This window comes from Lemur catta, chromosome 16 (assembly GCF_020740605.2).
Source record: "Lemur catta isolate mLemCat1 chromosome 16, mLemCat1.pri, whole genome shotgun sequence".
NCBI lineage: Eukaryota > Metazoa > Chordata > Mammalia > Primates > Lemuridae > Lemur > Lemur catta.
In genome coordinates this window covers 29798089-29942267 of record NC_059143.1, presented here as the reverse complement: position 1 = coordinate 29942267, position 144179 = coordinate 29798089, and the positions used below count along the sequence as shown (strand labels likewise).

Genomic DNA, 144179 nt, shown 5'->3' with positions numbered 1-144179 from the left:
TGGAAATACAGCCAGATGTTACTGAATACTTAACAATACTCTTTTTCTCATTTCTCATTCATATTGGAGAATTACAAGATATTAGAAGTTTCTTAGTAAGGTAGAAAGGACTGAGAGATTTTGTGGTTAAATGGCAAATTGGAGGTAGAGCCAGAACTTTATATGCTATGTATTCTGATTAATAGTTGAGTTTGCTTGCTTTCTGATGCCAAAAGTATTTGTTCTGTATCTACTTGGTCTTCTTTCAAGCCATATGTAGTTTTAGACTCCTGCTCATCCTGGGAAATACAAAAAATAAAATACAAATTGATCTGTAGTTCCCTCATTGGACCAGGTTTAATAATTCATAAGGACAGATGTAAGAAATTACTTGAGGAAAAATAAGGGCTGAGGAAAAGATCAAGAAGTATTGGAGAATGTGAAAAGTTGCTCTGTAAAGTCAATCAAGTTATCTTAAGACTTTAGAGAAGTGATTTTTAAAACTTTTAGGGTCAACTTTCAAAATCTAATGAAAGATAAGAACTCCTCCCCAGTAAAATGGAAACAAATGTATATTATGTGTTGGTTAATGGTATGTGGTACACATACGCACACACAAACACACACAGAGTGCTAAACTTTTTGCACCAACAGTATAGTTCAAAAAAACATATTTCTTGAACTACTTTAAGCTCAAGAGAAGTTATAAAAGGTTATAAAGAGGTCATATATACCTCTCCCCAGCTTCCCTTAATATGCACATCTCATAAAACCATTGCAAAATGCTCTGAATCTGGAAATTAGAATTGATGTCATACTATTAATTAAACTATAGGACTTGATACTATTGAATTTTACCAGTTTTTCCTCTAATGTTTTTCTGGTTCAAGGGTCTATGTAAGCTTCTATATTATATTTATCAATATTTTTCCTTAGTCTCCAATATGTAACAGTTCCTCAGCCTTTCTTTGTTTTTAGTGATCTTAACATTTTTAAGAGTACCAAGCAGATATTTTATAGACTATCTCTCAAATTGCATTTATCTGATGTTTTACTATGATTGGAATGAGATTATATGTATTTAGCAACAAAACACCAGAAATTATGCTGTGTCTTTTTCAGTACCTCAAATCAGGAAATTCATGATATTAATAATGAAATGGTGATATTAATTTTAATCACTTGATTAAGGTAGAGTCTTTTGGATTTCTGTAATACGAAGTTATCTTTCTCACTGCAGTTGATGGACATGCTTGAAGCTCTGATTCGGGTGGGGCAAGGGCAATATATGTAACCTAAACATTTGTACCCCCATAATATGCTGAAATAAAAAGAAAAAAAAAGACATTGGGGTATATACTTTGAAGATGTGTATATTCTTTCACCTTAAACTTTTGCCCACTAATTTGAGACTTCAATAAAACTTATCTATGATAATTTTTACTGTGGTTTATGTCCAACAGTGATTCCCTATGTCTTTCTTTCCTTTTATATTTATTTGTTGGAATTCTACTGTAAGAAACAACTGCCGTTTATTGCTCATTTATTTATTTTAAAAAATTTATAAATAAATATCAGCACTTATGATATATGAGTATAAACTCATGGATATTAATTTTATTCTATGGATTAAAATTTAATAGTATCATTTTAAAAATTTTCTTTTGGTACATATTTTTTTTCTCTCACTCTAATTTTTATTAAAAAATGACCATTTTTTGAAGAAAGGCATATAATATGATTATGCAAATGAAAAGACTGAATGTAATTATACTAAAAGTAAAATCCAAATTTAAAAAGTTAAAATTTTCATATGACCTTTGACATCGTAACTGATATGTCACCTTAGACAATCAATGCCAGCCTTACCTGTGATGACAGAAAGCCCAGAAATCCAAGATTTAAGAAGGTAAGGTCATTATTGGTAAATGGTGTAAGAGTTCTCATATCTTACCTTGCAAAATAAGGACAGGTCTGTGTCAAAGAATACCAGTGAGATCCTCTGAACAGAAGTGCTCAAATATATCTTAAATGTGTACAGGTATCTGTGACTTCCTGTCTGCAGAGAAATCCACAAAAAGAAATGCTTTCCTAAGACAGTTGCAGTAGAATTCTCCCTCCAATATATTTTTCTAATAAAACATCTTTTTCCAAAAGAAATGGATACTTTTCTCCTACGATATTGGTGGTGGTGACTAAAGCATTTGAATAGAAAAAATCTTAGCTCACCATAGTTTTATACTGTCATAAAACTGCAGACAAATGAAATACTGGACATTTTCTTCATGATTTGCTTTGAAAAATTGAACCAAATGACATGTTCTATGGAGTGCAAGATATCATCTGACAGAAGCCTTGCTTACATTGTCTTCTGCTGTGAGTCATAAACCAGCTTGATAATTTTCAAACTCCATACTTTTTTCAAGATTATTCCAATTTTGTATGCCTCCTTTTCTTGCCAATATTATTAGCAATCTAAGATGATACATAAGATTTTGCTTTGTTTTGGGATAAATTCAAGTTTGTGTAAGTAAAGATTTTAGAAGTAAAGATTCACTCCCCCACCATCCCCTCTACACACATGTCTAGGACATTGTAAGGATGGAAATAAGCATTTATTAGCTTCATCCTTCCTATGATATGAATGCTGCAACACAGGAAGTACTGTTATTCTGGTATCTCATTGGATACAATGTTGAAAGTAAAACTAAATGATACATAAATGTCAACATGTGCTCCTTTTTCAGACATTTTATAACTTCAGCTGGGCCAGTGTAAACCATGGCTCACATCCATGATCAAACTATTTCCACCGTCCCAGGAACTCATCCTGCCAGTGTGATTTGGTGGTGACAATTAGCACACACATATTTTAGCCTTCTACGATGTGAAACAACACATTAATAACATGATTTGAAGACAGTTTGATATTTGTTCCATTTGAATTTTCAAAAATAACATATCATAGAAAAATGTGGTTTTGTGTATGTATATCTCTGGGGGTTACATTTTTGTTTCCTGAATCACACAAACATGCTAATGTCCTTAGTTAAGAAAAGCCCCTGTTTTGAAAAGGGGACTTTCCTCATATAATAACATGATAATGGCATGTAGAACAATTAATCTTATAAATCAACAAGTATTTAATAAAGAACATTTGTGTCCCTTCTTGGACTTTGTTCTACAAAGAATACAAAAGATGAATCCTTCTCCTCCAGATATATACATATATCTATTTAGATATAATTTGAGATTTTGTTTTATAATAAGTATCTTGCAAATATATACTTGTGTGCTTACATATAGAATGTTGTCAGTAGATATTTGATGTGTGGCCCTTGATTATGATTAAGAAGTCCTCAGAGAGAAGTAATGGGTGAGTTTAATATAAAGGAGAAAGGAATTCCATGGAGAGGAACCAATACAAGGAAGACATGAGACAAAGTGAGAACTCGGATATGTTCTGTGCTCTGTGAGTGTTTTGCATGGGGGAAAACGGAAGAAGAAGGGTAAGCACATCTTGATGAACAGGATGGCAGAGTGTCAGGGGGAGAAAAGAAAGCAAACAGCTTCACTCAGACAAAATCACTTTTCAGAGATGTTGGAAATATTTCACTACATTTCACTATGTCTTCAAACATGTCTCTTGCTTCACTGGTGTGAAGTATCTGGGAGAAAAATGCAGTTTAAATACATTACAGTGTTTCAGAATGTTTGTTCTGAAATTAATCCACAAATAACCCCAACGTATTCTTTTCCCCATGGCTTATGTTTGTGCTTTACTCTCACGAGAGTGGCATCCCAAATCAGGGATTTAAAGCTAGGTCATGAATTTTCTTGCTGTGATCCACATCTCCACCTTCCTTACTGAGTTGATAAAATTATAAGGTTACTAATTCATGTACCTTTTAGTCTTTATAAAGCTCTGCATCTAAGCTCATTGTCCAAGCACATAAAATGTCTTAAATTCTTCATGTTGCACACTGCAGAAGGTTTTAAAACAACCAGCGTAAAGGTTTGCGGAGGAGGAGGTACCCTTTTATGGCTCTACTGATTCCGTTGAAACTGGAGACACAAAAGGCTTTGAAATGCTACAAACTTTCCTGAAAGGGAAAGCATTAAACACCCTCTACCCTTACTCCTTCTCATAATGTAGATAAAAAATAATTTCCAGAGTTTAATCATGATCCCCTTAGGAACTTTGAGAACCATAAAACATTTTTGTTTTGCTGCAAAAAAAAATATCACTGTATCCTCCTCCTTCCAGCAGAGCAAACTTTCCAATACTGGCACAATATCTACCCCCACCAACAAGTTTAGAGACCTAATGTATCACTCAGTATTTGCCATTACTCCTTAAATAATATAATAGGACTATTTGATTGATGAACCAAAGGTTTTAAAATATATTTGTTGCATATGAGGTGAGTGTCCATGTGAGATTAATATGCATAACATATTGCCAGCTGCCCACTCCATCCTAGGGAATATACATGCAAATCACTTTAGCTGCTGGTGGTGCAAGGTGCTGAACCATCTCTGTCCAGGGGCAAAGTCACTGCTTTGTATTAGTTAGCCCTGTTCTTTCCTCAGGATATACTGATAGTGGACAAAGTGGGACAGATAAGACTATTAGATGCAAAATGGCACCTACTGAGGGATGGATTCAGGCCCTTAAATCTTCAGCAGTTCATGAAAACGAATGTCATCTTCAACTCTGTCTCTTTGGAAAGTTAAACAAATACCTTTTCAAGGAAGTCATTAAAATAAAGGTGTTTATGTTTCTCTCCCCCAGCTGTGTGGCAATGAATGTTAGAAAGTAAAATGAGTAAATCTGTGCCTTTTAGGCTGCTGTAGAACATGGTTGTATTTGCTGTAATATTTTTCTTACAAATTCTATTCCAAAAAGTCAGAGCAACCCTGCACCTTAAATATTATTAGATTGCATTGTGTGTGCATTTGTGTGTAAGTGTGTGTGTATGAAGTTGGAAAATATCTCCTCTTTTTTCACCCAAAGATGTCACTGGATGAAGAAGAGATAACTGAAGTCCAAGACTCAGATAGTTCAGAAAGCAAGAGGCACGGGAAAGATATTGATCAATGGTAAGAAAAGGCAGGAATGAATGGCTACTCTGTGCTGCATAAGAACAGGAGAAATGGCACAATGGCTCAGACCCAGTGTCCATTCAGGAAGGGATTTTATATCCAGGAAGGCCTGATGTTATATTTTCTCAGAAATTATTCTCTGAAGTCAATATTAGGGACACATACCAGACATGTGGTGTGTGTTTTTAAACTTCTATTCATAGTATCGTATGACTCCATTAACTTAGTAACTATTTCTGCACTTACTTATATTTTCAGTATGTTTACCCAATTTATGCCACCTAAATACACATTTCTGACTGTGGCACACACTACATGTTCAAAATATTAATAATTCCTATTATGTGTATTAAAACTTATTTTTTTCCCTCTGCCAAACTTTGAGAACACAGGCCTAGACATCCAGAAGCTGATATGCAAATCCCCCTTAATGTCATTGAACTAGCCAAACTCTGTATCTTCCCAGTCCCAGCTATTAGACATGCTCCATCTTAAAAGATAAAGTAAATTGATAGTTTAATCAGGGTGGGGTTATAGCGTTACCTTTCTCTTCATCAATGTCTTCATCCAAATGGGGTTTCCATTTGTAATGGACAAGTCCCTTTATTGACATGTATTACAAACATGCATTGAACAGATGCTAAGTGTTACTCATTGTGCTGAACTCTAGGGACACATGGATGAAAACCACAAACTCTCCTCTTTAAAGGAGCTCACTAAGTAGTGAAGAAAAAATTATGATTAAATATAATAATTAAAATAAGTAGTAGTGTGTACAGGATGCCATGTAATCACTAGGGCTCTTTGGGCCTCAGTTTTATTATCCTTGGCACTGTCAAATGTATTGAGCGAGAGTCTGCAAGTGTGTGTGAGAAAATGGGGGTGGTGAAGTAGAAATTAAGTGGCACTGAAATGCCTGTGTAGTCACAGCACATTGACAATCATGCCCATAGAAATTTGTGGCCAGGCTAATTAGCCACAATGTACCTAGATCTGCAAATTGAAAATCCATAAATTTTTTCCTCTACTTTTCACTGACATCATATTTTAATAATGACAGTCCACTGAGAATTAAGTCCAGAGATGGCAGTACATTATTGCACATTTTCCTTCCCATCTAATTTTCTTCCCCATCTAATTTACCCCTACATTTCAATAAAGAGAGAGAGAGAGAGGAAGAGAGAGAGAATGGATGATAATAGAACATTTTTCATGTTACTAAAAAGTGGAAGCTTCTACTTTCTGAAAAGAACTACAGTATTTGCTGCTAAGCAATATTATTTTGTGCAAGTTGGTTTCATTTGAATTTATAATTCTGATAATATCCTAAAATATTATTGGAATCCCTATTATCATTCATGTATAAAAATCAACGATTTTGTAGATGAGTAATTCATCCATTTAGATGTCTATGGAGCATCAGAAATACAGCATACCTAAAATAAAACTTCCACTTCCCAAACCCCTAAAATGCTTATCTGCATCTCAACAAGTGGCACCTCACTCAGGTGAACCCCTACTACCACCACCACCCACTTCTGCATCTAAGCAAAAAAAAAAAAAGTAGACTCATTTTTCCTTTTTTATATTCTGAATCTGTTCACTTCTCACTAACTGCACTAACTGCACAGCTACTTTTCTAATACAAGTCTCCATCATCTCCCTCTGTCCCTCCTGAACAACTGTGTTAGCTTCCTAACGGGTCTCTTGGCTTTCATTCTTCATTCCCTTAGTCTCTGTTCTTAACACAGTAGCTAGAGTAATCCTTTTAAAATGTACAGCAGATCATTTCAAAGCCCTTCCTAAAAATTGCCATGGTTTCCTGGGACAGTTAATATAAAATCCAAACTCTGAACGATTGTCCACAAGGCCCAGCAGGATCTGATCCTGCCCACCCACCGACCTCATCTCCCCAGCCTCTCTGCCACGCTCTCTCTGCTTGGGCAATGCCGGCTTTCCAGCTGAATGATTCTCTGTTAAACCAAGCTTTGTCCTGCTTCACCACCTTTGCTCTTACTTCTGGTTAGTAGGCTTATCTCCAAAATTCCTGCAGGGTTTATTTCCTTACTGTTTTCATGTCTCTGTTGAATTGTCACCTCCTTATCAAAGGTTCTCTGATCAGTTTCTTAAGAATAATCCTTCTGTGATACTCAAACTCCCTATCTTGATTTGTTTCTGTTACATAGATGTGTTCACTGCTTAACATATTATATAATTATGTGTTATGGTTTCAGCTGTTGTTTTGCTGCCAGTGAGACCAGAACATAAATCATGTGAGGACAACATTTTCCCCACAGTCCAGAATTTTCTAACACATTGTACATGTTCAATCAATATTTGTTATGTGACTGAATGAATGACTAGATTTGAACACACCTATTCACAAACTAGAGTGTGATGAATGTAATGAAAGACTCTGATCAAGTCGGGAGATCAGTATTCTAGTTCTCGCCTGTCCCTATCTAGACTGGTGAGGTACTGCTTATTTCGTCCCTCCAGTTACCACTCCCCCATCACTACGTAGCACAGGTTTCATGGGCTACAGCACTATGGGGATAACTACAGACTCTAAAAGTAGTCCCAAGACTTCATTCCATAGAGCCGCTTATAGAACCAGCCTGTGGCCATCTTAGAATTTTTCACTTGTCCCACTCTGGGTGTATGATGCATCTGTGCTGATGCACAGAGTGACTTCAACATGGAAATACCCACCAAAGTGGGGATCACTCATCCAGGACCCCAGTGAGAGGACTGAGTTTCCCAGGGCTATAGGCACAAATGTTGCTGCACCGTGTGCTGAGAATATGTCAAAAGCAATTGAGTAAAGTACATTTTTGTAATTATCCATACTCTCCTATGATAGCCTATTTACCTCAAGATTCTGAGAATCTGAGAAACAAATGAATATTTCATGCCCCCACTTTCCCATACCAATATTATTCCCTTGTTTCTCTTTTTATGAGAGAGTGGGAACAGAGTTGCTCACTACACCATGAATTTGACAAAAACCTAAAACCCAGGATGTGCATAACCAAGGCTCAAGAATGTAGGTGCTGCTGAAAGTAGGTGGTTACTGTCTAGGTCTCTCAGAACTTTTATAACTTGTAATGGAACCCAGCAAGTCTGCTGTATTTCTCTGCCATTCAATTCCTTAATGAAAGTTTACTTGGTTTCATATTTTCATTGCTATCAACTCTCCCTCAAAGTGTGTTTACATAGTAGGTTTTCAATGTTTCTATTTTTCCCCTTGCTACTATCCTTTGCAAGAAGGCTAACATTGTTATTATTTTTTATTAATGATTGATACATAATCATTGTTCAGGAGGCTAAGTTTGTAATATAGGTTTTCATGTTTACATAATGTTTTTCTTTCTAAGAATTCCTTTAAAAATCCAAGGGGGTTGAGATGGTTCCTACTTATTTATTTGATTAGAGAAGAATATCTTTTGGCAGGTGCGGTGATAAACTTACTAGAAGCCACTGGAGGCAACCACCTGCTTATTTCTAATGTTTGCTTCTCTTCCATCCTGCCTGGAGAAAGAACATTCTTCCAGAGGAAAACTGGAGGTTTCTGTCAATCAAGATGTCAAAAGAACCTCCACAGCCGGGGGCATCCCTCTCATCTCCCTTTGCCAGCTGGTCAGGGCCTTCCCCTCAACTTGCCTGGAGGCCTTGGAAGTTCAAGAGTACATACCAGTCACCACTTCCCCTCCCAACAAGTACAAAGAAAAATGCATAATGTATGATAATGGTCAAACTAGTAAGAATTAAAGTAAATGGTGTGATATAAAAAGGGTTTCAAACAGGATTAATAATTCTGCAATTTGTTATACCAAGTCAATTTTTTCCACTTGCAGAGCAAAGTTGCCCAGTGGGTTTATTGGTTCACTCATTATTAGGTATATATCACTTTTATTGTTTTACATTTTTATAGTTTATTAAAAAAAGACATTATTCATGAATAAAACATTTTGGCTTCAGGCTGCCACACACTGAGGTTGGTCAGAGAGATTATACCATCCCTGATTTAAAAGAATAAGCAACATACAAAGTAGAAATTGCATATAATGAGATAGTATAGCAGTGTATAGGGGGAGTCTCCCAAGGTACAAAGAGAAGTGTGTATTTCAGGCGGCTGTCACAGCATGAGTCCACTTTCTTCATGAGTCTTTTCTTCATCCACTCCCTGGACAAGACGTCCCCCAACGTAGTTTCTATTTCTTTCTTCTAGATCCTTTAGTGACCATCTTCCCCTGGTCTATGCTGTATTCTTGCAGCTTTTCCTCATCCCACTCTTTGTCACACATGGTGATGGCGTCTCTGAGGTATAGTTCACCTGCTGCTATGAATGAAGTGAAGACACATAGGTGAATGGACATAGTTAATGTTAATTTTTAAACTCACTCCATACATTGGAGTGTTTATAACTAAGCAGAATCAAGAGTCAGTGAGAACTCTATGAGTACTGTTTCTTTGTGTTCAGGCATTAATTTGGTTGACATATATGATATGCGTGTCCTGTTCCCGTGCTGAAGATGGCATTGGGAAGAAGTCCTCAATGTTGTTTAGAGAGTTACTGTGGCTATTTCAGAAGAAACAGACCAGTGCATAGTAGGCCAATTTGCCAAGAGCTGTTTGTTGGTTTTGTGGGTCTGCACCAGGAGTTACGCTCATCATATGGTTTCAGTTCAGAGCTGTCCACTACTTAATGATGATTTTTGTAGAGGTATAAGTTAATCATTGGAGGAGAACAGAAAACAAATGATGAAGTTGAAGATGTTTTCCCAACCTGCTGACTTCTATGCTTGACACCTATGATTTTTCTTGAGTCATTTTTCTATCACTGTCATGAAGATAAAACATTTTCTTAGGAAAAAATACCAATAAAACTTGATGAATTTATCTTTTTGCCATGATGTGATGAATTTAACTCACATATTTCTGTTGCATGGCAGAAGCCATGGGCAGGACAGGCAAGACGAAACACCAATGACTATAGTTGTTGCCTTTTTTTTTTAATTTCAGAATATTATGGGGATACAAATGTTTAGTTTACATATATTGCCTTTGCCCCTCCTGAGTCAGAACTATAAGCATGTCAATCCCCCAGATGGTGCACACAGTACCCACTAGGTGTGAATATACCCATCCCATCTTCCCCCTCCCACCTGCCTGACACCCGATCAATGTCACTACTTTTCAAAGTGATGATTTTCCTCAGATATATCCTTAATCTACATATCACTAATTCTACAATTATTTTAACTTTTCAACATAGTTAATTGCCAAAGTTTTAATTTATGTTGATAATAAAACCAAAAAGAAGAATGAATTCAAAATTAAAAAACAAATTACACTGACACCTGCAGTACCATAAACTAGCTTGTCATTTTATCTCATCTGTACCAATTCTTTAATTTAAGTGAGGAGATAGTTTTTTTTTTAATTTTTGATTATTACTTTATCTAATTATCTACCCTTGAACATGGCTTTTTGTTTTTTTGTTATTGGAAATAAGGTAACATATATGAAAACCTTTGGTAGATTAATAAATTAAAAGATTCTCCAGGAGTGTAGAATATATTTTACTAAGAGGTAAGGATTGTATTGTACAGACAGCTATGGTTTTTCATAAACTACTAATATTATTGCATTCCCCTGTAGATGTCAGACTGACAGTTCCGAAATTACAATTTAATATAATGTGCCTGGGGCAATGAAATCCTCTTTTAATTGGATTAATTTCTAAATCAAAAAGGAATAAGTCAGTCAGCCAGTCAGTCAAGTGATAATCAATGCATTCAATCATATTTAATTGAAATGATGGACTTAACTAGTTTTGTATTGCCATATATGTGATATAAAAATCTAATCAGTAAAACAGTGATTTGCACATTTTAGGGTCTTACTCAGATGGCCAAAGCATTCAATTAGAGAAGAGAATATCCACTGGAAATGATTGGTTTAGGAGTCCTTGTTAGGCTTTGCCTTACAGTGAGAGAAAGGGAAGCCCAATTCTCCATCATTCTGGATAACACCTAACTATAGAAACATCATGTGCAATTGAGCTACTGTAAAGAAACAATCTCCTCTCAATACTTATGAGTAGGAAGCCACTTAACTAGAACATAACGTAGCGGAGCTCCCAAATTTGCAAAGCTTAGTTCTGATGCAGCAAGGCCTGCAGCTTGCCTTGGAGAAGAAGCAAATGGGCATCATATACAGAAGGAACTGCTGACATCAGCAATGTGTCATAAATGTGATCTGTATAAACCTTTCCTTGAAGAAGCAAAACTTAAAGACCTAACAAATTCTCAAATGTCAAGAAAGATGATTTTTTTGTTTCCATTTCAAAATAATCCATTGCCATCTTTAGAGACTGGGTATAGATTCCCCTTAATGGGCTATTACCCCAAAGTGGCCCACAGTATAAGACATATATTTTAGATTGATAGAGTTCTTTTATATCCTATTGTTGATGTTTAAGTTCTTTATTTACTTCACAGTTACATTAAGTCATATATAATTAGGCTAATATTGATATATTGATAAACAAAGGTTGTTGCTGAGGAAACATTGTGAAAAGCATAAAACTGATGTATCATCTCATATATAACTCAATAGAGCTTTTGGAAAATAAACATTTCTGGACCATCATGGCAATAAACACATAATATATTAACTACATCTTTTGATTTGCAAGGCTTTAGCTTAGTATTACATTTATAAAGTTTAGTAGATGATGTATAAAATTTTGGGTTCGTATTCAGCACATGTAGGAAATATAGGAAAGTCATTGTTCATGAGAGCCTAGATGGAAAACAAACTCAGTTATTTCCTATTCTCATTTTTTTATGTGTAGATCAAATATAGCTTCATAGAGTAAAAGAAGGTGGAAATAGTGTTGCAAACTGGCTTATGGAATTTATGAATTTCATATGAATATGAATAGGAACTAGAGGGGAAAGTTTTCTATTGTTCCAATATTCAGTCTTTGGCAAATTCCCATCTAAATGATAGACAAAAGGTAACCTGAGGCCAGATGAATAAAAGGCACAGGCCCACTACAAAGAACCCAAGAAAAGATGCTGCTTATCAATGTCCTGTCACTTAAAAATCAGCAAATTCTAACAAGCTCAAATTCATAAGATTGGTCTCTCTTTCCTTCATGCTAATGAGAAATGTGAAGTTTATTGTAAAATATTAATAACACACATATGTATGTACATGTACACATTTATATGTATTAATACTTTAATATCAGACATTCAGAATAAACTCATAATTTCAATTAAGTTTTCACAAATATACATTCTTAGGAAGATTTATTAAATAATATTCTTTCTATTATCACTTATAAAAAACTTAGAAACAACCTAAATACACCTAAATAAAGGAACAAAAAGCAGGGATATATAAAATCCATGAGGTGGGGTAATATTTTTCATCAAAACTCATGCCTTAAATACACAAGACACTGCTCATGATATAAAATTGCATGGAGAAAGTGTGACTAAAATTAATGTATAGTGTGGTATGATTATTTATTTATTTATTTATTTTTATTTATTTATTTTTTTATTTCAGCTTATTATGGGGGTACAAAAGTTTAGGTTATATATATTGCCCAATTAAATAACTGAAAATACAGAACATTTACAATATTTGTTATCTCTAAATCATAAGATTATAAGTAGTTTCCTTCCTCCTGATTCTACTCAGTTTTACATTTTCCAAAATGTTTTTCACAAATATAAATTACATTTGTAATTATAAATACTATTAAAATATATACATATATTAATATATACATATATGTGTAGTATATAATTAATTATGATAAAAGTTAAATAAGAAAATGTTCATGGGTGGCTCATAATTCTTATCTTCACTTTTTGGAAAAACAAGTCTGAGGTCATCTTTGATTTCCATTTAGGTAATAATGCTACTTTTTTTTTATATGAGGAATGACATATTAGTTTTGCCTATTAATTATCATCTTGAATCTTTTGCTCAAACATTTCACAATTATTTCTCATTTAAAAATAATTATGAATAATCTCCTATTTCTTAGATATTCTTTTTGGAACTGCGGATACAATTGTGATGGAGACAAAGTTTTCAGGTTTTGCAGAATTTACATTCTAGTAAAGGAGTTTCAAAAGAAAAGCAGAAATCAATAAATTGCTAAAAACAAAGACAAACTATTAAACAGATGTAAGTTCAAAATCAGGTTTTTGAAATAATCAAGGAAAAATAAACCTGTTAATCTTGGAGAAATAGACATAAAATTCAAATAAGAACAATGGAAACTAAAAATAAGAAATGCACAAAAATAAATAGAAGATTGACAAATTAAAATACATAACATTGAAAACAATAAGACAATATATTTGATAATGTTAAGAAAATGCATGATATCTTTGGAATCAGGATGTGTCTTATAATCAACGTATTTGGCATTAGCCTAATAGCAGTAATAGTTGTCATTGTTTTATGCATGAGCAAACTTATCTATTATTCTTAGAGGCATGAATGTAATACTGCAATTTCTAATCTTATTATTCAACTGTTTAAGGGAATTTGAGAAAAAAATATGTCTTGGTTGTTCTCTTAAAACTTCCCATTGACACTTGTTAGAAGATGAAATAAAAGCCAGCATCCACAAAAAACAATGGTGATCTAGCACCTATTGCATTATCCTGGATAGAGCTGGAGCCCATTCTACTAAGTATCACAAGAATGGAAGAACAAGCACCACATGTACTCACCAACAAATTGGCATTAACTGATCAAAACTTATGTGCACATTTAGTAATAACATTCATCAGGTGTCAGGCAAGTGGGAGGAGGGAGGAGAGAATTGGTATATTCACACCTAATGGATGTGGTGTTCACTGTCTGGGGAATGGACATGCTTAAAGCTTGACTCTGGTGGGGCAAAGGCAATATATGTAACCTAAACATTTGTATCCCCGTAATATGCTGAAATTAAAAAAAAAAGCCAGCATCAAAACTATCAGGATGTATATTAGTCATTTAGAAAAAAAACCTGGGGAAAACAGGAAAGGTTCTTTACACAGAAACACTGCATCATTAACATTTTTAGATGTCCAGAGGATGATATTGTATGGTTAACATAAAGACATAGATGCTTTAGGGTCAAAAGTGGTTTAAAAGCACTAGAGTTTGAATATGAAAATGTTTTAGGAATCATGAAATCAGTTTACTTACATTTGTGTATGCAAAAAAGACATAGGATATACATCTACATCTATATAAGTACAATAAACAATTCTAAATGGACCACGAAATTTTAACAATTTTTTTTAAAAAAATGTGTAATAGATGAATTGGCAGTGACTTTCCCCCCTACTTAAGAGATACCGTAAATAATGATGTATATTGACATTGGTGGCAAACTCAGGTTTATTAAAATTCAAGAAGTATAACATCTGGCTATGGTTTGAATGTGTTTCCCAAAGTTCATGTGTTGGAAACTTAATCACAAAAACAAAAGTGTTGAGAAGTGGGACCTTGAAGAGGTGATTAGGTCATGAACGTTCTACCCTCATGAATGGCTTGCCATTATTCAAGTAGTACACACACACACACACACACACACACACACACAGATATATATACACACATATTAATTTAAGCAGCAGTTAGTAAATGGTTTGGATAGGTGATGGCAAATTTTGCTGAGATAGAACTTAAAAAGAAAAAGCCTGTAGAATAGATATAAAACTCCTAATTAAAATATTGTCAAATAAATTAATCCTTCTAGATAATATACAATGACCAAAGAGAATTTAATCTCAACAAGCAAAAAGGAATTCTATTAGTATACTTTATCATTTTAGTATGCCTAAAGGAGGAAAAACACATATTATTTTCTCAAAAAGGTCTAAAGGCATTCGATAAAATTTACATATATCCCCCACAAAATTTTGAGAATAATATATCTGTTCAAACCACTGTATTTAATAAAGAAATATTACAGCCCTTACCATTAAAAAATAAGAACAAGAAAATATCTGCTTATAACACTTAAATAACATTTTAGGTATATCTAATCATTTGGATAGTGAGGAGTTGATGCAAATTATTATTTTCAGATTATCTGATATTATACCTCTAAACCCCAAGAGAATAAAAACCTTCATTTGAACAAATAAAGATGTTGGTTGTTTGTTCATGAAATAAAGATAACATCTCTATATCACAGCAATTTGTTAGACAATCCCATGAAAAATGTCCCCAATCACAACTGAAATAGAAAATATAACCTCTTGATGGGAGTTTTGCCCTATTTGATTTTTAAGTTTATACAAACTTTTCACAAGGACTGAAAATCTGAAAATATAAAGCCATTCTTTTTCCATTCTTTTTTCTCATTTTTTTCCCAATTCTTTCTACCAGGTAAACTAAGTTTTTCTATGGTATGGCTAATAACAGCAATATTGGCCTAACTTCTGTAATATATTGGGTCATGAGAAGAGTAATTTTATTTTGGAAATGATATTATTCAAGGGAATTGGCATATTGCTTATAGGAGTAATCGCACTGGTCCTGGCTTGTAGATTTTGTGAGGGCTTGTAATTGGTTAACTCACTAAAACCTTAGAATTATAAGACACATAGGGGATTAATGTCAGAGTAATACAATTATAAGTTTTTTGATGAGGCTATATGGTTTTAAGGTTAAGGACTTTACTAAACAGAATGGTCCCTGAAGGTATGTATGCCCTCATCACTGCAACCTGTGAATGTGCTACGTTACAGGCTGAAGGGACTTTGCAAGTGTAATCAAGGGTAAACTAATCACACGAGTCCTTGAAAGCAGAGAACTTTCTCCAGCTGGAAGTAGGAGAGATGAAACAGAAGTGGAAGTCAAAAAGATTAAAATGTGTGAAAAATATTTCACTCACTTTGGTAGCTTTGAAGATGAAGGAGCTCATGAGCCAGGTAAGGTGGGCAACCTCTAGAAGCTGAGGATGATCCATGGCTGACAGCTATCAACAAAACAGGGACCCTAGACCTGCCACCACATGGTACTGAATTCTGACAACCTGAACGAGCCTAGAAGTGGATTCTTCCCCAGAGCCTCCAGTAAGAAGCACAGGCCAGCCAATACCTTGATATTGGCCTCATCAGTCTCCAAGCACAATACTCTGTCAAGCACTCTGGACTTCTAACTAACAGAACTCGAAATAATAAATTTGCATTGTCTTATCCACTCAGTTTGTGGTAATTTTTAACAATAGCAATAGAAAACAAAACCAAAAAAATAATAAGTAACTACATACAATTTATTTCTATATTGAATCAACATGAGTAGTGAACAGGATGTGGGATAGTCAGAATGGAAGAAAGTAAAAGGACATAAAGTCTATTTTTAAAAAGAGGCCCCAAACAGTAATATTGCTGAAAAATAAAATAAAATTGTGTGGAAAGTATTAAAAAGAGTAGAAATGGATAGTTTATATTTATTAAACTCCAATCTACAAATAACATTAAAGTCACCTTTAGTTATCTAACAAAACAGTTGTGAGATATGAGATATAAAAAACAAAAATCTGAACTAAGAAAAATTTAAAAATCTATAAAACATAATTAGAGTAACTGATAAAGTAGACCTGAAGTAAGAATATGGTAGAAATTTAAACAGAAAACAGAATATATACCTTGTTTTCAACAAAATCATGGAACTTACATAAAAACAGAGTTAATTCATAAAGGAAATCTCAACAATTTCCATAGATTTGATATCTTAATGCTTTGTTCAGTACAAGAGAATTATAAGTTTTAAAAAAGATAAAAATGAACATCTGGAAATAAAAATTAAAAAATGAAAATGACATTATTTGAAGCAAAATCACAATACATATGAAATACCTGCTTTATACAGTCAAAGCAATATTCAAAGAGACATTTACAGTCTGAAGTATAATTATTTTTTTTAAAAAAACATGTACAAGAAAGAAGAAAAAATCAAAAATATATGCAGTTATTCAATTGATAAAGAACAATAAAAGATAAAGAGTAGGGTAGAGAAAAATCAATAAAGATAAAACTAGAAATTGTTGAAATAAAGAAAGGATGCAAATCCTCTAAGAGCAGTTGATAAATCAAAACAAGGACCTTCCCCCAACAACAAGCATCCAAATAAATTTAAAAAGCCTTGATTCTTTTTAAAGATTAATAACACGGACTATGTTGAACAATATATCTAGGTGTAATTTAAAGTGGGAAATCAAATATATGGCCATTCATTGTTTCACTTACAATGTGGTCTATTAGTTCTTATTAGAATCATTTTGGATGCTTTCTTAAAATACACAGGACCAAATTACTCTCCTGAAAATCTGAATCTGGGATCTGGTTTTGGATATCGATGTGTATATAATGGATATCTTCCCAAGTCATTCTGATTTATATCATAAAGTCTAGGAAATACTAGTAATCATACAAAAATCCTAGAGCTTTTTAGGGACTCCTGTGTACAACATTGAAAAAAAAAATCCAGTTTTGAATGTGAGATGCTGTCCTCACAAGTTTCAGTTAGGCAAATAGAAACAATAATATAGTTAGTTCTTTTTTACACCTTCATGAGGCTTTATCTGATACCAGTCTTGATCTCTTGACTTGAGAGGAACAGACAAACTCTAATAAAATGCAGGCCTAACTAGTCAATTAACTGGAGGTGAGTGAAAGGATGTAATATGGAAGCATAGGATGAGTTCATCAAATATTCTAGAGAGGCCTCAACAAGACAGAGAAGCTCTAATGTGTCTGGCAAGGGTTCAGTTATGCATTCAGTCATTTATTTACCACATTTTCATTGGGATGCTACGGCATCGGGTGCTAAATTAGAAGTGAATATACAAATGCAAATAAAACAGACCTGGTCCCTACTATTTTCTTTTCTTTCTTTTTCTTTTCTTTTTATTTTTTCTTTCTTTCTTTTTTCTTTCTTTCTTTTTTTAGACAGGATCTCCCTCTGTTGCCCAGGTTGGAGTGCCGTGGTATATTCGCAGTTCATCATAGCCTCAAACTCTGGGCTCAAGCAATTCTCCTGCCTCAGCCTTCCACATCTGGTTCCTAATCTTAAGGATCTTAGTCAATAAAAGGCTAAACAAAGATATAAATATATTATTTCAGATTTTGATGAATGCTTTGATATGAAGTAAATAGACTGTAAGAAGAGTAAATAAAAGCATCTATACATAGTGTGCTTCTTATGTGGTAATGATACAGGGAAGGGGATAGAAGGAGCCAGACACTGCAACCCTTTTTTATATGAAGAGGATTTTTTTTGAAAGTTTACCACTCCCTTAATGATAATGTAGCAATCAAGTGTCTGACTCAACCTACTTTGGTGATACATTCTAATTAGATCAAAGGGGACTTGGGGTGGGGCTCAGAGGAAAACAGCCAATCTTTCAGCCTGCGCCATGCCAGGCCTTCCCAGCTCACTCCTGCTTTCACTCCAGATCGATTTGGTAGGACACCCTTTTGGGGGTTTGGAACACTTGCTAGCAAAATCATGGTGCTTTTCCTGGTATGGTTTTGGGGCTCTATTATTTTGAGATCCAGTGATGACACTAAGTATCCGTGGACAATTCAAAACTGAGATGCTTTCCACATTTATTTTTAGAGAACATACTATCAGTTAGTAAACAAGACAAGGTAATTAAAAGCAAGCAGCATTATTAGATGACACAGTGTAACTCTATAGGAACTCAGTGGACTTTTTATCCCTGTAAGATAACACAGAGAAGGTGGGGCACTTAGTGGGTCTTGGAGGATCAATGGATTAGACAGTTGAGTTAATGAAGCTAAACAATTTCATTTGCATAAAATAATGTTGCCAGCTTAAGAGTGACTTTATTCAACAAAAAGAAATGAAATGAATTAACTATGGGTAATATAGGGAAAATTTTCTCTCTCAAAGAAAGAAGTTCGAAGAGCATGTCTTATTGACAATATATCAGTGGCATCATTTTCCTATATGAAATATGGCCCATTGAATTTTTCTTACTTCTTTTTTTTTTCTTTTTGGCCCATTGATTTTGTAGTTTGAAATGAGCTCATTTTTCCCCCTATGGGGAGAGTATTTTCCTGCAACAAAAAGAAAAATGATTCATCTTTACCTAGTAATAAAAGTTTCCAGCAGTTTTGCATCTGTCAAACCTTGTCAGTTTATTTTAAACTTATACCATAGAAACTTGAAGATAAGTAAATAATTATTTGCTTAGAATGCAATTAATACTGTTTTCCTACATTTCTACACCTGCAATTTACTAATACTTAAAGAAAATTTCTCTACTTTTTTATATGCAGTTGTATCATCAAAATGCAAGGTCAGTTCTTTGAAGTGACAATCCCAATGCACTAGATAAATGGTCAGATGGCAAAGTGCAGATAATAGATGACCTTGGGAGCTAGGGTCTTGGAACTCTCAAGGAAACAATTATGAATGCTTTATATCATGGCAGTAAGTCATTGCCCTAAAGCTTGGTCTGCAGGCACGTGCTGCTTTCCCAATAATGCAGGGAGAAAATGGAGGAACTGATAAAGCTGTGTACATGCTTACCCATAACCCATACTAATAAAAACACAAATGATTCAAGAGAAGTTTTTTAAATGCCACCTTTCCTCACTCTTCCAGTCATACAAATATAGGTCTGGAGAAGTTTGGCTTATATGATGATGATAGCATTACAGCATCATATCATAAACTGATGCATTATGTTATGATTGCTGATAGTCTTTGTGTTTAGCCATATTTTCTAGAATCATGATGCAGTTGTGAAAGACAGTCATTTTGCTAAAGAAAATATCTGGAAATATGGATTCAACAACTAAAAATTATCATCTACATATCTTTTTCTTAGTCTCTGCTTTCCTCTGTCTCTCTCTCTCTCTCTTACACACACACACACACACACACACACACACACACACACGATAATATAAAATTAAGTTAATCTCACTTTTTTTGGTATGCCAGTTTTACAGATCACTAATCATGAGATTTTGAAAAATTATTTAATTTGTCTAAAATTTGTGGGTTTTTTTTTAATTATGAAAAACAAAAGACTTCATCTGGAAATCCCTAAACTGACATATTGTTGTTTCCCTTTCCATTGGCTGGAACCAGTGTTCATCAAACTTGTTATGTTTACCCTCCAGCTATATGAGGACTATCTGGAGGGTGCCTGGGCATGGGGAATTTTAAGGAAATCAATAGCCAAGTTGTCAAATTTCAACCATTCCTCTTCCTCCAACCAAGCTGCTACAATTAGAGACTCATTCAGTCTCTTCTTTTCTATTTTCTCTTTCACAGTCACACCTTTTTCAACTTATACAAAAAAGTAATACCTCATCAACTCAAAACATAATAATTAGAATTCCATATTTTCTGTTTTAGGAAAGGTATGAGAGTATTTTTTTTTTTTTTGTGTGTGAAAGAAGGAGTGAGCCAAATATTTAGTGGCCAAAAGAATGAACTATGACAATTATTATACCAACTTACCAAGAATTGCCAGAGGCCCACCCATCAAGCCTATAGTAGGGTGCACGTCTTGCCAGTGGTTTGGAAAGCAAAGTGACATATGTCATTTCTGGGTTGCAGCGTTTAATTGCTGGCAATATTTTTTCTTCCTGGAGTTCAGTCCGACAGAAAGTTCCTTTCTGACATAAGTCTGTTCTACGTTCCTGCTGTGTCTTCCGGGCCCTCAAAATGTGGTGGATCTTTACAGAGCAAATCCCATATTGTGATTTGCACTTCATTCCTCCAAACTACAGATCAACTTTCTAAAAATGAATCACCAGCAGGAACTGTGAAATTCCTTCCTGGCTTTCTGTTGAACTATTTCTTGGCTAACAGTCCAGGAGTTCACAGAAGGCACATAATTTTATTCTAAACTCACTGAAACACAAGGTGAACTATAAACCAGGTACCACCTGAAGTGAATTTAAAGACCAAATAGAAAACAGGAATAACAATATCGAAATGGGAATGTAAGAATAAACAATTGAGCATTGATGATATTGTACCATTATCAATTTTTAGTGATATGTTTGTTTGAAAGATGAGGATAGAGAAACAAAGAGAGGGTGTGTAGCTTGCCTAGGATTATGCAGATAAGGAGAGAAAAAAATCAAGTATATAATATATTTCCATGTTCGTAGGTTTAAATTTCTCCTCTCCATGTCATATTTACACAGACATACACAAATGCACACACACATTCACTCAGACAAAACATCTATAATTTTGGTTTTGAATTGCCCAAATCAATGACTTCTATGATATTATGGCCGTAGTTATTCTAGCTAGTACTAGGGCAGTATTCAGATAGACTTATAACAATGTAAGTATAGCATCTTTATCTGCAAGTAACATGGTGAAATATTATTAGTTTTTATGTCTATAAGTTCTACTGCTTTATCTTTGACAAAGTCTGAAATAGTACACTGGTGACATTTTTAAAAATTAGTCTTCCGCATTTAAAGACCACTCACTATTGTCATCTATCATTGTTCTGGAAATGTCACATTGATTTTATCCTCCTTGCAATAAATGGTAACATCCAAAAAAACAAATAATGGTCTGACAGTTCAAAATCAGCTGCCAGTCTTGGGTAGAGCAAAAATGAATAAAAGGGCAATTTTACTTGAAGGACAGAGAATGAAAGTGTAAAAGAGAGAGAGCAATGCTCTATCAAACACAGACAATATTGACAATAGTCCAAAGTAACCTAAATTATAATATTTTGTCTTTTCTATTTAAGAGATGTCATATAAATGATAAATACAGCATGTCATATCATAGGTCTATTAAATTTTGCCGATCATAGTAAATTTCCTGAAAATAGATTTAGATATGGAACCATAGTAAAGATTGAAAATTGCAAAATCAATATACATGGAAGGCAGATTACTTCTAGATAATATATTCTGGAATTCTCATGGATCATGTCACATTAATGTAATATAATCAAAGATAGAGTGTCAGAATTATTTGGAATTTCTTAAAAGATTCTGATATGAATAAAGTGAATTTGATTCCTTGTGAGTACTCAGTGAACTGAGAGATCAACTTGGAGTTCAGATCCTTGAATTTTTTTGCCAACTCTTCCAGGGATGGGTGTTGATTTTGGACCAATAACTTGAATTATCTATAGCATAGTTTGTTTATTTGTCAATGGTACTAAAAGATATGGACGTTTTGACCACATTCACAAAGCTTTTGTTAATATTTCAGTATGCATGGGATTGTGACTCGAATTCCCTAGATGTATCTAATAATCAGCAAGGTTTGGAAGTCCTTGTTTTAGAGTCATCACTGCAGACTTATGCAGCATGTAAGCTATGAGGGTTATCAAATAGGCTCAGACTTTGTCTTTTTACTCTCAGAGTGGACATAAATTTCCACTTGAATAATAGGCAAGGAAGGGTATAGAAAAGACATCTGTGGGTTTTCTTGTCCCAAAAGATTCTCTAAACCATATTCTGATACCTCAGTCTAGAGGAAAGTGTGGAGATGGGAGGTTGAGGATGTGGTGATATAGGACATGGTAGATAACTCTGTGTGACAGAAGGAGGTTGAACTTCTAATTTTTCTTCCAGGGTGGAGGAGGGCTGACCTCAGGTAACCATTCATCTACTAAAAATACTTTTTTGTAATTTGTTTTTTCTATTCTACTCAAAAGATAATTCACTATGACAAGTGCTGTGGTAGTTTGCAAGAATGGCCATAATACTTTGAAGCACCTCCATTAAGCAACGGAATTGGTTTCCCCACTCTTGAACTTGGGCTGGCTTTGGGAATTGCATTAACCAACGGAATGCAACAGGAGAAATGTATGTGATTTTGAGCCTGAATTTCAAGAGGCTTTGTATATATTTCTCTTTCCTTTTGGAATTCTGCTATCATTTTGACCATTTTGTTCTAACCTAATGAAATATAAGAGACCATGTGGACTAGATTTAAAAGATCATATGTGAGGTCCATCCTAGACCAACCAGACACTTGTCAACCTAAAAGCTGACTGACCACAGCCACAAGATCCATCTAGCTAAAATAGCCCATTTTGGCAACTCACAGAATAGTTAACTAAATAATTGTTTTTATAAGCTACTAAATTTTGGAATTGTTGATGTTACAGTGAAAGCTAACTGATATAGATATTAATTTTCAAGAGACACAAATGTTCCTGTACCAAACATGTAGAATAGGAATGCATTTTTATACTGATAAAGTAAAAATACTTTATAACAAACCCTGAACATATCGTTTTCTGTTTCCTCAACCTTTAGTAATATGTAGAAGCTAGATGTAGAAGATTACTGCAGATTCTCCATAGAATAAATTACCAGGTCCTTGTTTCCTCCAAGCCACATAGATAACTATCTCTATAAAGGTAGTAATCAGTGAAATCAAATGCATATCCATTAATTTATTCCTTCAAAAAGCACGTATTTATACTCACACTGGAATAGGGACTGTGCTAGGTATGGATATAAACCAATGAACAAAATAGAGGTGCTATTTGTTCATACGCTATATTGAAATTGCTTATATCCAAGGAAATAAACTTACCCGGTTGCATATAAAGGGCAAATTTCCCAATTAATGGATCATTTCTGAATTCATCACTTCACCGATTAATGTATTTTTATGATCTAGATAGACACTGTGATAGATGCTGGGAATACCAAAACGTAACATACACAGTCCTTGCCCAAGTGGAGTTTATACTTTGTAGAGAATAACAACATTCTCCTCCCCAATACAGGCACGAACCAAGATTAGACTTAGAGGCGTGTGTTTTAACAGCCAGAAATTGGGGCTTCGCTCCAGAGAGAACTGAAGATACTTAGACCAAAAAGGCCACCTGAGCCAAAAATAAATCAGAAGCTCCAAAATTCTACTGCCAGGGAGAGATTAGGGTAAGCATCAAACACAAAGAAGCCAAATGTGGAGATAAAAATCAGATTTTGAGGCCGGGTGCAGAGGCTCACGCCTGTAATTCTAGCACTCTGGGAGGCCGAGGCGGGTGGATCGCTCAAGGTCAGGAGTTTGAGACCAGCTGAGCAAGAGCCAGACCCTGTCTCTACTAAAAATAGAAAAAAATTATCTGGACAACTAAAAATATATATAGAAAAAATTAGCCAGGCAAGGTGGCACATGCCTGTAGTCCCTGCTACTAGGGAGGCAGAGGCAGAAGGATCGCTTAAGCCCAGGAGTTTGAGGTTGCTTTGAGCTAGGCTGAAGCCACGGCACTCTAGCCTGGGCAACAGAGCGAGACTCTGTCTCAAAATAAATAAATAAATAAATAAATAAAAATCAGATTTTGAGAACTAAGGATTTAAAATAGCAAGACCCATCAGGTGAAAACTGGAGAGGAGGGAATAGGTAGCAGAAGGGATTTCTGCATCTGAACAATGATTTTTAAACCTAGTTATGTGCCCCAAAGTTAGGGAACTTAGGAAAAGCCTGATCAGGTGGAGTTTATGCCTCTACATCCCCGCTTTGGCCTGACTCCAGAAATGGGCATTAAACAATAACAGGGTATTATGAACAACTTTATGTTAATAAATTTGAAAATGATGAGGAATGGATAAATTTAATGACTCACCAAACCTTACTAAGACAGAATTGGAATACCTAAATAGTCTTATAATTATTAAAGAAATTGAATTTATAATTTAAAATAATTCTATAATAAAGAAAAGAAAAGAAAAAAGCCCCTGGATCCTGACGGCTACCTCCTTAGGTTCTACTAAACCTTTATAACAGAAATAATTCCAGTATTATGCCAACTCTCCCAGAGAATGAGAAAAGAAGGTACATTCCATAATATATTTAGTAAACTATCCTAATCTTGATACTAAAACTTTATGAGAATTCATACAGAAGAAAAAGTATAGACCAATATATCTCACAAATACAAACTGAAAAATCAACAAAATGTTAGAAAACTGTATCTAACAGTACATAAAAGGAGCAAAGGACCATTAACAAGTAGTGTTAATCTCAGGAATGTAAAATCAGATTAACATTTAAAATCAATCAATGCAACTTGCCATATTTTTTAAAATAAAGAGAAATGTGATGACTATACAAATACATATAGGGAAAATTGATAAATTCAAAAGCCACTCCTAATAGCAAATTAAGAGTAGAAAAGAACTAATCTGAACTAAACTACCTTTATTTATTAAAGAATCTGTATAAAAAACTAATAAACACACAAACATCTGTAATAAAGACCATACTTAATGTTGAAACAAAGCATTCCCTGTGAAACTGAGAATTAGATATGGATAGTCTGAGGCAGTGAAATAAAATACATCCATATGTATGTATAAATATGCATATAAATAGATTACCACACAAATGAACTAGAAATGATGTATAGGGAAGTGAAAAGAAGAAGTAAAGCTCATATTATTTGCATATGATGAAATTATATATACAAAGTCCAAAAGAACCTGTAGAAATTATTATACTTAATAAGAGAATTCAACAAGTTATTAGTATTGAAAAATTAATTGTATTTTGCATATTGTAGTATATAACATACAAATGAAACTTTAAAATTATGCTATCTAAAATAGCATAAACATTCAATTTCCAGAAATAAATCTAGCAAATTATGTGCTAGACCTCTATAGAGACAACCAAAAAATATTATTGAGAGATAATTGAGATATATTCAATTTTTATATATTGGGAGATTCAAATTTTACAGATGTCAATCATCCTTAATTTATAGACACAATGAAAAACCAAACAAAACCCAAATCCTTTATGATATTATTATTTGATAGCATTTAATAAACTGATATATGTGATCAGGAAAAATGTAAAGAATTGTTCATTCAATCTTGAAGAAGAAATAACAAGATGGTTGAACTTATACTACCGGAAAATAAATTCTATTATAAAACTACAGTAATTCAAATAGTTTTAATTGATTATTGCTTTAAGGTAATTTAATAAACCAATAGAAGAAAATAGAAAGCACTGAGTGATCCATCCATTTATAGACATTTCAAATTTGATTTATGACAAAGGTAACAATTAAGAGCTCTATGATTCCAGTTATATAACATTACCAAACAAGCAAAACAAATCCGTATTGTTTAGAAATGTATAATATTTGATAAAAATACAGGTAAAAACATGCGATTTGATACAAGCTTTATCATGCCACTTTTTAAGATTGGGAGGTCTTTATGGATGGGGAAGGGCACTAGGAAGCTTCTGAAGAATAAAGAATAGTCTATATTTGTCCACGTTGATGGTTAACCAGGAGGTAGCTTTTTAGAAAAATCGAGTTCTACCTTAAGGTTTTGTAAATTTACCTGTGTGTGTGTGTGTGTGTGTGTGTGTGTGTGTGTGTGTGTATTCTTCTATGAACTATAAAAGCCATTCACAAAAAGCAGGGGACCTTAAGTTCATAAAGAATCATATTTGCATTATAATTCCAGCTCCTCTACATTTTGCCTGCATGTCCTTAAAAAATTGTTTAATCACCCCTAATGCTTAAGTATCTTACTCTGTGAAATGGTGATAACATCTATTTGCCTTGTTGTGAGGATTCAAGATGTTCCGCTATTCAGGGCCTCGCTAGTGCTGTAGCTAACAGTGAAGTGTTTGCGATGGGTTGACAGACAGTGTCCAGAGTACTTTATAGGTTCTAACTCTTTTAATCCTAGCACTCATGCATTCATACATGTACTATTACTACAGATTTTCCCTATAAAATGATCCATTGATTTGTAGTATATCTTCAATGTGTTATACCACAAATCTCTGTGATGCAGATATCTCTTATCTTATTTACAATTAAGTCCAATACTGGATGAAAATGTTTAAATTCTGACCTCAGGGTAGGCTTGTGACACTATCTGCCTGGGCTCACCATTTGTTTGTTCAGAGCAGAGTAATTAAACTGTAATTGAAGAAAGAAGAATTCTCCAGGAATGGCATAAGATTAATGCAATTCTACTCTCTTACAACTTCATAAATTCTTCGGAGTTCTTTTTATTGGAACAAAATCTTGATTAGGGCAAGTGGTCCTTGTAGAACAAGGAAGTTGAGTTCTGTCCAGATTTTGAGAAGGGGATTAAAAATATTCTGCAGGAGGCAAGAAAAGTGATATATTTGCTTTTGAGAAGGAGGGGAGAAGAATGGAGGGGAGAGAGGGAAGGGAGAGAGGAAAAGGACTGAAAGATGAGAGAATCTGCAACTTTTCAATAATATTATTGAAGCTCACAAAGTTCTTAAGGTAGTGACTGTAAATTTTTGTGGAAACCATCGGAAGTGTTTAGTTTTGTACTCTCATTGATATGAGGCAAAACAGCATGTGAAGACAAAGCTTATCATGAAAAGAAAGCAAAAAGTCCACGATTTGCAGATACCCAAGGGCAGAAGTTTGGTCTGGTCTGTGCTACGGAAATAGAAACATGAGCTAAGATTACCAAGTGATAGGGAGATTGAACTCACAACTGGGTTTTAGAATAATAAAAGCAAGATGCCAGATGAAAGATCACAGTGGACTGGAGTAACCCAAAGTTGTCACGGAGGAAGTGGAAACAAATATTCCATTTTACGTGGAAGAAAAAAATCCTTACAAACAGTGAGCTTATTTGCAAATGCAAGAGTTGAAGGCTATCATAATAAACATAAGTCTTCTACGATCCTTATTTGCTCTGTAATAGGCCCTAGAAGTTGGCAGAAGGAAGAATGCAGGATGCTGAACCCACCTCCTCCTTTCCCCCACACTAAGACTTTCCTTGGAGGTCATACACAACACTTAGCTCCGAGCTCCTAGGATTATTGATGGCAGCAGCCAGCAGAATAAAAATTCCATAGGTAGGCAGTAAATATTTGAAAAGACCTTTCAGTTTGGGGAATGGTTTATATTGTTGCTTAAAAATGTAGTTGGAGATCCATGGGAGCCCACGATTGGGTACGGCGTGTTTTACAAATGATACCCATTTGTCCTGAGCGAGAAACATTCCACCCTGTAAATGTCAGTTTCACAGTGACCAGATATGATGAATGAGCACTCTGGCTCCTATTAATATGGAGGTCACACATTTAGGGAAAAAATTAGAGACCATTGCAAAATTAATTTTCCCTCTCGGTGTGGCTAAAATGATAGGAAAGAAAATGGGGAGAGCAAGTTTGCAAAAATATGAAACATAAAGTTTCTTTCTGAATGTCTCTCTGAGCTTCCAACTTCATAAAGGAATTATCTTAATCATATTGAAAAAAAATGAGAGAGCTTGAAATACGATCGCAGATGGAAACTCCGACACAGGGAAGTATAGCATAAATTTCTAGGCACTCAAGCCTTGGATATTGCAGGCATGATTCCATAGCTCAACCCCTGAAAGGAATAATAATTACTATTTGGCTATTTGTCAAGGTGAGGGTTCCACTGGAGGGAACGTCTTATTCAATTTGGGAGCTGAAATTACACAACTGGTGAGATATTAAATAACAGCACAAAGCTGAAAAGGAAAAGAAGGCAAGCAAGTAGCTGAATTGTAAGTGAGGAATAAGTAGATATAAAATGTGAGGAGGGCCTTAAGGAGAGGTTGGTTGGCTTCTCTGGTGCTAATTTTGGGCTTAATCTGATTATATGCAAATTCACATGATTTTTCTGTAATCCATTTATGTGTCTGTTAATGACAAATGATGTCACTTTGCAATTAGCAGGTGTGGTAAATTGATTAATCAACCAACAAATATTTATTAAGAGCCTAATATATTCAGAGCCAGTGCCAAGTGTTATAGAGGATACAAGAAGTCTGAATTATAGTCCTTATCTTGCAATTTACTTGAAGAATAAGACTATAAACACAAAATTCAGCACTATAAGACAAAATATGACATATTATAAATGAATGTTACTGCATATACCATGGAATTTCACAGAGGGAAAACAATCTGCCCTGCTGAGGAAGAATTTATGGAGGTCCAGGTGGGGTTAGGACATAGAATATTTGCAGCACATTTGAGCTTTGGGGATCAATTTGTATTCCTTTTATGAATATGCATTTAACAAATATGTATAATGTGGACTTCCAACATTCTAGGAAAGGCACTAGTATTGGATACACAAAACAAGTTGAGTCTCTGATATTCCAGTTTATTTTTCAAATTAGGTGAAGCACTTTTCATTGCTTGTTTTGGCAGAATGAGTCAAGAATATCAACTCCTGCCTTTACACAAGAATTGGCATATTCCCTGGGGAAAAATTGCTTTTGTGTATTGTGGCATGTTCCTTGGTCCTCTGGCTTTAAATGCAGCCCTGCAGTAAACTAAGAAACAGACAAATTACAGCAAAGACCTGTTAAATATTAAACTGTTTTATTTGGAAATTGGTGTATGGATATTGGGGGTTGATATTTAATCTCCAGTGTTCTTAAAGAAAAGACTGGTTTATATATGAGTTACCGCAAAAATATTTAGGCATCATCATGTTTTATGAAGGAGGCCCCTGAAGCCCCTGAGTAGGGGTTAGAGCAAGGACAGGCACTTTTTCTAGACAAAGGTATTAAGGTATCCATTATAACCTTCTGACCATCAAATTACTCTCTGTTTGTCATACCATTTTAAATTTAAATGGTACCAGGCCCTTAAATGTCAGGATTCCTGTTATAACTTAGACTCTAGTGTCTTTAATTAATGCTTCATGTTCCTGTTATGGTTATTTAGAATTTGCTGAAATCCCTAGAGCTATAAATTTTTTTTACAGGTCTTCGAGGTATGAACTTTAACAAAACAGCCATAAAAGGGTAATAGGCAAGGGCAGTATATCACAGAGAAGCAGCGGCAATACGGGAGGAATGAGGGAATATTTTGCAAACAGATTAAGAGATTTTGTTTTTGTCGAGGGGTTTGGAACTAGAACAAATTGGACATAAAACTCAGGCAAGAAAGCACGATCTCTTTTCGTGTCTTGAGTAGGTGTATGTCACTTTTCACAAGATAGACATTTTCATTGAAATCTTGCTCCATTCAAACCAATTTCATTCAACTGGACACATTTTCTTTGCATGCCTACTGTGTGTCTAGTATTTTATCACTGCTACGGAAGTTACACAGAAAGGAATAAACAAAAACAAAAACAAGCTCCTGTCTAAGTACTCTTAAAAAAATAATTTTAGAGACAAGGTTAGCATATATGAAGCAATTATAGACCATTACCAGACAGAACATAAGTCTTCCAAAGTTCATAGACTAGTCTCTGAATTTTGAGTGCTATTGCATCTCACAGGGAAAGATCAGTAGGAACTAGAATTATCATGGGATCCACCCTAAAGTAGGAAACGTGAAGTGTTTTGTATAAAATGGATGACCATTGGAATGTGAAAACACAGGGGAGGCCTTTCCATAGGAGAGAACAGGACCAACAAATTCACAAAGGTAGAATAAAAAAGACTGCATTGCATAGTGCATAAGAACATGTTTTAGATTCAGAAAGACCTAGTAATGAAATTACTTACTGTATTATTATATTATTTGATATGGAAAAAATAGAAATATAGTGTTTGGGATTTTAGATATTCCAAGAATAGTTTAAAGTGGTTGAAATTGGAGTTAAATTCTCCATTCAGGGATATTTGAAATATAAACTGCTTGAATAAGGTTGGACAACAGATTAACATGCTAAAGTGATTTTTGTTGCTGTTGTTGCTGTCTTTTGCAACACAGCTCTTCTTCAAACTTCTGGTAGTTCCCCATTTCCAAGAAGGATGAGAAAGGAGAGGAAGAGAAGAGAATGGGATGAGAAAACATGCTTCTTTTTGAACTTTGGAGCCCTGCAATAAGTTTACAAAAGAAAAACATGTAAATTATTTCCTCAGACACAAAGCTGGACTGGCCATGTGTCTCGATTGTTTCAATTTTCTTCATCTAGGAATGTTAACCAACATGGTAGTAGTGAGACCTGCTACGACAATGGATGGTCAATATACCAAGATTTATTTTAGATCTTTGCTTCTGTATTCCATAATAAATGCTGATTATCTGGTATATTATAACTGATTCTTGACTGAGACATAGTTTTGTAGATATTATGGTGATATTAAATTTATTCATTTCATAAATATCTGTTAAATGATATATCATTTAAGTCAGGGCAGCCTAGGTTTTGCTGCAGTAACAAAAAACCGTAAAACCACAGTAACTTAAAACATTGTATATTTACTTTTCCTCCAAGCTACATGTTTATTCTAGGTCACAGGTGTACTTTTCAAGTAATCCTTCCTTATGCAGGAAATGACATTAACGGAGTCTGTACCATTTGGAAAGTCTTTGGTTTCTGTGGCAAAGGAAGGAAGAAGACATGCAAATTGCATACAGACTCTTAAGTCTTTTTTCTCAGAAGGGCAATTCAATTCCAGTCACATGGATCATGTCCAATTTTAAGCCTGGTGGTGGTAGGGCATAACACTAACATGGGGCAAGGAGGAAGAGAAACAGAAATATAGATAAGCACTAATGAGTCTGACAATTAGTGCAGAAACTTCAGAGGAGGAAGACACACAATGCCACTGACCTAATGACGCTCCTATATTTGTTGGGAGAGATAATAAACACATAAATAAATAAATAAATAAATAAATAAATAAATAAATAAATAAATAACAGAATATTAGACAGTGGTAAATCCCATAAAAAATAGAGCAATAGACAATACAACAATGGCTTAGCTATGGTACTCAAGAAATAACTCTCTGAAGAGTTGAAAATAGATCTGAAAACTAAATGCTTCAAGCAGTCAACTGTGCAAAAGTTTTACCAAATTAGCACTTTAAGCATGAGGAATAGTGAAGAAGAGTTCCCGAATTAAGAATGAGATAAAGTAAGGTTTTGTAAAGCAAAGAAAATCATTTTCCTTGTATTATATTTGCACAATTTGCATTAAGGATTGGTAAGATCTAAGTTACAATTGGAGGGTTTCATCTGATTGATGTATGAGAAATTAATGGTTATGGAAAAAGAACAACACAGAGAAATGAGTCAGGAGCCCAAGCAATAAAAGATAGGGTCTAAAACAGTGATTTGGCGAGGGGGGGTGCAGGAATAGTGAGAAGAAGATGGAATAGAGATAGCAGGATCTGAGATTTGCAAGGTGCATGCATTTTTGGAGATAAAAAGAATCACGTTTACTGTCAAGTTCTGAATATGAGCTACTGATTGGAAGATGATCTCATTTACTAGATTAGAACTGGGACAGGGCCATGTTTAGAGGTGATGAGGTGGCAGAGTGCTGATTTAAAAAAATTGTTTGAAGATATTAAGCTGTGATAAATGTTGGACATCCAAGTGGACCCATGGAATGACAGTCTGAAGATTAGAGAATATCTTAAAGGCAAACATAAGAATCTAGAATCAATGGTATATCATTTGAAAGAATAAATATGAATGAGAATAATCTGAGAATGGAGTAGTATAGGCAAAAAGAAGAAGGATAATTTCTGCTTCCAATAATAATGTACTATGGGAGAACATAAATCAGGCAGGATAGATAGAAATCATAGCAAGATGGTAAATTTAAAAGGAAATATGCCAATAAACACTTTATATAATACGGAAATTATTAAATTTTCTAATTAAAATATATTTTCTACTTGAAAAATATGCGTCATTTTTTTTTGAAAAAGACAGGTAAAATATGAACATAGAAAAGTAGATAGTAGGAAGATGGATAAAGTAATGTCATGAAAACACTCACTAAATGTAAACTGATATAACTTATACCTATGTTGATTTCAAACATTTTGATTCAAATGCAACTATTATAAAAGAAAAGAGCCATTTTCATAAGGGTAAAAAGTTAAATTCAGCAGGAGAGTATAACAGTCCAAATTTACAAGCACCTAATACACATAAAACAAAAAGTCCCATAACAACAAATGTTGGCATGGATGCGGAGAGACAGGAACACTCATACACTGCTGGTGGGACTGTAAACTAGTGCAACCTCTGTGGAAAGCAATATGGAGATACCTTAACCAGATAAGCAAATTTGGAAAGAAGGGATCTTTCTTAATTTGATTACAAAATAATCTAGAATAATCATACAACAAACATATGATGAAATGTTGAAAACATTTGAAAGTAAAAAGTACTTTTATTTCATGTTTTACTAGAGGTTTTAACTATAAATCTATGCAATAAAAGAAAGAAAACAAATAGTAACTTGAGAAATAGAGTGGCAATCTGGATTATCTGCTTGGACCCAATGTAAACATGCAGGCACATAAAACCAGAAGAGGAAGTCACAGAATTATGACAGATCCAACAGAGAAGGGAGCAGAGAAGAGTTGAGGTAAGAAGTGAGGTCACAGAGATTTGAAGGAAGAAATGAACTTGACTCACCATTGCGGGCTGTTGAGACTGAAGAATCAGCCAAGAATGCGGTGTAATCTAGAAACTGAGTGGCTAAAGCTAGTTAAAAAAACAGGGAAATCGATCCTGTAGTTCCATAGAACTGACTTCTGCCAACAACTTTAATGAACTTGGTTAGTCATCCTCAGAGCCTCTAGAAAGAGGTCCAACTAAGCCATGCTGCATCCAGACTTCTGACTGATTAAACTGTGAGATAATAAATGGGTGTTGTTTTAAGCCACTATGTTTGTGTAATTTGTTACATCAGCAACAGAAAACTAATACCTAGATTGAATATTCAAAAAGAGATTGCATTTGTATGTATCAGCAACCAATAGAAAGGGCAGTTAAAAATATGCCATTTATAATGGCATAAAATACACAAGGACAAAATTTAACAAAACATGTGAAGACCTCTGGCGAGGAAATTATACTTATTTATATAGAAAAACTAATGATATCCTAAGTTATTAGAAGAATATTTCCTGCTCATGGATTGAATAACTCAACATTTTAAAGAAGTCAATATTCTCCATGTGGATCTTTATATTCGACATTCAATGACGTTCCAAAGTATCAGCATTTTTTGACATACCTGACAAACTGATTACAAAATTTATGTTAGAAATACAAAGGGCATAAATAGCAAATCCAAATTGAAGAATTAGCTAAGATGGCATTTTTTTTATCAGATATCAAAGCTTATTTTAAAAGTTATAATAACTAAGATAGTGTCATATTAGCACAAAGATATACTAACAAACCAAGAAAACACAAATAACAAGTCCAGAAACTGGCCTATGCATGTATGTATGGGTACTTAATTTACATCAAAATTACCATTGCAAACCAGTGAAAAATACTTACTTTAAATATACTTATAGTGGTGTTATAACTAATATCCATATGAAAAGATGATTGAAACTTGACTCTTATCAAGTTTGTGTGTAACACATACACAGATTAATTTAAGATTGTAACCCTAAACATAAAAGGCAAGACAATTCAGCTTCTGGAAGATAATATAGTTAGAAATTGTTATGGTCTCAGGATAAGAACAAATGGGCAAAATCCTTGAATAGGAACTTCACAGAATAGGAGCTTCATCTAAATGGCAATAAATATATAAAAAAATCACTCAGCCTCACTATTGCAAACTAAAGCTGCAACAAAACACCACTACATGCCTACCAGAAAGTCTAAAATTAACAATGCAAAATTTATTGATCTATCACATAATGAATACTGGACTAGTTGGATAAAAAAAGATGAATAATATAGACTCTATGCAATTTGTTTGCAACATACTGGAGAAGAAATGAGTGTAAATACACTTGAAATATAAGATATGAATTTCATCTCAATAACATTCAGTGAAGGAAATATGCAGGCTCAGAGAAGGAGAAATAAATAATTCAGCATTGTAGAAAGTGAAGATTGAGAAATGAATAGATTTATTATATTTTTGACCATTAGGAAGGGATAAGATAGTCCTTGGTATTCTGATATGACTAAGAGTCTGCTGGTTGACCTTTAAAATCAGAGTTATTTGTTTTTATTTTCTAAATTTCAACAAATATTACTTTTAAAACTATGTTTATAAAAATTTCAAACAGATACCCCAGAGTAAAGATGATACATTATACAATCATTTATCTATCACACAGCTTCAATGATGACCAGAACATAGCCAATCTCATTTCATCTAGACCCTTACACAAATTTTAAAAATACTTTTATTGATGCAAAAGGTCAATAAGAGACATTAAATATGTTTATTAAGAATATGCTTTGCAACTGTGCCATTTATTATTCTACTTGGTATTTATAATAATCCAGAAACATAGAAAATCCGCTAAATAACTTAAAAATTTCATCTAAGTTCACACAGCTATCATGGACAGGAATTAAGATTCAAACCAAGGATTTTCTTAATCTAAATCTAGTGTAATTTCTCTACAACGTTTAGGATCATGAGTGAAAATCATCTGTGTTTACGTATAACGTTGGCACCATTAATATGGACTATTAAAAATATAAATTCTTTAAATAGAAATTATTTAACATAAATTCTATTTAAAATACAAATTTAAAGAAAAAAGAAAACCTTAAGTCACAAAGAGTTGTAAAATCATAAAAATACTATGAGGAGAATTGTATCTAACTATTAAATATTTTTATATCATGCAAAGTGTGTGTAAATAGGCAAAATACTAGCTTTATTACTGATTTTTCTTGAAATCGTCATGTTTTTTGAAAAGATTTTGAATTGTGTTATATACACCATATACTTAGAAACTAGGAAATTTTCATTGGTTTTGATTCTCTGTTGTCTTAACACTATTCCATTCATAGAGTTTGAGTGTCAAAGAAAAGAGTGGTTTGTTTCATGTACACAGAATTTGGCTTAAAGCAAAAGCAGCAAATCAATGTGGCTCCATAGTGCATATTATACAGTATAATGCAATATAGTGGATCCATTTGCTGCAAATGAAGTATCTAAAGGTGACCTCACTGTTTATAGATAGATAGACAGATAGGTAGATATATATAAAATGTACTCTTAAGTCAGTTAGCCTTTGTAGACATTTGAATGTGTAAATTTATTCAGGCAAATGCTGGACAAATAGTTTAAATGATACTTTGGAATGTAGATATAACAATATAAATAAAAATATATGATTAATACAGGATAAACAAATTAATTTCTGCAAGGTAGAACAATGTTGGAGGAATATCAACATTTTTTTGCCTGTGCTTTTAATGCAATTGTCATGATGGCATATACATACAAAGTTTACTTCAAAATTCATTGTATGCAGTTTTACCAGACTGTACTTGGAACTCTCTGATTACTAGATAATAAAAAGTGATCTATAAAATAATGTAGATGCAAGTGTGGCTACAAATCTGTGGCAAAAATGTATAAAATTACTTTAAAAAATTCTAAAGCTTAAATTGGCTAAGGATTGTGAATATGTGCAAAGAACTACTAAAAGGGCATCTGAGACATCTGTTTGAACGGAAGGAACAGGGTCAGACAGAATGACCAATGATGAAGAGAAAGTAGAATTACTCCTCCATCACATATTTAAGTTCAATGTGCCATATATGTTCTGTGGGTTCAAATGGCTTCAAACAGTAATTATCCATGCTTCAGTGCCTCTACCTTCCCTATTAACAAAGGATCTCTTACCCTTCATTGCCATGAGTCACCACATGTGCCAGGTACCACTGTTTCCACCAAATTCACCAGGCAAGACCAAGCTGAGCTAGCATGGCTGATGAACAGACACTAAGTCCATTTTACGGAATATTATATATCCAGAGGCTAGCACAATACATGGAACAATATCATGCCCTCAATTTTTTTTGTTGATATATATAATATTCAATGTCAACAAAAGATGACAATGGAAATAACAAATTCTGGTATAACCCAGTATTAGAGCCTGCTGTGGCAGGAGCTTACTGCTAGCTTGTCACAGAGACTCAAAAGGTATTCATAAAACAGGGGTTTACTGTGGAGTTGCTAGGACAGTGGGTGGTTTTTATCTGCCTTCTTCTACTGGTTTCCTTTGGCTCCATATTTTTTTGTTTGCTCCTGTGCTAGTCTTTATTTGCTAACCTCAGTGACCCCATGTGGCCATCCCCATTCCATTCATTGGCCCAGAAAGCTCTTTTTCCTTAATGCCCTATCTCCTCTTTTCCTTTCCCATAGCTTCTGAGTCCTAGTTTCCCAGATAGGTGGAATCCCAGTGACTACAGGGTACAGGTAGTACAAGTGAATGACAACAGAAGCTCAGGGTGATTTGGGTGGTGAATAAGAGACCCCAAGCTTCATGTCAAGGAGCATATATCCAGTGCAGTTGACTAGTGTTCTGCAAATGATTATGCAGTGCTGCTGGATCCTTTGAATTTCAAGAGTACTGGATATATCTCACTCTTTAAAAATACTGACAAATAAATAAACAGCAATAAAGCATCATTGGAGACCCCATAGAGCATATTTCTGGCATAAACCAGCCCATGATCACCTATTGACGATGTCCCTTTTATCCCCATTGGTGTCTCTTCTCCAGATCTCTGCCCTTTCTCATACTTTATAAACTACAGAGAGTTTCCTGACCAATGGTACATGATTATTTTAAATGGGTTCCAGAAAGATGGTCAAAAGACCTTCATTCTGGTCTAACTTCTGCTATGATACTTGTGAAATAATTATGCTTTCTACTTTGGCCAAGTGCTAATAGCATTTGTCTCTCCTATGAACTACATTTCTAAAATTTTAATTTGTCTTCTGTTCTTATCATAACCTTGTTCATGGTTTCCTTCTAGAGGAGGGAAGAAGAGGAAAAAGACCAATTCTGTGAGACAGAAGTCTGTGGGAGCACTTGGATGGGGCAAACAACACACACTGGAGAAGAAATATCGACCAACTGGCTTGTATTTTCTGCAAGCTGGTCAAATTCCTAATCCAGATGTGTTCAAGCAGGCAAGATACTCTTTGTGAATGTTTTTGTTTTAGATTATAATATGGGATGGGGCTTGAATTAGAACTAATGCATTTCTTATGTTCCCTCTAAGATTTTATAAAACAAAAAAATCAAATACTTTTTGTAGCTCACATTCTAAAATTTATCTTAAGTCAGCTGCTAAACATCAAAGATTTAACTTCCTGAATTGCTGGGGTCTAAAGCAGTTAGTGATTGTCTTCTATTTATTGATAATATTTTGATATTATTTCATGACTATGCTATGTAGGATACTAACATATAGTAGGTGATCAATAAACATTTGCAAGATCAGGTTAGATACATATCTGCAAGTCTCAGCCTACCACAGTATACTTATGACCTTAATTTATGTTGGAGTCAGAATATTTAAGAACAGATTAAATTAAAGTGCCATCTGGCAAATTTCTAAAACTAAGGGGAAAACATATTTATAGAATGATTGGTAGGATATGAGAAAGTAAGCAAAGAGGCCAAAGGCCAGATTTTATTCAATCCATTTTAATTTAACAGTTATTAATGAGCTTCTAGTTTGCAGAGGTTCTGTGCTAGGTGCTATGGTGATGCTAAGATGTTTAAATACAATTCTTGCCTGAATAATTAAGATGTCTATTATCTCCCCTTCATCCTTGTCATTCCAGAAACTATGAATACAGTGCTTGCTCATAGGTCAGGAGCTGTATGAGAACATCGAAGTCACTGGGTTCATATTTAACACATTTAAGGCAAAAATAGTCATAGTAGCTGTATTCTAGGGGTGTGGTGCTGTTACCATTCACACTTTTACTGGTACAGAATTCTTCAGTGCAAAACCCTGGGAGTGTGAAGTCTATGGACCAAATGGAAGGGTAGTGATAATAATAATCACACCAGGGCATCCTAAGAAGCTGTATGACATGAGGCTTTGCGAGCAGCCCCTTCCAAAGAATACAAGTTGATTAGACGGCAGCCTTCCCTCACATCATAACAACAGGATTCTGTTATTACGTAGAAAGGAAAGCATTCCTTCCCACATGTGAATGGAGCAATCATTCCTAAAAACATTGCTTCCAAAGGGAGAATTTTTATTTTAACCTACGGCCCCAAGTGGTGTGGACCTCTAATTGGAGAGAAGGTCAACCCTGGCAAGGCTCCTCGTGTGGAAAACTCTGGTATGGGAGGAAGTTTTTCATGCTAGCAGAGGTGTTGCTATGGGCACTGATGCATAGGAGCCAGATACAGTGGAAGGAAAATAATGAAAAAGGCTGATTAGAAGCTCTGAGAAAGGAATGGAACATTTGTGCTCAACAATAAAATGTAATGCTCTGTTAATCTATTTCTTGGCTGTCCTTACTCTGTAGGTTTTTAAAATACACTTTTGTTCCTCATTTAGTTTCTTACACTATATTTCCTCCTTTCTCATCACTTTCCCTGTATTGACACTGACTTTAATTGTGAATAGACTCAACTCTGCAAGGGCTTGAATATGAAATACAATGTCAGCATCAAGACAATCAACGCTTTTTGTGCCATATATAATCAAGAATGTTAGATATGGATAGTGGATATTAGAGCCATCCCTAGTAGAGGCTCAGGAGAAGTTCACTGTCAGAGCCATACACAGAGTTTTCGAATTTCTGGGGTAATTTAGAGAAATGTCTCATGTCCTTCAGTACCTATGGCACAGATTTAAATATGAATACTAATATATGCATGTGTATGCAAAATTTACCAGTTCTATCTATGTAGATTTGGTAAAAGTAACATTAAATCTGAATGACTGCTTATTAGCTATTTGTTCAGGATGTTCCAATGAGCTTACAAATAGGACTTCTCCACCTCAATTTGAGAAATAAGAGAAATTTAAGAAAAAGCATTGTTCCCTACCTAGCCATACTCTTCTTTTATTTAGCATCTGTGAATCTTGCTATCTGTAACATCCTGTAATTTTGTTTTCCACCTTGCCACTTTACTTTCTTCTTATGTCACTTCTGCATATCCAAGAGTCTTGAGGCTACACTTGACCGTCTCAACTTCAGTTCAGATATGTTCACCACTCACCTTTTCTGTTTCAGCTCTCCCTTTCCTTAATTCTACAAGGCGGTTATATTTGATTTCATGTATGTGTGCCCTTTACTCTCATAAAAGAGCAAAACAAAAATATTTGACATTTTAAAGCAGTGTGTTGACATCGACACCTGTTGTGTTTCTTTGGATATCTGGTTTGTTTTCATACTTCACAGTATTAGGATATCCAGGATCCGAAATGTCATCTCCCTTCTTGCAGACTAAAAAGTCTGCCTGTTATTGGTAAGATGTCCCCGATGTTGATTTCAGTGTGAGTAAATTCCAGATCATGAAATGAAGCATATACTGTAGCTAGAGGGACTATGCCAATTGAGGGTTAATGTGACAAAGAAAAAGCCTCCTCCATAAACTTTCCTAGAAAGCAGCCTGTTTTTGGTGTCTAGGCTGCAGAGGACCAAACCGGGACACCTAACACCCAATTCCCCAGGACATAGACCTCCTCCTCCAACACAGCCAATCCTCTGAGGAAATAAAGAAATTAGCCGAGGCAGGGAGTACACATGGCCAAATGCCATGGGGTGCCACAGCTATCAGGTGGCACAGATTTAATCTCTAGGCGCAGAGCTGCTGATTTGATTTAGGATAGCAGTTGTTAAGAGCAGAAGGAGCTGCTGGCACAAATGGCGGCCCTCTCGGCCAAGCATGTTTTCCAACTGTCCTGGATTTAGGAGGAAGGAAAAAAAGAGCAGCAAGAGGGAGCGAGGGAGGGAGAGAATGTGGTAACAGACCTATTGAAGAGTTGGGCTGTAGCTCACTCGGAGGAATTCCATTAAATGAACTCATCCGTCATCTTGCCTTTTATTGATGAGTGGCATTGCTTGGTGGCAAGTGACATAGCAGAACAAATAGCATCGGAGTCCTGGCTCCTGTTCTGCGGCACACACAGATGCGAGGGCCCCAAAACAATGAGTCATTACTTATTACATCCATTATTAACTCAGCTCAGCCTCATTAGGCTTAGAAATTGAGGCGAGAAAAAAAAAATCAGAAGCTAAGTAGCACCAAGTACCCACGCATTTAGGGGGAAGGGGGTGGTGTGGGAGAGACAGTGAACAAGTGAAGGGCAGTTAAAACCGGCAACTCAGCAATTGTGACATTTTCAAATCCTGAGGGTCACGGATAGTTGATTGTGTGTTTTCCCTTTTCTGACATGATTGTGTTGAAGACTACATCTTAAAGCAGGAGGGCTGAAGTTGAAGAATACAGGAAGTACATCATTAGCTAATACCAGCCCTTCAGGATAAAGTTTATTAGGAGAGGTGCAGTACCTTTATTAATGGGTGCTTGGGGGTTGCTATATGCTGAAACCCATATGCATGATCACATTTTCTACAGGGGCTTCTAGGAGTAACACAAGCAACTGCTTTCTGCTGCAAAGCAGAAAGCTTGTTCACATATTGCAAGGATGCAGGGGAATCTTTATTGCCCCTCACACATTTACCTATGCTTTCTCAAAGTTGGCTGCATACCCAAAAGTAGACACATTTTCTGGAATTCAAGTGTGTTAATATATAATCCACATAATTACAGAGAAAAATTGCTTTGATATTTTAGCAATACTACACAGTGATGGAAATACTACACAGAATAATTAGAACTAGTTCTTCGAAAATGATTGTCTTTTGTGACAAAATATGGGCTCATATTTAGAATAATGTATGAAATATCTCTTCTTTTACTGGTAACTACGAGTAAAAATTATTTTTCCTGTGACTTCACATGAGACTAACTGATCAACTCTGTTAGTTAAACTTATTAGTTAATGAAGCCAAAATATTTGCCGTATTTTTTCTTCCTGAATATTAACAAAACAAGATATTTTGCTCATGTGGTCATGACTTCCTTATTCTGAATACATAATCATTAAGTTTCCTGGCATTCACACACTTTCTTTTTGAATACAATCTTGAAATATTTCAATTTTTTGAGTTAGCATAAGAAGACATTGTTGGGCATATGTTCTCGTTGAGCTGCTATAATACCTATTTTTCTACAAGGCAGTTGAAACTTATAGTAATGTTTATCATACATCATATATACATTAGGTTGTTCAATCAAAGTGTGTTTATAGATTGGCAGTTGATAAGTTACAAGGTCCCTGGACAATTGAAAGAAAAAAATATCCTTAGTATTGCAGACAAAGGTTGAAGTTCTTCCTTTCATGGAGTTGATATTTTGCTACAATAATATTTTGGACAGCAAATAAAAGCAAAATAGTAATCAAAATTGGTCAAATGTATGGGTAAATAAATGAATTCATGTCAATGTTAATTTTCCCTATGTTACTTTTTTGTCTACATTTAATATTATATGTTTGAAAAAATAATTAAATATCTCTAAAATGTGAAGTTATATACACTAACAGATTGCAGGATGCTGAGTTTGACTGCACACATATTTGGAATATGTTTTAATATCTCATAAAAATCATTGATTTATTCAATTATGCATTCATTTAGCTATTAAATACAGCTTTATTTCATGGTCATCCTGATGATAAAGCTATGAACAATAAAACCACATTACAACTCTCACGTTTTGCTATAAATGAGTGATATTTCTCTCCTGACATTAGTATGAAAGCAGAAAAAATTTTTAAAAAGGTGGAAAAAAGACGGAGGAAAAGAGCAGGAGGAAGAGAAACGTGTGTGTGTCTAGATATATAAAGAAAAATTTGACCTTCTAATTTTAAAATTAAAGTCCCTGGTTATTAATATTTCTCAAAAATTAGCAAAAATAGTTCATTTTATTCTATTTAAGAATGCATTATGCATTTATCCATTGGTCACGGTTTGGATGAAGGCATCAGGGCAGAGAAGACTGGATCAGATACAAATGATACCCACTTATTCTTGGTTTTGTTCTTAAGCAACTTCTACTGCAAAATACTACATTCAAAGTTATTCTCTCATTTGGACTTACCATCACTTTGGAAGGATAGATTTATCAGTTTCATACATCTGTAAACCTGCATTGTAATAATTCTACCCTCTGGAATAACTACTTTTCCATCAAATAGACCTTACAACTATTCAAAGATAATTATTAGGTATCCTAACATTATTCTGTTTTCCAGCTTATACACACTCAGTGCTCTCAACTGTACTATAAAGAAGAATCATTTTAAGCCGAGGCAACAGAGAGAGAATAATAGTTTTTATGAAGTAGGAATATAATTGTAACTCAGTGGCTTTATCTGCTCTCCCTACTCCCCTCTTTCCAGGCAAACAGCTACATTTTGCACAGTAGGCTCCTTCATTTCTGTTTTTCTAGTTCAAAAGGGCTAGACCCAAAGGATAGCTATCATGAGGTTGTAAAACATTTTCTTAAGGCAAAGTTCTTTTTCTAGTGATGGGGTCATGTGCCCTAGAGGCCACCACCATAACTGACAACATTTTCCTGCTACAGATGGAGGTTTCTTTACCAAAGAACCTGGCTCTTGTCCAGTATATCTTATTTTCCACTGAAATTGCCATGGTGTTTTACTTTCTTGTCCAGCAGGTCTTTCTAAGGGTTATTGAAGAGAAATGCCTTTCTCCCACCAAAAGCGCCTTATGCTACAGAGCAGAACTGACATGTGTCCTCATTTGTCATGTAGAAATTCCAGCAGTATGGATTTTCACTTGATTTCCTCTTCGTTAGGGTCCCTTCTTCAAACTCACCCTGACCCGAAGAAGGCTGGGACACAAGAAAATGTGAGTGACATTTTACCACTGGATAATCAATAATCCTCCACCTCTAATTCTGACCTGTTTCTCTCGTCAAGTTTAAACGCAAATCTCCTTCTTAAAGGTTAACTCATCCCTCATCCAGAACACTGCAAGGACTTGCAGAGGTTGCTCATGTTTCCCACAGCCTGTGGATCTTAGTCCTTTTGAATTCTCCCAGCAAATATACCTTTAGTGAGACATGCCTAACGTTCTTGTGTAAAAAGTCCGCTACTTGTGAACATTCAGGGGATATAAAGCTTAGACCGTCTCGCTGAAATCACCTCCACGTATCTAATAAGGTTTGCAAACCACCTGGCCTCATACATTCTTATGACTCTTTTAGGCAGCAGCCTTTTATTTTGTGAAGGAGTCTGTTTAAGTGTAGTGTACACTTCCAGGCTGAGATTTTCCAAGCCTGATCATCTGTCTGTGGTGTGCAGGGCATCAGTGCCTGGCATCTGGGTCCAGTGGGAGGCTTACCCTTTGTTGTGGTGCAGCTAATCCAGTTAGGTTGCCCTTGGATGCATGCCACCGTCTGAGCTGATGTATAAGTTCACGACTTTGGCTGTACAAGTTGAACTTATGCCACTTTAGTCTAACAAAATTTGAGGCTTTGATACTTAAAATTTATTTTTTCTTTAACTTCCAGATGAAGGATGGATATCTTGATGTTCAGTACAGCAAAGCTCAAGAATCACCCCCCCCCCCGACAAAGACATACACAGGCAACTACCTATAAAAAAAAAAAAAAAAAAGCAGAATACAATCACCCCAGTAGAGAGCCAGAGGAGCATATAGCAAAGAGAAGCATATAATACTATGATTGAGTGGGTTTTTGAATGAAACTTAAATGCTCTATAGGATTAGCCACAGGCAAAGGCAGAGTAGGTGTCTGTTTGCTGGTATGATTGAGGGGTGACAGGTAATCTCACTCCCCAAATGTATGCATATCCCCTAAACCACCATGCTGTTATTAGAGAATTGTTCCTGTGGGTATTATTTCTAAAATGTCACTGTAAAAATGCAAATACTTTACCTAGACGTAATGGAACATTAAGCCATTTATAGTCATTTAAATTTTAGGAAAGCTTATAACATTGACACAGAGCTAAGAGTGGATCCAGGAAAACAGGATATATAAAAAAAATCATTGATTTAGAGGACTTTCATAGTACCTCAAAGAAGGCTGTGAAAAAAGGTGGGGATGGTAGAAGGTTGCATATTGGAGATAAGGACATCTTAGTAGGGCAAGTTGAGGATCAGTAGGTTAAAAAATGAAAAGAGTGCAGCAGCATCTGAGATAACTTTTCCATAATTTGCCAATTTACCAAAAACTGACCCTGACACTGTGAGCTAAACCAAAACTGATGACTTGGAACATTTAGTCCATGTTAGGTGTGGTTGTTTGTTGCCTGGAAACAGCCTAGGAAACAGGATCCTTAAACCTTAAATTTGTCCCTGGCCCTACGAAAGTATACCAGAGTTTCCTTTTATTTAGTAGAAATAATTGGCAGGCCTTTTCTCCAAATATTATCTTCATGTTATTATTATTATTATCATTTTCTTCTTTACTTTGCAGAGTAGAAAAGAAAAATTGTGCCATACGGTGTTAAAAGACTTTATTTAAGATCATTTCATTGAGAAAAATTGAACTCAATTCCACTGAAACTAAATGCAGGAGGAATTTTAAATGCCTGGTGAGGTAATAAAAAGGCATTGAAAGACAGGATGTTGGGGGTATTGCTAGTACTCTCAAGCCTGTCTCCCATGACTTCTCAACAAGTTACATTTCCTTCTTTGATTCACTGTTGTTCTGCTCCTTGAAACACACGTGATGCACCCCTAGTACTGCATATGCTCAAATTTATGAATGTATGTCCATCTTCCACCTCTACTCAACTATACCTGGTCATTAACGGAGGGTCCTTCCCGTGATGGTAGGGTCCCCATCTTTTAAACACTGAAACATGTACAATCACCTTAAAGGATAGTCATTATTATTTTCCTTGGAGAGCTGAGAAAACGGAAACTGAGAGAAATTAAAGACTTGCTCTAAGCCCTAAAAGTACTGAGGGGAAGAATCAGAACTCAGCTCCAGCTGCCCTGTCTCTTAGCTCACTCCCCACTGAACATCCCCGTGGGAAACTGAATCTTATCCAACCCAGCACCCAATTCAAATCTGGTCTTTTTTCTGATGAACTGCCTATGAAAGACTTCCCTTCTTTGAATTGCTAAATCATCTTTCTGGCAAGACTCACTCAATGCTCTATAAAATTATTTAAATATCATTTACCTGGGGCAGGGCACTTGTTGAGCCTTCTGCTGAGAACAAACTTGAAATAGATATAAAACTTTCCAGTATAGTAGAAACTCCCTGATGTCTGCTGCAATCACTTGCCCAGTGTCTGTTTTATTACTGTCCCAGAGTAAGTAAGTTGCAGTGCACACTCTGGTTGCTCAAGGAGGATGGATAGTGCCTCAAATGAAGAACTTGATCTTACAGGGTGCTGGCTTCTGATATCACAGTCTCTGGAAGACACAGCTGGTCCAACCTACTCACTGTGTATTAGGAAATTGAAAATTGATGTTGAAGTTGTTTGTTCAATGGAACACAGTTTCTTGTTAAACTTCCATCTTTAGAAACTTAAAATTGCAAAATAAAGAAGTTCAAATATTTATAAAAGTAATAAACTGATAGAAGTCACTATTTTGAACTTGAAACGTGTAAGAAGGATGAACTAGGTACTGACTAGAGATATTCAACCTATTAAACATTTAGCATGTCTGTGCAAAATGGAATAATGAAAGCTAAGAATGTTCAGGGTTTTGGAAAGAAATATTTCCTTTCCATAGGCATCTTTCCCATAGACATCTTTGCCCTATCAGACACAGTATACTGGATTGACTTATGGTCTTGTGTTTTTAAACACTCACTGATTCTAATATTTTGAGGTTCACCAATAAAAGAATGGGAACATGTAGTAAATATGTAATGGCCTATTCATGTATTTTACATATATGTATATGTTTATGCCCACACATATATTGCAATGACATTTTATTTATATTCAGTTAATCTTTTTATCTGTATACATAACATTTTACATTTATGAAGTATTTTTTTTAAATCCATCATAAAAATTAATTAGATTTTTTTTCTTTACTACAAACCTAAACAAAGCAGACATTGTCCATATTTTACGGCTGGGACCACAGAGTTTATAGGAGATCAGATGGGTTAGTTCGTGTTTTAGGTTTTGCAAGGCTATGCTGTGATGTTATTGCTGAGGAGTTCAGTCTTTGTTTATCTTTATCATCTCATTTTCTATTTAATCTCAAAACGCTGCCTTCATTCTAAACCCAAAGAGAACCGATGCCAGCGGTGCAAGTGAGGCTAGAAGAAGTAGGCTCCAGGAAGACGGGAAGTGTGTGGTTTCCCCCATCTGATTCTCTGGGGAGCTGGCTTTCAAGTACTTCTTGGAAAGTAAATGACAATTTCAGCGTCTCATAGCACTAATTAATTCTTAAAGGAAAAGCAGAAGAAAGTGGAATTGCTTGACAGCTGCCCTGCACATCAAAGTGTCAATGCCAGTTAACAGATGCCACTGATCAGCTGCTTTCAACTTGTTTTCGTATATCTATCAGCAGAATAGCAGAAAGTTTGTATAGTTTCTTTCACGAGTTGAGACTCAAGCAAAATGTGCCTCCTAAAAACAATTGTACATTTGACATTTTGTACTTCCTTGGGTATTGTTTCATTTGCCATCGATTGCTAATTTCCATGGACCCATGATTTTCATCAGTAGCTGCTACAAAATTTTACTGGACACTTACTATGTACAGGAATCTATAATGAGAACTCAGTAATACAAAATGATGTAGGTAACAGTTCTACTCTTAAAGGGCTTAAAACTTGGAATGATTAAAACAGAGTAGTAGACAAAAATATAAGATACCACATACTAAGCAGCAAAATATTCAAAACAAAAATGACTGCAGTAATTAAAAGTGGGATTCTAATGGTATGCTTTTACAATTTTATAATTTCCTTTATTTTCCTCTTGACTGACATCTTTTTTTTTTCATCTTAATACAGTATTCCAACATACCTCTTAAAGCTAGAGAGCTGCTTCTATAGGAGTCATTAATTATTGCTAATTAAAGAAGCTTACTCTTGACCTGGAGCAAAGGGAGTTGATTTTGAAGGAAAGAACTTGATCTGAAAAGTGACTGATTTTGCAGGTTAAATCAAAAGTATATACATTCTAAGAATTTTAATGATACTTGATAATAAAAATAATATAATGGCAACATCTTTCAACTTATTCTTCATAATTTATAAAACTTGCAAATATCTGTACATTCATGTCATTCCTATAGAAATTCTGTGAGGTAGTCAGAAATTGCTATCTTCCTTTTAGTAATTAGGAAACTGCAGCTCTAGACTAAGGTTGTGAAGTTGGGGTTGAAGATAAGAGTCCGTGGTGTTCTCACTCTGACCACGGCCCAGGCACACTACTACATTGTATCTAAAATAGTAACACTCAAAAACAAATTTACTGAAGAATGAATTCTAAGATTTTTTTGGATCATGACCTAGAAAAGACAAGTTTTTCACATAATCGTACAGTTGAAACAGCCTGGTTTTGGCAGCCTTAATTCCTATTCTGCAGCTTCCTGTCCTTCCCCTGTAGTAATTCTCCAATCCCAACTGTCACCCTTCCTCTTTGCAGAAAGCTTTTTCATTGCTCCATCTTTCTTGGCAGAGACAAAGTGGAAGATGAGATGTGTACAGCGTGCAGAAACTGCCTGACATTATTGTTGTGTATCTTCGTGCATAATCTCTCTGGTCCAGGTTTAGAAAAGGGACTTCGTAAGGGCTAAGGTTAAATATGACAGAAAATTCTATTTATCCTTCACTGCTTCACTAGAGTGATCTCCTCTTGGGAACCTCTCAGACATGCACAGCAAGAGTCGACCTATCTTCCTCTGTACTTTGGTGGCATGCTAGGCTTATGTCTATTGCAATATAATGTGTTGGATACTATTAGAAGCTTGTGCTTGCAATTATCTTCTCACTGAATGTGAGAGCTTTAAGAAAAGAATTCTATCTATATTTATCCTGACCACCAAGCATAATGCTGTGTACATTGTAAGGGCAGGGTAAATACTAGCCGAATGAGAAAATAAATGAAATGGGATGGAATGATATTTGAATCATCTATGTGTTTAATTTCCCCAAATTTCTTATAACATATAAATCATAATAATATTCTATTTATTAAGGAAATGCACATGCATGCTCATTTCTGAAAAAGACACTTAGGAAATCACTCTCAAACATATGACAAAAGTAAACACAGACTTGAAATTGCAAAGGGATTATTTGCCAGTGTTGCATAATTCCCAACTCAAAAGTAGATGAGAGGATTCAACTTATCCTGATCACTCCGGATTGTGCCTGGAACTATTAAATTAACTACAACAGTCCAGATGTAGCTGCAGTTGAGAGCTGTTATTTTAAGATCCCTCAGTATAAAATGAACCACATGCACGTATTAAATTATTAACAGGCTGGCTTTATAAGTCCAAGCCCAGGTGAAAACAACTGGGAGAGGAAAGCTATGAAACAAAGTAGATCAAAGGATGCAATTTGCTCAACACTCTCCCAACAGCCTTTCAGCATTTCTCCTCCTTGAACAAGGGTCTTTTAGCTGTAATTACAATCAGCTGAGTGGAGGCTGTAGTCACACCCCTTGGAGGCAGGCAAAGTTCACTGCTTCAGGCCCCAAATACCTTTAATCTAGGTCTATATATGGATGATGGGGCATATTTTTCTGAGATTCATTTTAGCTTCCCCACTAAAACCTACGCTTCTCTTCCTCCCACCAGCAATTAGAAGCCAATTTCAAATCAACTAGATCTCATTTCTAAATATGATTAAATAAATGAATAATAATGAGCAGTCATTGAAGCTTTTTCTTTACAAGTTCACCAAATTCAAATTTTGAAAACACTCTCATAAGTTCCATTACTTAGCCTAGTAACTAAAGAGCTGGGACACTCTTAACTTACAGAAAAAAAATATATATAAAGTTTTATATTAAATGTATATGTTATTTTACATTACATAATTTCTTTATGAATAAACTGTCCTGATGGCCCTCACGATAAATAGCCTTGTGTGCTAATACATGCACTATCATCCCATTTTCTATCTGTGTAAACTTGAGCTTATTGGGATATGTCTCAGCCATCCATGGTAGTAGAAATCACCTAGGAACCAACACAGGAATAGGGGTTTATTTCTTGGGCCAAGAAAAATGATAAAAGTTGAGGACATTACTTATGTTTATGGATATATCATCAGGGGAGACTTGAGATCAGGATATTTACTAGAGTTGTGAGACGGGGTTTTGACCTCTTGTGGATTTATAGCAGCATGCAAAATATTCCCTGTATGCATCAGTCAGAGTTTGATTAGAAAAACAGAACCACTAAGAATGATATATGCATAGGTAAAGACAGAGGGAGATTTAATAAGAACTTCACCATATTCAATTTCCGGAACTGGTAGAAGGCTGTTTTCTTTGCATCTGAGCCAGGAATAATCAGGGCAGGCAGCCAGAAAGGGATAATAGATATCAAAGTTGGGGAAGACAAGGACAAATTGGAAACCAAAAGATAAACCAGAACCTGCAGGATGAATTGGAACTCATGTTTATCTCCTACCAACCCCAAGCTTCAAACTTCCATGATGTGTAGGAGCTTATAGAAAATATGGCACCCTTCATCATGGAGCCAAACATATACATGGTCCATAGGTAAAAAACAAAAACAAAAACAAAAACAACAACTAAATACGAATCAGTAAAAACCAATGGAGCTGCAGGCTAAGCTACTTTCCCACCAACACGAACAAGATAATCCCACCCATCAATAACGGACAGTGTGTGTATGAGCTACAACAGGCCCTGGATCCCCTGCACTTTCCTTTTTGAATTTCAAATCTCAGCTTTGCTTTTTACCTTCCAAATCTCAAAATGTCGTCTGAAGCTCATGAAATCTCAGAATTATGGAGGGAAAAGAAAATATGGAAAATATAGTTCCAGTTTTGCTATATTGAATGAATATAAATCTACTATACTACCATTGTGTGTGTATGTGTGTGTGTGTGTGTGTAAAATGTGTACAAAGTTTATGAAGAAGAGAAGATATCAATTCATCGTATTAAAAGCTAATAAAAACAATAACACAAGGTAAAGGGAGTATTCTTGTTATTGACTATGTAACAGATTTAAGTGTTGTGATAAAAAGTTAAGTGTAAAGCATAAAATTTATGGAGTCTAATAGTGTATTTGCCAAACTAGTATTTAGATGCAAGGAGGCTTTTTGCTCAGCCTGAGAAAATACGACTTGTAAGGTAAGACTTGAGACTACATTTTGAATTAATAAGAACAAAGACAGTTAATTTTGCCAAGCAATGGATCCAGCTTCTGGCTTCATCTGATAACCTAACAATATAATAAGAAATGACAAATTTTTTTAAGAGACTTTAATGTCACTGTGAAGATATTATTTCTTCTAGGATAATGAGGACACCACCAGATTATAAGGAAATGAAAATGATGTAAACCAAAGAATAATGAGAAAGCAAAAATAAAAACAAAACTAAACTAAAAAGCAGAGGCTCTATTTCTAGTAACTTATCCCCCCTAGGTAAATACTGAATAGAAGCATTGTTAATGAGCATGTTTCCTACATTTTCCTTACTAAGAAAAACAATTGTTAATTAAAAATAAATATATTTTACCAGATTAAGAGAGTCCCTCCTCATTCTGAGTTTACTAAGAATTGTATTAATAAAATAATGATGAATGAATTTTATGAAAATATTCTTTACATATTGAAATATGTATTTTTGGAAAGTTTATTTGATTTCTTCTATAAACCTGTCTGGAACTAATGTTTTATTTTTGAGAGGATTTTAAAGTATTGGTTTAAGTTATTTAATCAATATAGGACTATTTAGAGTTTCTATTTCTTCTTGATTCTATTTAGGAAAATTGCATTTTTCTTCAAATGTGTTGATTTGCCTAAGTCTGATTTTTGTGGCATATGATCATACTAATATTTGCTTATTATCTTTTAAATCTTTTTTCTGTCTGTAGTTCTGTATTATTTTGCTTTTCTCATTGTTTACCTGCATTGTTTCTGTTTTGCTTCATTAATTTCATTATAAGTTTGTATATATTGTTGGTTTTATTAATAATCCAATTTTGACTTTCATGAAACTTTGTTTACTATTTTTGTTTTCTATGTTATTAAATTTCTGTTGTATGTTAGGTATAGCTTTCCTACTACCTTCCTTGTTTGCTTTTCCTAAGTTGAATGCTTTATTTTTTGCTTTCAGCTTTTCTGTAGCTATTTCTAATACAAGAATTTAAGGCTGAATATCCCACACAGTAAAATTGTTAACTTCATTCCATAAATTATATAGTGTATTTAATCTTTTGGATTTAAGTGTTATTATTGCTATTATTATATATTTATTTATTTATTGAAAGAGAATCTCATTCTGTTGCCCCAGGTAGAGTGCAAGCCATCCTCCTACCTCAGCCTCCAAAGTAGGTCAGACTACAGGCATGCACCACAATGCCTGGCTAATTTTTCTAATTTTTTGTAGAGATGGGGTCTCTGCTCAGACTGATCTTGAACTCCTGACCTCAAGCAATCCTCTAGTCTCAGCCTCCCAGAGTTCTAGAATTACAGGTGTGAGCCACCACACCCAGGCCATTATTATTATTTCTTTTTTAACCACACAATGATTTCAAATTTATTTTTTAAATTAAAAAGTGTGGTATTTTTCAAAATTTTTTATTGCTTCTTCTCTTTGTATTGCAGTAAAAAAAATAAGTCTATATACTAATACATTCCTGACATTGGAATAAGACAATTTTCTATAATGAAAACTACAAAACAATAATAGGATGCAAATATTTTCTTCCATTTTGTAGGTTGTCTGTTTGCCCTCATGATAGTTTCCTTGGCTGTGCAGAAGCTTTTTAATTTGATCAGGTACCATTTATTTATTTTTGTTGTTGCACCTCTTGTATTATTCTGGATAGAAATGGAGCCCATTCTAAGTGAAGTATCACAAGAATGGTAAAACAAGCACCATATGTACTCACCAACAAATTGATATTAACTGACTTAACTAACCAACACTTAAGTGCACATATAGTAGTAACATTCAACAGGTGCTGGCCAGGTGGGAGAAGGGAAGGAGATGATGTGTATATTCACACCTAATGGCTGCAGTGTGCACTGTCTGGGGAATGGACATGCTTGAAGCTCTGACTCCTGTGGTTATGTAACCTAAATATTTTTACCCTCATAATATGCTGAAATAAAAAAAAAAAACATAATGACATAAATTGAAGAGGACACAAAAAAATGAACGATATTCCATGCTTATGGATTGGAAGATTCAAATATCCACACTACCCAAAGCAATCTACAGATTCATTGCAATCCCCATCAAAATACCAATGGCATTCTTCACAGAAATAGAAAAAATAATCCTAAAGTTTATATGGAACCACAAAAGATTCAGAATAGCCAAAGCCATCCTGGCAAAAGGAAAAAAAAAAAAACCTGAAGGAATTATAATGCCACACTTCAAATTATACTATAGAGCTATAGTAACCAAAACAATATGATAATGGCATAAAATCAGAAATGTAGACCAATAGAACAGAATAGAGAACCCAACCCAGAAATAAATCCACACACCTATAGTGAACTAATCTTCTACAAAGATGCCAAGAACATACAGTGGGGAAAGGACAGTCTCTTTAATAAGTGGTGCTGGGAAAACTGGGTGTCCACATGAAGAAGAGTGAAACTACACCCTTATCTCTTACTGTATACAAAAATCAAATCAATATGAGTTAAAGACTTAAATCTAAGACCTGAAATTAGGAAACTATTCAAAGAAAACTTTGGGGAAATGCTTTAGGATATTTGTCTGGGCAAGGACTTCTTGATTAATACTAATAAAACATAGGCAACCAAAGCAAAATTGGACAAATGGGATCACATCAAGCTGAAAATCTTCTGCATAACAAAGGAAAAAATCAACAAAATGAAGAGACAACCCACAGAATGGGAGAAAATATTCGCAAATTACCCATCTGACAAGGGATTAATACTAGAATATATAAGGAGCTCCAACAGCTTGATAGGAAATACTCAAATAATCTGATTTAAAAATGGGCAAAAGATCTATAGACATTTCTCAAAAGAAGACATAAAAATGGCTAACAGGTATATGAAAAAATTCTCAATATCATTAGTCATCAGAGAAATGCAAATCAAAGCTACAATGAGGTATCATCTCACCCCAGTTAAAATGGCTCTCATCAAAAAGACAGAAAATAACAAATTCTGGTGAGGATGTGGAGAAAGGTGAACCTTTGTACACTGTTGGAAAGAATGTAAAACAGTGCATCCACTATGCAAAACAGCATAAAGTTTCCTCAGAAAACTAAAAATAGATCTGCACTATGACCCCATAATCCCACTGCTGGTTATATTTCCAAAGGAGGGAAATTTTTGCACTCCCATGCTTATTGCAGCACTATTCACAATAATCAAGATTTGGAATCAACGTTAGTGCCCATCACTAATGTTGAGAGATTTTCATGAGCAAGGTTTTTTTTTTTTTTTGAGAAGTATCCAAAATCATCATTTCTTTTCCTCTGTACTTTCATCCTCCCTCACTCAATTTTTTTCTGTCTTTGTAGTTTAGAAAATTTACTGTTAAGGAGGGATGAAGAGGATATCTCTGCTAAATCATATCTTTGGCTCAACTATGGTTGTTTCTTCAGACTACATAAAAGACCCATAAGGTAGAGGAGCATTGAGTAGGGGTGAGAGGGTAGACAGTTTTTTCATAAATTCAACAAACGCTGAATAACTTACTTTTATGTCCAATACTATAGAAGGCTCTGAGTAAACAGCAGTAAAAATGGTGAAAGGGCCTTATTCCTACTCTCAGAAAGCATGCAGGACAAATAGGGAGAGCTTATCATGTAATTGAAATACAGGTTTACAGTTACTCTGTGAATGAAGTACCTGGGAGAGAGATGTCTATGGATCCCACTGCAATATCCTTCCCTAAGCTTGGGGGATTCAGGATTCCTTCCAAAAGTAAGTACTATCTCATCGGAGCTCCTAGACAAAGAAGCACAACGAAGAACATTGTAGGAAGAAGGATGAACGCAAAAAAAGTTTAGTGACAGAGTTTCAGTCAGTATGGCTGAATATTGGGGAGGAATTTTGGTGCAGACCAATATGGTAAACAATAGAGGGAGAAGAAAAGTGAAGAAGAGCATCAGAAAAGTCTCCCATGGGGAAAAAAAATTCCTAACGCTTATTGCTACCTAATATTATATACCATTTGAACTTTATTTCTTTGAGTCTTTTGCTACCTGGTATCCCTCAAGAGTCTCCCATTAAAATGCAAATGTAGTTGGAAGGTGTATTAATCAAATCCCCTTTACAAGCTAAGAACTTGGTGGATTTTAGAATAGCTAAGGAGTGTAGGTGGAAAATTACCAAAGAAAGCTTCACCCATTGTACAATTTTGCTGCAGGCTACCTCCACTTATAATTATAATGCCCCTCTTCTTCTCCCTGGGAGGAACTGTATTAATGCTTCAGTGCCATAACCCTAAGGCAGGAGCTTCCAGGCTGGCTGGAAGCAAATAGTAGAGAAAATGTCATAAGCACGACCTCAATAGATTTCCACCAGTTTCTGCAGACTCTGAGATGTGATTCCAAAGTTTTCTGGGTAAGAATCCAGCTCTAGTCTTCTGAGATTCACCCATTACCAGTCTTTAATTCTTTCAAATGTTTAGAAATGATAATGATATCCCTCTTTCCTTAAGCTGTAAACATTGCATTTTATTTGGTTCTTGGTAAATCAATCCTTCCTGACATATAGGCAATGCTTATGCAGCAGACAAATTTACAATTGCATTGTTAATTTAGCACAAGATCAGTATATTTCCACATTGCTTAACAATATGTAAAAATGGACAGACAGGAAGAACAAGTGTGTCAAATCTAAATAAAGTCATTGATTCTGAATCTGTAGTGATCATTCATCTCCACTACTTAACCTTGGAGATATGACAGGAAACCCTTGACTTGGGATATGTAATTAGCTGAACCCTCTTTGTATCCACAGTATTAGTTATTTTATGGTTTTCAGTGACTCTCCCAGGCACCTGTATGAAATTCTGTGGCTACAGACAGATATTTTTTTAGGAAACAAAGAAAAGCTTAATAGGATTAACAATCAGTTAATGGAAGGAGGAGGTGGGGATAAAAGAATGAGAAAGAAGGACACTGAGCAGGTGGCTTGCACAGATGTCTTTAGAAGAGCCCCTGGGGATGCTATGGACACTTTCATTTATTTTTCTTCCTATCTCTTTCTCTTTCAATCTCTCTTTCTATCTTCCTTTCTTTCTTTAAAAAAATTTTTTTTTTGGTGCAATGACTCTGACTTAGACCAAGACAATTTGGAAGGGGTACCTAAAACATTCATTTATATAAGATTTGGACAATACTGAGTTTCGTCTTCGGATGGCTACTATTTCCTCAGATTGGATTTATATTTCCATGATAATGGGAGAAAGCCTGAAAAATAAGAGCAGAATTTATAGCATGTGTTTTGTTTGTTTCAGACATATGCATTGTTGTAGAGATCACTAAGACTTTACTTAGCAAGATCTAACATTCTATTTTTAAAAAGTTAAATAATTTTAGTATACATTTTTATACATGCAAATAATATAATTACCAAATTTATATTGTTTTGACTGTCCCCCATTCTCCCTTCCAAAACTTTTTTTGCCAGATTAGATATATGCCTTTGGCTGTTGACTTTGATGAAATGAACCAGATAATTGCCAAATTTTTACTTTATTATGTGCCCATGTAGACACAGTCTAATTGGACCATATAATGAAATGTTTAAATATATCCATACATTTTGCACAAAATGTAACCCCAAACCAGTCCTCCTCCTAGAACTTGGCCACTAGGGTATTTAAGGATGCACAACTGCAGCTGATGCAGAAGTTCTTTCCCAGATGTTCAATTTGACCTGGGGCAGCTCAATCAAAGTTTGTAAGGTTTCCAACATTCCTAGTGGGAATTTTCAGAAAAGGAGGCATATGGATTATTCTGGCAAGTAGAATATGCAGACAGAAACTCATGTACAATGAATTCAGAACTTGAAATCTCCCTGAGAGCAAGTCAAATAATAACATTATTTGTAACAATAATATTAATAAATAATGAAAGGAGCAGTGTTAGTGCTTTTCAAGGAAATGAATCAATAATCCATAAAGCAATGGGAGTGAGGGAAGTGAGGCTACCTGCTGAAAGCCACAGCAGAGATACAGAAAAAAGAGAAAAACAAAAAACATAAAAGGGGCTAAACCCACATACATGACAACTTTAGGGTAAAGGAAATAGGCAGGCAGAGGTTCGGGGGTAATTCCCTTCTCAAAGGTTATTGTCTACATTCCGAATCAATTGGCTTTCCTTCCATGTCTTTATGCTAAGGTGTTCAAGTCATGTCCAAGCCAAAAAAAGAAAGTTATTTTTTATTTTGCATCTATTAAATTCAATCCAACTGTTACATATGGAGACTTTACCATGTGTTCAACAGTGTCCTGGGCACAACGTGTGATGATAGGAGTTTTGGGCTTTAGACTCAGTTCTAAGATTTAACAGTTTTCTGAGACTCCACAAAGCATTTGAGCTTTAGAAATATTTGTTTATCTGTAAAATGAAACTATTAAACTTTCATATCTATTGATTTCTTAATATAATAAATATTAATATATTTATAGTGAGACTGAAACAGAGATACAACAGGCAGGGAAAGGAAATAGAAAAGCAAAAACAAAATAAAACAAAACCAAAAACCAAAATAAATAAATAAATAAATAAAATAAAGGCGTCCAAGACACATGCCATGGATTAGGCTGAAAGCTTAGATATTTGTTTACTTAGGAGATAGTCACATGTTCAAAAGGAGAATGAAATCTTTTTATTTTTCTGAAAACTAGATCTCATGACATATATTGTGTGCAATTTACTTAAATTTCAAGGAGCATTTACATAGTATTCTTATTTTCTTAAATTCTTCTCTTTGGAAGTAGGGTACCATAATCCTCTTGTTCTTCCTTTATCTCTCTAATTGATAGTGCATGTTTTCTTTACTGGGCAGTCTGATTCTCCCACTTCTTAAATTCTGGTATTTCACAAAACTGAAATGGATGGATTGCAAAGAAAGAAGCCATGGTGTCCATATCAATGCTTTTAAAAAAAAAGTAGCCTTCTTTGTCTTTTGTGCTCTCATTTCATCAATTATAAACCTCTTTTCCACAACATATTATTCTCTATTTACAAGTGAGTGTTTCATTGCTTATCTACACTCCTAAGCTCCAAGCTACTTAAAAGAATGGGCCATTTGCTGAAACAAAGAATGTATGTATCTATGAATTAATTAGTACATGCATAAAGGGATAATTGTCTCCACCCATGTGGTAGAGAGAGGTCCTTTAAGGATACATTTGAAACACAGCCTAGCTGTTTAATTCTCTTTAGAACTGTCTCTTTATCTCATGTATATGTTCATGTATTCTATAACATCATCTATGTGTTCATCCTATTAGAGGCCACCATCACCTCTTTTCAATACAACTGAAATTGGTCTCTGAATCCATTCTTGACTCCATCCAATCCATCTCGACAATGCAGATATAGAGATGGTATCAAAAAGCAAATATGAAACAGCCAAATCTTCTCCCACTCCCCATCATTAGAACCTTAAATTAATCCCTAAGGCCTAGAATAAAATTTAAAATACTTGTCATGATTTAAATAATATTTTCAATGTTTGGAGAGCACCCCATTAACAACCATGATGTAATATTTTTAAAGGATAGAACAGAAAGAAGAGAAAATTCCAAAAGATACCACCTATATTCAGGGTGATCATTATTTCAAGAAACATATGTGTGTGTCTGTGTGTGTCCATGTGCCAGTGTCTGAGTTTGCAAATGGAACATTTACTGTGGATTGCAGTTTAATGGTCTTGCAAATTCTGGCTCTGCCAGTCTTGCCACTTTATTTTCCGCCTAGCCATACTTATCTTCCCTCACATCTTAGCCATTCCATCTTTTCTACCTCAAGGACTTTACTTTGTACATTGTCTCTAATAAGCTCTTTTTTCATCTGTTTGCCTACCTAAATTATCCTCTAGTTTATAGATAAACAAACTTCCGTGAAAATTTCTTAATCTAAGATGACATTACTTCTTCTTTTTATAAAATGTCCTAACACCCTAAGTGTTTGTGATTTGTTTTCTAACATGGATTCTTTATCCTAGTCCAATTATATAACATTCAACAATGTTATATAATTATTGTAAGCCTATTATCAGCATCAAATTTTAGTTATCCAGTTTTAGTACAAAAACAATGAGTTTACCTTAATCTATAAGAAATTTTAGGATACATTCTTTGTGATAATGGATGGTTTACATATGGGATCAGAAACTATTTTGGAGAATTCAATAGCTATGGATTAATTTCAACTACTTTACCAAAATAGTCATTTTTAGCACAGAATATTTTCTCCTTTTTTAATAAGCATATCCTGTCTTTATAACCTAGCCCGGAGAAATCAATGTCATAATACCATTGCTCTTTTGTTTCTTGAAGAGGAATCCCAGTGTTTAGGCTTCAGCTTCTTTAATTCACAGATCCATTCATGCAACCATCTGTCTATCTATTCAAACAAGTATTTATTAGTTAATTTTTCTTTCACATAATAGTCCAAGGTGAGGATTTCAGGATGTCAGTGGCTTTGCTCCAGGGGCCCGAGCTGGTGGGGATTCTACTGTATTCAACATGCAGCCCCCCAAATCAGTCTTCACTGGCATATTCACTAGCACAGAGGAGGAAACAGGAAATTCAGAGCCTGAAAAGTCATCTTAAACCAATGAAGTGGAAGTTGCACACTGGTATTAGTTTCATCACATGAAGAAGCTTGGTTTAAAGAAAGGGTGGGAGTCATAGCCTCAGATCAAGCTACCACATTCCAGCTTCACTTCTATTACTGTGGAAGAAGGGGAAAGCAGATTTATTGCTAATGGACAATTAGTAATCTCTACAACATCAACTTTGAGAAAGGAGCTATGTGAAATGTGAAGAAAACTGAAAATTGGATTCTGTTATTAAGACATTTAAATGTAGTAGGAGAGGGAAAAATAGTATAAAATAGCTATAATACTGTGCAAAAACCCTGTAAATGGTATCTGAGAGTCATAAATATTACAGAAATTTGCAGAACTATGGAAAGTTCCTGTTTGTGTGACTGAAAAGTTTCAGGACATTGATGAGAGGTTAGCTGAATTTTGAAGGATGAATGGGGCTTCAACAGGAAAAAGTAATTATGAGACATTTATCTTTTACCCCAAGCTCTCTATTGCTCAATCATTCCCTTTCCTAAACATGAATTTCTTACCCACTGCAAAATCTAAAATCACATACACAAGTACATCAAGAAAAATATACACATATACTGGGAAATAATTGTATATTCATGCTAGCTGCTTAGTATCTTATATTTTAAGTTCTGTGGGAAACACTTTTTTCATAGAACTGAATTAATTTCAAAGCACCCTTTTGAGACTCTCACACATGTTTATTCATATGATGGGAAAATACAAGTTCATCTTTGGGATCTGATTTTTAGCTATATGGGGTTACTGGATTAATGGCTCCAAGTAAGTTGGCAAGTGAACAGAGTCAGAAGTTGCTTTTGTGGGCCTCGCATCCACAGATATTAGTCAAAATCAGAAGAGGGTCGGAAGGCTGTAAGGGAAACCTGCTGTTCGTTATGGCCAGGTCAGAGATGATGCCATTACCTCCCATTGCCTCCAAGGCGACATAGAGAATGTCTACTTTGTCATGTATTTGTTCAGGGTCAAGTTTAATACAGTGCTCATAGTACTGGGTATTTACAGCCACATGTGCAAAGATATGATTAATTGATAGACCTGAGGAAGAGAAGAATACAAGAGTACTGCATCTTAAACAAGATAGAAATTTATTATTTTATTTCTCTATCATGTAAAACTCAAGTTATATTTCAGAAGTTCAGGGCTGGAGGCAGTGCTGCCAATTTTAACGTGAAAGTTCTTCAGTTCTCACCATTTTTGTCACGGTGACAGTCTGCTCTCAGTTCCTGGTGTGCTCTTGGCCGAAGAATGACCAGACGTATCAAAGTGTCAAGTCCAGACTATTATCCTGGTCCTCTGACTCCTTGCTTGGAAAAAAATCACCAGCAGGCCAAAGCAACGGAATAACCTCGGGTAGGAAGCAGTTTCACAGGAGCAGCCTTTTATTGTAGAATAAAATGGGTCTGTCCCCATGATTGGAGAGAGACTGACTGACTGACTGACCAACGGACCAACCAACTCACTCACTCACTTTCTTTCTGATTCTCGGATTGTTTCCTTTTATTAGCATAGTCTGGGGAGAGCTCTTGGGAGGTGTAGGATATTATCAAATGATCAACAGGTGTCCTCAAAATTTCATTTGTGTATAAGTGCTCCCTCTCCAAAACCCCACCTATGATGGGGAGTGAACCACAATGCAGATTCAAGCTAATGGCATACTGATTAACCTTAGGGTACTCTAGGTCACTTTCTAAATCTTGCTATGCCATGGCTGGGGAATTCCGTGATTGATAAAGTATTTCTTCCTTCCCCAGGTGTAGCAGTTGCTTGGGATAGGATTAAGGGTGGGGCAACACCAAAATGGAGTGCCCACCTTATCCTTCTTCCCAGGTGGAGCAATTGCTGGGAAGAGCACCAAAGCAGGGAACCCTTGTCCTGAGAAAAGCAGGAGATCCCAACTATCTACCTAATAAGTTCTCACCATTTTTGATCAGCTAGTAGGAAAAAGAAACTAGGAGCACATATTGTTTTCTGGGAAACACTTGGCACTGACACACATCAGTTCCTCTCAGCTCATTGGCCAGAACTTGGTTATTTGACCATAACTGTCAGCAAAGGAGCGTGGGGAATGTAGTTTTTCATTGCATGGCTATATGCCTGGCTACAATTTTATTGCTATAAACTAAATGCAGAATGTATATTAGGCTATCTGCCAAGCTTTCTTTTTGTTCAGGACATATCTACTACTCAGACTTAGCCACAGCCATTAGCGTCCTTCTGTTGCAGGTACAAATAAATTCAGTTTATCCAGGATTAAGCTTTTTGATTCACCATCTTCCTGAGATGAGATCAGAGGTTTCTGCCAGGAGTGCAAGTTGCTTTAAGGTGTAAACCAACTCTCTGTAGTGCTTTGCTTTCTCCAGATGAAGCAATAAGCCAACAAAATCGAGCTCTAAATTAACCGTTTTTTCTCCCCGTATGCCACATCTAAACATACTTAATAGAAATTTCCTTTTTTAAAAGTATAATTGTGTCTATTGTTATTTAAAATTTTCACCAATTTACCCTAATATTTATATTTTAATTATAATTTAATATCTCCTTTTACTTCAAAATCCCAGAGGTAATATTTTACATGCACTCTACTCTCCATGTGAAGAGTCAACTTGAAATAATCCGGACATATTTTTTAAAGCTCTGTTTCACCTGAGCATTTCTGATATAATGAACAATAAATAAGCTAGCTTTCATTGGCATTTGTTATGTATTAAAACTTGTACCATTATAAAAAAGAAAAAAATAGACTCCACTTTAGTTTTCTAAATTCAAATGGTATATGTATACATATTTTTTGAAAGGTGTTTGAAAACATGATATGGAAATTGAGAAGAATATAATAAAAAGTTTTTTTTTTTTTCAAATTTTATTTTATTTGCTAGGCCTGTCAGGTTTCAGTCTGAAACGTTGGTTCTTGGCACGCCTGTGGCCAAAGAATAACCAGATGCACTAAAGTAAGGCAAGCACGAAAATGAGGTTTATTGAGGAGAGAAAGATAGGATTATAGAGCAAGAATAAGATATGGATTTACAGAGCCTGATACATACACCACAGACGACAACCAGACCCATTGTCACAGCAAACGGAGAGCAAAAAGAAGGGTGCAAAAAGGGGTTGGTTATGGTCTCAGTCTTGTTTTATATTGCCTGGACTGGGACCTCCCTGTGGCTCAGACATCACCATGGAACCACTTTGATTGAACTGTTGGGAGTTGTATGACCTCATCTTAACTACGCATGTGGGTTGTTCTATTCCAATTTCCAGACTCTATGGTACCTATGCAGCTTGGCCTGTGGGCTAGAGAGTCTTCAGCATTCTTTTGTAGCTGTCATGCTGAGCAATGACTGGCATATTCATAGGGTGTGTTCCTTCCTCCCCCAGGTATGGCAGTCACTCAGGAGAGGATTGGGGTGGGGCAGGACCAACATGGGGGGCCTGGGGCCCACCCTTGTCCTTCTTCCCAGGTGGGGCAATTGCACCAAAGCAACAGCACCCACTTTGTCCCCAGGAGACACAGAATCCTTTGCTATCTACCTAGCAGGACTTATGGGAAATTAAAATAAAAAGTACCACATATCACACTGGGCTTTATGAAATATATATTTTTGTTAGGAAAACAATCTACTTTCATTAAACTATTAACATAAACATGAATCACATGATTAAAGGGAAAATTTTACGTTACAGACAATAAATGCTTATAGGTATTAATAGAAATAGAAAAGAAACTTCTAAAAAGCAGACTCTGTGTTCTGTTTCTCCATATGGTGCCTGTACTCAATAGTTACACAAATGTTTGCTGATTACCTTAGGCTTTCTACTCTGAATCCGAGTATTAAAATGGGTGGCCCTAAGTTGAATGGAGATGATAGAAATGAAGAAGATGGAAATTGTGCTTCTGTTTTAGATATAAAAAAGGAAAAGGTGAACATCAAATGAGAGATTAGAAGGATTATATTAGGCCAAATTAACTGATTCAAACAAACTTTTGGAAAAAATTATTTTGGGGCTAGATTCTACTATTCTGTCCAGGTATTCAAGGGTACTAATGTCTCTGTGAGGTAGTCTTTGGTCTCAATTAAGATGTGTAGATTGTTTCCATAGCTTGGCTCTTATGAATAATGCTGCAATGAATATGAGAGTGTAGATATCTCTTTGAGATCCTAATTTTGATTCCTTTTTTAGAAATATACCCAGAGGTAGGAGTGCAGGAAATTGTGGTACATACATTAAATGGAATGTGATACTGTCTTAATGAAGAAGGAAATCCTGCTATTTGTGACAATATGGATGGACCCAGAGGGCAGTATGTTAAGTCAAATAAGCCAGACACAGAAAGACAAATACTGTATTATCTCACTTATAAATAGAATCTAAAATAGGCAAACTCAGAGAAGCAGAGAGTAGAACAGTGGTTACCAGGGACTGTGGGAAGGGGAAAATGGGGAGGTGTTGGTCAACAGGTACAGAGTTTTAGCTATGTATGAGAAATAAGTTCTAGATATTTACTATACAGTCTAGTGCCCATAGCAACAATACTGTACCGTATACTTTAAATTTGCTAAGAGGGTACATTGTTTTTTTTTTTTTTCACATCAAAAATATGGAACACTTCACGAATTTGCGTTTCATCCTTGCGCAGGGGCCATGCTAATCTTCTCTGTATCGTTCCAATTTTAGTATATGTGCTGCCGAAGCGAGCACTAAGAGGGTACATTGTATGTTAACAACTGTTCTTACCACACACAAATAATAATAATAATCATAACGGATGTGTGATAATACTGTGGGAGGTGATGAATATGTTTATGGCTTTAATGGTGGAATGGTTTCACAGGTGTACACATATTGCCAAACTCATCAAGATGTATACATTAAATATGCACAGCTTATTATATGTCAATCATAACTTAATATTAATAAAATGGTTGAAGGAAAAAAAAAAGAGATGAGGACAGGGCAAAGGCATTTCTTACCAAAATGCACACTAGCTCACCTTAGGATGTGTGTGGTCCCTTGTGCATTCTAAAACTTCCTTAAGGTGGAAGATTTCCCTAGGTATAGAGAAAGAAGGTGCTAAATTTTAGGGTAAAAGAATTTGATCTACTTGGCCTCTGAGTGCAGTGTCAGTAGAACACATTAACTTTTTCCAGTGCACTCAATTGCCCTGTCCTTCACAACTGCATCACTATGCTGAAAAATGTGATTTTCATAGAAATGTTCAATTTTGCAGCTTAGAGACTTTGTAAAGGGGAAAAATATCATTTTTTTGCACTTAAACTACTCCTCAAATAGCTCACTTTAGAAAGTTAAAATTGGCCCTGAATATAATAACACTGGACCAACATATGTTGGAATTTTTAACCCTTTCATTTTTAGTTAGCTTTGCTGTCCTTTGTCTACTTCACAGCAAACATCCAGACAAGAATAAAATAAATCCCTGCAAATGTCTGGCTTTGCCACCTTTCCTCAAACAATTCTAAGTACTTGGATGATGAAAAATGCTCAGATTTTAATTTTTGTCTTCATTTGGATACTTGAAGATGAGTATGATTGATATTGAATCATACATATTAGGACTACAAATGAATATGGAAATCTTTCCATGAAAGACAGGCTGCTTTTAAGCTCAGTATCTTTCATCACTCCCCCTCCCCCCAACACACCCACCCCACACTGCCCCCCACCCACACCAATGAATCCTGACTTCATTTTCATTCTCAGTGTGCTAGTTTACCAGCCCCTTGTAAAAGATCTTCCCTTCCTGCAGTTTGAAGACTAGGATAAAGCAGTAAGGCTTTAGTCATACATATTTAAAAGTGAAGTTGCAAGAGATTTCACATCAGATGATAAGGCTGTATATTTATTTATCTTTTTTTTTTTAATCATTGAGTGGTTTCTGAAGTTCTCTTTGACAACTTATCTATCATGGTTCCTCCATTGAATATTCTAACACTGTGCCTATTTAATCTTCTGATGTAAACAAAAGTTCAGTTTTTTTTTCACATCTCTTTCACTCTCTGAGAAAAATTTGAGACTGAAAGTCGATTTATCTTTGAAAAGCAACTATCCAAAGTAATGCAAAATACCCCTAAAAAGCAAAATGCCCAGAGAATAAAGGATTCTTTCTTCACCTTATCTCTCTCTCTTTCAATCAAGATCAATTCAGAAAATATTTATTTAATAGTCACTGTAGATAAACTCATTGTTTGGCACCGTGGGGAGAAGCAAAGGGGAAAAAAAAACACAATCTGTTTCCAGATGGGATTTACTATCTCCAGGGACAGATTAGCTACCCTTGCCTTTCCATATCTGCCTTACTAATATTATCTATATTTAAAAATTATCCTATGTTGACAGAATCCTACCCTATTTCTCTCCACTTTCCCTATCTCCACTTCCATTAATAAACATTTATTCAATGTTGACCATTCACAATAGTCTACTTTGTATAAGCAAGAATGCAAAGGGATTGCAGATACTGTCTGCCCCTGTCTTTAGTAGTCTGTAATTTCATAGCAGGGACAAAAATTTGATTATATGATTTAGGAACTAAAAAACAAACAATTAATGGTTACTTGGTTGAAATCCTCAAGCTTCCTGTGGCAAGAATCCCTGGTGTACTTATTCAAAATAGTTTCCTGAGTCCTGAGCTGGAGGTTGCTTCTCTGCTTTAATGCTAGCTGAAGCTGATAGTTCATTCACCACACTTTGAGAACCAAGACCCGACGACATACTGAATTTGATTTTGTAGGAAATAAGGAATTTTTTAAATAAGGACTGCATTTTTTAAATAAGAACTCTATGTTTGGTCATATTAGATTCTGCAACTCTAACCTCATTTTTACAGATTAAAAAAAATATTTTAAGCTGATTAAATCAGTGTTTTCCAAAGATAGCTATAGATCAAGGTGGCTTTTTGAAAAAGCTTTACGTTTTCCTACTGAATCACACTCTATGGGGAGGTGGTCTGGGAATTGCACTTTCAAAACATCTCAGAGGATTCTCATGCGTAATCAGGTTGGAAAACTGCTCTAGAATTTGCCTCTTTATTACAGCAAGACAGAGGTTAAGCTAAGTTTTGTTTTGTTTTTTCTTATATAGAGAGGTAGTGTTGTGTTGGGGTCTCACTTGGAGCCCAAAGGGTGAGATGCAAAATCTGAATCATTACTCAGTTTTATAATCTCTGCTGAGCATGGTAGTTTTGAGTGTTGTTCTTATAGCCACAGAATGGAATTGCATTTCTTGGATCTGTGCTGTTGAGTTGGGCCAAATGACGAGTTCTTATAGGAAAAGAAGAAAGTGAAATGTCAAAATATTTTTCTAGGATATTTGTGTGCCTGACTAGTGAGATCTGATAACTTATTTGAAAGTAGAGAGCTAAACTTCTCCGCATAATCTAGGAAGAGGGACTGATTTTGAAAATACTAGTCATGGGCCAAAGAAGAGAAACTTCACAAAACAGAAGAACAGGAAGAAGAGATAAGAGAAGAGTCCAGGGGCAGAGGAGGTTGTAGCTGATGGGAAAGAAACACATAAGACAAAGACAACAAAAAGTATAAAAAGCTAAACTACTACGAGATAAGAATGGCAACCCAACTGATTGAGTAAAAGATGTTTAAGAAGATGATGATTAATATCCAGCTTTAGTAATTTATATATCTGCCATACAACCTTTATTAGAAATGGATTAACTCTCCATTAATGTGTGCGTGTGTGTGTGTGTGTGTGTGTGTCTGTGTGTTTGATAAGTGTGTATTGGAGACTTGAGCCTAAGGAAATTAGCTCTAAGAACTTAGATGTATTAATAAAGATTGATAACTTAGTATCAAGTCTTTGCAAAATTAAAGGAAATAAAAATATCTTTGTTTCCTACTCATATCCCCTGTAAACTCCTACTCACCATCCCCTACAGATGAACCTCTTTCCTTTTCTACCATACCCAAAACAAATATCTGTAAGATATTCTGAGTGTTTTGGTTCTTTTTTTTTTTTTTGTGACTTGATTTCCTATTGCTTTCAATTCATCTTTTTTTGGCTGTTGATGATGTTTTGTATTACTCCTCCAAGGATATTTTCATATTGAAAAATTCATGAATCAATAAATTTTTACACCATATAGACCTTTAAGTGTGATATTATAAGGACTGTGGCAGGTAAGACAGATTGCCACTTTGACTTGGAAAAATATAATATAAGGATAGCTAATAAAATTACTATGATGAATGAACTATTTTAAGGACCTACACTAGAATCTTGGAAATGGAAGAGAATGCCATCTCTGTGCCATCTCTGAGGCATTTTGCAATTCATCACATGTAAGCTTCTCAATGATCTATGAATTTGTGAGCTAGGTATTTTATCACCAACTTCTATATGCATAAACAACAGAAATCCCAAAAAATGGAAATGAGGAGTACAACAAACATTTGTCCACACAACGCACACATAGCTGGTAAGGGGTAGAGCCCAGACTCAACTCATGTTGTTAGATTCTGAAGATCCTTTTTTATTCGACCTCAATCCTTGGAATTTTTTTAGTCTATTTTGCACCAGAAGGAAGATCCAGAAACCTAGGTGGAATTTAAAAAGAGGAAGATTTTATTAAAACTTTTTAAAACATAAGACTATCCAATAATAAAATAGGTTGCCTCAGAAGTAGTTTCTTCTGCCACACTGAAAGGATTCAAAGGGAAGATAGATGACAGTCTGTCTGGGATATTGCAGAAAGGACTTCTTCTCTTGTCTGAAGTTGGATTAGATGTCAGCTAAAATCCTCTCTAAATCCCCAATTCTATGCCTCTAGGGTCCTAAACGTTGTGTAGTGTGGTGCAGAATATAAATGAAATAAGTTAAGAGAAGCGATCCACCAACAGATATTTATTACATTTCTACAATGAGCAAGGCACCAGGATTCTCACCTCACACCATGAAAACAGCTGCTTTTTCTGCTTATTCCCTCATCTCAGAGAGTGTGAATCAGGCGTGGTGTCAGGAAAGAAGTAACCAAGAGAAAAAACTGTCAGAAAAAGGACCAAAAAAACAAAAGCCAAGTGTTAACGTCTCACCATTTTCTCCAGTCTGGCTCTTCCATGAGCATCTTCTTAAAGTTCTATGTTGACCTCTCCCCCGCCCCTTGGGTGTCAGAATGCGGAGGAAGAATCCTGCTGATTGACTCATGAAACACATTACCAGAAGCTCTCTAATTTGACAGTTAAGGCCACAGAAGCAATTTGTACTTTACTTAGAAGTTTATTGCATTTTGATAATTGCTTTTCCCCTTGAACTGTAGAGTTTTAAAATATAATTTTTGGCTGACTATAAAAAGTAAAAAAAAAAAAAAATCCATATAACTTTAAGAGCATTTTCAAAGCTTTTTAAAGTCTCCAATAAACTAAAGCATCCCAAAGTTACCTTGTGGAGTTGTTTCAAGTTAGCATCATAATAATGTTTTTTTTTAACCCTCTGACATCCAAAGCAACCAAGGAAAGAGAAATAAATGACAGAGAGTATCTTCTTAAAGAGCATTCTGTCCAGGAACAATGTTTCTGAAGAACACAACAAAGGGAAGAACATAAAACAGCTTATCAATGCTTTTGGCAGGATTCTGTACACACACAAATAAACAATGAGTCTGAAGTGCTCAAATTCATAGAGTTCTGTAGTTAGTCAAACAATGCCAGGGAAATAAGCTTAATGGATAAATATTCCTATGGATGGTCATTTTCCAAGCACAAAAATCTATACAGGCTGATAGTCAAAGGTATACACTGATTTATAAACATTATGAAAATAACTTACACAGACCAACCCCTTATGAATTACAAATCACTTTCACAAATCTTCTTATACATATTTTCTGCAGCTGGAAAATATTTGCATTGTATAGATCCAGGCAAATACTCAGGGATAATGGTGGTTTAAAACACTATATGCCATTCTAACATCTTTCTTAGGATTGCTTTTGAAATTTTCCACTTACCTCTAGCCTTGTCTGTATGAGACTTAAATATTAAATCAGTTAGTTTTCTGGTTTCAACACAGCAAATCTACAGAAGTATTGGTTAGCAAACCACCTGAAAATCAAAAGAGCAGTCATCTACCTGTCTATAATCATTTATATTAAGTCAACCATTTTCACATTTTATTTATTTGATTATTGTAACAGCCTTTTATGGTATTATTACTTCTAGTATCTGAAATAGGTCATTGAGTTTTCAGAAAGGCTTAAACATCTGTCAGTATCACACAGGTAGATAGTGATAAATCCAGAGTAGAAAACAGAATTGTTAATTATTCAAGATTTAAATTAGAAGTGCTCATCATAATACTGGTGAAGCAAACTATCTTCCACCGGACTTGACCCTCTTCACCTTCATTAATGAACATGGAAGCCTCAGATTGGTGTGAGTTTATACAGTGGAAAGTGAAGACACAGGACAGATTTTTCAAATGAAATAGAAATATTTCAGGGAAGAGTCAATTCATAGAAAGCTTTCATTTTGGAAATGTTTTCCCTTTTCTAGTGCCACCAATCTCTGTTTTATTATCCCATCTATGCAATAAATTCATGGATGATGAATCTATAATGGGTGATAAAGGGAAATTAAGTTAATAACAATAACTGTCATTTATCTAATGCTCTATACCTTTCAAAGTGCTTTCAATCATAAATGGTATTTGATGAAACACCCTAGTGAGGTTGGCAAGGCGGAGATTTGTAGTGTTCTGGCAAGAGCACCAGTTAAATGAGAACATTATTTTGTAAAATTGAAAGCCTTGTGAATAACATATACTCTATATATTAATATATAAGTATCCTAAAAAAGTAATGATAATCCAGTTTGAAATAAAAACATTTGAACTCTTCAGTGGAACCATGATACCTGCACACATGTGCAGTGTGTGCTATTTTTGATTTAAAGATGAGGAAACAAAGGCAGCTAGAAAAGCAGACTTGATTACCAAGGCAGTTAGGACAGAACCAGCAATAGATGGGACAACCAGCAATAAAAAGGGACAACCCCATTTCCTTACGTTGTATGCCCTACTGTCTCTGTTAGAGGCAAAATCTCTACTAAATGGGCCATGAGTCTGATCAATGTGGATTTTCTTGGCATTTTTGATAAGAATCCGTATTTCAGGGCATAAAATGCTTTCTTCCCTTCGTGAATTTTGTGGAAGCTTTTTCCCTCTTCACATCACAAGGTTGTACAATATTGTATTGGGAAGCACTTTGAACTCCTAGGAAGATAAGTGCTATTTAATTGCAAAGTGTTATTAGTCCTATGACTGTCATTATGTGCACCAGCACAATTTTACTGTTAATGCATCTCAATATTACTGCTGTTGACATTCTTCACTTTTTTTTTTAACTGGCTCAATGGCAGAATTGGATGTCTCAGGGGACTGGTTATTGGAAATTGGATTCACAGCCTCTTGTTTCTAGGTCTTTCATATCCAACATATTGCTATGTCACCCCATGCTGAATGGTGTTTCTGTATCATCGATACTATCCTCACACATGATTCACAAAGCTACAACATTACCAATCAGGTTTACTTGATGGGATCCCATCAATTTGCAGAGATAGGTAGTTTTCTCTATTCAGAGCTAATGATTTCAACATTTCTACCCTGCAAAAATAATTTATTTTACTAATGGTATTCCATTTTCTCTCTTTCTTTTTGTAGAAGAGACATTTGCAGTTAAACTGTTTAATCTGAACTTGCCAAGAAAAACTCATATGGTATATTCCTTTAGGCCCCCATTTCCCTCTGCTAGCTATGCCATGACTAACTTTAAACTAATCACTGAGTTCTTTGCTATACTACAAACTCTATGTCCTTTTCATTCTTTGCCTCTCATTGTATGTTGCCAGCAATTATTCCCTGAAATGTCAAATTCTTTATTTTCTACCACACAGAGGTATTGGCTAATTGGATGGTTTAGTGTAACATTCCTAGAGATCAGGAATGAAGTTTGCATTTAGGGCTGAAGGAAATAAAACTTTTGGGCAGAAAGGAAACATATACAGAACTGAACATCAAATGAGCCAAAGAAGTTTATAATTATTAAATCTCCCAAAACAAAGCTACATAGGAGAACCATCTTTTATCCTTTATGTTGCTTTTATTCTGTATACAAAAGTATGTTCAAAAACTATAAATATGATGAATTCTGGTAAAGAGAAACATGTTATGTAAAGACAAAATATGCTCTGGAGTTAAAAAGAGTAATGGTACATAACTTCTTTATAGGAATTTTGTACCAAAATTGTGTTCCTTAATTGTTGATGTGCATTAAATATAGTTCAGTTTAATTTGAATCAATTCATTACATTTTTCAGTGGTCAACCATAAGTGCATAGTGGAGTTCTTTCTATATTTGCTTACCATTAAGGACCTTAAAGCATCACGGGGTAAATAGAGTCTATATCCTTAAAAAAAGAATAAGGCAAAAGATATGGGTTAATAGATTATTTAGCTCAAAGCACTCTGACAAAGCACATAGCATTATACAATTCAAATCAGTATTATTATTATGACATAATAAATTATGCAGTAAAAGCAAGCTGTACTTCAGGGAATCAGAAGGCAAATACTAAAGTGATTTAGATGACAGTAGTATGGCTTCAGGGAAAAAGTGTGTTTTGATTTCAACTCTAAAAGTTACGCTGGGCTTGGATGATCAGAAGTAGGAAACTGATCTTTGTCTTAGGTAAGATTTCCCCAGAAGTAAACCCTGAGATAAGTATTCAAGTACACAGAATTTATTTGAGAAGTGCCAACATGCAAAATGATACAGGAAAGGGGAGGTGGCAAGCTCAGGAGTGTGACTAGAACTTAATGACAAGAGAGCTCGTTTATTTGTAGACTGCTGGTGAGGCTGTTAATTGTTGGGCACTTATTGCCAGACACAAAGTGGCCTTCCAGAGTTCCAGAAAAGAAGCGCTCAGACATACGCAGTTTGTAGCCTGTCAGAGCACAACAATGGCAAGACCAGAAGGATATATGGGAAGGGACTGATAGTTTCTACTGTGAGATTTTTAAACAGTATTCAGGGGAAACAATGAACCTCAACCAAATGAGGGAAGATGAGGAAACTGTAAGAGGAAGGTGCATACAGAAACATTGAGGTAAGTAAGTATCCATAATTAAAGTGGTTCAGCTATATGTAGATCCTTGAAATCATGGCTTTAAGGTAGTGGAAAATGTGAAATTTCTTCCTAAGGTCTATCTGAGGCAGATGCAAGCTTCCACTCATGAATATATTTTAAAAGTAATATTTAGCATGTAATGAAATGATAGATTATGCCACACAGTCTCTATCAGATTAGAATGATTGGAGGTAAGGAGAGAAGGAGAAATATCTCTGTTGGCTAGAATAAATTGAGAAATTGTTTTAAAGGGGGCAAGAGATTGAATTGCTCCTTGGAAAATGGTTGAAGGCTTAACCACATGTCTATAAATGTAATATTCCGGAAGATACTAAGAACATTCTGAAAAATATAAAATGTCATAATTTTCTCAAGGGAGAAAAACATGTAAATACACCAATAATCATTTTTTAAAAATTGAAAAGTTAAGAAAAAAATTAACTCACCCAAAAGGTGCTAGACACCATGATTTTAAAGTTTTATCAAAACTTCCTCCACTCCCACTGCTCCACTTGACCAGCCTTTAAAAAAAATAAAAACTTCAAGAACAAACTGCCGATTTCATACTCATTTTTTTTCTTTTTTCTTTTTTTTTAAGTCTAGTTTAACATTGATTTGAACAAAGGGCTAAGGACAAAATAAGAAGATATTATAGTATTTCACTTATGAATATAGACATAAATTTCTAAAATGTTAATTAACCAAGTTCCATAAAATATTAATACTTAATAAAGGTACATTATAATCAAAACTCAAACAAGATATTCTAGGAATATAAAAGATCATAGCTGAGTGTCTTAGCGTGTTTGTGTTACTATAAAGGAATATCTGAGGCTGGGTAATTTATAAAGAAAAGATGTTTGTTTGACTCATGGTTCTGCAGGCTGTTCAAGAAGCATCAGGCGGGTGTGTGACTCTGGTTGAGGGTATCAGGAAACTTCCAATCATTACAGAAAGCAAAGGGAAGCAGGCATCAAGGATTGAAGTCCTCGTTTGCTCCTTTCTAGCTGTCAGAGCTTGAGCAATTCAATTTCCCCTCTGAAAATGGAAAGGATATACCACATATATAATATCCACATATTTAGTATTCTTGGTATCTGTAATAATGTACAACTGACAAGTAGGATAATATAATGTTAACATATATTTTTAGCTAATAAATTTTTTCTCCCTGTCTTTCATCATTCTTTCTTTATTTCCCCCTCATTCCTTCTTTATTTCCTTCATGCAGGTTACTGTGTCAGGAGATGGAAATAGACTAGGGATTTTAGTCTAAAGTTTTGGATATTTAATAATAATAACAAGTAGGGAGTGATCACATTGAATATTCAGTAAGGATTATCTTGGCAAAAACACTACTAAGCAGATGTAGGAAGTATGAATTTCACAGCTTATAAAACTCAAGTTTGCAAAAGTAGAAATAACTTTCCAAGCCTATAATTCTGGTGATGACAGAAAACCTAATCATGTCAATTTAAAGTAAACTCAGTCATTTCTGTTTAATAGCAGTCTTCTTGAGATAAAATCTTATGGTTTATGGAGTGTTTCCTCTTTTCCCTTGCTCGTTCCTCTCTCTCCTGGAGTGAGATAAACTCCAGGGGCACTGGTTGGAAGAGAATTATCACTGTAGTATCATCTTTTCAATGTTGCCTTCTACTGAGATGTAAGAGTAACAGCAATAACAACGAACACAATAAAAATTATCATATTAACTGATGCTTATTAAATACCTATTATGTTCCTGTTGCTATTATAAATAATGGGTGTGTATTAATTCTTTTTATTTTCACACCAATGCAAAGAGGTGGATTCTATTATATTTTTCCTCATGTTACTGATGAGAAACTCCCATAGGTCCTCAGCCTCTATTTTTATTGTTTGCCCGTGGAACGTCTACATTTCTTTCTACGTCCTCGGCACAAGGCCCACACATCTTTCTCCACCCTTTCCACCCACTCTAGCCTTGAGGACTCTTCAGGTCGGCTGGCTTGCTCTGGGATACTTCTGCGACCTCTGAAATCACAGGGGATTTTAGATGTTATCTCACTTCACACTGGCCTATATGAGACCGTCTGAAGCAACTCCTACCCTTCATGGGGGCAACTGTTTCTCTCCCTGCAGGCAGCATGCCAGCATCAAACGGTATGACCTTCCTTACCGACAATTTCTGATTTTAACAAGAATCTTAATACTTCTTTATTCCCAAAATGATGACACTAACATTTGGAACTGATCTATGCAAATGAGGGATTAGCGACCAGGAGATGGACATAACCCAGACAAGAAGACCCTCCTCCCCTCTGCCTAGCCCTGATAAGAATGGCTGTCCTTTGGGACCCTGTGTGCTATAGATCTCTCTAGATCAGGACCCTTCTTTTTATATTTCTGAAGGCATAGGACTAAAATATCCACAGGAGGGCTCTGCTCAATCTCTTCTCAAAGTAATCCTACTTCCTGAAGGAGAACTAGAAGGCAGTGAGCACGGTCATCAAAGAATGTCTTTGAATTGGCAATACAGGGGAGAAAATATAATTCATTGGATTAAAATTTCAGTGGAAATGTGAATTGGAGATGGGTTTTATAAAGGATAGACTGTCAGTTACACTGAGGAACTAATAAGCTGATTTCCATCCACTGGGACAAAGGAGAAGGAAAGTAGAATGAATCACCATTTTCCACTATAACAATGACAGTTGGAAGACTGTTATGACTCTTCCGATGATAATAATTTCCATTTCGATGGGCTCCTTTTCCAAGGCATCTAAAGTATTTTACAAGTGATTTTTTGCCATCCATCCTTATATCTCAAAGAGAAGAGATACAAATACTCACATCCTCATTTCATAGGCAGCAGATGTGTCTGAAAGTTTCTGAATATACTGTGCTTTTTCCAAAGAAATTTTTAATAAGGTCTGCTGCGGAAGCTGAAGCATTCAGTCATATCTAGGAAGAAAAAGAAAGGAAGACAGAAGTATAATATGTGGACACAAAATCCCCTACAAGATCTTATTGTCTTCTTATAACCCATCTATTGAAAATGAGAAAATTAAAGGCTTAAAATGATATTTTCTGAGTACATATTACATTTTAGCTTTTGATTAATATCAGTTTTAGTCCTTTGACATTTAGACTTTCTATACTTCTCTGACTCAGATGTTATTTCATCTCTCATATCATAATATATGCTATTTTTTCTTTTATCTATGCTAACATCTGGGACAGGCTGAGCATACATTCGATGCTCTGTAAAGTTATATTTACTTGCTGAGTGTATATAATCTTAAGTGTGGAGTAGAGGTCCACAAAATTATTTAGCACAAGAAAGGAACTGAAGACTATATCTATCAAGGGAAGGAAAAAATCCTGTAAATGATGAGGATTTCCCTGATTCTTCAGTTGTCTTCTAGTTTAGAACATAATTGTACCATGCACCATGGTCTCTCTTCCAGTTTTTAATTTATTAAAAAAACAGGATTTCTGGCAATTATGCATGACAGGTAGAAAAATGGCTACTCAAAGATGTTGATATCCTAATCCTGGTAACCTCTGATAATGTTATGTTACACAGAAAAGGGAAATTTAGGTTGCAGATGAAATTAAGATTGTTAATCAGCTGACCTGAAATAAAGAGATTATCCTATATTATCCAACTTAATTGCAAGGGTTCTTTATATATAGAGAAAGGGAACAGAACCACCAATGTGAGAGTGATGTGACGTGAAAAAGACTCAATCAACCATTGCTGGTTTTGGTTTTCTATGGATCAAGGAAAGTGGGCAGCCTCTAGATGCTGGAAAAAGCCGGGAAACAGACTCCTCCCTAGAGACTTCAGAAAGTAATGCAGCCCTGCTGACACCTTCATTTTAGCCCTAAGAGACTCATTTCAAACTTCTGACCTCCAGAATTGTAAGATAGTAAATTTGCATTGTTTTAAGCACCTAAATTTGTGGCAATTTGCTACAGCAGCAACAGGAAACTATTAATAATACAGTATGCAAATGCATGTTTAGAACATAATTGAATAAAGGGATAAACCAACTAATATAAGTCAAATCCTATCATTTACTGATATTCCAAATCTGAATAAGGGCTGGGAGAACTGGAACTCACAGGGTAGTTTCAAAAAACATAGTTTTAACTATATTTGATTTTTAAACCATGACACTGGCAATAGTCATACTACCAGTTATTTTAATTCTTATTTTATACCTTTACTTATATCTGTGAGAAAGAGCATAATGTTGTCCATGAAGCATCTCAGAAACATTTTGGGAAGTACTCCAATTCTACAATAATAATTACAACATTATAGTTCTTACTTTGTGTTTACTCTGTGCATTGTTCTAAACAATACACATATATGAACTAGTTTAACCCTCACCACAATCCTAAGAGGAAGCTGCTTTTTTTTTTTTTTTTTAAATCTCCATTTCATGGGTTAGTAATACAAACAAGCACAGAGAGTTAAAGTAGCTTGCTCAAGGTCACACAGCTAGAAACTAGCAGAGGCAGGACTTGAACTCTTAATCATTAAAACATATTCCATATAAAAAATCTTTCCCACTTCCCAGTGCCACTTTTAATAGGCAACTCTTGATTTAAGCATTAATGTTTTTTTTTCCTTTGGTCCATATAAGCTTGTATATTCCAGAGTGAGGAAATAGTATAAGAATACAGAGAGAGTTCTTTGCTGTGGTTGTTGTCTAAGGCACAGGGAAAATTATAATGCAAAATGAAGCTAGAAAGGTATTTTGAGCTGGTTCTTTGGAGGTTTCTGAAGTCCAGCAGAACAGCTTTAAATCCTATTCAGCCATCAGTAGAAGATTTAGTTTGTCTGGTTGTTTTGTATTGTAAGTTTGTTTAAGCACAAAAATGAAGCAATCAGAATTTCCATTTTAGGACATTTGCTGTATATTGGTTTATGTGGAAGGGATGCCAGTAGAGGCGATGAGGCATGGAGTTCGGTGACAAGATGATGATAGTCTCACAAATGAAGGGTGCCAAGGATCTGAGCAGGACAGGAGACTACTGGAGTGGGAGAGAGGGGGGTTCTATCTAGGGAGATAGAACTGACTTGCAACTCTCTTGAAATGTAGGGGCAACAGAAAGCTGTTCACCTTTGAGACTGTATGATGGGGAGACATATATATAAGTGGGGGGAAGCTCAGGGAGATTCACCAATTTGGGGAGGACCCCATTGTAACCGAAGGAATATATACATCTGAAGTATTGAGCCCCAGGGATAATAAGTACCTGGTTTGTGATTTTCTCTCAGATGTCTTGCAAAGCCTTTCAATGAGGCCTCCACTTTGAAGCTACCAGTCTCAATTTCACTGATCATAATGATACTCATGTCACATAAAAAAATCCCAGGGTCTCACTTTGATTCTTAGATAATCCATTAACATTCCTTAGGTCCTGCTGCTCTGCTACCTATTCACACGCTCAGTTTCAGTTTGCTGGTTGCTCTACCCACTGAGGTGAGTACCTCCTGATAAAAATAGATGTCTTGGTAATTAGTAATTAAGTAACCAGATGTGACCACATAATATGCACCAGGACTAGAATTCTCAACCTCTCTCTCAGAAATCTTCAAAAGATGTCCTCAATAAGATCTAGCTTCTGAAGGTTAAGGTTGATCATACTTCTTACCCATTTACTACAGATGAATCACACCCAAAGGACATTAAAATGTTGCTATTCTACCATTATGATATTAACATGTATGGACCTTCAGTGCTTTCCTCGGGGATAGTAAGACGTTTCAAACATAGAAATAGGGGCAGTATCTACCAGCTCAGCTTACTCTCTGCCCTGCTGGAATCTGCTTCTTCACTGCTTATATCAAATCCCCAAGCCATGAACATTTATAATGTTGCCTGGCAATCTTCTTTCAATTGACTGCCCCATTTCTATGTAGTTTAAAAATTCATCATACTTGAAAGTCATAATGGATGTGCAAATTCTCATTTTTGTTAGAATCCATCATAATGCCTCACAATCCATTGCAACAATTACATTCAATCATTATAGGAAAGCTCTCACAAAGTTTATTACAATAATGTTAAATACAGCTTCTCCATTGGTCTTTAACCAAAGCAATTTTTTATGTTGGAGTATAGTTTTATGAAGCTTGTCGAACGCCAATAGTTATCTTTTTAGATCAAAGAAACTTCCAAATGAGCGTTTGGTTATTTGAAGCTTTCTTGATCCCACCTCCCCTACCCCCAGTTGAATTATTATCTTTCTCTTCTATTTGTCCACTAAATCTTCTACATAGTTCTATGCTTGTACCTATAATGCCTTAGGTTTGTTATTTGCATCTTGTTTAATCCTCCCACTAAACTACAAGGTCTCTGAGGGCAGTGTGGTTTGGTCTGTGAATGCTGGAATCAGAGCAAGCTGGGTTTGTGTTCAGGCTTCATCAGATCTCTACGGTATGTGACCAAATCTTTCCAATGTTCACTCTCCTCATTTGAAATATGGATCAATTGATTACAACATCCTACATTCTTATATCTCTTATGGATTTTTTGCAAATCAAATGAGAACACTCTGTGACCTGACAGTGCTTTGGAGCTGCAGTTCTGATTTTCACTTGCCAGCCCCTTTCCCCTCCCCAGTTCAGTTTTCTTGGCCCATCTTGCTCCATTCTTGCCAGATACTAACATGATATGTGTTGCTGGTATGAAATAAAAGAGATTACTAAAAACACATATCACCATTCCTAGATACACACACAGGCATGTGAGCGTGAAAACACACATGCATAAACAGATAGCAACTGCTGCCTGTAGTGTCCTCCTCGAGCAGTGAGGAAAATGATATAAATAGCTGCCTTATGCAAGAACAGTGATCCACACAGTGTCAGACCCTTCCCAAAGTCCACTGGGAAATTAGACCTCATCAGTGTCAAGCAACAATTCACAATCACCACAACAAAGTGGCAGAAGTTGCTAGAGTGACACGCTGTCCTGCTGAGGCCAGGATTCTTGTCACAATGAAAGGAAAAAGGACAATTTTCCTGAGATTTAAGTCTGTGTAGACAGTCACCTTATACCATTCAGGACCACAAATTTCACATTGTTAGAGTTCCCCCAATGACTGTCCCCAACCACCTCCGTATCACTGTCTATAGTTTACATTACTTTTTACAGAGTAAACTGGGTCTGAACTTGGTGTCTAAAGAGGGAGAAGGGCCACCACCAAATTACACTCTGTAAATCTTGACAGCTTGAGGCAAACCTGAGAAGCCTGGAGCTGTTGTCCCCCCTGGGGCCCCCCTCAAAAATGACACATGTATCTCATGAAGATATCCTAGCAGGTAGCATTTGAAAATCAATAAATAAGTCTTACTAGAGAACACTGTCAGGTAATAAGTATCGAGTGGCTTCAGCAACTAAAGACATCAGCCTCTTGGGGATATGTTAATCTGCCTGTGTCTGCTAGCAGGAAGGATGAACTGGCAGATGAAAGTCTGAGGCTGTCAGTGCCTTCAGGGAAGTGATGGGTGAACATCAAACTTCAATTCAGATGAACATCTCAACGCCTGCGTAGGAAATTTACTGTCGGGATTGGTTGATTGGGAGGGGTCAAAGGAGAGGAAATACACCCACACAGTCACGACACACACACCTCACCAAGACAGCATGACTCTAATGGCGGTAGTGAATTTTCATGAAGAACAAGGAGAAAAAAATAGATGCTGGATTCAGAGATCTACACGAGATAGACTGCATAAATGTTAATGACAACAGGACAACAGGCTTCAGGACAATCCCTTAGGAATTCTGGCCAAATGTTAGCATGGTACACTAACAAATAAAAATACCACTAAGATGAGTGTGCTTAGAGAAAAAGAGGAAGAAAGTTTAAAGTAAATAAAATCCATACCATAATATAATGTTTCATTTTCGGGATAATTAAGGACAGACTATGAAACATTATAACTAGGGTAAAATATGTTGCTCCAATTATCAACCAAGACAAGAATTCTACCTAAAGGCATGTCAACTTTATTTCTTGAAATATCCTTTCTTTTTAAGATGCAGTAATTTGATTTGTTCACATTCAAATTTTACAAATTAAAACTTTAAGGAAAATGGCAACAAATCAATTTTTAATTTATCACATGACTCTAATGGGAATCATTTAGAGATTTAAACTCTTAAATATTCAATTCTTAAATGTGTCTTTCTGCTATTTAATGTCCAGTGAGCTGCCAGATACAAAATTACATGGCATCACTACCACAAAAGTAACAATAAACATGTTTGGAGTGTTTTGTATTTTTTATTTTATTATTTTATTTTTTTGCTTTTGGGTCCTATGTCCTACATTTCAAACGGATTATGACATTTGATCCTTACACTAACCATATAAAATTGGTATTTTTCCATTTTAATAGATGAATAAACTGATATTTAGAGAGTCTAATTAATATAAACAGGATTATATACTAACAATGGGTAGAACAAGAATTTGTACCCAAGAAGTATAAAACCAGAGGCCCCACTCTGGGAACATTTATTATGTTATCTTCCTTTTATTTAACTTATGTTATCAACCATGATCAGATTTTGCGATGAGTCCTTTTTTTCTTGCAAAATGACACACCCTGCAGTAGAATAGTGTACATCATACCTTCCTTAAGACAAATTCTAATCCATCAAAATCGTTGATTAAACAGGTTTAAAAGTAAGAAGTTTAACAGAAACAACCTGGAGGGTTCTATTTATGAAAATAATGAAAACTGCTGTGGTAAAAATAAAAAAGCCATATTATTGCGCTTTTTTTTTTTTTTTTTCCCCTTTCTTAATTTGGAATGGGAGAACAAAATGTATTTTACTGTAGAACTACAGCTATGTGAAGAAAGGTCGTCTAGCGGACATACCACTCACAGGTCACATATTGCTACATATTTCTTGATTTCCTAAGGCGGGTCCAATTCCATATAGTGCATCCTTTTGCTCTGGTATTTCTTAGACTGTGCATACCTATGTTTTATTCAGAAAATATAATCACTGCATATTAAGAGTACTGATATTCCTTACTTTAAGAAATTGACTATAGCTATATTTATACACATAGAAATTAAATAATGTAAACATTCATGCACATGCGTATAGAAGATAGACACATCTATGCTCTAACTTATGTGTAGTAAATTTTAGATGTCTACTGATTTCTATTATAAAGTTAAGCTTATATTTTTTGAGAAGCAAAGAAAAATACAACTGAACCCTAAGACATAATATGATCATACTTAAAAATGCAGCAAATCCTTAAAAGGCATACACTGAAAAGAAATTCAGTCTTATAAGAAAATGCTAATGATACTATAAATATGTCATATTATAAATGTTAATTAGTTGGTATTCTTTTTTATGTTTGGGAAAATGTACTGAACGTCCACAGGGAAGAAAAGTCTGACAGTCTAAAAGGAGAGAACTTTACACTGGTCAGTAAAGTTCTTTAGCTTTTAAAAACCTTTGTCCTCAATATTCTACAAGGGGAAGACATGTCACTATCTTTCTTTATCAGATCCTTTGCCCAGCACTTTATGAAACTTATTGCTTTAAGTTGAGCTGAACAGGTAGAGAGAGAGGAAATCTCAATCTCTCTCTCTCTTTCCTCACAGACAAGTAATAAAACAGTCCAAGTTTGAAAGTATTAATAACAACAACTGCATATATTTCCATACCAATAGAGATACAATGGAATGTCAAAGTTAAGGAGTTTCTTTTATTGTGCAACTACACTTACATATGTAAATATTAATGTGTCTCCTCAGATTAGCTGTGTTAATTCAAATGTAATATTTCACATATTTTTCAAAATGCTGAATTTATTAATATATTTTGTTATGTTCCTTTTAGTTCTCAAGCAAAAACTGCTAAGTTACTTAGAGCAATAACGTGATACCCCCAAGAACTTTAAAATAAGGGAGCAAAATTGGTCTCTAGGTGCTAAACTAATAAATACATAATGTATGTGCCATCAAAAAAATATACACAAACATAGCATTAGAATGAGTCCAGGGCTAATATGACAGAATCATAGTCTGGTTGAAGACTTATGTATGTAGAGCACAAAAGCGGTAATCAGAACCTTAGATAAAGAAGAGGTCAACTAGAAATATTCATCTAAATCGTCCCTGGGGAGGAGGCTGCCCTGGTTCAGGGGTCTGACTTACTGTTCCTCATGTAAGAAATATCTACACTTCCTGTTTCCATGTTTGCTTATTAAATTGCTGGTTATAATTTAACTTCTCATGCAGTACTACTACAGAGAATGGTGGTCAGAGCATATATTCATCCAGACTATTGGCAACTATTTTACTAATAGTAAATTATTTTATATATCGACATAAGATTAGGGAGCATGAATATGCACATTAGTATCTCTTCAGGTCCAGAATATTGTGTAGTTTCTTTCCTCTCAAGGCTAAAGGCCAGATCTTAGACAATGTTGCTTTGATTAGTTATATAAATAAGTCTTTTCTAAAAATACATAGTATGATCCATGACTTCTCTTGCCAACTCCAGAATTGATATCTCTGTAGCAACACCACAAACTCCCTACACCCCTCTATTTGGAAGAGTCCACACAGGTATATTTCAATACTACTGGGTTCAGTGATTGGGTTGACAAAAGAAAAAGAAAGAGGAGAAGGAAGATAAAAATGGATTCAGCTGAAACTGGACTCTCCAAAGATAAGTGGTGTGTAAGAAATTAAACAAAGCCTAGAAGATAAACAATATGGGAGTCCACGTGTGGAACAAAATTATAAAGGATTAATGGCTATTCACATGGCATCAACAGAGAATAAAGAAAACTAAAAGAAATCCTGTCTCTCCTTAAGAGGGAGGCAAGAGAATGTCTAACATAGCTGAATCTCTACAATTTAGGGCAAAGACTAATGATCATTTGGACAGAAAGGACAGTGTCCTAAGGCAAAAGGTTTCATGATATCCCTGATTTTCAGAGGACCTTTTTGAACCTTCTAATTAGATGATGCTTCATTATGTTCAACATGCCTTTTTCTATAATTTAATTGAGTTGAGTATGTGGACTCTAATTCATTAATAGCATTCCTCTGGCAATTTCATATCCTGTTATTATTCAAGCAAAATGCAATTTTTTAACCAGCAAAATTCTGAGGGTAATTTACCAATATCCCTTTCTCTATGAAACCTATTTCCACATAATGATATTATAAGGCTTTGCTAACCTCCCGGATTCATTTACCACTTACCAAGTACTTATTTAACACCTGTATGTGCACAGGGAGGGTCACGCTGATGCACAACTTCTGGGGCAACATCAAAACATCAGAGTGGCACCTTGGAGTTGTGAAGTGTGAAAACTGCATGGCCACATGTGGCAACTTATACCTGGAATCTGTTGAAAGCTCTGGGTGGCCAATGACCTGGGAGGCTGGATTCTTTTCCAAGAGGTTGTAGTTCTTAAGTTTCCATGATAGGTTATGTTAAAAAGGCCACCAATGAGAGTTATATTGGAGAGTGAAGGAGGCAATTTCTAAGTTGTATGACAACCAGTTCCTAAGTGCCCTCTAATGACGCAAGAACTTTGCAACCATCATAGGAATGCTCAGAGACAGGGTTTCTTCACTGTTTGCTGAGAAAGAATTTCACTTCTATTCACACTTAGAAAGAATACAGGTATACTGAGACCAGATAATGATGAATTGAAGAATGCTGGAGAAAGTTGGATTGGAGTAAAAGTCAATAAGGATTCTGTATAAAATTACAAATAAAGAAGCAGCTGGCTGATACCTAGTGGCAACTGTGTGTCCAGGGAGCACTGCAGGGAAGTCCTAGAAGGCAGGGATAGGTGTCAGGCTATTTGGAGGGAGAAGCTAGACTGTTGCTGTTGAGCTGCCAGGTTTAAATAGCAAGGACACTGATTTATTTGGAATGGATGCTTATCTGGAATGCTTGGCAGCAGAAGATTGAGATTATAGCTAGGAAATAAGGAAAGAATAAACTCCCTCATCTCCACTTAACCTAAGATGTGGCATCACCAGAAAAACAATGATGTGATGTTAGGATGGAGGTGAGCCTGCCTAAAACCCACACACCAACTGGGGCCTAGAGAACCATTGAGTCACAAGTGTATACCAGTCCTAGGCCTGGTTATTCTCGTACCTATTTCTCTGCCTTCCATTCCTGTTATCAAGAGTGATGACTCTGGCAGGCTTGGCTTTCTGGGCACTTATGGCAGCTGTATTCCAGCTGGGTTTGGCCAATGGGAGGCAGATGTGAAAGGTTGGAGAGAGGAGGAACAGCACAGTCAAGGTTCTTCTCTCTCTTTTCTCTTGCATTAAACGGCATCTGTGGAGTTGGCCACATCTCTCGGATCCATCTGCCACTAGACAGGCTGTTGGGTTCCAGTAACGTTCCCTCTTTCTTGAGCCAGCCTGTGGATCATAGCTTCTTTCTGATTAAATAATCTCTGGGTCACTTTACCATTTCCACGGGCTTCTCAGATTCACCAATGATTGTGTAATAAATTCCCTGAATTAAATCCCTCTGTTGTGCATGCTGAGAGAGGTTTCTGATTCTCTGGTTTGGACCATAACTGAATGTTTGAAACTGAACTTTTTTTTGATAGCTGTTGTTTGTTTGGTGTTTGTTTTTGACTCCTGCTGCTTCTGGGTTTGGGGTTTCGAAAACTGAAGGTAATCTTTAGAGGATTTGGAAACTTAGGAAAACTCGATTCAGTATCCCTCATTTTTGCTGATTATCATGATGACTACAAATTTTTTTTTAATTTCCTGGTCCTCTTTTTCATGAAAACTTTGATATAATCTGCAGTTAGATTTTAAACTAATAATGCTACTAGAGACTGAGCTGGATACTTTACTTGCAAAACCACAAGGTTTTCTATTATCACAGAGGCACTCGTGATATAAAATATACTTGAACATTTTGTATTAAAACTTACATACATCCAATTCAACCCATTATTAGGAAAAAGAAACTGATGTTTGGTGGGTTAATTATGAACATACTTAACTGGCAACTTTGAATTTGTTTGCCTGTTTTCTCTTTTCTTTGAATGTTTTTTAAACATCAAACAAATTCTTCAAGAGCTACCACATTAGTAATTGACTTTTCACTGGGGAAATAACGTTGCAAACAGCTCAATTTTATGATGTATCTACAACTTTAGAAAAATCAAGTATGCAGCTTCAAAGACCTAACAGTTAAAAATGAAATTTCCTAGGGAGGCTACCTTATTGATGGGTAAAGTTCTAAAGTTTTTGAGGTTCAGTTCAGTGAAGTATCCACATGTTAGAATAATCTCTAACTTGTCTGAATATGTTGCAACTGTAAATTGAATCTGAAAATATCCTCAGGATGGTATTTATTTGGAAACTTGCCTACTACTGGATTTTCTTCTTCCAAATCTAAAGGAAAAAAAAAAACGTATATATCACTCTTTACTCTCTTCTATGCTCTCTGCCTAAGTATTACTAAGTGTCCTATTTAAGAATATGATTCATGTTGTTATACAACTTGATGGATGGGTGCTCAGAGAATTAGGAAAAAGGGAGACTGAGTCCAGATGTGAAATAAAACTCAAATAAATGGCTGTTAATTAAATATTGCATCCTAATAGATGGAAGAAAGAGAGAACTGGCAGAAGGCAGGATGATAGTATTTATCAGGAAAAGATTTGGAAATGAATAGTTTGCGATGTGTTTTGTATTTTATTTTATAGCAAATTGTATGCAGATACTTCTAGAAGGTAAAAATGCAGCCTTTCAGATTTCTACCCATTTGTTTAAAGATAAAACTGTTTTTTTTTTTCATAAAATGAGGAAGATAAGAAAATACAAGAAATATATTCAACAAACCGTAAAGGTGGATGAGATGATAGATTTTGCTATCAGTTCTTCTGATCATGTTAGTAAAAAATCAGTTTTGAATCTTGAGTGACTATTAGATTTGTGACAATGCATTGGGAGGAAAATACACTGTGTTTTAGAGAAAAATAGTTTTTTTTTTCAAATAGATTTTCATATAAGGCAAGATTGCATCTGGGGATTTAAAAAAGAACAGGTGCTTGCATGAAAGCTTTCGAACCCATACTTCAAAATTCTGAAAACTTAAGCAATTCTATTTTAAAGTAAGATAATATCTAACTCTAAATATTATTGAGCAGTAATTCCACTTAGGAAATAGAATGGAAAATATAGAGTATATTATTTTAAAATAGAGATAGGAAAACAGTGAAAAAAGATGTAATGCTTTTATATTTTCGGGCTTTAGGGAGACAAACTGGTGGCTGAGGTACTAAGAAATGAATATGCAAAATTCCAGTGCTAAGTAGGGACTTTTCCCAAAATCGTATGATACGACATCTATTTAATTTTTAGGAAAGAGAAGAAGTTAAAACTTTAATATTTTTCATCTAAATTATTAAAATTTTTAGAAACTTTTCTATTAAGAAATACAATATATGGCTATGTGGCATGTCTCTGAAGAAAAAAAAATATAACAATGTCTTTATGAGAAAAACACATTCTGGCCACAGGCTTTGTAAATTACCTGGAAGTGGGCTATACATCATTGATTTTTTTTAGGAAAAGTTTGGAAGACCTAGTAGAGAATTTGCCACAAGCTTTGCTGATTATTTAAAGTTGGACTGTGTGTCACTTCTTTTCAAGAAAATTAAGTACCTGGAAGAGAATGACTTTTCCTTTAAAAGGAGACAGAATAATGGCCAACAAACATATAAAAAAGTGCTCAACATTTTTTTTTTTTTGGAATTTAAATAACACAATCATATCCTCTGGAATTCTATTAGTCCATACACATATTGAATTAGTTTTCTGCTTCATATACCAAAAATAGGCAAAAAGACAAGCTCTGCCATGAGGTTATATTTCATTATATGGAGGTTTAAAAATGCAAGTAAATATTTTGAAAGCAGCAAACTAGGTAGTTGATCTTCTTCTGTCTTGGGACAGGGAAATTACACTAGTCAAGATAATAATAATTAACATTATTTATCATAATCCAAAAACTTTGAACTGTAATAGTACAGTGAGTTTTACTTTTTCCTCACATCACAGTCTGATGTTGGTAGAGCAGTTGTCTATCCTATAGCTGTGTCATACAGAGCATATGTCTGCTAGCATTATTGTGGCAGGAGAAGAGATAAATGAAGGTCAAGCACTTGTTCTTGACCACTTCAGTCAGAAGTATCCCTCACTGTCCATTGGCCAGAAGTGGTCACATGGCATCCACCTACTGGCAAGACAGCCTGGGAAATGCAGGGAAACAAATGGAATGTTTGGCAATATTGTCTCTTCCACAGATAGATCACTAAACATGTGTTCACAAATTTGTTTGCAGAATAGTGGTTGAGAGTGAGGAATAAGAAAGCAATTGCACTTGTATTCACACTGAATACAAGAATAGTCATTAGGCAACAGATGTAAATGCAACAGAAAATTGTTTCTATCCCAACGTGACAAAATGCCTGGTTGGAATTCCTGATCTCCATTATAGTTTAGCCCAACTGTCCCATGGGTCTTTCTTCAATTGTAAGATTCCAAGTCTAACTTAGCTTAAATAGCTATTTTCAGGAATATATGATAGATTTTGCTTTAACAGAGAGGTAGGTATCAAATTTTGGAGGTAGATCATAAAAGCCATCGAGTTGCCCTCAAAGAAATAGAACATGTTAAAGTAAATTTGGTTTACTAGTTCCGTGGAAATTAAGACAAAATCATCATTATATAATTCAACACAGTATTTCCTCCTCAAATTGAGTAGGTGTATGGCTTTCCATTACAATTTAACAGCCATGTCAAATCTTGAGGTCTAATTGTAGCTCAGACGCTTTTGAAATGGTTGACTTGGGCAAGCAACCAACAACAGAAGCATCAGGCAGGTGTTCTTAAATCGTCTGCTGGTTTCTATTTGGTTATTCTTGCTGGCCCTTTGGCAAGGCTGCATGCTGATAAACTCAAACCTGTTCATTGTTTGGGATTCATAGTTCAGGAAACGAATGCCTTAAAGAGGATGGTTTCATGTGCAGCTGACACCCAGTGATTTCTATTTACCTCAGAGACTGTGTGGGGCACCATTTGATTATGAAACATATGCTGCAGCAGCAGGGTTTGAACTAAATACAAACAAAAATGTACTATTTGGCTTGTGCATATTGATAAACAAGAGCAAACTACGTTCCCAGATGATATTTAGGTTACAAATGGACAAATTAAAATTCTGAGGGGTGTTTTGGGGAGTCAAAATGCCCCAAAGTTATACTGATAGGGGGTAAATTAGCATGAAGGAGTATAGGATCTGGAGGCAGACTTGAGAGCTATCTTGTTTCAGTGGAATCAAATCCTCCATGTTTGATCAGCATTAGTGTCCAAAGTTGGCTCAAAATAACTTTGTAAAACCTATTTTATCATTTTGAAAATAACTTCCATTAAAATATTTAGGGATTCTGTAAGTGGAAAAATGTGCAGCCTGTTTTTTGTCTACTAGTTTAAATTGTTTCATGGGTGAAGATTGTACTTATCGGCATCTGTAGGATTCCGGGTATACTAAACTGCCTATGTTGTTACTCAAAAACTGGAAGATTTCCCCCTTTTCCTAATAGACTGGGCTCTAATGCAGTGATTTTCAATTTTGTTTGCACTTTGCAATCATCTGTGGAGTTTTATAAAGGTTGATGTCTGAGTCTCACTACCCATCCTAAGTTAATTGATCTGGGGTGTGGATTAAGCCCTGCAATTTTGAAAGCTCCCAGGTGATTCTAATATACAATCAACTTGAGGACCATAGTTCAAACACCTGCTATGGGCAACGCCTCCTTTTGGATTGACAAAAGATCTTTAAGAAAACGATATAAGGGTAGAGGTTGACAGATTCACTGTCTAACATGTTTATAAAATAACATTTTCTTATGAATGTGCATGAGGAACTCAATAAGGGCCCAAAAAAGGGGAACAAGAAAAAGTAAAGAGTACATTAGGGAAAGACTCCAGTACCAACATTAGCTTTGAAAATTTTCATATCTGTCATTTGGTCATCTGAGAATGAGGATTCCCACAAGTTTTCTAAGAAATATCATGGTGTTTATTTGTATACTTGGAGAAGACACACACAAAGGGTAAACCATGTGACATTTATTTTCTTACCCCTCAACTTTCTCATCTTAGAAATAAGTTTGGTAGATAAGAATATCACGAAATTTCCTTCTAGGTTCAAATTCCTATGATTCAAAGGTAAACCTGGGCTCCTCCTTGATTTGGTGTCTCTCCACATTTTTCCTAACCAAAATATAGCTTTTCCAAAAATTCTCCAATTATCCTATTAATTTGAAGTCACCTGTTGTGCCCAGGAAATCTGAAGTTCAAAAATGGTGTGGACTAGAGTGTAGCTTGTACAAGAGGTACCATCTGGGCTTTCACAGTGAGCAGAACTCATCTGGATGCAAGCATCCATTATCACAGGTGATATTCCACAATGGCCTCAGCTAGGCTACATTTGTCCAGGAACAAGTCTGCATAAGCCCAGAGAGGCAGAACATTTTGTATTTAGGAAATTGAATAATTATCAAATAAATTCAGTGAAAACAAAACAAAACAAAAACACAAAAAGCCCCGCCTAGATGTCAAAAACAACATACTCCCCATACAGCAGTGGAGATTTTTCTACAAAGTCAGCATTATCCAAAGAAAGCTCAGAAAAAATAGAGAATAAAATGTATATGCCATGAAAACTGCAGGTGAAAATTACATAAAATTGACTTTCATTTTATTAATTTCTGTTTGAAACCCCTCTTGGTGATATGTTTATTAATATATCATTTATGTATTTAAAGTTTTGATATTTATCAAAGCACTTTCACAAGAAGCCCTCATTAAATCTTTTCTTAAAGAGAGGAATAAGTGATTTATCATTGGATAGGTGAGAAATCAAAATGGTAAAGTAATAAAATAATGAAATTAAATTGGAATCCTAAAATCTAAAAACTAATCATCTTCTGTTCAGATACTTGCTCTTGAAGAGCGCACCATAAGGCCGGTAGAAAGAAGATTCTGCCTAATGTCACTCAGGTAGTTAGTTACAGCAAGAGAGAGGAAGTTAAGAGTCCAATCCCCTACTCCCTTTCATATTTTATGTTGCTGTCGTTTGGATAAAACTATATATATGCTTAGGATTAGTTCTAGTTCTAAAACTTATTACTATTTTAGGACAATCACTGCCTCCCAAGTAACATGAAATACCTGCCAGAAGTTCTCCTTTTGAACTCCAAGACACTGGAAGGTCCACATAATATGGTAAGAACACAATGTTCCAGACAGAACTTGGGAGGTGTAAAAACCAATTTATCGCACCATATTCGGAGCAACTTAGGAAAGAGTACCCAGGGGTCATTGTGAGGGCATACATGAGAGATAGCCAAACAATATCTATAACTGATTTAGTGATCTGAATAGATCTGAATCAATGCTGTCAAAGTACTCATATGTGGAGAGCATTGCTAAAAGATGGATTCCATATCATCCAAAGGGTAGTATATTTTTATCCCAGCTATCTCAGATAGGCCCAAGAAGGTTAGTCCTTCAAATTGGACTTTCAGAGCTCTCACTGGACACACCAAATTTAAGTGTTCTATCATCCTCAAAACCTGATCAGACTTATATTGATCCCTTCTTTTTTGAACTCACACAATTACAATAATAAAGTTATTGAAAATAAACATAGATGAATGGTATCTTAGAGTTGATTTAGGTCATTTCCTAGGATTTGGTGAAGAGGAAGTGTTATGGCTCAAGTCTCAGACTTAGTTGATTGTGTAACAGAGAGAATTTAATCCATTCAGGTTCTTCCCACAACCTTTTAATTTCTTAGTCAATCATAAATTGGTATAGCCTAATCTATGAAAAGTACATGTCATCTTCCTCAATGGTTTACATTTTGAATATGTGAGGGTTCCTGTCACATATCCCTGAGATTTTATTCCTTTAGACACAAATTGCCTTTTTTTGGCATCTTCTATAGCCTAAGACAAACACAACACGTATTTCAGGAGACATGCAAAAATCACAGTTGGTCAATCTATTTCAGTCAATTAAATAATTGTTTCATGAAGAGAATTCAAAGCCATTTGGGGCCAAAGGATGCTTATTTTGATCTCTAACACCTTTTTACCTCCCCTTCCCCCAGTTGTTTCATTTTCAGAGTTGCTTTAGAGGTAAACTGAGAATGAATCTCTCAAGCAGAATGTAGGGAAGGCAACATTTAGTCCAGGTGTTTTGAGAATTGAGAGGGTGTTGGTTTAGTGGGCAAGTTCTAATTTGGATTTTAATAATGGCATTCCCAAGCAATTAGCTGAACACACAGGAGGAAATTAAGGAGGAGGTGGAGAAAAGAACAGCAATTTATGAACAGCAGCATGACAGGCAGCTATATGGGACTCAATTTGGTTCATCTAGAGGTAACACACCTAGGAGAATTAGGCTACAATGTTGCCTTTGTCTGGTTTAGTAAAGGATGGTTGCATGATCTCATGTAGATCTTGAAACCACCATCCATTTATTGACACTGTGAGTGAACACTGAGAGTGGTGCACACTTATTTTGTGGCACATCTGCCATTTTTAATAGACTACAGAATGCCTGCTTTGTATTTGTTTTTGCCAAAAATCAGTTAAAATCAACTGAATGATTTATACATATTTCTTTAAACTCTTTGGTGGAAATTTTTGCAGGAGTAAGATTAAAATTTCTTATTTCTATATACAATTAGTAAAGTTTGCCCCTTACTGATATAGACAAGATTTTAATCCTTGTATTAGTTTAATCAGTGTTCTAAATGTGTGCAGAGAAACCAATGGATAACAAGGCATTGGCTATTGGAGTACAGTGTTTTCTGAAAGAGAATTACATAAAACAAGATATTTTAAGATGGAAGGGAGGAAAAGAAAAGAGTCTGTCATCATACATTCATTTCTTCATAACTGCATGTTGAAAGTACTTGGAGTATTGAGAGGTGTGGATGAAAGTTTAGAGTACACATTTGTCAAGAAAGATTATAACACCCTCCTCTCAAATCCTAAAAGAATTGAAAATGATATTGTATTACAAATCTATCTTTCTAATTCTGGAATGGATTTTTCATTTGTCCTTTTAAAGAATCAGACTTTTAGTATGGTAATTAGCCAGTTTACTTAACTGAGAAGCAAACATCTCTGTGATCACTCAAGCTGACAGAGAGAAAGCAGGAGAGTGAATCCGTATTCTAATGACTGCAGATGGCAACACCATCATATATGTCTCATCTGTTCCTAGGTGAAAATTTTCTTAATACCCAAACTTATGTCCATTTCATACTGGTGTGTGTATTATTTATTTATTTATTTATTTATTTATTTATTTATGTGGCCACTCATTTTCCACTGGGGTTAGTAATTAAAATTTTTCTAAAGCAAATTATAGTTAATCTAAGTGTGTTCTTCTCTCCAGAGCTTTATAATTGTAAAGTTACTTCATTTATAGCTATATACATTGCCTTGTGTTCTCATTTTTTAGCCATTTCCAAAAATAACAGGTTTTTTCTTTTCTTCTCCTTTTTTTTTTTTTTAACCAAAGACATGGCAAAATATATAGAAAGAGATTTAGCAAGGTAAAAGGGATTGGCAAGTTACAGTTTTACAGTTAAAAAAAAGTCACCAGCATCCAGAGAGAGTGGTCATTTTGGCATTCAGTGGGAAGATCAAATGCAAGAGCAACGATGACAGTGCTCGGTTGCCAAATTCCTCTTTTGGCTTGGGAACAAATTGCTTATGGCTGTCCACTCCTGATAGCCACCTTCGTGCTCAAGAAACCTATTGAAAATGTGGGCAGTTAAAGCCAAGCTCATTGCCTCATAAAAAATCAGCCTACCTGAACCACATTGCTGACTCATTTGCTACCTGTTTTGATTGTCTCAAATGATGATCTACTTATTTGGGTTTAATGCATTAAACGGACATCTTGAGTTCCCTGATTCTGATTTTTAAAGCTGCTCTAATGTAGTGGATAAAAGAATATTAAGGAAATGAATATTTGTCCTTTAATAGATATTAAGACGGAGAAAAGTCACATTTCCTCTAAAGAGATCCTATTGTACTTTTCAAAGTTGAATGTCTCCATTAATATTTTTATTTTTTTGTTTTTAAACACTCTTTTTATTTAACTAACACACAGAAAGGTGACACAAACTTGGAAGCATAAAAGTGAGTTCAAATTTGATGGATTTTTCACAATAGTCGATACTTCTTTTAGTCAATATCATTTTGAGAATTTGGGCCCCTGATTAAGAAGTTAGTAGTGACTGTCTCCACCAGTGTCCATTCCTTTTTATTCAGAAATGTTCTACTAATCTTTCCTCTCTGTTTCTGTGAGCACATAAAACAAGCAAACAACAACAAAAAACAAACAAAAAACCTTCTTGGCTCTTTTAAGGAGCCTATTCTCCAAAAATCCAAAGGCAAACATCCTTAAAAAGTATTACTGGCTCTGTGTTTCCTATCTGAATTAAAAGCAGTAGATTCATTTTCATGAATTAAATTATAAAGTATTCTTGATATGTGAAGATAATAATCCACAGCCTATGACCGAACTGCTTGTTTTCCATTTTCAGAGATAGATTTATGTTAAGGATCATGAATTTGATTCCAAAGGACACCACAAAGTTGACAGGTAGATCTGTCATGAGCCTTTCTCATGGAATCAGTTAAATATCCCTGTTTACTAATGAGATTTCCTGATCTGGCTCAAGAGGAACTCACTTGGTTGGAAGGGTATTAGTCATTCAGCTCGACTGAATAACCATCTACTTGTATAAATTCTTCTTCCCTGGACTTAAGTTTAAAGTTAAAAAGAGAAAAATATTATAACACAATTGAATTGATTTTTCTTTTTTTAATCGACATAGGATATCTGGGAAATTTCTTGAAAAAGAGATTAAGCAAACAAATGTGATTAAACTAAAGTGAGATAATTATTTTCAGCATTAATTCCTAACCAATGTCAAAGACCTGTGGTGTTATCAGGCAGTCCACAGAATACAGAATATATTAATTGTCTGTCTTGGAAGACTTCATATTTTAAATGTCACTGGAAATTTAATCCAATTATATAAAATAATCTTTTGGAATGCATGAAAAACTTTGTTTTCTGAAACTAACCACATGTCTTAGTATACAATTATTTTTTTCCCTGCTGAATTTTCCTGTGGTCCAGTATTTACAAATTGTAAACATTTTGCAATTTTATCTAAGTAATAATACTATTTAGGTAAATTACAATCTTTATAAAAAAAGATTTTTATACCCATTTTCCTGGAGAAATTTTATAAGATTTGTTTGAATGCAAATGTGATTGGATTATATATTGTGGTAGTTCAATTTCTTCTCTTCCATTCTGAATTTCCAGCAATTGAAACTTCCTTTTATCAAACTAATAAGCAAGTATCTCCAGAGAGCAGTAGTCCCTATGCTTTCAAGGGCAATAGCCAAAAAAAATTTTTAACAAATTAAAAATAACAAAAAATGCCAATAGGAAAAAGAATCTAGCCGTTCCTTTTAAATTGATGTTTAGGACAGGGTCTATCAATCTATGCAGAACAAAGTAGGGAGGTGAAAAATAATGATTATATCTTAATTTTTGATAGACTATTACACAACTACTTTACAGCATTCTCATATTAAATCTTTTTAGAAACTCTAAGAAAAATATCTTTAGCATAAGACGAAGATACAGTAAGTAATCTAATTTACTAGTTGTGCAACATATGTTAGGCATGTATTACCAAAACTTGGCTAAGGACTAAGGCACAGAGTAGTAACTTTCCTGTCCAGGGCCTTAGGGATTGTACACAGCAAACCCAGGACTAGAACCACATCTTTTGGATCTAAGTAATATTTTTCAAGGAACAAAAGCTGTCTCAAATCAATAAGCTTGTGTTAATAATGGACCATGAGCAAAGTGAAAATAATCATAGAATTCCCTTCAAGAATCTATTTGATGGTGTGAGCCTGAAATGAAAGGGGTTGACCATTAAGATATCCCAGGGAAAACTCCTTGTGATATTGATTTTCAATTCTCAAATTTTGCTTTGTGGCATTTGGTTATACAATTTAGGTGCTTAAAGGGCACAACATGCTGCTATTCTCTGAAGGGAAGAGTTTTGAAGACCCCATCCAGCTTAAATCTCACTATCAACACAATGGATTTCAAGCTTCAGTGTGCCTAGAGGTCACCCAAGGAGCTATTTAAAATGCAGAATCTCATTCTGGGGCAGAGCCCAGAAATCTGCATGTTAAACAGGCATCCAGAGTGAAGCTGATGCAGATGATCCAGGGACCCCATTTTGTGTAAAACTAATCTAAATTGATTTTGAATTAGTTTGGAGTACCAGATGATAGAATATATTAAATTAGGTGGGTGCATTATTAGGCACTGTTTAAGATAAGTAGTGGTGCTTTTTTAATTCACAAAATAGATTCTGTTAGACCAGAGGGAGTATATTCCCCCGCATGGCCAGACCAGCTAGCCTCATTGCTGACCTAAAGGGACAGCTTCTAGATGAAGGTTGTAGCTAAATTTTTATGGCCCATTTAGTCCTTGGCCTCTCTGCTTTGCCTAACAACAAAGGGGCCAATTAGCAAAGATGGTTTCAGTACTTTTTTCAGAGACAAATCCCTTCCCGCTAGGGAATGATATAAGCCCACCAATGTACTTTGCATAACCTGAAAAATCAGTTCTAGGAGGGGCTGAAAATTCTGCTTGTGGACTAGAGGAAAACAAAGCCATTAATTTTTTGTGGATGAGTGAAAGGTTGGCCCAGGTGGGTAGGGACTAGGGCAAGGTAGAATCAGACTTTTGAAAGGTGGTCGCTCAAAGAAGGCAATTTTTTTCTGTGTGTTTTAATTGTAATGATGACACTGAATTCTTACATTTCTATTCCTGAAGCATCAAAATAGTGCAGTATATATTTATTCAGCGCTGTTTGGAAAATAGCACAAAATGAAGAAATCTAGCTACATAAAAGGGGAAACAAAATATAATCTTTTACACTGAATTTGCATAGCAGTATCTTATAAAATCTCCGTGTTTCAGGAAGCTTTTAATCTATCACCCAGCTCCTAAGTTTTCCATTGAAAATACATTTTCATTGAATTGCATTTAAATTATTTAGCTGTTTTTATAGGCATAAGGTAATCAGATACATAATGTATCATACAGCTCCCCAAACGTCCCTAAAGGATGCTATCTTCCTACTAATTAAATCTACACCACTGTTAAGAGAAAAGGGTTTGAGGTTTTGAGTTTTTTGGGGGTTTTTTTGTCTCTTTCTCTTTCTCCCTACCTCCAACCTTCCCTACCTTCCTTCTTTCCTTCTTTCCATCCTTCCTTCATTCCTTTTCTGTTTTGTTTCTTTTTTATTATACTCAGTTCTTTTTCTTTAGAAGGAAAATTAAAGGTCAGCCGCTAATTAGCTACTTTTGAAAAGTATCCATTAATATTACATAAATTACTGCCCACAAATCCAATTAAATCCAAATAGGTCATATTGGAACTAAATAGATAATTTAATTTTCAGGGCACATTATGAAATGAGGTCTATAGGAGAAATCAATACAGGTACAGCAGAGAAGTCCGTTATAAGTGTGTGTATGTGTATGTGTATGTTTATGTGTTTGTGTACGTGTATCTCCAGGTTTTCTATGTATATTTTCAAATGATAAGTTCTATTATGATTAGATGGAAGTACCCTGGATGCTCAGTTAACCTTCCCTGTCATTGCTGAGACTAACAGCCAAAATTTACCCAGTAGTACCTCAATGACAAAAAAAAATAAAAATAAAAAAAAATAAAAAATTAATTAGCAATATAGGGGCAACAAACAAATAAGCAAAGTAATTTAGAAATGCTTCCCAGCAATTTATAAATGCTTATATTTGGGTACAAGAAATAGGGTGTTCTGAATATTTGTGCATCAATTCATTGACTTAGACCTTCAGAAAATATTTATATGCCCAGGTCTCAGTATGTATGGCAGTATATATAACAATCAAATTCTATCAATATAGTAGAAAAATTGCATATTTAAAGGACAGGTAAAAAGTAATAAAATCATTACCCCCTAAATTATCTTTAACTCAATACTTTTCAATGATTGTTTTGCCCTGTTGATCCACTATACCAGCAGTCCCCCACCTTTTTGGCACCAGGGACCAGTTTCATGGAGTCTTTAGGTTTCTCTAGATATAAGGTCATATTGTCTACAAACAGATAATTTGACTTCTTCCTTTCCAATTTGGAGGCCGTTTATCTTTTTCTTTTGTCTGATTGCTCTAGCTAGAACTTCTAATACTATGTTGAATAATAGTGGTAAAAATGGGCATTCTTGTCCTGTTCCAGATCTTAGAGGAAAGGCTATCTGTTTTTCCCTATTGAGTATGATACTCAATGTGGGTCTGTTATAGATGCCTATTATCACGTTTAGGTAGGTTTCTTCTATACCAAGTTTTTAAAGAGTTTCTGTAATGAAGGCATGTTGAATTTTATCAAATTTTTTTTTCAGCACCAATTGAAATGATCATATGTATCGTGTCCTTCATTCTGTTGGTATGATGTATCGTGTTGATTGATTTGCTTATGTTGAATCATCTTGCATCCCTGGGATGAATCCCACTTGATCACAATGAATAAATCTTGTCATTGTGTTGTTGAATTCTGTTTTCTGGTGTTTTGTTGAGGATTGTTGCATCTATGTTCATCAGAGATATTGGACTATAGTTTTCTATTTTTGTTGTCTGGTTTTGTAATCAGTGTAATATAGGCCTTGTGGAATGAATTGGGAAACATTCCATTCTCCTCAATTTCTGGAATGGTTTAAGTAGGACTGACATTATTTCTTCTTTGAATGCTTGGACAAATTCAGCAGTGAAGTGATTGAGTACTGAACTTTCTTTAATGGTAGACTTTTTTTTATGACTGCTTTCTTAATAAACTTTGTACAAGCTTGCCTTGCTTTTAGTGTGTCTGTCCATTCTTTGGCCACGAGCACACCAAGAACTGAGAACAGACTACAACCAGACATTCTCACATATAGATATCCACTTGTTTCAGTATGATTACATTAAAAGATGATATGTTCTTCATGGGATTACTTTGACATATTCGTCAAAATCAATTGATGATAATATGAGTTTATTTCTGGACTCTCAATTCTGTTACATTGATCTGTGTGTTTATATCTCAGTTACACACTGAGTTGAATACTATAGCTTTATAATATACTTTAAAATTGGAAAGTATTAGTCCTCCAAATTTATTCTTCTTTTTCAAAATTGTTTTGGCCACTCTAGATCCTTTGCATTTCCAATATACATTTAAATCAGCTTGCCTATTTCTGCCAAAAAAAAAAAAAAGAAAGAAAGAAAAGAAAAAAAAGCTTCCAGGATTTTGGTAGGGATTGAACTGAACCTATTGATCCATTTTGGGAAGAAATGCCATCTATACTGACTCTTTCAATCCATAAACATAGAGTGTCATTCCATTTATTTATGTCTTCTATAATTTTTTTCAGCAATATTTTCTATCCTTGACAGGTTCGTGATTTTAGGGAAAAATTATCTAGTCTTTCACCATTAAGGATAATTATCATTTCAGCTCTAGAGTTTTTGATGTCTTTTATCAGATTGAAGACATTTCCTTTCATTTCTGATTTGTTGAGAGTTTTTATCTTCAATGGATTGAATTTTGTCAAATGCTTTTTCTGCATCTATTGAGATGATCATGTGATTCATGTTTTTTATTCTTCAACGTCATAAACCTGGGGAAGGTATGAGAATATTCCCAAGCTAAAATATAGATCTTTAATCTCATTAATGTTTAAATTTTTATTGAATAAATGCTTCTCAATTCAATGTATGCCTTTTTAATGCCCAGCCAGGGTCCAAAAGTTGTTGTTTTGACAATCTGTTTCTAGTTTTATTATTGTTTTTTAGGATGTAGATTTGCTGTACTCATTATTTAACCATTCCAGAAATCACTCCACCACCAACACATAGGTATTATTCTTGATCCAATTATTTAATTTCACATTTAATACTTCCTCTGTAAAATGGGATTAATAACCCTCCATTGGGTTGTTGGAAAGATTAGATATATATTTAAAAGTGCTCATTGATGCATCTTGCACATGGCGCATTCAATGGATGTTAATTGTGTTTGAAGCTAAGATGAATGTAATAGAACAAGATTATTAAGAGGTGATTTAAAAAGGCTTTGTGGAACTTCAGTAAAACTTGGGATACCCCCGTCAAACTAAGAGAGCAAAGATTCAAAATCAATATTTGCTTATGTGTTCTAATTCTTTATTCTCATGGATAAATCATTTTATAACCCTTTTTCTTCTACTTCCTTATTAAATCAGGTCTACTTTCATAATCTGCCTAAATTTTATATTTAGCTGCACCTTAGCTAATATATATAACAGAAACTTTGGTACATATCTGATTTATTGAACTGCTTTGGAAAGACCAGTAGCAATATGCTTGGTACCAGTATACCATGATAGCACAGATGCATCAAAAAATAAAAGTACTGCTTATGGACAGGTTCTGTGTATAACAAATATCTCACATAAATAAGCAGAAGAATAAAATCCTGCAAGTCTAGATAAAATCAAATTTTCCATTTCAAGGTTTATTTTTACCTCTTCCCCTTAAAGATTTTGATTTTTTGCTGTAGAATATGTGTTCTTGTCTATTCAAATAGTGATAAACATGTAGGAAATTAAGTGGCAAGGAAGGGACTAAAATGTTATATGCAGCTTTTATAAGTTTACTAATGTGAGCTAGGATTCATCCCTGTCTAGCAAGATTCCACAATTATAACTGACCGTTATGGAATCAATACAGTATTCTGGAATTCTCCGAAATAGAATGTTCTCTACCTTCCTGCATTAGTACAATTTAGTATCTGTTAATAATGGCTTCTTGTGGGGCAAAAGTTATCCTGGTGATGACACCACATTTATTTCATATATATATATATACATATATATATGTGTGTGTGTGTGTGTGTGTGTGTGTGTGTGTGTGTGTATGTATGTATATTTATATAATTGTGATGGTTATATACATAGAATTTTTTTAATTCCAGAAGAAAAAACATAAATAAATATGTACAAAGGAAATATAATAAACAGTGACAACTGGATTAAGCTATTTTGATCTTGCATACATATTTTGATCCATTCTTTGTTCCTTTTCCTCTATTCCTTCTCTTTCCATAATTTTCTCAATTTACTTTCTCTTATTTCTCATATCTACTTTACTTACCATCTCGTTGTACACGAACACTGTTTTACTTTTTTCTATATTTTTTTCCCCACAAAATGCCTCACTGATAACTCTTTGTCTTTTCTGTACCATTTCAAACAGGTCCACGCATATTGGGTGCAGTTTATACCCCCCAATAATCCACTCTAAGAAGTAGCTAATGTTATCTTTCAAATAAACACAATTTGAGTCCTAGTAGCCATAAATATCTCAAAGATGATTCTCTTTACAACATTTTCATTAAAGCTGGGGATTTGTTTGGTGTTTTGGTTTTAAACAAACACTCATCCCAGCAGTTCAACTCACCAATATAGAACAGAATTACAATGTACTTCCAGCCAAATTCAGTTTATTGTCAATTTCAGTAGTGTTTCTTATGGTAGCAATTATTCTCTGTAAGCCTGCAAGCAAGCAGCAGAAAAGTGAAATCATCAAAGAGTTTTTATCTGCAGCAATTCCAGAAATGGCAGGTAGCTGATAGTTTAAACTTTAGTTCTCTGCAGTGGAATAGTGCAAATAGGAGAATGCCATCTGCCTGCTCCTGGAGGCTTTCTGAAAAATATATCCAAGTTAATAAAGTTTTGGGGTGGTATCTGATAACTTTGGCTACTATTGCACTGGATGCTCTGGCATATACATGGCTGGACACTTCTAAGACAAATTTTGCATTTTTTTATGTATATGAATTACATAGTTGGATGTTTATCTCAATTTTCTAATTACCTGAAGCTACATCTTCTAAATGTTAAGTTCCTTAATTTAACCTGGTTAATAGACTGACTACTGAAAGTTACATGAACAGGAATAAGTACAAGAAAGTGTGACCAGCTTTGAACTTATTCTTGAAAGAGTCGTTCTTATGAGTTTTCAAGATCATAGACAGTTACACCTTAAAACAAAGGAGAATAGATTAAGGGATGATTGTAAAATGTCATCCAGTTTATTCTTCCTATTGTTGATAATTTCTTTAAAACACCCTAGATAGAAAGTTAATGTCATTTTCTATAAATGTTCTAGAAGATTTTATTTTGTATTTTTTAATCATTAACTCAACAAATATTTATTCATCTCTCTTATTTTCATGCTTTGGGGGAAACATGGGCAGGAAAAGCCTTGCAGTTAAAACCACAAACAAGATAGAACTGTGCTCTTAATGCTTATATCCCAATATAGAAGAGTACTAATAGTACAGTTGCTTGAGTACGATTGTAAAATGTGTACAAAGGAGTCAAATAGAAGATGCTATAAAGACATACAATGAAGTGGCTTGCTCTTGTCTCTAGATTCTTCCTTGAGAAATTTGCTGAACCATATAAGGTAAGTTGGAGTTAACTCAGCAGTTGAGGAGGGAGTGTGGAAGAGGCTATCCAGGCAGAAGGACAGAGTGAGCAAAGGTCCTGAAACAGGAAAGAATACAAAATTATTTTCAAACCCAAAAGAAAGTCAGTGTACTTAAAGCACAAAGAGTAGTGGAAAAGTGATGCAAGGGGGGGTTGGTGAGGTAGTCAGGGTGATAGATTTTGTTTCCACCAAATTTGTGAGCTGTATATGAGTACATGTGAAATGAATGTCTGCATAGGCAAACAACATAGAAGCGTGGCACAGAAGATGAGAAAATTTAACAGGGAATGTTCATGTCAGTGTATATCAGCTCATAAAAGAATTTCAAAAAGAACAGTGCTACCTAGAAAATGAATATGCATGTATTTCTTGAGGAAAGCCATGCCCTAAAAGGAAAAAAAAAAAAAAAAAGCAGCTGCTCATCAGCTCGTCACAATGCAAGACGTCAAAATATAGTTAATAATGGTGAAAGCCAGCCAGCTAGGTTTAGAATTATTAGAGATATTAAGCAGGCATTTGGCAATACACGGGCTTTAAACTCCATGGAATAATCTAGATTGACGCAAAATATTGGGGATTATCAGGACACATGTGGCCATTGAAACTGTGGCTAAAACCACTCAAGGAGAGAATATGGAATAAGGAGAGAAAGATACTTATATTCTGATCTTTCAAGATCCAAGTTAGAGGTTAGAGGATGATCAACAGCAAAGGATGGATCGGTAAAGATGTAGATGGCAAGAACAGGAAAACTTGATTGGCAGGAAGTCAAGAAACACTGTTCTATGGACAAACAACACATGAATCAATCGTGTGTTGCCCCCAAATTAAAACATTGTGTGGGACGTGCACTTGATTCTACTCAACCCCCTTTCTCTTGCTTTCCCTTGAAAAGAAAGGGGACATAGAAGCTGCTTACTTGCACTATTCACTGTCAGCATTTTTATTCCTTCTAAGTTAAGAATGAATTTAGAGGAATGTCTGACTATAAGGAAAATTCCCACCTTTATACAAACAGAATCTGTAAATTTAAGCCTCGTGTTCAGATGGCAGCACCAGTGTAGCTGGACCCAGGGGTGCCAACTCTGCCTCTCTTTTATTTATATTTCATTCTAATTTTTTTCTTGTGAATATGGAAAGAATAAAGGTCACAAAATCAGTATCTTGGATCTTACTGGTAATGCTCCTATAAAATAAACAATTCTTAGGGTTTAAGGCTTAGTTTTAATAAGAAATTAATAGTAAGACAAACTGCATTCTTATGATGTGTTAATATTAGTGAAATGTGTGGAGTAGAATCAGATTCTAACAGTGCCTCTCCCTGCATTATTTTTTCTTGGAAGAATATGTGAATCTGAAATGCTTACTCTTGTTACAAAATCTTGATTGCAGTTGAGTCTACCTTGCATGTGTGTGTGTGTATAATTTAACAATACATACAATAATATCTGAAAAAATTCTTTTAGGTTAATATTTTATTATGATAATGAAAATGATTTTGATATTGACAAAATGAGATTTTAACATTGATAACATTTGTTATAATGAAAAAATTAATTGTAGTTATTTGAACATTGTATTTACTAAATACAAATAATGTAGGTTTACCCATATTCACTATGACTAAAAGTGTATATGTAAACTTTTATGTATTCACATACTATTTTTATATATATAATTGTTATGTGAAGTATATATTTCAATTTTTAAAATCTCTCCCTATATTATATATATATAAATCTATAAATACTTATGTACTGTATATATGTTGTATAATAATATATAACAGTATCATTAGGAATAGGGAAAGGTAATCTGTGTCTATGTAGAAGAGACTTACTGATACTTTATGTGTCACTCTATCAATTTTTTTACATCTTACTAAAGCTACTTGGGAGTTTACTACATAGCTTTCTCTTAGCTTTTATATGCAAACTACATAAACATCAGTGCTTGTGATTCTATTCCTACTTTGAACTAGATAGACATTCATAGAAATAAAAAAATAGACATCTTTAACATAAATTCTTATTATAATAATTATTACATTTGCAAATACAGGAAACATCAAAGAAATAGTTTGAACTTTAGATTCCTCTTTTGCTATAATAATATTCTGAAATTTATAGGCTAATTTCCATGAGGAATACAGAAGCTATCCTGCCTATATGCATCTATCCATCCCTGGTCTTCAGGATCATTTAAGATGCTGAGGCAGATGTAAACCCATTTTGAATGGCATTCTATCGAAGGGTTTGTGATCACTCACTGAAGAACAAATCTTGATTTCTGGGGCTCATTCCACTATGTATGCTGATTTGAAAGGGGCTAGGTATAAACTGGCTTTTTGTGTGGAAATGATAAATGGCATTTTACATTCAATTCTTTAAAATTTAATGTGTTCAGTTTCAAAAAAATTAAAAGTTATTTGGCCATAGTCACTTTTGATAGATTCTAGGTTTTTTTCATTGATTATTTTAAATGTGCTTTTCCGATTCTTTCTTTCTTATTTTCCTTTACTAATTTTTTTCTTTCTTGTGACTACTATCATTAATGTCTCTATTCTTACTCTCCTACCTCTTTATATGACTCTATACTTTGTAAAATTTTTTATAAGTATTACTTTTGATCCTCACTCACTGAAACCCTGTAAAATAGTGCACACATAACCTATTAAACTTAATTAGCAGAAAAGGTAACTGGTGTCACACACAAACACACACACAATGAGGCAAATTTCTGAAGGTGACTTTAAGAGATGATTTCAGAACCTGGAGCCCAGCTTTCACTGGATCACCAACCTAGGATTACTGTACGATTCCCCTCTCCAGGAGTCATAAATCCCAACCCAAGGAAAAATTCCTAAGGGGGTTTATACATCTACTACATGCTTAGCACTACTCTGGGTGATGTGAATGCAGAAACACATCTCTCCTGAACAAGTCGATAAGCTAAGTGGAAGCTATGCAATCTTTTCTTAAAAGCATCTATAATAAAGGTCAGTGAGCACAACTGCATAGGGTTTTCTTTCAGAGGGCTTGCAGGAAGAGGTGATTTTTATGTAGGTTTATTGGAAGGAAGGGACATGAATTTGGAAATGAAGGTAATGAAATACATATTGCATAGGAAACGGCAGGAATCACGTGTATGTTAAAGTCGATCCATGGTCTCCTTGTTCAGTTCAATGGTTATACATTACTTAGATAATGCTTCTTCCGCTTTTATGGATATATAGGGGAATGTTTATGGAAACATAAAAGTCTAAAGGAAAAATACATAAAAAATGCACATTGGAAAGTAGATACATATTTTTTTCCAGTATAAGTCTACGTTCCTTAGCTATGAAAACCCAGCACTATTTTTTTCACTGCAGATTTGACTACGTTGTAGCTAAATCAATGTTTGGAACCTGATGGAATCATAGCACAAAGGTAATGTGTTTTTGTAATGATAGGACTGATTGGATTTCCTCTCAATGGAGGAATGGTTGTCTTTTTCATTTACTAACAATCTGGGTAAGTGTTAGGACCAAATGTGCTACCCACCTAATAGTAACAGGACAATACAATCACATTAACCATACTGTTGTTTTTCTTCTCCACTGCTGGCAGCCAAAGAGAAGAGAGAGAGAGAGATCCAGTCCAAACTCATTTTCTCTACATTACTCCTTTTTAATGTCTTTCTAGTATAATGAGTAACAAAGGCTTGCAAGCTATTCCTCTCTTCAAAATAAGGAAGATCTGCCACCGTGAGAATGAGAAGAGAGATCACTCAACTGTTTCTGTCACCAAATGTGATGTTCATAAAGGAAACATACAAATTTGGACTTGTAAATCTATATAGAATGCTTTGATCCAGTTAATAAAACTTGGATTCATATTACTCTCTGCTTTTCATTTGTTTCTCCCCTTTTCTGCCCTTTCGTCTTCTTCACTGTTCTCTTTACTCCTTTTCTTCCCTTGCTTTTCCTTTTCTGTTAATACAGCTCTTATGTTGTAATAGACATTGCCTTCAATTCGAGAGATGTGTTATAAGTTGTCCCTGCTCTGAAAAAAACATAATCACTGTTATTTTCGTGGATCTATGGGGATGAAGACAATATTTATAGAGTTGAAGAATGGAAGAATCAAAGTGTTTACAATAATTGATATAACCACTAAATATAGGAGGTCGTAAAAGAAAAAGGAAATTATGCAGAAGAGTTATCAGAGGAAATTTTGTTGATAAGACAGTTTGTAAATTTGACTGTAGTTCCAGCAAATACATAAAAAAGAGCAAGCACAAAAAAGATAGTGATCATGACATATTAAGGCAGTTAATTGACCAGGAAGATGTATTTAGAAAAAAAAAAAAGATGGACATTTATGGCACTGTATTCTAAGACTTTCTTCAAGTTATTGGAATTTTTGTAGGTCACATAAACCAGTTGACACATTTATGCTTAATTCCACATGCTGTAATATGCAAGTCATTGTCACAGGCTAGGCTGCACTGCCTAAAAAGTAGTTGGCATCTTAGAATGTATCATTTGGCTTCCTGTGTTGTTTTTGAGAATTAGCTGTCAATATAATTAATATTCTTCTGTAGGTAATCTACCTGTGTTCTGTGGCTGATTATGGAATATTTTATTTGTCTTTTAGATTCTATAGGTCCTTTTTGATTTTTTAAAGTTATTGTGCTTGGAATTAATTTGTCTTCCTGAATTTAAAGACACTGTGCCATGTATTAATTACGAAGACTGCTTATTCAACTTCTCTTTGAAAATTGCATCTACACTGTTTTCTTTCTTTCTCCTTTTGTAATTTCTGTTAAGTATATTTTAGACTTTTTCACTGTGTCCTCCATTTCTATTACCTTTCATATCCCTTTTGTTGATTCTCTGTACTGCATTTAGTGATATACTGAAGCTGATTTATATTAATACTAGCTTTCAAGAGCCCATGATTAAATATTCAGAAATTTTATAAGCTAGTTTTTAAATCATCATTCAATTGGAAATGGTTATGGCCAGAATATTTAGAGTTGGCAAATGCTACAAATCAGAGCTTATTTTTTGGAAAGGAAAGATTACCAGCATACACTGATTGCATTCTAGATTTCTTCAGATACATCATCCAGTTTTCCAACTATCTCTTCAGCTATGTCAAATGCACTTAATTATTCATTTATTTTCTAATTTCGATTATAAGTTTCAACTAGAAGTTGAAGTTGATTTTATATCAAATCCACTTTATCATTTTTAATAGTATTTTGCTCTTTAACCATTCTTATGCCTTCTTATTATTATACATATAGAGTATGTATATGATATTTTCTTTGATAATTGCAGTGGCTATCATCTCAGTTTGCAGTTCTAATCTTGCAATTCTTTTTTAAATATGATTTTATCTCTTATCCTACCCATCCTTTTAAATCTTTATTTGTAGGCTATAAGAGATGGATGCCCCAGTGAATTCACCAGGACTTGTTACCCCTCTAATGTTAGCCATTCTCTGGTTTGATCTCCAAGGATTTCCTTTATTTTGCAGTTGACTCAGGAACATAGTTAAAATGATAGCTTTAAAAACATTTTTTATTTCCAAACTGTTTGGATTTGTTTGAAGAAGTTGTATTGCATATCCATTATAGTTCATTGGTAATAAGCAAAGCTGACACCATGTTTGGAGTGTTAATTCAAATGTATATAAATTTCTTAGATTAACATTATGTAATTGATAATCATTATTACTATCATGATTTTAAACTAGTACATTGGATAATGTCATAATAAAATTCACTAATCTGTAATCCAGTGATGTGGTAAACATGATAAGTGATTAGTAAAATTCTAGGTTTTCTCTTCTTCCGTGTGTATTTCTCCTTGACTTTAGTAACAACCATGTGATTTGCCTTGATCAATGAATATGTGCATAAGTAATGTCTATCACTTTGAGATAGAAGTATTTTAGAGCCAGTTTGCCATTATCTGTTTTCTTTGCTTAATCTGGAACAATATGTTGATATGAAGATGCTAGAAGATTGAAATGATCTGGAATGCAGACCCACCATAAGGAGGACATCTGCTTTGAGAGTTACCCAGTCTCTTGATGAATATTGACAGAGTAGGAAATGAAATGTGTAATTTTAAGTCATATATATATGTACACATGCACACATATACATATATATAATTTTTTAATGCTACATAACATAGCTTAGCCCTACTGACACTGCATTATTGTTATGCTCTATGCTCATGGTATGCTAGTTTCTGCTTTATTCCTACTGCTTCATATACTCTACTTGTTACTCTCTACCCAGGTAAGTTTTTCTTGGATCTTAGAGTTTTTTGGACTCTCTTATCTTTTATTTAATATCCTATAGGGATTTTTACAATATAATTTATAAATTTATAAATTTTTGGAGATATTGACAATATATTAAGCCCCTTTCATTTCACCAAATTACCCAATTTGATATCTGCAGTCTATTTTTAATAATTTTTTTAAACAAAATATGTTTCAAATGAAAAGAATAAATTTATGATCTTTTTTCATATTTTCAACAATGTGTCCAACCAGTGAAATGCTAAGAGGATTAGAGTATAATATATAGATTATTTTCTATCCCATGGAATATTATAAAAATATGTTAAATAGTCACTATGGTAATATATTTGTAAAATATGTAATTGTAAAATGTGTAATTTATAAGAAAAATAAATTATTTGGATTAAATGGTCCTTTGAAATAATAATAATAAAAAGCAGGTTGCGCTCATTTATTTGGCCATTCATTCTTTCACTTCAAAATAATACTGACTGGTTTCAGTCCATACCCCAAAGCTATCACACATGTTTGATAACAGATGTTTTATTGCCTGGCACTTTGCAAAACTCATCCATCCAAAATACTATAATATGCCCCAAACTCAACCACTACTGAAAATAAAACAGCAAGAATGCAAAGCAACCCCAAAACAAACCCCCCAAAAAATTCATTGTGGAGCTTGGGAAGTCTTTGTCCTTGAGTTTCTCCACATGATATGTTTTTTCTTTCTTAATTAAACTTTGGTCTTAAAAATTGAGAACTATAAAGTTTTGTTTCTCTGCTTGTACTTTGCACAGTGATCCCTGCTCATCAGGAATCATGATAGTGGGTTATATTACTTATGTCACTACTTTGACCTTTGATTAAGATTTATCAATAATCTCCTCTAGAATCCTTAATATAATGGCAGAAGATGGACACCAGAGGGGAAAATCTATTCTACTTGATTGTACACTTTTGTAATGATTATTTTACTGCATATCTGCCTGCCTGATAGTGTTAATCCATGATTTGTAAGGACAAACGATTCAAGTGTCCAGACAAATAAGGAAGCCAGTCAACGTGGAAAGGTAATGGTGGTTAGGAATAAAGTAATAATAATGGAAATAAAAAATTACAAATAAAACACATTTAATTAAAACTGCTTTGCTAGAAGAAAACTCAGCCTTTGATGTGCCAGTTTGCCAGAGTAACTGGATATTGCTTGTATCTAACTGATATAAAGATTCATACTGAGAAGAACAGCTTTCATTCAAATGTTTTGGTTTGTGATACTTCTGTAAAATTAGTGGAATGCCCTGATATGTACCAACACTTAATTCAAGGGACATTATACCCCTGCATCATTCACGTCCCTTGCATTCAACCATGCTTCTTATCTAAGGGACCCACCAACAGCAGCTTTCTATTTCTTTTTCTGCACCTCTGTCACTATCTCCTGTAATTATTAGCTTTTTAGTTAAAATGTTTTTAAAGGAACAGTTTTCTTAGTTTCTGTGACCTCATCCTATATTTTGCGGACATTATGATCATATGAAAACAAGCAGAAGACATTTCTATGAGAAATCATTGATTGTATTTTTTAAGGACAAATTAATAAAGCAAATCAAAGTTTATTATTATTTTGAAGAAGGTTGAAAAGATGGCAATCTCCTTTAGAAATTAGTAACTGGAATCCTCTTGACACTTGCTCTACCTTTGAAAGCAAATGATTAGAAAGGAAAAAGAAAAGGAAGCCCAGTAGCCAATGTTGTGTTTTGTTATCAAGTTATGGAGAATTGATAATTTTGTGCTCAAGCTCCAAGAGACTTGATATTTATTATAAGGTTGTAGTTATTACATTCCAGGAGCAAATGGATTCACAATAAGTGTTCAGATATACCTATTGGCCTGAAGATTGCTTTCATAAATTAGAAGTCCTTATAATATGTGAAAATGTTTCTGTGTAGATGTTTGTTTTATGGTCACCTTGTAACCCCCCGTGAGAACATCTGCCATGACATATTATCTCCAACCAGTAACAATATCATCAGTGTAAACCTACATTAGGATCCCTGATAATTCTCTATTACTACATTATTAAATAGGACTGAATTACTTAATCATATCAGGTAATTGAGATAATCTTCCTTTCTTTGAAATATATGAGGGCTCCTGAACTATAGCAGAAGGCAGAAGGCTTCTGGAAACCTAGTTCTTTGTACACACCTGAAAGGCACCTGAGCAGACTATGGTGGGAAGGGGAGCAATCTTAAAGTACTTAATATCCTTCGAAGAGCACATCACTCACTGGAAGAATTGGGGTTCATATATCTATATCTATATTGTCTATATTATCTATATCTATATCTATATATCTACGGTAAGTGATGATTCACAAAGCACTCCTGTAAAAGACCCGGAGATGAAAAGAGTTTATATAATTCTTTCTTTGGGGCCTTTTGTAAATCTAAAAATTGCCCAAAAAGGTCTAACTGTATGAGATCATAAAATTTCTCCAATATGCATTTGATTTCATGGATGAGTTAACATTTGAAAAGTACCCATAGGAAATATGAGACTATAAGAAATCCATCATTAATCATATTCACTTAATTTTAACTTTTAGATATAATAAAGAGGTCCTAGAATTTAGAAGCTTCTTCATTTCTGCCATTGTCTACTTTAGCAAGCTCAAACTGGTCTGTTTATATTCTCTGTATTATAATTAAATTACATGAAATGCAGAGCATGGAACTACGGATTTAACCAGCTGCTAGGTTCCTTGTGCTTCCAAAGCCTCTATCGGTGACAACCAGTCCTGGATTTCACTGCACCAGAACGACACCCTGAGTCCCTTGCACCCACAAATGGCAGCACTGCCGCATTCTAAGTTCTGAGAGAGAATGTAGTTTGCTGAAGGAGCTCATAGTTCCATCCTATTCATCTCCTCTTGTTGATAAAGAAAGAGACCAGAGTAAAGCTGCTACTGTAAAGGCTGTTTGTGGTATTGTCCATTAAGTGGCCAGAAAAGCATTGTTTGTCTTAAGATATGTAAATACCAAAAAATAAAAATGGAATTTGGGGCTGTGTGGGGGTCTAGTAACTGAGGCAGAGGCTGCAAGAAGGTGTTTTTGTTTGTTATTTTTTTAATTATGGGGTGACATGTTCACACAGAATACAAGGGTACATGGGGATCTAGATGGAGGCTGGGATGGGGACAAGGTTGGAGGAATGTAATGTCAGTCCTCATTTGTGAATTCCATGCTTGTGGATTCTCTATTTGCAAATTTGCCTGATCAATAAAATATATTTTTAATCCCCCAAAATCAATACTTGCACACTTTTGTGGTCATTTTTGGACATGCATAGATCAGTGAAAACTTGAGTTGCCAGGTGAGCACGTGCCTGCTTAGGGGGAGCAAGGTAAAGCCCTGTTTTCTTATTTCAGCTTTCATACCACAAACAAGTGTCATTTTTATTGTCTATTTAGTGCCACATTTTTTTTTCTGTAGTTCTGTGCCCTTTCCTGTTGATTTTACTGTTTAAAATGGCGCTCAAGTATGGTGCTGAATTGCTGTCCAAAGTTCCTAAGTGCAAGAAGGCTATGACATCCCTTACTAAGAGAGTAAATTAAGTTTTCTTCAGGTAGCAGTTATAGTGCTATTGTATCTGAGTTCAATATTAATGAATCAATAATATATATGAAACATGGCATTCTTAAAGTGAAACACATCCAAAACATGGTTATATATTGATCAGGTGACAAAGACATTGTGACCAGAAGTTCACAGGAACCTAACCCCGTATAGTTCAGTATTTGCTAATTCAGTGTCCACAGAAACTTATGAAATATATTAATAGCAGCCACAAATAATGAAAATCAAATCAACTGTAATTTGTTTTTATCTTCTGTATTTGGCTTTTTCGTGCCCAGCTTGGGAATGAACATCTCTCCAGCTCAACAAGTCAATGGGATTTTTTTCTAAAAGTGGAGCATCAGCTCTAGTCATGCTCCAAATGCTTCCTTTATGGGCATACCCCTTGGTTATGACTTGTATCCAGCCACACCCTGATCCCTTGTGAAAAAAAATGACTTTAGGTTTTGCGCAGATGAAAATTTGCAACAGATATACTTCCTCCAGTGGTAGCTCTCCATCTCTGGGTGTATACTTAATACTGAAGGAGCAAAGCCGCACTCAATATGATCCTCTCTCTCTCTGTAATTTTTTTTATTTACTTTTATTTTCTGTCCTTTAAGGCAGAGTCAAGAATCTGTCAAAATCAGGTTCTTGTTGTTGCTAAATATGTCCTGAGCTAAGAAAGATAACTACTATAGTCACAGACTTCCTTATGTGCTCTCTTCTCTCTTCTTTTTTTTTTTTTTTTGTTCAGAAATTATGGGGACTGATGGGGAAAAAAAATGTACCATATTTTTTGATGACTTTAGATTCAGTCTGTTTTCAAGAGTGACCTCAACAAGGACAGGTTCCATCTATGTGATCGCCATTCCTTCCAGAGGCCCTGGCTAGCCAGAATTCTGACACAAAGCCTTGCGACAAAGCTGCAAAACATCCACTTGGGATCTTGGAGTACCTAATTCATTGTTATAACATAGTTCTCATAAAATTATGTAAAAAACTAATTTTACAGTTGTCAGGGGAAATAACTACCTGGATAAATAGGCATGAAAAATACCGTAACTAGAGTAGAGAAAGCCAATTCGAAATTGGGCCCCAACCCCAGTTTCTTAATTGGCTTTATTATAGTGTCATATGAATGAAAAGTTTTATTAGCAACAGTTTCAAGTAGAGTCCACTGTTCTATAAGATATTGCCCTATATGCATTATTGCTTAGAGATAGTTCTGTATTGTGCTATAACATAAAAACATTTTTACATTGATTGCTACACGAATTTCAAAGTACTTGCGCAAAAATGGCACGCATTTCTGTTGTTTAATTCTCATAAGCGTTTGTAGTATTTTATTTTTATATCAGGAAAGACTTTCATTTTAATTAACCAAGCATCATGTTCTAGAATATTTTTAAATGTAAGTTTTCCCTTTTCCAGGGTTTCTTATCTCTTGCTACCATATCCTGAAATAGACATTTATAAATAAGATACACTTTGTTCATAATTTATTTTAAAGGAAAAAAGATAATAGTTGCACTTTTGGGTTCTCAGAGTCTGAAAGTGTGTGTGTGGATGAAATCAATTACTTCATAACATAAGGATACAAATTATCTTATTAAAAATTATGTACTTTAATGACTTTTAAGTTTTAATACATATCTTCATGCGCATATGAGGCTATATATATATATGCATGACAAAAAGCTGAAATGTAATGTTGAATTCCGAATAAAGACAAATCATTATGTATATTGGTGTGCATGTAGGTACATAAGCCTATCATAATTAAAAATGGAGGCACTAATATAATCCCATAAAGCAGGGTTTCCTTAGTGAATAACCTTCACATTTACTTTTTCTAGGACAGAAAGATATATTCCTTGTTTTCCAGGAATCCCAAAACCTAGGGAGAAATGTGACTTCTTTTCTCCACAAGGACATTTATGAGGTAAACCAAATAATTAAAGATATGTTGGCCTAGGGAGGTGGTGATCAAGATTCTAAATTTAGCAGAAAAAATATAAATCCCTTTGCCTATTTGTCATTATAAACAGATTTATAACGAAGGAGGCATGATTTGGCAGCAGTCAGTGGATGAAGCAATGTGTTGTGCACTACATAGGTGTGGGAGAATATTCCTCACTCAAGAAAAACTGAATGCAATATCATAACTTTATGTCGATGACTTTATGGATGCTAAATGTTTGTGTCATGTCTGATCTGGAAAATTAGAAAAATTTAGTCCACATCATCATTGTATTCCAGTATTTAACATTATATTAAATCCCAAAATGTGCTAGGGAGTGTATCTAACACATACCATCTGCATTATTTTCTCAGGAGAAACTCCAAGAGGATGATGAGTAGGGGGTGAAAGTGGAGGGAGGGGTGGAAGCGGGTACAGCTCATCGGAGGACAATAGAGCCTTTATTTATTTATTTTAATTACTTTTCTCTTCCTCCTATTAAATGCCTCCGCCTTTGTTCTTAACTTGAAAGCCTCCCCATCCCCATTTAATTACTGTGCTTTTGATTGACAACAGCAGAGGACAGGGAAAAAAGAAAGCTGTCTCCTTCATGTCCTATTTGACACAATATAATGAATGTGTGATGGCTAGTTTATTTTTTTCCTTGACAACTTAAATATTTGAAGATGAAATGTGGAATTTCAGAGCATAATACCAGAAAGCCGAGAGGAAAAAAAAAAAAAAAAAAAAACAAGAAGAAAGGAAGTTAATTAGACCAGGAACCAAATACAATACTCATTTGTGCATTTGCCTAATAGTTTAATAACTGCCAATTTGGTCCAGAGATTCTGTGTAATTGTAATAAGAATTTCATCTCAGCTCTTCCCAGGCAAAGAGGAGTCAGCAAATAGACTGTGTCCACCGGATGCCCTGGTCTTGTGTTTTATTGTGTTTACTTTATAATCCCATCATCCCCACGCCACCAGCATGCTTGAGGGGTAGTGAAGACAGCGGCGGCTGCTCCCTCTCGGCCCCCTGTCTTTTAGAGCTACCCTAAGGTACTTAAGAATGACAGTATAAAGAATATCTGTGCAGATGAGCCTGTAGATTTGGGGAATTGGCTGCTTATAGACAGGGATTCTTTTGGTAGACTTAATTCCTTTAGCAAGGGTGAAGTACCATCTGTGGGGATTCCTGTCATGTATAAGGAAGTTAGTCATGCTCTCTGTGGAGTTGGGTTTCTTGAATTTTAATGAAACCTATGTCAATCTGTCTCCTCTATACCCTAGTGTTAAAATCAGTGGTCAGCTACTCAACAATCACAACAGTAAATCACAGTAGATAAACCAACCAGGACAGCTCTGAAGAATTTAAGGTTGTGTTCCCCCCTTGCCCACCTCCCTTCACGACGAAGACACTGAGAGAATGCATAATGAACTGGTGGCATTTCTGCTTTAAAGGGACAGGCTTGTGTTCAAACCAGGAATCTAGATTTTTTAAAATGCCTTTCTTCATTGGGAAGTTTTCCTTCTCTGTAATTATTTATATTCCTTTTAATAGATCTGTCATAGGTTGTGCAGCTTTTGTACGGGTTATGTATGATAAAGCTGTACTTTTACAAAATGCTCTGAGAGAAATGCTGATTCTAACTAAAGAAAATGAACTGTTATCCAGAAATTAAGAGAAAATGTTGTGCATGCCACCTGAATATAAATTTACTGTGAAGGATGTAATGCGGGAAAGCAGGTGGCAGTTCTATATGAGATGCTTACAATTAGCTGTATGCATCACTCTGAGAGCACAGCGTAGGAAGTATCTCACCCAGATTGGATTGGCTCTCCACGGGTTATAATAGCCTTACAGACCTCAGTGTAACTTTCTAATTCTTCTACGATGTGTCACCATCATCTCAAAGACAAGGTCATTGGAATGTAACTTTCATTGTCACTTTGTTTGCATGTACAAGCCAAAAATGTTTCTGTGGAGAGGACTGACAGAGCAAGTTGGAACTGAAAGTTCTTTTTGGCAGACCTGCCCTGGCACAAAATGGAACTCTAACTGGTTCCTTAATGGTAAAAGCTACAACCTCCATTTGTCTTCTTGTTTGAGCTAGCGGTTGAAATTACAGGCTGGCTGTTTTCACAGATCTATTGTCTCTAACCAGTGTTGTGTTTCTCTTGTTCTGTTCTTCTTGTTGGTGATGGTATATGCCACTAGAGCAGGCTGATAATTTTTATTTTTTTGGATCGAAATTGACACTCTCCATTTAAATTAATTAATATTTCCATCTTAATTACTTATTTCAGTTAAAGAAGGTAATATGTCAATGTACGTGCTAACTTAAATTAAATCGCCATTTAAAATATTGCCTATCTTATTAATATTTTTAAATTAACACATGAGGGTGTATTAAGTTTTCCTTGTCATTTTTCATGGCTTCATCAATTACTTTCATTTGACATTTAAATGGGTCTGGAATTACTGATGCCAGTAATATCACATACTACTGATGCCAACCCTTAATATACAGAAAAAAGATAATGTTGAGGGAAACATTTTACTTTCTTTCAAGAAATAAACAAAGATGTCACTTTGATTTTTTAAAAGAAAATATATTAATAAAGGAGCATCTCATATTTCGCTCTTAGCATTTGCTACCTGATCATGTCTTACACTTTTTTATTTACTCAGTAGAAAGGGCATATACTAGATACTCAATAATTATATTTGATTAATGATGATATAATATATTGGTTATATAAGAATTCAATTCTTTAGTTTTATTCATTGCAGGCTTAGTTTTATGGAAATCTACAAGTTTCCACCTTGGAAGCCAGTAGAGTTCACAAATATTATATATTTATAAGTCATGTATTAATTAATGTAGTCATTTATTTCAATAAATATTTGTAAATATCCATTATATGTTATTTGCAGCTCTAAAGTCCTGTCAGGGTAACGGTGAATAAGAGAGATGTGTCTTTTCTTTCTCAAAATTTACCATCTAGGAAGTACCACCTATATGCGATCCAAATGGTTCAGTGTGGGTAATACAGATTGCAGTAATCTTTCCACTCTTTAATGATATTGTCTACTTTCTTAATGTTCTTTTTCACTCTCCCCTAAAATCTCAGTCCTATTTTTAACACTAGTTGTATCTATTATAACAAGTAGCTAATCAACTTTTATTCACTGTTGATCTAATTTCTGTAAAAAAAAGATGCTGAACTTTCTAAGTTCAAACTTTTCTAGAGAGATATCGTCACTGTATTTGAATCCACCTTGTTGATAGTAACCATGCTCAACATCTATTGAGTGCTTACTATGTGCCAGGCATTGTGCTAACTACTTTCCCTGAATTTTTTTTCTTTTTTGATACTCAAAATATACTAAAGGAAAGATTACAACTTAATCAAAGCACATGATTTTTGAAATCAGTATTGGAGTCCTAGAGCTTCACCTTCCTAGACTGTATTCATAATTACCAGATTACATTTCTTCCTTTAAACACACTGTTATGAATCAAGCAGTGCATGTGAGTTGAGGCCTGTAGTAGATGCCATAGTATGCTATCCCTATTTCCCCATCTTTACTAAAGCACCCCTAGTTGTCAGAACTATTAGCCGCGGATTGCTCAAATTTGGATTTTCTCTAGAAGTTTTCCTCCATCAGTGTGAGCTTTCTTCAGTTTTGTATCCCTTCCTTGGGACAGCCCTCAGCCATTGACTAGTGAATGGGGAATTCAAAAATCTGGCACTCTTTCCCCGAGGTGAGACATCCATCCAGCTTCAGAGTTCTTGTGGGATCGGCTGAAGCCTTTGGTACAATTTTATCACTGTTCAATTTTTCCCTCTGTGTAATCCTGCTTCCATCATTCCATACAGGAGTAGTGCCCAGAAAGTATGCTCTAATAAACCTTTTAGAAGCATATTCTATGTCAAATTCTATTTCATGACAAAGTAAACCTAAATTAAGGGTTTGGAAACTACCAATGATGAGGTGTGGTCTACAAGTTCCTAGGGATAACATATCTGATCAGGAGTGTGAAAAACAAGCTAAAACAAGTGGCATTTGAGATATTAAAAGAAGTAAAAGGAGTTCAAAATTGGGTCTGCTATCATTCTCTTAATATCAAAACATACAGAATTAAATCAGAAGGAACATATCTTAGTTTTCCCCTTTAGGATGTTTTTCTCTTGTGTCCACACTAATGGATTAGTAAGAATTCAAAGTTCACTTTGCAAAGAATGCTCTCTTTTCAATCTCTTTTGCTTATCTGCATATTTCTTACTGTCAATGTGATTGTCAAACAATTAACATTCAGTTTTATACTATACTGTATTGTGTTTTTGTTGTATATGTAGGTGTTTTCTTTTGTCTTTAATTAGATTTTTTGAAACCTCTGTGTAGATAGGTGCCATAATTTCAACTTCCATATCTCTCCACATGTCTCACCATTCCTCGCATTTGGTAGAGTTTAGAATGTATAGGAATGTCTCAACATTTGAGACCTATTAAAGGAGAGAAAAATTCAGTGCTTTTCTTTAGAGAAGCTTTGAAAATTATTCAGACAATTGAAAACGGTGACTCTATGGAAGCTTGAACACTTCATCTTCCCTCTCTTTCCTGCCTTTTATAGTCAAAGAGTTAGCTATATATACTATCAGAATGCCATCTTACAATTATGAGTTTTTGAACCTGAGTTTTAATATTGTCTATAAATAACTATACCAAAATATTAAAATAAACAACAGAAAATCAAAGATGAGTCAAAGTCATTGAAGGAAATGTTGCCTCATTTGTTAGTATAATGTAGTAGAGATAAAGACTGATATAAACAAAAATAATCCAAATACTTCATTTTATTCAGAAGACATGACTATGCCATCTACTTGCAGCTAAAAATAACCAAAAATTAATATTTCTTGCCAATATTTTTCTTACTACAGCTTCTGGTTTTTCAAAACATGGGTCTCAGTACCTCGATATCCCCATACAGAATGTTTTTGTTATTGTTGCTGCTCTTTTAAGTGTTACCGTGGTATTCTCCGTTTATTTGTTTCTACTAGTATAAAGAAGCTGGACCTCAGCAATTTCTGAGATATTAGAATGCTCCTCATGCTCAGGAAGGAAATGCATTCTATGCAAGAAACCCATTTCTTAAGTTGGCTAGAAAGTCATTTGATCAGTTGTATGCAGTCAAATATCATCAAGATCCCTTTCCCTTCTCGGGTGTTAATGAATGGGGTGATTTCTTTCTCATTTTATTCTGGAAATCTCAGTAAAAATTAATCAAGCACGTTTTAGTAAACCCCAGTTGTTAAGACTCACAATTGATATATTCATTGCCTCTACTTAAAAGGATGGGGAGGGATAGGGCAGAAAGAGTATTCGTTCCTTTTCATTAATGCACATAAATAGATTGTAGGAATTTCAATTACATTATTTGCACCCATGGCTTTATTTTTAAGATTGAATTTGGTGCCCCATGATTGCTTATTTATTATTCATAAAGTATATGTTACTTTGATTTTGTACATTAATGGTCTTCTCATCAGCAAAGATAGCACATCCAAACCACTTTCTCCATTTTTACTGACATCCATGAAAGACTGCTTTTGGATGTTTCAGGTTTTGTAATTTTTCAAAAAACTAGTTTCAAGCCAAAAGAATACAAGCATTATTTTTCTAAAAATCTACGAAAAAATCAATGTCACCTCACTGATTAGAATTAAATATGAAATAAGAGAAAAGATAGCATTATATTATTGCTGATAAAAAATACTGGTGATGTATGTTGGAATGCATTTGGGGAATTTTATTAAAGCAGTTCACAAGGTCAATCTCATTTTCATCCCTATTTATACATACGTTCTCAGTTCTAAATGATAGCTTTTTAACTGTTCTATCAAGATCCATATAAAATTACCCTTTCTATGGATCCAGTTCAAATTGATAACCATTGTTAATTTCTCAGTGTGAATAATTGAATTCAATTTTGTTTTTATTAATATCTTCTTCAGGATCTACTATAGTACTGGGTCCAAAAGAGGCACTCTGTAATCCTAGTTATTAATAAATAAATAACTAGTTATTAATAAAATTACTAATAACTAGTTATTAATAAAACAATAATACATATATTAAATGATATTATGATATCATTTAGAAATATAGACAATATAAGTTAATTCTCTCCCATATTTCTCTTGTTTTTCTCCAAACTTCCCAGCACCCTTTTACTTTCAGTTCCTCTTTTCCATTTAGTGTCTACAGTAAAAGAGATGAAGCCTTGAATCCAAATGATCCAGTGATAGCAACTGAGTATTATGTGGAACCTGAATTATAATAAATATTAGTGAAATGTCCCATCTCAACCAAAAACAAGTACTGAAAGAGCCACAGTAATTGCTGCTATGGAGGAATACAAACATGAGAAGTCAGGATTCCTGATTTAAAGGGTGTATCACTGTAAGTGGAAGGGAACATTTATCCTCCTAACCCTAACATATACTAAAATTGAGATGTCAAGTTTTGTATGTTATTGCATAATAAAGGAGCATTTAAATTTTATTTCAGAAGAATAACTGTATCTTTGGAATTTATAATCTGGCATAGAAAATCACTTACATAAAATATCCTACATGTATGTCATATACTGTATAATGTAAAGTGAAATTTCCACCTTAATTGTTTTCCTTACATAATGAGTAGTGTAAGGTCAACAGTTTGCTAAGCACTTCTTTCTGATATGAAATTTGATTGGGACCTTGGAGTTATAAATTTACTTTCATGCATTAAAAACATATTCAAGTCAGCAACCCATATGAAACAAATAAAAAATTAGCCTTTAAGATATCCTTCAAGTACATCTCAGAAAGAAAATAGGAAGTAATGTGCCATCTGACATGTCAACATTCATCTAATACTTTGTACAGAATGGGCATCACACAGTTCATTTAAGTGTTCTTTCAAATCTCAGTTTAAACACATAGTTTTTTCATCCAAAGTTCAATTTTTTTTATTTCAGAATATTATGGGGGTACAGACATTTTGGTTACATATAATGCCTTCCCCCATACAGTGCACCCTGCATCCATTAGTTGTGAATTTACCCACCCCTACCACACCACTCCCACCAGACCTGCACCCAGTGAATGTTACTTCCATGTGAGCACCTTAGTGATAAGTTAGTACCAATTTGATGGCAAGTACTGTGGGGCTTGTTTTTCCATTCTTGCGATACCTCACTTCGAAGGATGGGCTCAAGCTCTATCTAGGATAACATAAGAGATGCTAGTTCACCATTGTTTTTTGTAGTTGAGTAGTGTCCATGGTATACACATACCACATTTTATTAATCCTGGTAATGCCTACCAGGTTATAGTAACCAAAACAGCATGGTACTGGTGTAAAATGGTTCAATGGGACAGAATAGAGAACTCAGAAGTAAAGCCAAATACCAACAGCCAACAGATCTTTGACAAAGCAAAGAAAAATATATACTTGAAAAAGGATGCCCTATTCAATAAATTGTGCTGGAAAATTGAATAATCACATGAGGAAGAATGAAACTGGACCCCTACCTGTCACCATATACTACAATTAAATCAATATGGACTAAAGACTCAAATGTATGACCTGAAACTATAAAAATTCTAGAAGAAAAACTCTTCTGGACATTGGCCTACGCAAAGAATTTATGACTAAGACTTCAAAAGCAAATGCAACAAAAACAAAAACAGGCAAATGGGACTTAATTAAACTGAAAAGCTTTTGCACAGCAAAAGAAATAATCAAAAGAGTGAACAGACAATCTATAGAATGGTAGAAAATGTTTGCAAACATTGCATTCAACAAAGGACCAATAACCAGAATATACAAGAAAATCAAACAACTCAACAAGAAAACCCAAATAACCTCATTAAAATGTGGGCAAAGGACATGAATATGTATTTTTCCGAAGAAGACATACAAAAGCCAACAAGCATATGAAGAAACGCTCAATATCATTAATCATTAGAGAAATGCAAATTAAAACCACAATGAGATACTATCTTATACCAGTCTATTATTATGGCTATTATTATGTCAAAAAATAACAGATGTTGGCAAGGATGTAGAGAAAAGGAAATGCTTATACATTGTTGGTAGGAATGTAAATTAGCATTAATTCTATGAGAAATATTATTGAGATTTTTCTCAAGAACTAAAAATACAGTTACTGTTAGATCCAGCAATCCCACTACTGAGGATAGACCCAGAAGAAAATAAATCAATATATCAAAATGATACCTGTATTTGTATGTTTATTGCAGCATTATTAATAGTAGCAAAATATGGAATCAACCTAAGTGTTCTTCAGTGGATAATTGGATTAAAAATTTAATACCATGGAATACTACTCAGACATAAAAAATAATGAAATCATGTCTTTTGCAGCAACATGGATGGAACTGGAAGCCATTACCTTAAGTGAAATAACTCAGAAAGTCAAATACTGCATGTTCTCACTTATAAGTAGGAGCTAAATAACGTGCACCCATGGACATAGAGTGGAATAATAGACACTGGAGACTCAGAAGAGTGAGAAGGTTGGAGCATGATGAAAAATTATTTAATGGCTAAAATGTAAACTATCTGGGTAATATTTACACTATAAGCCCAGACTTCAGAACTATGCACTTACTCTATGTAACAAAACTGCACTGTATTGTATAAATCTACAGGAAAAAATAAATAAAATAAAATAAAAAATAAATTCCAACTAATAAATCCAGCATGGCTGAAATTTAACAACTCTCATTAATGGAGCTGTCTTCTTTTTCTTTTTACTGAAGAGGTCAGTGACCTTGTTTTGCTTTATGAAGTCCTCTCTGAATTGTTAATAGTCTTGATTTCAGTTTCAAAAGCACAGGCTCACAAGCTAAGATTTCTCTTTGGTCAACAGAGAAAGTTAAAAACAAATCAAGTAAAACTATCAAAAACAAAACAAAACCATAAAGTGCCAAAGAGAAATGTTTATAAGTTTTCAAATAGAAGCTGAAAAACACCAATAAAGTTTGGATTCAGCTCAAATGTACTATCAACCTCAGGCAGCTCCCCCCACTCTACTCCCTTTTAATGGTCCATTTGTCTAGTCCTCCTAGAAGATCTATAGAGAAAATTACCAGGGCAGAATGTAGATCCAATTGCACATCCTGCTACAGGAGAAACGATTCCTGTTCTCATCATTGGGATCAATAATTTGCTAACATGGTATTAGCAAGAGCAACAACTCCACCAGGTTAAAGGAGTTTTACACTGAATAATGACGGCCGAGGAGAGAGAAAAGCTGAGCGAGTAAATCCTGGCAGCCTTTACTATTGAGAGAGCACATGCCAGTGAATCAATAGTGGCTCTGGTGAGTCTGGGCTGTAAAGATGCTTTATTGTTCTGCCTAAGTACATTGGCAGAGCGCTCCTCTTAATATCCGTACACAGAGATCCAGGCCTGCCCTGTTAACGAAGGCATTTCCTCTTCAGAAGAATAGAAGTCCCATTAAGGGCCCCAGAACATGGCTGCATCATATATCAATAGAAACCCCAAGAAAAAAGCAAAGTGCTGGGATGAGAAAAATAATAAGGGAAGCCCCACAGAGCATGTAGAAAGGGACTTAGAGCTAGAGAATGCCACTTTATCTCTACAGATTTCAAGAACTGATCAAGAGATTTTTCTCCTAGATAGATGTCTTCCGGTTTAGTCATTTAGCTGAATCTGTGTTGATAAAAACAGAGACTCTCAACATCAATGTATTTTTTGGCTGTTCTATAGGACAAATGAATCAATTCTTAATAAGAAAATGAATTTTTGGAACAGTGACTCGATTTACCCAAAATCATCAAATGCAGAAGAGCTAGTACAGGAATGGAATACCTTATGCTGACCACCAAGATAAAGTGGTCTCCCCACTGCCTCCAATGATAAACTGCCATTTATGTCTTATTTATATTTTTGTCAGTCTTCTTTCAACAAGTAGTTAAGGAAGGAACTCTGTTTATCAAATATTTCTGGCTTTCTTACTTTTGAGGCAATCAGAGGAATCGTACATTTTGTCTCTATTGTGGTTGGACAGACCATGAGACAAGTTTTGTTAATGAATTGTGAGTAGAAGTCCTTCCTGGACTGGAGCAGTTATTTTCTTGGAGTAATACTTGAAATGAACTATATGGGTAAAAAAAGGAGGTATAAGGTGTGTCTGTATATGGAAGACTGCCAGGCTAGATTAACCTGTAATTAAGAGAGAGGCATGTAGCTGAGAATACAGAGAAAAAACATCTAAGTAAGTCCAGGGAAAAAAAGCTATGGGTATGGCTTTCATCACAGGAAGTTTGCCATGCTTAAGTAGATGAGAATAATACTAAGTTTTTCAAAGGGTTGTACTTCCAAGGAACCATTGGCCTGAACTAAAAATCACATCCACTGTTCATGATTTAAGCAACTCCTGGGCTACCCACCATCTATGGGCAAAAAGCAGGCTGTGAAAACTACTCATCCCCAAGAAAAGTAAAATTTACCAACCCATTTCAGATGTTGTGTGTTGGATAAAGGAGAAGGAAGGGCCTTCCAGAGTGGAGCCCAGGGTCATGGAAAATAGTGACCTGGGTGTTCTTCCTATGAAGCTGATTCGGGAGCTAATCAACAGATATTTCTCACAGACAGAGTAGAGTCCTCCCTAAATCTGCCAAGAGGGTTTCAGAATTGCTGCAGATCAGATTTAGTCTTGAGTCTTTCCCTCCTGAATGGGAACGTTTCTATGATTATCTTATCCCTGTTTCATTAAGAGTTGTGAACTGAGTAGAAGCAGTTAACTTGTCTTTTGAATACACAGGTTTCCTAATCAAAAAGGGCTTGGTGCACCTCATTAAATTAAATTAAACATATAACCCCTGATGTATTGTTAAAGCCATCTTCCTTAAGAACCTGGATTTCCATCATGATGTCCTAGATAAGACCTTTTGGGTTGTCTCCTTTGAGGAGGGAGTAAATATATTTTGCCTGTGGAGGGAACGTGATCTGAATGTTATGTGAGCAGAAGGATAAAATTTGGATAAAATTAATGCCATTTATCAAATATTTTTCATTCTTTGTTATCTGATTATATGTTTGGAGGATACTTCCTGGACATTTTGTAGTTAAGTAAGGCCATGTGTCTAGCCAAGGAGTTTTGAGCAGCTGTGATGTTTGTTACCTCTGAGCCAAGACAACTAATTGACAATTTCAAACCCACTGGAACTCTCTTTCCCTGGGACATCTTTTGAAGTAGTGGTTGCTTGGTAGATGGAATGGTAGAGTGAGAAGGTGTAGAGCAGAACTTAGTCAAACTACAATAGACCTATAGACAGACAAGAATAAGCACGAGTTGTTATAAAGCTTTATGTTAGAATTTTAATTCCTATGGCATAATCTAGCCTATTCTGACTGGTGGAGAGTCCTTGCCATTACCTTCTCTTGCATATCTAGCACAGCTAACCCAGTGCTGTGCTTATAATAGGTGGTTACCATAAAAAGAATAAACAAATGAATAAATAAAAGTGGAATATAATAAAAACACCTTTAGAAGGAATTATCTACTTCTCTCTTGAAGATTTTTCTCATTTCTATGTCCTGAGACTGAAAACCTGGGTAAACATACAAACATGTGCTGTGACATTTTTCTGCAGTGAAAAGTAATTTTTTATGTTCTTATAATAATTGTTCTGCACAGTTCTCATAAGATTGTATAATGTCTTCTTCAAATGACTACAGAAGTAGATATTCTCAACCAGCAACCAAAATCCCTTTTATAACATTCAATAGGCTGTAAAGAACACTACTAGCTGGAAATTTTCCCACATGGTTCAACACATCCTTTGAATGGCATCTCTGAAAATCATTTCCTGAGGATGCCTGCTCTAATTTTAGGTCCATGATTATAAAATGGCATCCAGACATTGGTCACTTGATATGCTTCAAAGACTTGGGGATTCGATTATTTTCTCAACTGAGGGACTGGATTTATAGATTCTCATTGCACGTATATATTTAGAGTCTATTCCATGACTAAGGGACTGTGCTTGGGGATCTACCACAAGCTCTGAGTCTTATGAGTTGGCACTTTGTGGAAAAAGGAACTGCAGTTATAAAAATGTAATGGCCTTTCACATTGAAAGCCAGATTAGATTTATGTAAAGCCCTTTTCATATTTGTTCTTCTAATGTGCCTACATTATGCCATTGCCCAAGAAAAGTGGTTATTTGGAGCAGTATTTTCCAAAGTAATCTACCTTCATTGGAGCACACTCCCTGCACATTTCAGGAACATTTAGAGAAGCATTAACTATATTCACTAGCACATGGTTTTTCAGAGTTCATCCAAATGGAATAAGTGTCTGGAAAAAATATCTCTATTCTCAAATTAATCTCATTGGAGACAGTCAACCCTCAAGTTAATTATTATTGGAGAAAACTTATGGGGGGAATGTTCTCTCCTATTAATCTCTTGTTCCTTATCTGAGAGAATAAGTTACTAAGAGTAGAATTGCAAAGCGCTACAAACTGTTCCCAAAATCAACCTAAATAGGAAGGAACTGATTTTTATCATTGTATCAGCAAATGGAATGGAGTAGATTTCCTAAGTTACAATATGACCAGTTTCACACAATAAAAGAAGATTAGAGATAGAGGGAGGTTTATGTACTATTTCATCATTTTAGAGGAGACTAAATTGATGTCCAGGTATGCAAAGTACATCCCAATTTAGAGAGGTATTTAGCAGAAGAGGCACTGTTGGTACTCCTAGCCACTGACTCCCTTTTTGAAACATCACTCATTCTCAAGTTTAAACATCTGGCATTCACATGTCTAAAGTAGTTGGTAAAAAGTATACCATATAATTACTTGTCTTACCAGATCTCTTTACAGTATGCAAAATGCTGTAATAAATGAAATTATTTCTTTACACATATCAGCTAAATTATATTTATTTCAATGCCTTGGCTCAGTGCTTTTCCAGATAGGTCCTTAAGTACCAAGCTTTCCCTAAGATAACCCATAGGGAGCATGAGCATATAATTTATTGTCAAAACTAGGTCACTTTTGAGAGCAAAATTTGACACTGATTATAAATTCGCCAGGCCCATAGGTGTAAACCAGAACTATGCTGGGAAAATTGGTAAAATTGTATATACAGTCACCTTTCTCAGTGTCTGCCAGAGTAAAGAAGGCTGTTCCTGAGCATAGAGCAGGGAGCAGGTGAACTGTGAATTTCTCTACCCAGATTCAAATAGGAGAGATCTACTTTTCCAGTTTTAAATATAGAACTTCCATACAAAATTTTATTTATTTAAAAAAAATCCATAACAACAACAAAAAGATTGGGAAAACAATGCTCTAAATGAATCATGATCATTTGGGTACTCAATATAGTTATAAAATGAACAAAAATGCCTTCCTATAAGTCTCTCATAAACCAAGTCTTCCTTACCCAATGTAGCAATCAGAAAAGTAGTGATTTCCTGGTATCAGTCCACTCACCTTAGCATTTAAATTCTATGTCTTCTTTTTCTTACCCCAATTTTGGTACTAGCTGAGATTTACACATTTAGTTTTATCTGGGATGGAAAATGAGAAATCAAGACAGGAAGGGAAAATTAACTCTCCATTGCCCCCTTAGTCACATGTAAGTCATCATCACTGAAAATGTTATCAAAATAAAAGAAGGATAAAGTACAGAAATGGGAAGTGAGTAAGAGTAACAGAATTTCAATCTTTGATTCTGTAAACAATTCTTCTAAGGAATTCCAAAGAGAAAGGGTTATGTTTTTTGAGCAGAGTGATGTGCTCAGAGGTCTTTCTTTGGGAACTGTTGAGTAGCCTGCACATTTCTGAAGAACTTAAAGGAAGACAAAAAGGGAGATACTGTGAACTTTTATTCCCCAATCTCCCAGGTAAAGGTTAAAATCATGGGTAATATGCTGAAGGACAGGAGACAAATCTGTAAAACAATTTTCATATTCTACTAAATAACAGTACCTTTTGGTAGGGAAGGACAAGTGTGTTCTTTGTAATTCTACTAGCATGTCTTTCCATCTTTACACACTATTTCCTTACTTCAGTATAATTTTGACAATCATGTATTCTGAACACTCCTGAGCAGTTCTTAACCAATGTTCTGTTTAGTTGCATGTATTATTTAGTGACAAGATACATGAGATTAAATTATCATAGAATTGTTTTTTCCTAGGCATTTTTGCTATGCATGCTTATAATTTCAGTCCCTGGAAATTTCAGATTGTCAAAGTGGAGTAACTTATTAAACAACTCAATATATTTTAACAATGTACACAACCTTAAAATGCTATTTAACATCTCTAGATCTAACTTATCCAATGAGCTTGGATTTTACCATTTGGAAAATTTCCTCAACTACTTATTCTACCTTAGACATCCATCAAATCATATAACCAAATGTATTTATTCACTTCCCTGTGCTTAGAACTATCTACTTATTCAGGTATGGAAACAAGGTGTGATCTCTATTCTTTAGGAGTTAAAAAATCCAGTAATGGAGAAAAAATAAATTGAAGTAGTAATGTCTTGGGATATCCAATAATTAACAAAATGTGGACTACAAATAGCAATTGGTTCAGGATTTATCAAGAGAGTACAATCAATAGATGCTGCAGTAAATTGGGAAGGCTTTATCTCTGAAGTCATACCAAAGCCAAATTGCTAAGTTTCTACCCAATCCTTATTCTCTTTCCTTTATAACAGAACACAGACCTCACTATTTTCATCATTATTGCCAAACTAATAAACCATAGTTTCCCGTCTTCCTTACTTCTGATGAGAGGGGTGGAAGACACATGATATAAATATAACCAGAAAGATAGAAATGGAAAATCTACTGGATATTTCCAGGAATTTGTTTTTCCTGGTAACAATTCTATTTACTTTTTATGGCCATTTTATTCTAGTTTAAGAAGCCTTTATGACTATAGAAGTAAAGCAAATGATTTAAGAGCAGGTGGTAAAAACTCAGATAACAGCTACATGTTTCAGGTGGCAGAGAAGAAAGCTTAGAGGAGCTGCTTTCTTGATGATCTACTCAAGTAACCGTACTAACCTTACTCTGGCCACCTCCAGCGTTCTGGTTGTGATCATGAAATTTAACTCCTCTTTGGTTAAGGCGCTGTAATTGTGTTTCTGTTCCATGCAGCCAAACACAATCTTTGGCTGATAACAGGGGAGCTGGGTTAGACTTTTCCAAGTGAGAATAGAAACACACTTTAATGTATGGAATAGAGGGAAATAAACAGACCAGAATAGAACCAAGCATTCTTGTGAGGGGCATGTCTCTGTAGCATGGAATAAGAAAATATGACATCAAATTTGCTCAAAGAAAATACAACCAGAGCTTTTATATTTCTGTCACTCTATTTTTATGTAAATGCTTGAGTCATACTATTATCTACAATCTATTTCACCTTTAATAACCTGCTCTTCATGTAAGAGCAGAAGAGAGAAAAAAAATGCACTTTTAAAAGTGGCTATTCTTTTGCTTTTCTTAGTTTTCTTCATATGTGTTATGAAGGCCAATATCCCCTTCCCCTAATCTTTTTGTTCTGTTTATACTTTCTTGTATTAATTTTAAAATTAACACAGAATAGAAAGTTGAAACCGTTCCTATACCACTCCCACTTGTCCCCTTCCCCTGAAGCTTCACTCTTCTCCATAGAAGAAGTCGGTATTACAGATTAGATTCATGTGCTTCTGGACCTTTTTAGTAGGAAGTTACATATTTTATATAAATGGATACCATTGCAAAAAGTCTTTCTGTTATTGTACTTTGTTTATGTTTGTTTAACATTAAAAGGATAAATTTACTCAGATACATTTTTATTTACTTTTTTTAAAATTTAATTTACCTTGGAAATCTCTCCACGTTAGTACGCATATCTGCCTCTCCGTTTTTAGTGGCTGAATCATACTTCATAGTCTGTTAGTCAGAACAGGCCTGGTTATGCTACATTAACAAACAAGCTTAGTGACTTAAAATAGCAAAACTTTTTTATTAACCATGATACATTTCCACCTTCATTAAGTGTGAGATCTGCTCCGTGATGCCTGGCTTGGAGGCTGACGCTAATAGAGAATCCATCGTCTGGAATGTTTCATGTTTCCGTGGCATGGGTGGAAATATAGCTAATCACACACTGTCTCTTAAAGTTGTCTATCCAGAAGTGACACACATCACTACCACATATGCTTTCTTGGCCAAAGCAGACCGCATGTCATGCTTAACTTCAAGAGGGTGGAGAAATATATTTCTACTATGTGTCCAGAAGAAAGCAAATTTAAAACGATCCATTCTCACTTAACCTCCATTTCCTTTCTCTAACTAGTGTATCACAGTGGATATTTTGATCCCCAGAAACGATCTTCCATTCAATGTCAGTAACCAGTAATACCTCAAAACTCTGGGAATTTTCCTTTCCTCAGTGCAGAATCATCCTGGTCAATAACCAGAGATCTCTTTCAGAAAAAGTTAAGGAATAGATTTCTAGTTATGGCAGCACAGTGGGGTCGTTTCTATCAAGATGCATATGACATATGCTAATTTAAAGGCATCCGAATCTACGAACAAACTCAGGATTGGGCATTGGATAAGGGATTGTGAGACTATTACAGAAATATGAGTCTATTTTATTCTTAGCAATATCTTAGCAACAATTAGTCCCATCAAAATATCTCTGTGGTTGAGCCATTTTGAATTCTGTTCCAGTTGTATTTCCCATGGGAGTAGCCAGACCCAGCTTGCCTCCAACAGTTCAGCACTCCAGCTGGACTCTGAGTTTCCTGGTTCAGGAAATCAGGAAGTCCATTTAGTAGTGATAGCTCTTCCTAACATCCCTTGCTCTCAGAGGCTAGGCTCTGCAGAACCATTTAGAGGTGCTTGTGCTCTTCTCAACAATGTTTCTCAATGTTGTGGTGAAAGGTATGGTGAAAGACTCTGAGCCTTTTGGTGTTGGATATGCAAGCCCACTTGCAACAAATCCAATCCAATACTTCTCTTCCTGAGTGTTTGTGTAACTCTTATCATAGCATTAAAAGGAATTGCTAACATTTCAATTGTAATTGATGTAAAGATTATGAGTCTAGGTTTTAGGAAACCAATTACCCTAATGTTTGAAAACCTCACATTGCTTAGGCCAAACTGCTGAACCCAGAATCTCTGGTCAGTGCACCCATATTGATACATTCAACCTGATCTATCTTAGAGTTTCATCATTCTTGGTCTAACACCTTCAGGATCAATCCCCACAAGTATTCAAATATTCAGCAAGTTTCTGTGTGTGTATGCATGTGTGTCTGTGTGTATAAAAATCTTGTGATTATTTCAGTGAAAATGTTTTTTTTTTTTTTCTAGGTCAGACTTTGTATATATTTTAACACAGAGAATGAGAGGTTTATACAACCTCTGGAAGAGAGAGGAGATTAAAATTAGGGATTCCAAATTTTCTTGATTAGTTCTTTACTTTTGATATAAAAAATCTGCTATGTCTTTGATTTTAACATATGCTATAATTTAGCCACCAGCAAGTCCAAACATTGGGTGTGATATTCAGAAATATTATCCTTGAGTCTTTGAGAAATAAGAGATCCTTTCAGATCAAACAAAGAAACTATCTTCTCTTCTGACCAAGCCTTGGCCTGATCATTTAAATTCCTGCATTTGTCACTTTCTTCCTATAACCTTTTCAATACAGTCTACTCTACAGTCCTCATATTCATATGTCATCAGAGTTCCACCAAGTTATTCTATTCCAACAGCATTGGTCCCCAATGCCTTGCCTTTCATAGATGCTTGGTTTCAGACACCTACATGTGATCATGGGAATTGTTTCACCATTGCTTTCAATTGATCACCAGCTTCACATTTTACGTAGGCAAATAGCCATCTTTGATTTCACATCTAATCGGACCAAACACCTATTTCAGGTTGTCATTTCTGAGATTGTTTTTCCTGGAAAATAGCTTCCCATATGACATATTGTTTCAGTCAGAAGCAATTACTATACTTTTGATGCAGATGACTAGAAGCTTATGGAACCATTGGAGGAGTTAGGGGGGTAAATATCAAGGAAGTTATTGCCAATACTATAAATTTGCAGCATCAAAATGGTGACCTCCAAGGGTTTTCTGGGAAGCCATAGGGACATATAGAAACTCTAGGAAGCTTCTGCTAAGTTGTCTACAGTGAACTCACTCTAAATTAAGTTAGAGTTACCAATTTTTACCTCACAAATTATTTTCCAATGTATATTCTTCCAATAACCATGATAATTTACATTTTCTCACAATTTTACCAAAAAAAGATTTAACTACTTAATATATGTCAATATAATGGGAGTAAAATACTTCCTTAGAGTTAAAACCCATTTTCTAGCCATTTGAATAAATTGGTATTTTCTAACCAAGGAAAATTTATTTTGCTAGTTACATTTCTCTATCTATTTGGACACTTTTAGAACCTTTCATATCAGCCTTTACTGTGGATAAGTTTCTCCTGGGTTTAGGATCTAATCTCACACAGCATCTGAGAAAGCAGATAGAAAATGGAGAGAGACATATGCATTTTCGTTTTTGATGATTGATTTGGAGCCAACTCCATGAGTTGAACATCATCCGCCGTCACTGTTGCCAGTTACATACATAAAATATCATGCAGGCAATAGATTTGAAAGGATCTGCCAAGTACAGTGTTGAAAACCCTAGAGATATTGATTTTACAGTTTCTCCAGTGATTCTACATCATGCTCCTTTACTTTCTGGCAATCTTTATAACTTTTACACTGACATAAATTGCCATAAAATAAGCATCCAGTACACCCCTCTTCTTCCTCCTCTAGAAATGGTTAAGGACACTCCATTATTCTATTAACATGTTTGACCATTAATTCAGCTGATCTTCCTGGGAATGACGAGGTGACTCTAAACTTGGAGGGCAATTTGTACTGCCCAGCAGATTTATTATTATCCTCTCTAGTGGAAAGCTCATGAATTCATCTAAACATTTATTTTCCTTAGTGTGCCGCTATTTTTCTTTTTATGTTTTTTAAAGTAGATTTAGTGGCAGAATATTAGCAGCGAAGGATACCAGAGCTGTTGTCTAGGCAGCATGGCTGGTAGTTCAGCTCTCTGAATATGGCCTCAGACACATAGATTTTCCCTTGGCTGTAGTGAACAAAACCTATATGGAAAAAGAGGAGGGCATTGCCAGCTTCCTAACTGGTGGGGAATTAACCAGTCTTCAGGTGAACAAAAAGGGCCCCAGGCCATAAAGATGTTACATTGACGGGACCACTGCTTAGCCTATAATATTGCTGTATTAGTTTTCTATTGCTTCTGTAACAAATCACCACAGGTATCATGACTTAAAACACCACAAACTTATTATCTTACAGATTTGAAAGTGAGAGGTCTGACACAGGTCTCACTGGGTTAAAATCGAGGCGTCAGCAGGGCTGTTATCTGGTCTAGAGGCTTTAGGGTAGAATTCGATTCCTTGCCTTTTCCAGCTTGTAGAGCCACCTGTATTTTTTGGCTTCTGGCCTGCTTCCATCTTCAAAGTTAGTGATGGCGGCTTGAGTCCATAGACCATTTAATTAAAGGCAGACTTGGTGGGGACAACCCTGGCAAGAGCAGATCCCTTCGCTTAGATAAATGAAAAAGTGTTACTGAGGGAGTTGTCAGGCTGGGCTCAAAGCACTTGACTAGTATCTGGCAATGCAGTTATTATATTCAGGAAGAAAGCAAATGTGAGCATTATCTCAGAATGAAACCTTTCTTAGGGCAATGCTCACTGAGTATGAGTGTGCAGCATGGAGAAACGGGGCTGTTGGAAGACCTCTGCATTAGGAAGCACACCAAGTGTTTAGACAATCTGGGAATTTTGAGACATTGTGAAAATTGAGAGAAGAGCCTGATTCTGGTCCGGTCTCTGCCATTATCTAGTTATTTTACCTTAAGGGAAACATTCTAATTATAAGAACGTCAGTTTTCCTCTGTGAAAATAATAATTATTATTACAAGCTTCCTTCCTATTTTAGAATTCTATGAAGCCAGCTAAAAAATCAATATGCACCTCATCCCATGTGTCTTCATTTATTACTGCATTTATATAAGACTCTGAACAAAGAAACACTGACGTTACTATCAAAGGATCAAACACAAAGAAAGCACCATAAATAAAGCAAGGTTATTTCCTAAAAATAAGAATTATTCACAACAAAAAAAGCATACCAAATTTTTAAAAAGTTGCCCAACTTAAAATCTTTACAGCCTTTAAAAAGGAGTGGGAAGATCACTTGAGCATAGGAATTTGAGACTACAGTGAGCCATGATTATGCCACTATGTTCCAAGCTGGGCAACAGAGAGAGACCTTGTCTCAAAAAAAAAAAAAGGTACTGGTGCTGGGTTATGTTTTGATCAATTCTATTCTCAACCACAGATATAACTTGGCAAGAGATTATTATTTCATATGAATAATTTTAAGTTTTAAGAAAAAATAAATATATTTTCCTTCCCTGATTTACTTGGTAACCATTCTCATTACATACTTACCTAAAACTACATCTGACTATTTTTAGATACGTTTAAAAGAATTTCTCTACTCTAATTCTGTGATTACAGATATTTATTTTTTCTTGCATTTAAAATATTTTAAAATAAAAACTGCACCTTGAGTGCAAGAAATATCACATTCGTCCATATAATGGAACTACATCACTAGGCTGAGGAGCTGGAAGTTAGTGAAGCATGGCTTCAACAACAAAGCCAGATAGAGAGAAATCATTACTTTATTTGAGAAATGAAGTCATGCGAATTGTGTGCCTATTTGGTAGGTCTTCAGAAATGTGAAATCCTGGCACAGAAAAAAAAAAAGGGCTCATCCTCTATCCAACTCGTATTCATTTTTCAGTTAGTCAAACAACAAACATTGACTCAACACCTATTTTGTAGAAGTGATTGTTATGTTCATCATTGTTTCTCAGCCGTAGCTCCTTGTACAGAGGAAAACGCAAGTGCTCTGTTGGGATGAACCAGGGCTTGTTCTCTAGTGGTGACATATGATCTGCCTTCCATGGAGGGGAGGGGTGAGAGAGCATTCTAGGCTGAGGAAATCACATGGGAAGTGGTATTTAGCATAAATATAAATAGAGTGTAAACATCTGAGAACTGCCATCAAAATGGCATGACTTGAGTTAGACTCAGGGATAAAATGGTAGATAGGAGAGGTGTGTTGAAACATGCTGTGAGAATATACACCAAAGCTATTGCTATACTAAGTTGTTCTGTTGTCTCATCTTCCAGGGTTTCACACTTCACTGGAAGAAGCAGATCTTATGTGCCGATAGCCAGCCTGTCCCCGTGCTATGTGGAACAAAGCTGAGCAGGATGATTCATGTATGCATATGGTATTTTTTTATTATAGAGATGTTCAGTGCCAATGATGCTTTGTCTTTCATCCACTTTTCTTTCCTAAGTCGCTCCAACATTGCTGTCTGTATTCCGCATTTATCTCAGCACTAGTACAGTGAAGCCAGGCACATCTTCAGGCCTAGTTAGCTTCAGCAGTTGACAGGAATTGAAATGCTAATAATCTTTTTTTTTTTTTCTGAATTCTTATGAAGATACAAATGAGTCACACAGCTGCAAATCATCTGATGGCAGGAAGAATCTCTGACAGCTTCATTTGAAGTTCCAAAGTTCTTGCTTTATGGCTTGTTTAATGTTTGGTAAAAGATAGGCTGTTTAAATGAGAGAAAACTCATGGTAGAATATATAGTCTCATGGTGAGTGACAAGTTTTTCCCGAAAAAAATTCAAAAAGAGAAGAAAAGACACAATTTTGCAAGCCTGTGAAAAACAAAATAGTCTTTCCTTTTCTGTGTTTTATTTTTTAACTGTTTGTAGAGTGTGCAGTAATAGATAACTCAAGTATTTTCCTCGATTTGGCCCATTAGTTTAGGACTTCTTCCTGCTTTACTCAGAATTGTCTTTTGTATATGTAAAACAAAACATAGTGAAGATTAGACTAATATTCAAATATTTGAACAAAATAGCAAGTAAATCATGATCATTCTCAAATTTACACTAAGAGATGGAATTATTGGAATGGGTAGTCCAAAGTAATTCCTTAATTTTGGGTTATTGTCTATGGAGTAGACACACGTTAGGTCCTGGGGGCCTTGTTATCAGAATGGTTTTATCTTTACACCTCCTGAACCCATCTTTCCCTTTTTTTGCTTTCTTCACTTACCTGGGTTAGAGCTTCAAGTCCAACACATTGAAAATTGGTGAGTCCATGGGCAAATCAACTAACCACTCTGAGTCTCTCGTTTCTTCCCTGTGAGACAAGAACCCTGGGTCAACAAGATAGACAAGGCTGCTTTTTAGTTCTAAGACACTTAGATGTATGACTACAACTTGATGGTAAGCAACTTTATCATCCCCATTTTACAGATGAGGAAATTGAGATTTTAAGGAGGATGTGTTCCTAGAACAATGATTCTCAGTAGGGGCAATTTTGCCCCCAGTAGACATTTGGCAATGTCTGGAGACATTTGTGGTTATCACAACTGGGTGCCAGGAGAGGGAACTGGGACAAGAATCTGGTGAATAGAGGCCAAGGACACCATTAAACATCATACAGTACACAAGATGGCCCAATAAAGCATCATCTAGCCCAAAATCTCAATAGTAGTGTGATTAAGAAGCCCTATACTAGAGCCACAAAATCTAGGTTTAGAAACTAGGTCCTTATTCCAATATCTGGATGCAAATATTGCACTTATTTGATTCTCAGTGATAATAGTTTAATATCTATTTCTCAGGGACTTTCTAAAGAGTGAAATATACCATAACAGACAGATAAGGGGAGATACTAGTGGTCTGACAGGTACCCGAGTGCACACTTCAGTTTATCCTGGCAAGCAGTGGAGAGCTCCACCTATCTGCAATGGGAATTTTGTAATTAGCAGTTTGTCTTAACTTTGGCTTGCCAAATTGTGTTTTCATGTGTTTAGGGAACCCATGCCCGTCTTTGAAGGCTTCTTTCAAATCACTCCATGTTCCTCTTCCTTTCTGTCTTGACCTATCCTTTACCTTTTATCTTGATGGATACTTATCAACCTGCCCTCTCTAATGTTCTGATTTCCCAGAAACCTGCAGATGAATTGAATCCAAGCAAGGCACTGTAAGACAAAAGCTCTGAAAGTAGCCTTATCACCCAAAGGTCTCATTGGAGATTGGCTGAATATAAAGTCTGGACTCCAGAGCCCTCAGTAGTGTAAGTTGGTCCCAAACAAGCAGAACTGTCAGAGAGAAGTGCCTGTGTTGTATTTGTTATCCAGGATTTGTAATTGCTGAAGAAGTTAATGGAATTGTCAGACCATTGATAAAAGTGGATCCTGAAGAACAAGAGGTAGATTTAATGGGCAGCTCACCTCTGTCCTCGCGATGCAATGCATTTGCGAGCCGAGTCCTGACACCCCTTTGTTCCAATCTTTTCTAACATGTCTGACTTTCCACAGAGAAAGTGGTCAGTTCTCCCTATAATTGTTTCCAAACTTATGTCTCTGATAAGTGCTTTCATTTAGCTTGTTCTACAAATCGCCCCTTTAAGGCCCATTCTAAATATGCTTCTTGGAGCATGTATAGTGATTAGATTGAATGTGCTGCTTTACGTAAAGTCTAACAAAACATACTGCATTTTTTCCAACAATAATGGAGCCAAATAATCTTTAATATAGGTTTTTATTAAAATAACTAATATCTCTCTCCAGGTCAATATGCTGCAGTAGTTTCCCATTAAACAGATATTATGTCCTTTTATTACATTCTACAAGACTCATTATTCTGCATTTATCTGCATTGAATTTTCTATCTATTAGCCCAAGTATTTAAGTGAACTAATTCTTTTCCTACCTGAGGATTGTTTTTCAGGGTTGACCTTTCCTCCCAATTTAGCATCATCTGCAAACCAGAACACTGTAGTGTAAGTAATATGCTTGGAGTCAGTTATTTAAGATCCTTAATAGCAGGATATCCAATATCATTTCCGGACCAAGGTAGCTCTGCCATGAGTAGCTTAGCTGTAATTATGTTCTTTATCTCTAATTTCATAACATAGAAGTCTTGATTAGAATAAAAGCAAGAGAAAAATCTTAATTAAAACAAAACCTCATTTTAAGTAGAAGTTTCTTCTGCTAGATTTCTTTGTAATGCGATGTCCTCCAAGATGAATCTGCAGAGCACCTCTCACATCCTGGCAGGTAACTGTTCGCTTTACAACCTTGGGTCAACAAGATAGACATCAGTTAGACCCAGGAAATTGATGCAATTAATTCTAGGCTTCTACTTCAGGAGTCCCTGAACTGGTGACTGTGGGTCAGTAATTCAAGGAGGGAGGTGGAGAGGAGGAGAAAACAAGGCTTAACTATGTATCTGCAAGGATTTCCTAAGTTAAATGGAGGAGATGTGTCAGGCATCCCTTTCATGCACACACCCTGTAGGGAGAAACCACCCACCTATGAAATCTTTTCACCTTCAAATCTGCATTTAATATTATCTGATGTCTGAATAAAATGTTAGAGACAAGGTGGGTCTTTCAGAGTGAATCAATCGCTGCTTTGCAATCTTTCTTTTAACCACACACTCCTGAATGAAAAGGCTGGTGCTTAAGGGACCTTGAAAAGTTACACAGTTTTAGAGTGAAGAGACTTAGCAACCACAGAGGTAAACAAATGCAAATCGTGCATGTACAGAATATGGTTGTTGCTCCAAAGCATAAAGATAATGACAGCATATCATTTTATTAAAGAATTGAATTAGTTATCTATTGCTGTCATAACAAACTACTGTATATTTAGGGGCTTATAATAACACAAATCAATTATCTCACACTTCTGTATGTCAGAAGTACATTATAGGTATCATCAGGCTAAAATGAAGGTGTTGGCGGTATTGTGTTCCTTTCTGAAGGTTCTATGGACAAATCCATTTCCTGCTCATTCAGGTTGTTGGTAGAATCCAGTTCCTTGTGGTTTTAGGACTGAGGTGCCATATCCTTGCTAGCAAGCAGTTTGAGACTATTCCCAGCTCCTAGAGACTTCTATATTTCCCAGTTTGTAGCAGCCTTCATCCATCTTCCAAGCCAGAAATGAGTAGTCAAATTTCTCTCATGCTTGGAATCTCTCCTGCCTCTTCCATGCCTCTCTGACTTTGACAGGGAAAAGATGTCTGCTTTTAAGAGATAATGTAATTGGATTGAGTTTACCTGGAAAATTCATTATAATCCCCTCATCTCAAGATCCATAAACTTAATTACATCAGTAAAGTCCTTTTTGCCATGTAATGTAACTATATTCACAGGTTTCAGAAATTAGGTCATAGATGTCTTTGGGGACCATTATTTGTCACACCACAGGATTTTAATGTATTGGATTAGGACTGGGTTTACAATTGAACAAATTTTAATTTTATCACCAAGTTAGTTTTGGCTAATTAATCTACTTTTGTGAACATATCTGACATCAGCATGTTGGGTTTGTAATTTTGGAGACAAATAGCCCTTACATGTCTCATATGAACCTCAAACATTTCTTGTTGTATTAGTAAAATTTTTATATGTATTAGGATAATGTATCTTGTTCATTCATTTATTTATCCACATTCATCGATATCCTACTAGACCATAGGCACTTTTATTGGCATCATTGTCAATCCATCTACCTTGAATTACCTTGATTAGCTCAGTCCAAATTTACTGTTATGTTTTATATTTAAGGTATAGACCTTTGTACCCGCACAGTCCTGGGACAGAAATCCGGACATCCAATTCCAGTGGTGAGCATGTCCATATGTTATGGATTGAGGAGATGGGGCCCTGCCACCACCTCAATTTTAGCTGAGGGAGATCTATGCCAGACTTTGAACATCAAGAACTGTAAGAAGATAAATTTGCGGCATTTTAATTCTCTAAGATTGAGGTAATTTTGTATAGTAACCATAGGAAACCAATACAGGCTACTAGGAAACAAAGCAAAGTCTTCCTTTTAAAACCACTTTATGATGATGAGTAATATGGTTCAGTTTTAATCAATCATAAAGCATTTTCAGAATATTCTGCCCTGAGCAAGGATTGTAAAGACTACTTGAAATATTCTGGGATTTGCATAGCCATTATTATTATTATTTTATTTATTTTATTTTTTTTTGAGACAGAGTCTCACTCTGTTGCCTGGGCTAGAGTGAGTGCGGTGGCATCAGCCTAGCTCACAGCAACCTCAAACTCCTGGGCTCAAGCAATCCTCCTGCCTCAGCCTCCTGAGTAGCTGGGACTACAGGCATGTACCACCATGCCCAGCTAATTTTTTCTATATATATATATATATGTTTTTAGCTGTCCATATAATTTCTTTTCTATTTTTTAGTAGAGACAAGGTTTCGCTCTTGCTCAGGCTGGTCTCGAACTCCTGAGCTCAAACAATCCACCCGCCTTGGTCTCCCAGAGTGCTAGGATTACAGGCATGAGCCACCGTGCCTGGCCTACATAGTCATTATTAAAAATCTTAAAAACTATTTGACTATATATGTTAAAAATACATGAAAAGTTAATTAGCAGTACACAATATAGGTAGCATTTGCTATTATTAATATATTGTCCTGTGTGCCTCGATTTTCTCATTTATGAAGTTGAGAGGATCAGGTTGTATGCCGTCTGGAATTCCACTGACATACTAATCAAGAGCCTATGATTCTAGGATCATGTAGGCTAGCTAAAATACAACCATTGTTTCTCTTTTCCTGCACACACAGGAAATCATTGTATATTTTTTATAATGCTTTTTCTAACACAGTATTCACAAACTTTGATGTTAGAGCATTGTGATCATTTTAGTGGTCAGTTTAACATAAATTAAAATATGTCATGTCCTAAAAGTAGTTCTTGAATCTTCTAGACAAAGAAAAATGTGTATAGCTGAAGTGAACCATGTCTATTTACCTCTGAGTTATTTGCAATTAGGTGATACAACCTAGAGGATAGTGCTATGGACTCTGAAGTCAGGTTAGCAAGAAGCTCATATATCTGTTAGCTTCCCAACTCTACATTTTTCAACAGAACAGGAAACATGCTTTCACAGTAATAAATTATAGCTATTATTGTAATTCTCAGTTGGTGTGAGATCTCTGTTAAGAAGCATTGCCACATTCTTTACACTCTCTGGGTATCCATGCCTCACAAGCCAAGATTATTATCCTTCTCTCAGGTGATGGATAATGGAGACAAGTAAAGTCACTGGTCGCTCTTTGTTCCATGCCTAGGAAACAATGGAATGAAAATAGAAAGAAGATGGCAACCATTTCATTTAATCCTCCCATCAACCCTACAATAAACAAGGACCAAGTGCAATTAAATATCCTACCAAGGTTACTCAGCTAGAAGGTGGAGGATCTGGCACTGGGATTTAACTCTCCCTTTCTCCAAAACCCAGAATCTCTCTACTAGACACCCAGCCTCTCTGGTACACCGTACAAGTTATGAAGTTCAATGTCGGTAACTCAATGTTTTCAGGCCTGATTATGTATGCTACAACACTATGTAGAATTTTGAGCTAGCATATTATTTAATATTATATGTGATTTTTTTAAATCAAATCTCATAAACCCTGAGTCTCAGCTTCCTTTCCTATAAAATGGGGATGCTTTTCTATTAAACTAACAGGGCATAATCAGCCATAAAATGATGTGAAAACTCATTGTGTAATGTTTTTTAAGTCTCTCACTTGGTGTAGTTCATCTAGCACCCTAAAATTTATAAAGATCATTATGCCTGCTGAACTTCCTTATTAAGTATGGATTAATTCCCCACTTCCTTAGCAGGTGTTAGGATAATCACTTTTATAGAGTCTGTTACTTTCTAAGAGGATTCCACTTTGTTGGTGATGGGAGTGCCCCTGACTTAACTACAGCCTGAATGTCTTAGCTAGAAAGCCAGCTGGTGCCATTTGAATGAGACTTTAGGTGCTAATGCTATGTCTGTCATGAGAGTAAGACTGGCTTTTTTTTTTTTTTTTAAAGCATTCACCATGGCTCACTTTGAGTTTCTTTTTCCTACAAAGCAAATACCTTAAATACCTGGCTATTGTTAATAAGAGCAAGAACTGCATGCTACTCATCCCTTTAAAGGAAGGTGCCAATGTCCTTGTCTTTAGGAGTGCATGAGGGAGGAGAACATCAGTTTGGTCCCAACCACTCAGCACCTACTAAGACCTGCCACAGAAGTTTCATTTCTTCCACAACAGACAAGGAAACACCCAGTTTCCCTGGGGACATGTAGCCTGTGGTAATGACTTCACCACTCTCCTTCATTGTTGTCAGCGTGATTAGATAGCTGAGAAAATGCCATACTTAACTCCATTCTCTGAGGAAGAAGCTTCTCCTTCCTTTCCTTCTGAGTCTTCGAGGATGGGAAATGGTGTTAAAGCTTCCAGGTGTTTTACCATGTATGCTGTAATTTTGTGTCTCTATAAAAAGCCCACCCATTTTGAAGGTTAAGAACTTGTCTTCCTAACTTCCACTGGAAACCTAGCATTAGTCTTTACTAAGATTAATACAGTTCCAGGGGGATCAGGTGGCTTCAATCTCTTCTGAGGCATAGACAAATGACCACCCTCAGACCAGAACATCTACAAAAGGCAAAAATCTGCCATACTGAACATAAAAATAACCATTTATTTCCTGTTAGTGGTGAGAACAGAGTCGTATTTGCTTACTAATATATGGTGTGCTCTTTATTCTTCCTCATGCTTTTAATTTTTTTAAAAAAATATAAGTATTACATTCACTATTATTTTGGACAACTTTCAATTTTCAGAAATTGGAGAAGTTGGAGAAATCCTTTTTCTGCTCTTCTGAAAACTTTTCCAATAATGCCCAACACCCAAAACTATATCCGTCTTCAATGTGGTTCCACCAAGAACAAAAACAAAAAGCCACAATCCAATGTTATTTAGCATACCAAAAACTAAGTAAATTTAAGACATAAAGATGGTCTGCAATGCTTGATTTTGTGATATCTACTTATAATACGTCATCATGACACGTACACCTAGATGAAATGCAGCAAAACAAATAAATAAAAAAGCAATACAAAAAGGTAGAATAACATTAGTTACCTGAATCTAGCATTAAAGATTGAAAATAAGATTTAAAGGTAGGAAAAAAAAAGAATAAGAGAAAGACGTAAATAAAATCATTTGCAGATGGCTTTTCTCTGAAAGCGGAAGATGAATAAAATCTCTTTCTAAGGTCTTAAATAATTTAAATTCTATCAAACACATATTTCCCCCTGTAACAGGTTCACACAATTTTCATGACACTATAAGCT

The 144179-nt window shown here is 35.1% G+C and overlaps 1 non-coding gene across 1 annotated transcript; it reads right to left on the bottom strand.

The window, feature by feature from the left end:
* Nucleotides 1-64514: 64514 nt before the first annotated feature.
* LOC123622017 lies at nt 64515-64621 on the bottom strand. The gene has a single exon (XR_006729381.1). It is a non-coding gene; the product is annotated as a U6 spliceosomal RNA (small nuclear RNA).
* Nucleotides 64622-144179: the final 79558 nt, after the last annotated feature.